General features: G+C 48.5%; 7 protein-coding genes across 10 annotated transcripts in view; 6 read left to right on the top strand and 1 right to left on the bottom strand.

The window, feature by feature from the left end:
• Positions 1 to 20,584, top strand: part of RAD54L (RAD54 like) — a 31,662-nt gene extending 11,078 nt beyond the window's left edge. For both annotated transcript variants that reach the window (XM_047726063.1, XM_047726062.1), the window contains 15 exons: positions 75 to 135; positions 835 to 970; positions 1,410 to 1,479; positions 1,581 to 1,869; positions 2,091 to 2,215; positions 9,035 to 9,185; positions 13,295 to 13,421; positions 14,698 to 14,772; positions 14,923 to 15,053; positions 15,592 to 15,702; positions 15,852 to 15,975; positions 16,330 to 16,408; positions 16,705 to 16,884; positions 19,633 to 19,796; positions 19,892 to 20,584. In XM_047726063.1, coding sequence (XP_047582019.1) covers positions 75 to 135; positions 835 to 970; positions 1,410 to 1,479; positions 1,581 to 1,869; positions 2,091 to 2,215; positions 9,035 to 9,185; positions 13,295 to 13,421; positions 14,698 to 14,772; positions 14,923 to 15,053; positions 15,592 to 15,702; positions 15,852 to 15,975; positions 16,330 to 16,408; positions 16,705 to 16,884; positions 19,633 to 19,796; positions 19,892 to 20,102 — 2,034 coding nt within the window. In that variant the 3' untranslated portion in view covers positions 20,103 to 20,584. The remainder of the gene's footprint in view (positions 1 to 74; positions 136 to 834; positions 971 to 1,409; positions 1,480 to 1,580; positions 1,870 to 2,090; positions 2,216 to 9,034; positions 9,186 to 13,294; positions 13,422 to 14,697; positions 14,773 to 14,922; positions 15,054 to 15,591; positions 15,703 to 15,851; positions 15,976 to 16,329; positions 16,409 to 16,704; positions 16,885 to 19,632; positions 19,797 to 19,891) is intronic.
• Positions 20,222 to 37,941, bottom strand: LRRC41 (leucine rich repeat containing 41). The gene is made up of 10 exons (XM_047726061.1): positions 37,542 to 37,941; positions 33,815 to 33,901; positions 33,082 to 33,152; positions 25,897 to 27,040; positions 22,916 to 23,176; positions 22,210 to 22,374; positions 22,020 to 22,118; positions 21,321 to 21,443; positions 21,028 to 21,103; positions 20,222 to 20,930 (listed from the first exon to the last, which is right to left on the bottom strand). The coding sequence occupies exons 1-10, from the start codon at positions 37,738 to 37,740 to the stop codon at positions 20,711 to 20,713; spliced, it is 2,445 nt and encodes an 814-aa protein (XP_047582017.1). The 5' UTR covers positions 37,741 to 37,941; the 3' UTR covers positions 20,222 to 20,710.
• A 96-nt stretch (positions 37,942 to 38,037) lies between these two features.
• Positions 38,038 to 47,423, top strand: LOC125097897 (cytochrome b-c1 complex subunit 6, mitochondrial). 2 transcript variants are annotated; one of them, XM_047726068.1, is made up of 5 exons: positions 38,116 to 38,237; positions 42,140 to 42,166; positions 42,661 to 42,808; positions 42,919 to 43,080; positions 47,209 to 47,423. In XM_047726068.1, exons 3-5 carry the CDS (start codon positions 42,746 to 42,748, stop codon positions 47,239 to 47,241), a joined length of 258 nt encoding a protein of 85 aa, XP_047582024.1. In that variant the 5' UTR covers positions 38,116 to 38,237; positions 42,140 to 42,166; positions 42,661 to 42,745; the 3' UTR covers positions 47,242 to 47,423. The 2 variants fall into 2 exon arrangements, with proteins under 2 accessions (XP_047582023.1, XP_047582024.1); XM_047726067.1 differs by lacking the exon at positions 42,661 to 42,808 and having other exon boundaries at positions 38,038 to 38,237.
• A 13,037-nt stretch (positions 47,424 to 60,460) lies between these two features.
• On the top strand, positions 60,461 to 78,920 carry NSUN4 (NOP2/Sun RNA methyltransferase 4). 2 transcript variants are annotated; one of them, XM_047726066.1, is made up of 6 exons: positions 60,461 to 60,605; positions 64,690 to 65,027; positions 70,426 to 70,580; positions 73,508 to 73,668; positions 76,478 to 76,602; positions 77,401 to 78,920. In XM_047726066.1, exons 1-6 carry the CDS (start codon positions 60,513 to 60,515, stop codon positions 77,675 to 77,677), a joined length of 1,149 nt encoding a protein of 382 aa, XP_047582022.1. In that variant the 5' UTR covers positions 60,461 to 60,512; the 3' UTR covers positions 77,678 to 78,920. The 2 variants fall into 2 exon arrangements, with proteins under 2 accessions (XP_047582022.1, XP_047582021.1); XM_047726065.1 differs by lacking the exon at positions 60,461 to 60,605 and adding an exon at positions 64,035 to 64,153.
• LOC125097892 (sperm head and tail associated protein-like) lies at positions 60,984 to 63,806 on the top strand. Its single transcript, XM_047726060.1, has one exon. It carries the CDS (start codon positions 61,050 to 61,052, stop codon positions 63,792 to 63,794), a length of 2,745 nt encoding a protein of 914 aa, XP_047582016.1. The 5' UTR covers positions 60,984 to 61,049; the 3' UTR covers positions 63,795 to 63,806.
• A 12,048-nt stretch (positions 78,921 to 90,968) lies between the features above and the next one.
• Positions 90,969 to 109,242, top strand: LOC125097895 (fatty-acid amide hydrolase 1). Its single transcript, XM_047726064.1, has 15 exons — positions 90,969 to 91,254; positions 98,795 to 98,908; positions 100,736 to 100,870; positions 101,074 to 101,207; positions 101,284 to 101,490; positions 101,738 to 101,778; positions 102,011 to 102,135; positions 103,231 to 103,356; positions 103,899 to 103,996; positions 105,937 to 106,036; positions 106,329 to 106,369; positions 107,150 to 107,189; positions 107,693 to 107,801; positions 108,300 to 108,445; positions 108,830 to 109,242. Exons 1-15 carry the CDS (start codon positions 91,060 to 91,062, stop codon positions 108,956 to 108,958), a joined length of 1,740 nt encoding a protein of 579 aa, XP_047582020.1. The 5' UTR covers positions 90,969 to 91,059; the 3' UTR covers positions 108,959 to 109,242.
• A 6,165-nt stretch (positions 109,243 to 115,407) lies between these two features.
• On the top strand, positions 115,408 to 134,539 carry LOC125098857 (vitamin D3 hydroxylase-associated protein-like). Its single transcript, XM_047728052.1, is given in 19 exon segments — positions 115,408 to 115,659; positions 122,541 to 122,555; positions 122,557 to 122,590; positions 122,593 to 122,652; positions 122,857 to 123,008; positions 123,339 to 123,452; positions 123,637 to 123,656; positions 124,204 to 124,410; positions 125,614 to 125,654; positions 126,053 to 126,177; positions 127,360 to 127,485; positions 128,400 to 128,497; positions 128,818 to 128,917; positions 129,258 to 129,301; positions 129,939 to 129,978; positions 130,417 to 130,525; positions 132,206 to 132,325; positions 132,533 to 132,558; positions 134,192 to 134,539. Coding segments are annotated over 19 exon segments (1,728 nt in total). The 5' UTR covers positions 115,408 to 115,491; the 3' UTR covers positions 134,321 to 134,539.
• The last annotated feature ends 4,024 nt before the right edge of the window (positions 134,540 to 138,563 follow it).

Here is a 138,563-nt window from a genome sequence, read left to right as displayed (position 1 = left end):
TGCATTTGTAAAAAATATTATCCCATAACATCTTTAATCCGTCCTGAATCCCTGTTTCTTCTCTTTCTTTTTAGGAAGCCTTTATTCGAAGCATTTTGTCAAAGCCTTTTAAAATCCCCATTCCAAATTATCAAGGTAAAAATGGAGACTTTCCTATTTTTTTTTTTAATCAGTCATGTATGAATGTGTCTGAATAATTTAATACCTCTGCTTTTGTTAATACATGCTTACCTTGGAATTGAAGATGCCAGGCTAGTGGTGGCGGTGTGTGGGATGACACTGTAGGGGCCTGCATGAAGGCTGTGTTTGATAGCTTCAGCAAGGCCTGCCATGACTAATGGCCCCTCACTTTGTGGGAGATATGGCAGTGCTTGGGCAGCTCCTGGTGAACCCAGGTGGCTGATGGCCTCTGACAGTCAACCTTAGAAATGAGATGTTACCGAATTCACTCAGACTGCATGAAGCCTGGGCTCTGCGTAGGACATAACATTGTGCTTAAACTGGGGCAGGGCAGGGAAGAGACCAACTCTCAAGAGCTCTGTGTCTTGAAGGGCCCCTTTGGGTTCTAGACCTTTCTAGGATTGACTTGAGATGAACAAGACCTAGCCCTCCAGAAGTTTATAGTTAAATGGGAGAGGTAAAATGGGAAGAACCCTGATCTAAGGCAGACTGGGATAATGGTCAGATAGAAGTATGCAGCTGGGTTTGAAGAGGTTCTGGAAGAGAGAAGGTCATATGCAAGCTTGGGAAAGGTTATGTGAAGGATAGGCCTTTGAGCTGGGCCTGCTGATCTCTTTGATATAGATACTTAGATGACAGATTGTTGGTTTCTAGGTCCTCTGGGCTTTCGGGCATTGGGCGTCAAAAGGGCTGGGGTCCGCCGGGCCCTCCATGACCCCTTGGAAGAAGGTGCCTTGGTTTTGTACGAGCCTCCCCCACTGAGTGCCCATGACCAGCTGAAGCTTGACAAGTATGTACATTGATATTTCTTGAGTAGGTCTGTTAAGTGCACATACCTGGAAGGGCAGAGGACATTTTGGTGTGATTTTTTTCCTTTGGAACTGGCATGTTTTCAGAGTGTGGGCATGACTGCTGCTCCACCATCCAGAGAGTGGGTAGGTAGAGAAGGAGAGGGTGTGGGGAAGAGCTTGTGGGCACGTCTAGTTGATGGAGATTCCTCACCCTTCCTGCCAAGCTTGTTCAGGGGAGCAGAAGGAATTGATGACATAGGGAATCCTCTCCTCACTTTCTAACTCGTGGAGCAAAATGTGCTGTGGTTTGATTATCAGGCCACAAAGGCCCTCCTAGGCATCTGCCTCTGTGGCCTCTGGGTCAGCAGGACACAACTTCCTGGGGGCATACCCTTGCACTTGTCTGAGCTCCATGTTTTCTTTGCTGTGTTTCCTCAGGGAAAAACTCCCTGTCCATGTGGTTGTTGATCCTGTCCTCAGTAAGGTCTTGCGGCCTCATCAGAGAGAGGTAAAGGGAGCTGGGGGGCAAGACATATGGGCTTGGAGGCTGCCACCCTAGGGCAGCAGCAGTGTGAATGCCAAAGTGGTCTGAGTGCTGTTATTCCCCAGGGAGTGAAGTTCCTGTGGGAGTGTGTCACCAGTCGGCGCATCCCAGGCAGCCACGGCTGCATCATGGCTGACGAGATGGGCCTGGGCAAGACGCTGCAGTGCATCACACTGATGTGGACACTTTTGCGCCAGAGTCCAGAGTGCAAACCAGAAATTGACAAGGCAGTGGTGGTGTCACCCTCCAGCCTAGTGAAGAACTGGTACAATGAAGTTGGGAAATGGCTTGGAGGGAGGATCCAACCTCTGGCCATTGACGGAGGCTCTAAGGAAGAGATAGACCAAAAGCTGGGTATGGAGCCTTAACAGTTGGCCATGCTCTTCATACAACTCGCTCCTTTCTTGTGTGTGTGCGCCCTGATGGCCAGCAGGCTGAGGGTAATGAGGGGGTGGAAGAGAATTCCCATGCAAAATAGTGGAAGTAGTCCTTTCCGGGCTACATTAAAGAACTGTCAAACTTTTTTTCTTAAAGATAGTCTAAGATTTTTTCCCTTGATATGTTTCCTGCTGTAGAAGTATTCATGAACCAGCGTGGAGCCCGAGTGCCTTCTCCCATTCTCATCATTTCCTACGAGACGTTCCGCCTTCATGTTGGAGTCCTCCAGAAAGGGAGTGTTGGACTGGTCATATGTGATGAGGTACTTAACTCTCAGCAGTCTGGGTGGTAGAAGAAAGTATTGAAATCTCCTCACTAAGAACTGCCATCCAAGGGCTGTGTCAGTCACTGGGGAATTTTTTTTTTTTTTTTTTTGAGATTTTATATATTCATTTAAGAGAGAAAGAGAGCATTAATGAGATGAGTCGGGGGGCGGGGAAGGGAAGACACCCAACTGACTGAGCCACCCAGGCGCCCCAGTCACTGGGGAATATTAAGGACAGAACTTGTTGCCTTAGAGGATGCAAGTGAGAGGGAGAGCCTTTGACACCAACCTGCCAATAGGGATTAAGCAGTGCTTAGACCTGCAAGGAGGGTGAGGTACTGTGGGCTGCTTGCCAGACAGTATTCTTAGACCAAGGAAAGACTTTGAAGGACGAGAGGGATTTGGATGGCTGGGGAGACACAGTACAGTGTTTAGCAGAATAGGTTCTGGAGTCAGAAACTTTTATTCAAATTCTGGCTCTTCTACTTACCAGTAAAATGATCTTGGACAAGTTTGTTTAAGCACCTGATCCTCTGTTTCTGAGTCAGTAAAGTGGGTTAATCATACTTGTTTCATGGGATTATTGTGAGGAGTAAATGAGGTGAAGAAAGGAAAGCTTTTATCACAGCACTAGTATGTCATTAGACTGGTAATTGTCATAAGACTTCTTTTGTTGTAGTGTGGGGGGATGCAAGTGAACAGAAACACAGAGGTAGGAAAGCCCAGCGTGGACAGTCCATACACCTTAGAGTAGTCTGTGTTGACTCTCTGGGACAAAGGAAAATGGGGTAGTGGTTACTGTTAGCCTTTTCCACCACTATGTGTGAGTGGTGGTAGAGATGCTACTATCTAGAAAGGAATGAGGGTAGCTGGGAACTTCCCGGTATAAAGAATTTTCCCGGTTTTCAGGGTGCTTGGCTACCCTGAGGCTGCTACCATTGTTTGCACCTCTTGGGAAGAGTGAAGGCCACTTTGCACACCCTTGGGGCTTTAGTGCAGAGATGGCTGAAAGTCTTGGTCCCATTTGTCAACTGATTGGCAAGCTTGACTGTGCTATGGGAACTACAGATTAGCTCAGTATCTGAGGGACTTTTGGGAGGTTGCAGAGAAGAAAGGGTTACTTTTGGGATGCCATCCTTGCTAGTTATGATTTATTTCCCAGTTGGGCTTTTGTCCTTAATAAAGAGTCCATCATTGTCAGGCATGGGTACCAACCTGTGACACTTTGATGGGCTGTTCCTTCTGGTAGGAGTAAAGGATTTAGCAGGTTGAGGTGGGTTATATGTGTGATAACCCAAAAAGCTCAGGGCCCTGGCCCATCTAGATTTTCTTCTGCTCTGTAGTGTTTCTTACCTTTTTCATTCCGTCCTGTTTTCTGAGCTAACACTGCAGGCAGGGGCAGGCTGCTTCTTGGGCCACACTGCAGCATCCTGGCCCTCCTTTTTACTCATCTACCTTTTTTTTTTGTCAGCAATTTGTCAATTGTCAGAGACATGAGGAAGCCAGTCCTGAAAGATAGTTCAGTCTATTGTAGGAGGAGTTTGTCAGTCTGTCCTGATCAGACCCTGGAAAGAGAAGATGCCGCCCCAGCCTTTCATGCTCCCAGCACCCACTGTGCTCCCTCCTAGCTGATGCTTCTTCTTCTTCTTTTTTTTTTTTTTAAGATTTTATGTATTTGACAGAGATCACAAGTGGGCATAGAGGGAGGCAGAGAGAGAGGGGGAAGCAGGCTCCCTGCTGAGTAGAGACCCTGATGCGTTGCGGGGCTCTATCCTAGGACCCTGGGATCATGACCTGAGCTGAAGGCAGAGGTTTAACCCACTGAGCCACCCAGGCGCCCCCTAGCTGATGCTTCTTGGTGGCACACAGAAGTGCTGCATAATAACTCTGTGTACAAAATCTTTGATTCTTACAGTAATGTGAGTTAGGGCAAAGTAGAAGACTTGGGGTCAGCCTTGACTCTGCCACTTGTAAACATATTGTGCAGGTGAGACTGCTCAGAAACTCAGTTACTTCTGTAGTGAGTGGATGGCACAGGCTACCTGAAAGGGACACGATCCAGATCAAGAGAGAAGATCTGCGGGAGTATTTTGTAAAGCGTATGACTAGGCAAGGGATTGACATTGTTGTCACCTGATCTCAGTTTTAGAGGTTAGGAGAAGTGTGATGACTTGCCCAGTTGCTCCCTGCTAGGACCTAGTGAGCTGGGACTTGAATCCAGGCCTGAGATTTTAAGACCTGGCTCTTATCCCTTATGGTCTTGGATATAACCCAAAACTTGGTGTAGGAAGCGTGGCTTAGGTATGGGAGGAGTGGCCCTGTGTGCCTTATCCAGACCCATATATGTTCCTTTATAAAATCTAGAACACACAGCAAGTCAGAAGAAACATACTGGGAAGATGCATAAAAAACAAGAATGCTACTCAGGGCTCAAATGTTTCAGAGAGAAAAGTGGCTTTTAATCGTGGTATCGTTTTTTGTTTTTAAAAAGGATAAGTGGAGAACTCTGCCAGAACAGAAATTCAGCAGCAGTTTATTAATAAGAGCTCTGATAGCCTTTCATCTAGCCAAACATTTGATTTGCTGAGTTGCCAGAGTTTGGCTGTTATTTTTATTATTTATTTATTTATTTATTTATTGTTTTAAAGATTTTATTTATGTATTTGACAGAGAGAGATCACAAGTAGGCATTGCAGCAGGCAGAGAGAGACGGGGAAGCAGGCTCCCTGCTAAGCAGAGAGCCCAACTTGGGACTCGATCCCAGGACCCTGAGATCATGACCTGAGCCGAAGGCAGAGGCCTAACCCATTGAGCCACCCAGGCGCCCCTATTTTATTTTATTTTTAAAAAATATTTTACTTATTTATTTGATAGAGACACAGCGAGAGAGGGAATACAAGCAGGGGGGAGTGGGGGAGAGAGAAGCAGGCTTCCTGCTGAGCAAGGAGCCCGACGTGGGGCTCGATCCCAGGATCCTGGGATCATGACCTGAGTTGAAGGCAGACATGTAACAACTGAGCCACCCAGGCGCCGCTTATTTTTATTTTTTATTTTTATTTTTTTTTTAAGATTTTATTTATTTATTTGACAGAGAGAAATCACAAGTAGGCAGAGAGGCAGGCAGAGAGGCAGGCAGAGAGAGAGGAGGAAGCAGGCTCCCCGCCGAGCCGAAAGCCCGACGTGGGGCTCGAACCCAGGACCCGGGATCATGACCCGAGCCGAAGGCAGCGGCTCAACCCACTGAGCCCCCCAGGCACCCATTATTTTTATTTTTTTTAAATATTTTATTTTGGGGGTGCCTGGGTGGCTCAGTCATTGGGCATCTGCCTTTGGTGCTGGTCATGATCCCAGGGACCTGGGATTGAGCCCTGTGTAGGGCTCCCTGATTTGCTCCCTGATTCTCCTTTTCCCACTCCCCCTGCTTGTATTCCCTCTCTCTCTCTCTCTCTCTCTGTTAAATAAGTAAAATCTTTAATTTAAAAAAAAGATTTTATTTTTGGGGCGCCTGGGTGGCTCATTCGTTAAGCATCTGCCTTTGGCTTAGGTAATGATCCCGTGTCTTGGGATCAAACTCCGTGTCGGGCTCCCTGCTTGGTGGGAAGCCTGCTTCTCCCTCACCCACTCCCCTTGCTTGTGTTCCCTCTCTCTCTGTCTAATAAATAAATAAAATCTTTAAAAAAAAAAAAATTTTTTTTTAAAGACTTTATTTATTTGACAGATCACATGTAGGCAGAGAGGCAGGCAAAGAGAGAGGAGGAAGCAGGCTCCTTGCTGAGCAGAGAGCCCGATGTGAGGCTCGATCCCACGACCCTGGGATCATGACCCGAGCTGAAGGCAGAGGCTTTAACCCACTGAGCCACCCAGGCGCCCCTAAAAAAATTACAAAATAAAAAGATTTTATTTTTAGGGCACCTGGGTGGCTCAGTCAGTTGAGTATCTGACTCTTGATCTCAGCTCAGGTCTTGATCTCAGGGTCATGAGTTTGGGCTCTGCACTGAGTACGGAGCCTACTTGAAAAAAAAAGAAAGGTAATAGATTTTATTTTATTTTATTATTTTATTATTTTTTATTTTTTTTTTTAAGATTTTATTTATTTATTTGACAGAGAGAGATCACAGTAGACAGAGAGGCAGGCAGAGAGAGCCATGCTCTCTGAGCAGAGAGCCCCATGCGGGACTCGATCCCATGACCCTGAGATCATGACCTGAGCCGAAGGCAGCAGCTTAACCCACTGAGCCACCCAGGTGCCCCTAGATTTTATTTTTAAACAATCTCTACACCTAGCTGGGGCTCAAACTCATGACCCTGAGATCAAGAGTAACATACTCTTCTGACTGAACCAGCCAGACACCCCAGAGAGTTTGGGTTTTAGGTCTCTGGATGATGGTGGGAGGAGGTAGGTCTGGAGACCGGGTATTCCTACAGGGAGCTGGGATTGACTTTCCCTTCCACAGAGACCCACAGGGATATTGTGTTAACTCAGCTCATTTATTAGATTATTTATTAAGTGCCTGTTATGTGTCAGGTCCTGGGGGTCCCATGATGCCTGTCCTCAGGGAGCTTCAGTTGAGAGGGACCCAATTGTTGACACCTATATCCGCAGGGTCTTTTAGGTAATTTTCTCAAAAGTTTCATTTCCCTCGTGGGCTCCAGAGTCACAGCCTTCTCTGTTTCAGGGCTGGACCTTGGAGCCTCTAGTCATTTTTTTATCTCTTTATTTGTTTTGGATGTCTTAAAAATTATTTTTAAATTAAGATGTAATTGACGTATAACCATGGTATTAGTTTTAGGTATACAGCATCCAGGCATTTTTAAAGTTGAAAATTCTAGGTCTAATTCTTTAATAGCAATGGTGGTTATTCGTTCATTTCATTCAACCAACATTTACTGAGCAGTTCTTTGTGTGGGGCACTGTCCTCTGCACCAAGTTATATAAAGGCAAGTCTGACATGGTCTCTGCCTTAAGAAGTTCTTGTCTAGCTGAGGAGATTAAGTATAGTAGAGTGTGATTAGTATTCTAGTATATATAGTGGTACATGAATTGCAGGGTAGTACAGTGCCCAGACTTTGGAAGCACATAGACCTGAGTTCAAATCCTAGTTCTGGGGGCCCTTGGGTGGCTCAGTCAGTTAGGTGGCTACCTTCAGCTCGGGTCATGATCCCAGGGTCCTGGGATAGAGCCCCACATCAGGCTCCCTGCTTAGTGGAGAGCCTGCTTCTCCCTCTCCCTCTGCCTGCTGCTCTGCCTACTTGTGCTCTCTCTCTGTCTCTGTCAAATAGAAAAATAAAATCTTAAAAAAAAAATTCTAGTTCTCCTACTTTCTTTTTTTTTTTTTTTTTTAAAGATTTTATTTGTTTATTTGACAGAGAGAGATCACAAGCAGACAGGCAGGCAGAGAGAGAGAGAGAGAGAGAGAGAGAGGGAAGCAGGCTCCCTGCTGAGCAGAGAGCCCGAAGCGGGACTCGATCCCAGGACCCTGAGATCATGACCTGAGCTGAAGGCAGCGGCTTAACCCACTGAGTCACCCAGGCGCCCCTAGTTCTCCTACTTTCTACTAGTGTGATTTAGGATAACTGTTCACCTCTCCGAACTTCATTTTCTCTAAAATTCCCACTTAGTTGATTGCTCTCTGGATTACAGAAGAGACTATAGGGAAGTGTTTCTTATTAGTACAGTGCCTGGCACTTTGAAAAGATTCAGTAAACAGCTATTATGTTACAGGGTGCCACAGGAGTGTGGAAGTGGGAGAGACTGACAGCCTGTGGTCATTGAGGAAGGCTTTGCATAGGAGGTGACATCTGAGGAATTTGCCTGTGGGAGAGAATTATGGGCAGAGGAATGACATGGGCAGAGACGCCTAAGGAAATCCAGCATTAGGAGTGCGAAGGAGTTATAACTTCTTGGACTAAGACAAGCTGTGGAGACTTGTCAGAGAAGTTACCTGGGGCCTTATTGAGAAGTGCTAAACTAATGAGCTTGGACTTGTTTCTGGAGGCAGGAGGGTCAGTGGAGGTTCTGTGTCTGATTGCATAGCACAGCACAAGGCTGACCAGAGGGGGAGCATGCTGACTTGTTTGTTCATTCATTCACGGGTGTTTGCATTTTGAATGCCTTGCCCAGTATGGACCAAAATGGGGACTTCAGGTAGAAGGGGCACAGGCCTGATCTTGCCCGTGTGGTTCTTGAGGAAAGCGGGAGGACCATAGGGTCCTTTACAACTTTCTTGAAAAAGCTTTAAAAAAATGGTGTGTATGGAGTGGTGAGTGACAGGGAGAATAGGGATTGGGGAACAGATGCAAAAGGAAGCAAAGAGAGGCTCTTCAGGTGTATGAGCTGTGGATTCTGCAGGGTGAGGGAAGGATGAGGCTGGGCTAAGTCCCTTTAGCTCTGACAGCCTAGACATGGCCTCTACACCAATCCAGAAGGCATCTGGCTCAGTAGGTTCTGGGCTGGTTGGGCTGATGGGGAGGAAGGATTCCCTGAAAACATGGGTCTAGAATAAGGTTGAATGTCTCTGAAGAGGGTAAGCAGAGTGCTAAGGCTCTGAAGGTTGGGGCAGGGAAAAGGAAGGGAGGTAACGGAATCCAGGGAATCCTTGCTTTATGAATGTAGCACTGATGGTCTGGAAACTAAAGATCTGACTGTTTTCCCTAAGAAGCAGGTCAATTCTCCCTCTTGCTGTGCCCTGCTTGGTTCCCAAGGCCCCAGGACCTGTAATGTTTATGATTCCTCTTTTCCTATCTACACAAAACTAATGCTATCATTAGGGATGCCACATCATGCCCAGGCCTAAGTGAGAATTAATTTCCTTGCAGGGACACAGACTTAAGAACTCTGAGAATCAGACATACCAGGCATTGGACAGCTTGAACACCAGCCGGCGGGTGCTTATCTCCGGGACTCCCATCCAGAATGATCTCCTTGAGTATTTCAGCTTGGTACATTTTGTTAATTCAGGCATTCTGGGTAAGAAACCAGCCTTTTCTGCTACATTGGAGAGGAGCCTTGCTTTGGCCTTGGGAGTGTAACTCTAGCTGAAGAGAGAAAGGGGAGAATGCTACTTATATGTAGGTCACTAGGCACTCTTGGAGGAAGACTCCTTTTGTCAGGGAGTAGCTTAGCCATTGGAGAACTTGTTTCTACTGAACAACTCAGCAGGGCCCACACCTGCCAGTTTTCCTACCACAGAGGTGGTAGGGCTATGCATGATGTGTCACTATGAGCTGGGCATGGAAATACTACCTCTAGGCATTTTGCTCATCACATCCTAGCTGCCTCGCAAGAGCTTTGGCCTAAGAGCAGACTGTCGTGGGCAGTTTTTGTTTCTAAACTACTTGTTAATGTGCAATTCAGTGTCATTAAATGTGCTTACATTGTTGTGCAACCATCACTACTGTCCATCTCCAGAACTTTTTTATGTTGCAGATCTGAACCTCTGCCCATTAAACAATAACTCCCCCTGTCCCATTCCCCTCAGCCTCTGGCAACCACAGGTGGGTGGTTCTAGCACATAAGTATCTGTGGGAGGGTTTGCTAGTGCCACCCCAACTTGTCAGTGCTCAGGAAGATAACTTTAGTCAAGAACCAGCTAAGCAGCAAGATTTTCATAAAGCGAACACATTTGTGTAACCACTATCAGATCAATTACTGCCACCATATCTGTGGCACCCCTTCTTTTTTTTTTGTTTTGTTTGTTTTTAATTTTATTAGAGAGCACACAGGTGGGGAGGGGGGAGAGGGAGAGAGAAGCAGACGAGCGCAAGCCCAGTGTGGAGCTTGATCCTACAACCCTGATATTGTGACCCAAGCCAAAATCAGGAGTCAGATGCTCAACAAACAGCCACCCAAGCGCCCCTAGCAGCATGCGCGCCCCCCCCTTTTTTAAGATTTTATTTATTTATTTGACAGAAACACAGTGAGAGAGGGAACACAAGCAGGGGGAGTGGGAGAGGGCGAGGCAGGCTTCCTGCCGAGCAGGGAGCCTGATGCAGGACTTGATCGCAGGACCCTGGGATCATGACCTGAGCCAAAGGCAGGTGCTTAACGACTGAGCCACCCAGGCACCCTGCAGCACCCCCTTCTCATCACTGTTCTCTCCTTTTCCCCCAGAAGTAAACACTCTTCTGAAACTCGAGATTGTTTTGTTGTTGTTGTTTTTAAGATTTTTTATTTATTTATTTGACAGAGATCACAAGTAGGCAGAGAGACAGGCAGAGAGAGAGGGGGGAAGCAGGCTCCCGGCTGAGCAGAGAGCCCGATGTGGGGCTCGATCCCAGGACTCTGGGATCATGACCTGAGCTGAAAGCAGAGGCTTTAACCCACTGAGCCACTCAGGCGCCCCTCAAGAGTGGTTTTTGCCTATTTTTTACTATATAGTAGTATATTCCTAATACAATATTCCTAATACAGTATATATTCCTTGACATCTGGTTTCTTTCTTTTTTTTTTTTTCAACATTATGTTTATGAGATTCATCCATGTGGTTGCTCATGGCAGTAGTTTGTTTTCTTCTTTGTATACTATTCCTTTTTTTTTCTTCTTTTTTTTTTTTTTAAAGATTTTATTTATTTATTTATTTGACAGAGAGAGAGATCACAAGTAGACGGAGAGGAAGGCAGAGAGAGAGAGAGAGAGGGAAGCAGGCTTCCCGCTGAGCAGAGAGCCCGATGCGGGACTCGATCCCAGGACCCTGAGATCATGACCCGAGCCGAAGGCAGCGGCTTAACCCACTGAGCCACCCAGGCGCCCCTCCTTTTTTTTTCTTCTTAAGAGAGGTAGAGAAAGAGGGAAGCATAAGGGCAGAGGGAGATGGGGAGAGAAAATCTTAGGTTCTACGCCCAGCATGGGCCCAATGCTGGGCTCCATCCCACATCCCTGAGATCACCACCCGAGCTGCAATCAAGAGTTGGATGCTTAACCCAGCTGAGCCACCCATGTGCCCCAGTGCTATTCCATGTTCATAAATATACCAGAATTTATTTATCTGTTCTGTTAACGGACAGTTGAGTTTCCAGTTTTTATTCTTTTGAGCAATGATGCTGTGAACATTCTTGTATGTCTTTACTTGAGCATGGTGTGCATTTCTCTTGTGTAAATACACATTCTCTGTCCTACAGGTAGAATTGCTGGGTGATATGTTATGCATGTGTTCAGCTCTAGTAGATAACGATTGTGCTAGTAATTCCAGTGTTGCTCCATCAGAGGTCAGCACATTTTTTCTTAAGGGGCTAGATAGTATTTTAGACTTTCAGGCCACACTGTCTCTAAGTACTCAGCTCTGCTACTGTAGCATGGAAGCAGTCATTGAATGTAAATGAGTGGGCATGGTTGTGGTTTTTTTTTTTTTTTTTTAAAGATTTTATTTATTTATTTGAGAGAGAGACAGTGAGAGAGAGCATGAGCGAGGAGAAGGTCAGAGGGAGAAGCAGACTCCCCGTGGAGCTGGGAGCCCGATGCGGACTCGATCCCGGGACTCCGGGATCATGACCTGAGCCAAAGGCAGTCATCCAACCAACTGAGCCACCCAGGCGTCCCGGCATGGTTGTGTTTTAATAAAACTTTATTTATAGAAACAGGTGCCTGGCCCATGCTGTAGTTTGCTGACCTCTGCTCTGTATCATCACCGATATTTATCTTAAGAGAAATCTTTAATTTTAGTCACTTTTCAAAAAAAGATTTTATTTATTTATTTGTGAGAGAGCTCGAGTGGGGAGGAGAGGATGAAGCAGGCTCCCACTGAGCAAGAAGCCCGATATGGGGTTTGATCCTAGGACCCTGGGATCATGACCTGGGCTGAAGGCAGCAGCTTAACTGACTGAGCCACCCAGGCTCCCCTAAAATTTTACTCATTTTGGTGGCATTTGCCTAATGTTGAATAAAGCTGAACACCTTTTAATATGTTTATTGGCCATTTGAGATCCTCGTTTGTGAGATGTCGGACTTTTTTTTATTCCTGGCCAAAAGAAAACCCTATACCCATTAGGCAGTCACTCCCTATTTCTCCTTACCTTCAAACTCTGATAACCACCAGTCTGTTTTCTCTCTCTATGGACTTGCCTATTCTGGACATTTCATATAAATGGAATCATACAATATGTGACCTTTGTGTTTGCCTTTTTTACTAAGTACAGTGTTTTGTCCGCCCTGTGGCATGTATCTGTACTTCATTATGCTGAGACATGCTGCTTCATCTCCTAGAAGCAGCATATAGATGGGCCTTAAAAAAAAATCCGGTCTGACAATTGTATTGTCTTTTTAATTGGATTACTTGGTCCACTTATATTTGATGTAATTAGTTATATATTTGAGTTTTAATCTGTCTATGTGACCTTTCAAGTCCCCACTTGCTTTGGTAGCTCTCTGATCCATTCAAACAGATATTGCCTATAATTTGTCTAGCTTTGTTCTTGACAGGAAGGTGATCTGAAACAAAGTAGTCTGCCTCTATTGGCAGTGGGCTAATCATTCCTTTTTTACATTTTTTTTTAAAGATTTTATTTATTTATTTGACAGAGATCACAAGTAGGCAGAGAGGCAGGCGGAGAGAGAGGAGGGAGCAGGCTCCCTGCTGAGCAGAGAGCCCGATGCAGGGCTCTATCCCAGGACCCTGGGATCATGACCTGAGCCGAAGGTACAGGCTTTAACCCACTGAGTCACCCAGGTGCCCCTCTTTTTTTTTTTAATTAAAAAAATTTTAATACAGTTCAAATCAGTGTGCCAGGTTCATTTCAGCTCCTTCACTGCCAAACCTGGGAGCTGGGATTGCTTTAGTTTCTCTGCCTTCTCTTTGTGATGACCAAGGTTAAAAGTATCTGCTGGGTCAAACTCTAAACTTCACATTATCCCTACGTTTCTTGATCTTGACAGATTTAGCATCCTTTTGCCAGGCTGTAAGCGGCAAGTCCTTCATTTCTTCAGTTTTTTGCAGCATGGCTATCAGGGGCCCCCGGAGGAGCATGTGGCTGGCACAGCAAGTGACTAGAAGCGAGGACAGTAAAGAGTGAGACTCCCCCCCGCCCCCCCCCCTTTTTTTTACATTCTTTAGTGCTTTAATTTTCCCTTCTGTCTTGTTTTAGGAACTGCCCATGAGTTCAAGAAGCATTTTGAGTTGCCAATTTTGAAGGGTCGAGATGCAGCTGCCAGTGAGGCGGAGAGACGGCTAGGAGAGGAGCGGCTGCGGGAGCTCACCAGCATTGTGAATAGGTAGTGGTAGGGCAGGGGGCTGGGCTGGGCAGCAGCACCTTTCTTCAGGATTTTCTCCCAAGTTAGGCCATCAGAATTGCCTCCTAAACCATCCTTTGGGGCCTAATGTCTAATCTAATCCTTTGGGGCCATGGCCTACAAAGGCTAGGATTCTAGGGAGTGGGACCTGTGTCCTTTCCAGAGCCACTGAATAAATGGAGGTGTCTCGCAGGTCAGGTCCCTGCTTTCTTCCTGGCCAGGGCCCTGTAATCTGTTTTTGGGCTGCTTTGCACCTTATTGAGGAAGCTCTTTTCTGATGTTGCCAGACTCCCTGAGCAAAATATGCCTTGGAGCATTGTTAGTACTTCAGACACTTTCTGTCAGTTAATCTCAGAGCTAAAGCACCAGGCTTCCCGTCTCAGGCCCCATAGCCTACTCTGACAGGTAGAAATAGATCTGAAAGATAGGTGTGGTTCCCAGACTAAGAGGGCTTTTCCATAGGGCCTGCATAGGGGACAAGTACATTTGGGACTACTCTGTTGTAGATAATACACTTGATGATTTATATCCTGGAGTCCTGCCCCCTCCTCTTCCCAATTTTTTTTAGATGGTAGGAAGGAGAATACTGTGTTTTAGGTACTACTCCTAGTTCTCAGGAGCTACTCCCTAGGTGCCTGATCCCTGTCCATCCTGGTCTGCCAGGAGGTATGAGCTTAATTTCACTGAACCTTGGACCATGTGGTATTTGCGCAAGTATAAGCAGAAACTCCCCTAAGGACTTAGTGGTTTGCAGCTTGCTTTCCCTGTCTGAACACCAGGCTCAATGGGGAAGTCTTGACCTTCTCTTGAGGACCAGCTAAACTTTTGAAGAGGAAGACAAAGCATTGTCAAAAAGCTAGATTGTTTGAAAGGGTCTTTGTTCCATGACTGAGACCCTCATAAAGATATATTTGCCATAGGGCTGATGGGTGTCTGACATTTGATACTACAGAAGAGAGATAGTCTTTTGGATTGTTTGGGTGGTGGCTTTTTTTTTTTTTTTTAAAGATTTTATTTATTTATTTGACAGAAATCACAAGCAGGCAGAGAGGCAGGCAGAGAGAGAGGAGGAAGCAGGCTCCCTGCTGAGCAGAAAGCCCGATGCGGGGCTTGAACCCAGGACTTGGGATCATGACCTGAGCCGAAGGCAGCGGCTTAACCCACTGAGCCACCCAGGCGCCCCATGGGTGGTGGCTTTTATTCCAGTAGCTAGCACAGCATTTTTCCCAGCCTCTTGCCTTTTTACCTGTCTCCCCAGGTGTCTGATACGGAGGACATCTGATATCCTGTCTAAATACCTGCCTGTGAAGATGGAGCAGGTGGTTTGTTGTAGGTACGGAGCTCAACTGAGGGGTGTAGAGTGAGTGTGGTAAGAAAGAAAAAAAAAGCTCAGCCCGTGAGGCATGGCTGGGCTCTCACAGTGTCTTCAGGGCAGAAGTATGGTCCACAGCCTTTCCCACTGACCCAGCTGCCTTTTTTTCAGGCTGACACCCCTTCAGACTGAATTGTACAAGAGGTTTCTGAGACAAGCCAAGCCAGCCGAAGAGTTGCGTGAGGGCAAGATGACTGTATCTTCTCTTTCTTCCATCACCTTACTAAAGAAACTTTGTAATCGTGAGTTGGGTCCATGTCCTGGGGTCCTCTGAGAGAGTAAGCAAGGCAAGGGTAGGTTCCGGTATGGTCCAGACACCTTCCAGACTTGTCTAGAGTCCTCATAAAGGCCACATGTGATTCTAGCCCTCCCTGAGGTATGAACCCTACATTGTGTACTCTGTAAACCAGACCCTTTGTTTTGAAAAGTTTGGCTTATTCCCTGCCCAGCCCATACTCAATGCTTGTGGTATATGGGACTCTGTGTGAGTATGTGCACACACATATGTGCAAATAAAATGTTGGACAGGAGGAAAAATAACAAACCTTGCCCTCTCTGGTATAGTTCCCTTTTTGTTGGGAGAGCACACTAGTGAGCAATATGGTCCCAGATGGAACTGACTAAGATACTGGGATTTGGGGCCAAGCAAGTCTGGTGCTGAGGAAGGTCTTGCTGGGTAGGTTTCTAGAGGGGGTTCCAATGAGCACTGAAGTGGAAACTTCCGAAAGCACTATAGCTGGCATTTTGCATTTTGCTTGTGGGTTGTCCCTCCGCCCCCAGATCCAGCTCTAATCTATGACAAGTGTGTGGAAGAGGAGGATGGCTTTGAAGGTGCTTTGGAAATATTTCCCCCTGGTTATAGCTCCAAGGCTCTAGAGCCCCAGCTGTCAGGTAAGCTAGTCTTTGCGTTCCTCTGAGAGGAGGAGTGGGAGATTGTCTCTGTGCTATATGTATCCTTGTCTCAAGGTATGGTATCAGGAGTAAGACTCCTGGGGCATAGGGATGGCCTGCTGGGGGCTAATAGTTGCTGATTTCTCCAGGTAAGATGCTGGTCCTTGATTACATTCTGGCAGTGACCCGAAGCCGCAGCAGTGACAAAGTGGTGTTGGTGTCCAATTACACTCAGACACTGGATCTCTTCGAGAAGCTCTGCCGGGCCCGAAGGTAGGGAAGGGCCTCATCAGTTTGCCAAAGCAGTGTCTCCCCGACCGTCCTGCTACGCAGAGTAGGTGTTCTGACTGGTGCATATGGGCCAAGACACGGGTATGGTAGGGGCTTCCCAGAAAATATCTGTTCTCTTATTGTTGTGATGGTCCCAGCTCCATCTCTAAGCAGAATAGCCCCTGGTCCTGCCCCAGGTACTTCCAGAGGACAGAGCTCTGGCCTCTAGCTCCCTGCCCATCCCTTTGTGAATTTTGGGCCTCAGGCTGTAGATGAGTAGCCTCAAGCATGGTTCAGTTCCTTTGGTAGCAGGACTCTGCTTCCTTTTTGGGTTTTGATCTTTGGATTCCCCTTCAGGTACTTATATGTCCGCTTGGATGGCACAATGTCCATTAAGAAGCGAGCCAAGGTCGTGGAGCGCTTTAACAATCCGTCGGTAAATACACAGCCCCTGTTCCTACACTACCAATGCAGTAACACCGGAATCAAGGGGCGGTAGAGAAACTATAAGGGTGCTCTTTTTTAGGGTCTTTTTTTCTCCCCCTTTTCGGGTGAGTGTGGTGGGGTTCGGCAAGTTAGTGATGGCTGGGCTGGGAAATTGGCAAGCAGACAAATTGGTGGTCCTTACAGCATGAGAGTACAGATGTGTGAGAGAGAACAGTCTGCTGGACTGAATAGGATTCCAGTTCAGGCTGTAAGAGGTTCTTTTTCTTCTGCTTCCTCTCTTTCCAGAGCCCTGACTTTGTCTTCATGCTAAGCAGCAAAGCTGGTGGCTGTGGCCTCAATCTCATCGGGGCTAACCGACTGGTCATGTTTGACCCTGACTGGAACCCGGCCAATGATGAACAAGCCATGGCCCGGGTCTGGCGTGACGGTCAAAAGAAGACATGCTATATCTATCGCCTGCTGTCTGTAAGGATGGTGACAGTGGTCATAGTAGGGGTGGGTCATGGAAGAAGACCTTCAGGACCATCTTGGGTTATCAGTACCTCCCGTTGGCCCCTCTGCCTCTCGCAGTGGCCAGGCTACGCAGCTTAGCCAGAGCCCTTTATTCTGTTCTTTCTTCCTCTCTCCACCCCATTCCTTCAAAACCTTTACTATGCCATCTGGATACCTGTTCAATGGTTAACAAACTCTCCTGTGATCACCTTCCTTTCCCAGGACACCTGCTTTGCCTCATGCCTGATTTCTGCCATGCCACTTGCCTTGTAATCTTCTCACATTCCATGTGTCCCATGGGGCTAAGAGGTATTGGCATTCTCCAAGTTCTCAGTCATCATTCAGACCATCCACATTATAGTTCTCTTTTAAAGCTCATGTTATCTCACTTGACTACTTTTTTTCCTTGTTAACACTCCTTTATTCTATGCCATTTTCCTAATTCATTGATAACTTTGGATACCAGTGCAGTCTTCATTTTTCCCCTAGATCATCTTGACTTCAGGGACCATGCAGTTCTCTAAGCACTCTGGCCTTCATGTTTCCTTGACCTCCTAATGAGCTCTTTAACTCCCTCTCATTTAATTACTCCCAGGGCCACACTCCAGAACTTTAATAGTGCCAAAACTATACATAGTTCCAAACATTAATAGCTATCTTTCTAGTCTCACTTCCTGTCCTTCCAGCTTTCTCATACTTCCTACATCTGCTTCAAACTAATGTCCCTAGTACCCCACCTCCCCCCAGTCTGGCTCGACTTTTCTTTCTGTTTGGTCTGATTCTTACTGTGTATTCTTTCAGCCACTCTTTCCATAAAATCTTCTCCACTTGGATCATTACAACTATTTTCAGGTTCTGCATCACGTACAATTTGCAGGTATAGATCAGAACTAGCACAAATTCACATATTCCATTTTGGACTGGACCATATCACTGCTAACCTTCACCACTTCTCTCAAGTTTCTTACCTAACCCTGTCTATCATTCTTTTTGCAGAGATCTTATCTTCTACTTCAAAGAGAAAACGTAGGCTACCGGGCTTGACTTTTTTAGCCTCTCTTTTGTAAATCTCTATACCTGGCTCTTCTCTTTCCATCTCAGAGGAAGATCATTTCCTTCTTTTTTGGGGCTCATCATTCTAGCTTTGCCCCAGACTCTTTCCTTTCCTTTCTTAGTTGATTAATTTCTCCTTTATTTCCCTGGGTCTACAAACATGCTCAAGTAGCTCTCATCTGAAAACAGTTTCTTAAGCCTCCATTCAATTGTAGCTACTACTTTGGGTTACTTTCCATTCATTCATAGTCACATTTTTCCAAAGCTAACATTACAAACTACAAATTAACTTCAGTTCCTCATCTTCTACTCACTCATCAGACCATTTATGCCACCGAACCTGTTTTTGAATGTACTACTGGCTTCCTAATTGCCAAAACAAGAAACTCTTGTTTTTTTTCCTGTGACTCTGACACTGTTTACCACTAATCCTTAAAATTCTATTCTCTCGAGAAATTCCACTCTGGTTTTCCCTCCTCTTGTGATTACATACACTCATTATATTGGCAAATCTCTAAATTTTTAGCCTGGATCTCTTACCTGAGTTCTAGTCCTGTTTTTCCATTACCTGTTGTACAATTCCATTTGCCTGTTTTATGAACACTTTGGATATATGGTGGACTAAATTCATTTTCTTTCTGAATTCTGTCATTTAATGGCTCCATTATCCAACCAACCCAAACCTGGGTATCATCCTACTGGACCATTCTGTTTCCTAAAAACAAATTGTTATTTTTACTTTCTGGAAATTTCTTTAACTTCCTCTCTGTCCCATGCTAAGGTCACAGTCCCCTCTCACTTGGATATTGCAGCAGCTTCCTAATTCTTTACCTTTGGTCTTAATCTCTTCTTCATATACTGCTTCCAGAATAAACTTGGCGAAAATTCTGATTTTGCTTTTCATCACTTGCAGGACAATGCCAAGCTCTTTCAGCCTGGCATCCATTATTTCTCCAGTATGACCTCTGCTGACTCTCAATCCCAGCTTGAGATTCCCACTCTGCATTCCCACTGTCCCCCAGACAGGCTCAAATTCTCACTCTTCTAGTAGGCCAGGCTTATTCCTTTGTTCCTATGTGGGACCTAGGAGCTTTCCCTTCTCTCTTTCCTTGTAGGCCATCTATTCATGTTTTAAAATTCAACTTGAGGATAATCTTTCAAGCTTCCCAACATTCCTCTCTACTACCATCCCTCTTTTGGACCCTTGGGTATCCTATACAGGTTTTTATTATTGTACCAATTAGTTTTTGTCTCTCCCACTAGCCTGTGAGCTCAAGAATAGGGATTATATTTGATTCTTCTTTGTATCCTCATGCACAGGGCCTGGCCTAGGATACCTTAATGATATTTATTGAGTGAGAGAGACCTGGGCTTGCTGTGGAGCTCTGGTGAAGCTGCTGCAAACCTCAGCTCACTCTGAAGGAATTTAGCCAGGCCATGAAATCCTCCATTTGTACAGAAAATATCCTGGGTGAGCAGACATGTACGAGTCATGTTCTCAAGAAATAGACTGGGAAAATGGGCTCAGCTAAGCAGATGTGTGGCTGTAGGATTTTGGGTTTTCTTTTATTTCTCCTTCTCTTGGGTGGCTATAGTTTCAACTCCTGGGTTTTCCTGCCCCATGTTTGGAGATGACTTAGCCATGTACCCCGGGTCTCTGCACCCCAGGCCGGAACCATTGAGGAGAAGATCTTTCAGCGCCAGAGCCACAAGAAGGCACTGAGCAGCTGTGTGGTGGATGAGGAGCAGGACGTGGAGCGGCACTTCTCTCTGGGCGAGTTGAAGGAGCTGTTTACTCTCGATGAGGCTAGCCTTAGTGACACTCATGACAGGTGCGTGGAGTGCCCTTACTGGCATTACCTCTGAACTCCCTGCACAGCATGGAGATGGGCTCTATAGTCATCACAGCTCTGTCCTCTGCCCCCAGGCTGCGCTGCCGCCGCTGTGTCAACAACCACCAGGTCCGGCCACCCCCTGATGGTTCTGACTGTACTTCAGACCTGGCTCAGTGGAACCATAACACTGATAAGCGGGGGCTCAAGGATGAGGTACTCCAGGCTGCCTGGGATGCTGCCTCCACTGCCATCACATTCGTCTTCCACCAGCGTTCTCATGAAGAGCAGCGGGGCCTCCGCTGATAAACCAGTTGGTCTGGGTGTAGCTGTTAGAGGAAGGAGACAGGGAAAAGGGGCTCCTTGCCCCATAGGACCCTACTGAATTTTGTTCTCTGGGACAAAAAGCATCAAGGAGGGCCACATGATGTTTGCCCAAAGTTTATTTTATAAGAAAAACTTTTTTGGTTAAAAAAAAAGAAAGGAATAAAGGTATGAAAGGGACTGAGGCCTGGGAGCAGCATGGTAAGCCCAGCGGAGAAGAGGCCTGGTAGTGGACACTCCTAAACTTCTCTAAAGTCTGGGTGCCTGCTTTGGGAAGGAAAGCAGGAACCTTGGGCAGGGGGCGGGGAGCTGTCCTCAGTGACTGAGGAGCACTATAACCTGGCCCAGGGTTCCCAGAGTACTGGGTAAGGGGCCCAGAGGCTCTACATCCAGTTGTGGGAATACCTTTGCTGAGCCCCATCAAGGCCACCAGGACCTCAGTGCAAGGGAAGAAGGAAAAAAGAGAAAAGTGGCAGAAAGAGAAAGACAGAGTTGGTGTTTGGGAGTTCTGGGCAGCCCATGTCACAGCCCATGTCTCAGCCCCTGCAAGCTGATGGTACTGAGCATGGGCCTGTGAAGCATGGGCCCCATCACATGGTGCTGACATAATCTGCAAAGGCCTGGGATGAGTCCCACGAGTCGCTAACCACGTGGCAAGTGGCCCGGAGCCGCCGAATGGCTTCCCTGGCTGTGACTGCATCCTGGTCCAGCCAGTTCTGGAAGAGGCGCAGGTGACCAAAGGCTCCACGGCCCCAGCGCTCCAGCCGCTTGGCGAACTCCAGAAGGCCATCTGGCTTGATGCAGTTGGAACTGGTAGGGGTGAGACAGATTAGACACCCAGGAAACAACTAACTAATCCCTATATCCCTGAAGCTCCATCCTTTGTCCCTTCCCTCTCCCTGTGTACCTGATGTCCAGCTGACACAGAGAGGAGGAGGAGTCCTCTGAGAAAACATCTGCCAGGGCCAGCAAGCCAGCATTCCCTGAGGAGAAGGGGAGAATGTCTGTAACCACCCAACAGGGAACAAGCGTATCCCAGTCCATTTCTGGTAGAAAGAAGCCCAGCCTCCTGAAGCTCCAGCACACAACTCTATTCCAACCCCCATGTTCCCAGTGGAGAGGCCTATGCCTTCATCCACTGAGTTTCTAAGTCCAAGGACTGGCTCCTTCCCCCGTCCCTTCCCAGGGCCCTGCCCCTACCCAGGCGGTTCCCTGGCAGCCGGAGGCCCTTCAGTGTGGAGTTGCCCTTCATAGCAGCAACCATCTCAGGCAGAAATTGGGCCGGGCGCTTCTCAAACAGACGGCAGAAGGAGAAGGTAATCTCTGTCAAGAGAAATTAGAATAAATTTTGATGGCTATCATTAGGACTTGCTGCTCCCCCTCCTGTCCCAATTGGCCCTAGCAAGAGGTGTGAACGTTTTTATAGAAGCCCAGAAAGAAGGGAATTTTCCAAGACCCCAAGCAAGACTGGAACTAAATCAGATTCAGACAAGAGACTGAGGCCAGATATTCCGTTGGGAGGTTCTCTACATGAATGGTTCTCCATTTAAACCCCCCCCCCCCCCATCCACTAACTGCCCTCTGCAGGAGTGGGCATTAGGGGCAAGTCGATAAGGGGAGGCTGACAGCATATTTATCCTTAACCACCGCCATTTCTGCCAGCCACTGAAAGGTAAAAATTTGAATGAGGTACTCTAAAAGTTAATAATTTTCCCATGTTTAGTATAGGAGGAATGGAGTTTGGGACCTTTTGGAAGGAAGATCATGCAGGTTCTATAGCAATTTTATAGTTGAAGATGTAAGGCCAAGAGCAGAACAGTGGCTTGCTCGTTCAGTGAAACAGTGGCAGAGCCACAGTGAAGATCCAGGAATGCCCCAGGTTCTGGATGAAGAACTTACCTTGAAGAGTCAGATTCTGTAGCAAAAAGAGCACCTCGCTCTGACAGTCAGCCAGGTTCATGTCATGGAAGCTCAGCCTCTTCAGGGCCAGGTTGTACTCTGCGTGGGGGCAGAGGCCATAGACCTTAACTTTGCCAAAGAATGATGCAAGGTCTCCTGCCCTCCCTTTACCATTCTAGCTGGGTCCTACCTTTGAGTGTCTGTAACACAAGCCCAAAATCTTGGGGAGAGGCAAAGGTGGCACTATCCAGAGACAGCTGCTGCAGAGAACCTGAGGCCTTCAGTACAGAGCAGAGCAGTGGGGCTGGTTGGGCTCCTCGTGGAAATCCCATCTCCAGCTGTTCCAGGCAGTTTTCTGGATATGGTAGGAAGAAAAGGTTATCGCTGGCCATATCCCTTCTTGTCCCCGAGCAGGTCCCATCCTGTTCTTTAGAGATTCACTAAAAAGTTCGATTCATTTACTTGTCATTGAGTATGCACTTCACATTAGGTACTGTGCTAGGTTCTGGGAACAGCACTAAATGAGATTTGGTCCTTGCCCTTCTGTAACTTTTAGTCCAGGAAGACCAGACTACTCAAGCAAGTAAGTGTGTGCAGAGTGGTGACATAGGAAACAGGACCTAAAGAAATATAAAGAGTGACCTAGACTGTCTTTCTAGAGACTAATCTGCCACGGTCACTTCGGTGGCAGATTTATAAGTTGGTCTGGGCCCTCTTCAGGCCATGGTTGTCTTTAAGAGCAGGCTCTAAAGAGGAATGGATTTCATTCCCTTTTTGAGGAATGAGTTTACCAGGCCTGAATCAGAGGTTGTCCCACCTTCCTCAACTTCACATTTGTATGGACACAAATGCACCTTTGCATTTGTGTTGGGACACATACACACACACTGCTTCACCTGGTATCTCTTCATCTCCAATTATGTGGTTAGGGGGCCCTGCATTCCCTGGCACAGCAGGGTTGTCCCTCTGGCTGGGGTGATCCACACGGATAGAGAGGACCCGCAGTAGGGGCAGGGCTCGCACAATGGCACGTGTCAGCTCCAGGATGGGCAGTGGTGAGAACAGATCACTGAGATGCAGGGCTCGGAGGCGGCATCCAGCCTGGCCTGACAGGGCCCGCAGACTGTCCAGCAGGCGGAAGATGTTAGAGCCCAGGCCTACGGCAGGAAAGAAGTTAGGTCAGTCATGTGGGAGTGTCAGTAGAAGTGACATTCAGAGACAACTCTAGATATTTCTGTTGATAACTGCTAAATTCCTTGAGCTTTGGATCAGGTTAGTTAAAATCATTTGTCTCAACCATTCATTGTCTTGCTTTCTCCTCAGGTAACCAGCAAACTGATGTCTACTGTACTGGGCCATGGCCCTACTGTGACTGCATCAGTGAGGGCAGTCACAAAACAGAAGATAGTAACAGGAAGAGGGGGGGCATTTTGTGCTGCAGGCTGAATGACAGGCCCAGAGGGCAGCAGCAGTCTCTGGACTTTTCTTATAGGTCACATGGAACATCTAAGCAGTGGAGTGACAATGACCCAGTAGGGAATACTTTAAAGGATTAACTGGGTGGGAATAGAGCAAAAAAAGGGTAACCACACCCTACAAAAGTGAACAGAATCCAGAAGGGTTAGAGCAAAGGCTTAATGCCACAAAGCAAATATCTCCCCTTGGACTGAGCAGGTTTCCTGTGGACTCATTCCTCCCACTATACCTTAACCAGTACCTAGTAAATATAGTTTTTGCTAGACAGTGATGAGCAGCAGATCTCATTCCTGGCTATGTAGTCTGATGGACAACAAAAATGTGAGGGGAGCTGGGGAAGTAGGGTATTGTGGAAACACAAAGGATGAGTACTTGGTACCCAGTCCAGCTTCTAACAGTAAAGACTTTCCAGTTGAGTCCTAAAGAACACAAAGGAGATAGGCTAAACAGAGGGAGAGGAGTGACTGGCAGGGAGAACTCAATATATATAAAGGCCCGAAGGAAGAAGAGTGGCAGGTTCCAAGAACTGAAAAACACTCAGTGGGACTGGTATGTAAAGTATGAGGGGAGAGGGTGTACAAGATGACACTACGAAGGTAAGCAGGGGTGAGAACACGAATGACTTGTAAGTAAACTAAGTATGTGACAGGAAACTGCTGAAGGGTTTTTAAGTGAGTGAATGGCCTTTGCATTTAAAAAAAAAATGCTGGGGCTACGGGTGTAGACGGGAGGAACTGTTGAATGTAAGTGAGAACAGTAGTTTGAATTAAGATGTGGAGATAAATAAGTGGATTTGAGAGATCTTAAAAACAGATGTGGTGCAAAAGAAAGAGCCCAGCAGTCTTCTGGGCAGCTGAGAGCTGTAAGGTCACTGACAGAATAGGAGGATCAAGCACAAGGGGAGAAGATGCATTCAGGTTGGTTTACGAAATATCTAGTAGTCACCTGGCTAAAATGGTTCTAGAGTTTAGGAAAAAGATCTGGAGTGGACCCTTATCATAGTTTGAGGAGTCTTCAGCATAGTTGACTTTTGAAACCAAAAGAATGGACAAAACCATCCAGGATGTATGTGTAATATGTGTAAAATGGCAGAGCTCAGCATAGTTGGCTTTTGAAACCAAAAGAATGGACAAAACCATCCAGGACATATGTGTAATATGTGTAAAATGGCAGAGCTCTGAGGAACTCTGAACATTGATAACAATGTCCAGAAAGGGAGAAAAAAAATTTTTGAGGTAGTGAAAATGAGTATTTCATGAAGGCTGTCTCATAGCAGCAAATGCGGCCAAGAATTAATAGAAGAGGAGGACTGAAAAGTATGTATTGGACTTAGTGACAAGGAAGACCTTGGAGAAGGTAGGCAACATTGAGTTTAAAACCTTGGGATTCTGGAATCAGGTTGCCTGGGTTTGAATCCTGGATCTACAATTTACTAGTGAGGTTACCCTGGGTAAGCCAGTTGACCTCAATAGGGTTGTTGTAAGGATCCAATTAACAGAATACTTAAATTATGCCAGACACATATTAAGCAGTATATAAAGGTTAGTTATTACTAAGGCATTTGAGAAACAAGCTTTCCTAAGAAGGCAAGAGGATATGGGTCCAGAGCACAGGTAATAGAGTTAGCCCTAGTTAGAATGGCCATCTCCCATTGTGAAAGAGAAAAGGATGAGTGTAGATGTAGAATTCTGGGTTGGTTAACAAGCTTAAGTTCATGTGTGATGGCTTCTATGTTCTCTGAAGTAGGAAGTGAAGTCCTCTGCTGAGAAAGGAAAGGGGAAAACATGTAGAAGTAGTGGAGAGGAATGGGAGCTAATGTTGCAAACATAGGATCCATATAAGATTGAAGACTGAACGTATGGTAGCACCAGTCTGCATAGTTGTGTGATTTTCTCCATCTGTGCTCAGCAAGCGACGGAGATTGGTGGATTTGCCCAGAGTTGAAGTTCGGCTACCTGGGCACAGCCAGGCATGGGTAAGAACTGAGGACTGCTTCATAGATTGCTGGTCTGATAAAAATGTGTTCTATACCTTCTTGTCTGTACAGCTGCTTTGACAGGACTGGGGGGACCCAACCTTAGCCCTGGCTAGGCCCTGAATACACTCCACTGCTCCCACCTGCCTGTGGATTGCCTACCATGGCTAAAATGTACCCCTTCTTTGGGCCCTCACTGCCTCTCAGGAACCTCTGCTTACAACTCTAAATCAAGCCTACAGACCTCATGTTTGTCCCCAGCAATGGAAGTCTGCCCCTATTTCAGGTGTGTGCTTTCCGTCCCACTGTGAAGCAGGCAGGGCCTCATGTGCAGCTGCTTGATCACACTCCCTATTCCCCTCCACAGGGCTGGGCACACGGCTGGTGCCGCTGTGAGACCCATCCCTGCCCCTGCAGGACACTCACCATTATAGGAGAGTGTGAGGCTCTCCAGAGACACCCAGGAGCTCAGCAGGTGGCACAGTGTCAGAGCCGCCTCTGTGGACAGCGGAACTGTGAACAGCTCCAAGGTGGAGATGCTGCGGAATCGCTGGGAGGCCTCCAGTGCTGGAAGCCCCAGGCAGCTGGGATCTGATCCATCCAGAGCTCCACAAGCCACTTCCCCGATCTCCATCTCTTCCCCATCCTCCTTCTCACCAGCCACAATGAAAACAAAGTCATACAGGTCTTCAGACTCTGCACCAGACCCCTGACGGGTGCGAGGACCCTTCTTTCCTGTAGCTCGCTTAAAACGCTTTAGGGGCTTAGGCTGTGGGGCTGAGCTAGCTGGAGCCCGTTTGGATGAGGATGTGGAAGAGGAGGCAGAGGCAGAGGAGCTGGTGGCTGGAGCAGAGGATGGCCGCTTGGTGCCAGGCGCCTCATGGGAAGTTGCCGGAGGGTGCAGATCCCTCTTGGGGTCTGTCCCACCCGCTGTCAGGCTCTCCTGTGTGCTCCGGCGTGTTACCCGGGTGGCAGGTGCAGCTCTGGCTATCTGCTTGGCTTCGCTCTTCCGCCGAGAGGCCATCAGGGCTGCAGCACATCGCTCAGCAGCATCCCTGCGAGGCCTGCGTGAGCCCAGCAAGAGGGACCCTTCATCTCGGGATGGGGCCCGGCCTCGGGAGGCCTCTCCACAGAGGCGGCAAGGTGGGCCGCCAGGGCCTGGCTGCCAGAAGCCAGCACTCATGGTGAGGATAAGGATGAAAAGGGCTGACTCGGGCACAGGCCAGGAGTAGAGCGACACTTGGCTGACAGCCCCATGGTGAATAAGCTGATGCAGAAGCTGCCGGAGTGACTGCTGAGCAGCCACATCAGAGAACAGCAGGTGTCGGAACTTGAGGGTGTGCAGGGAACTGGCCAGGGTCTCCAGAACCCTGCGGTTGGGCTCGGCCACCAGCTCTGTTGCACCCTGCAGCATATTGCAGATGGTGAGCTGGCGGACATGGCGGGAGCTGTGCAGAAGAGGTGAGAAGCGCTGGTCGCAGAGACGCCTGTCAGAAGATACATCAATGGTCCCACGTAGAACATGGGAAAAAAAGGCTTCCATAAACTTGGCTCGCCAACAGGTCACACTCTGAAAGCAGAGAACATGCCAGACAGTTGTGATACTAAGAGGATACCCACTGAACCATCCTCATCCTGGTTCCTCCCTTCGAATGGTTATTTGCTGAGCCAGGCAACATTCTAAATAATTTGCACTAATTCATTTAATGTTCACATCTTTGAGGTATTACTATTAGCCCCATTTTACAGGTAGGGAAAACAAGGCACAAAGGTTGGTTACTGCCTATGGTTACACCAGTAGGTGGTAGAATTGAGACGGAACCCAGGAAATTTGGTTCCAGAGATTTTGCTATAGTGCCTGCCATTCAAATGAAACAATCCTGTAACTTCTTCCATGTCTGTTTCTAGAACCTGATCCCAACTTTCCATTCTTACCATTACCACCTTTGTTCAGACCCTTACCACCTCACACCTGACCACTTCATTAGCTTCCTGATTGTTCCCGCCATCTCCTTTTCCCCTTCCCAAACTTTCGTGCCAAGTCCACTGGATTCATCTTTGCAAAACACATCCGATTACCTTCTGCTTTAACCACACCCCCCTCCCAAATCTTTCCACAGCTGAGGGCTAATCTGAAGTTCCTCGGCCTGGCACAATAAGGCCTCTGAGAAGCTTTATCTCCCACATCTTGCTCACATGAATGCTTTGCTCTGGTCAAAATGATCACCTTACTGACCCAAACCTGCCTTCTATGCCCTTTCCTATATCTGCCAGAAATGCTCTTCATTGCTGGCTTCTTGAGAGGACCTACTAACTTTTTATTTTTTTTTTTTAAAGATTTTATTCATTTACTTGACAGAGATCACAAGTAGGCAGAGAAGCAGGCAGAGAGAGAGGAGGAAGCAGGCTCCCCACTGAGCAGAGAGCCCGATGTGGGGCTCGATCCCAGGACCCCGGGATCATGACCTGAGCTGAAGGCAGAGGCCTTAACCCACTGAGCCACCCAGGCGCCCCCTAACATATTACTCTTGTTGAGGTTGTTCATCTCAGTGTCTCTTAGTATGCCCCCTTCTACTCTGCTTCCTGTCTCCTGTGGGACTCCTCTGCTACTCCAATTATTCAGGTCTTAATTGTTGGTAGGCCTGTCTCATGGTGTACATGTTTTATCCCAACCAGATTAGAAATTCCTGGAGATCAGGGTCCAAACCTTAGGTTGGTTTTCTCCAAGGCAGTAGTTATTGGCTTTGATGCATATGAGACTTTATCAGAGTATTCCAGAACACTTAAGAAAAACTCTGAATCCAAGTATTTCTCAACCTTTGGTGCACATCAGAATTGACTGTGGAACTTTTCTTTTTTGAAAATTCATATGCCAGGTATCTGGGAATTCTGTTATGTTGCATCTGCAGTAAGGCCCATGCGTCTGTGTTTTTAAACCTCCTTCAGATGATTCTGATGTTTGTAGGAGGTTTGCAATTACTGCTTACCACCCTCCCACCACCACCAGAGGACACACAGACTTTTAAGTCCCCATTCTCTCAGGCACAACAAAGTCTGCTGACTGACACAGGTGTCATCTCTGCCACTATACTCAGGCCTCTTGAACCTCTTCATCTGTAAAACATGGATAATATCAATTGCTTCATAGGTTTGTTGTGAAGATCAAATGAGACAGTGCAAGTGAAGGCACTTCATAAACTGTAAAATACAAAGTGTTATTTCTGTTACTGCTAATGGTAATAATTAGTCCAGATGGGCAATGTGAAATGGACTTGATGGAGGCAGAGCCTGGTAAGCAGGGTGCTTTTTCAGCCGGAAGCAAAAGATAGTGGGGGCCTGAGGTTCCCCAAAACTTAAGGGATGCTTCTCTTTGGTACTTACCCTACCTCTATGCATTCCCTCATACCAGAGGGACCCTTAATTTATATCAGAGGTTCTTGGTAGGAGTTGGACCCCTGTAGTTCTCAGCAAAAGTGGGATTCCCTTTGCCCTGGCTATTCCCCATAACACTGCCTGCTGTGGTAATAATTAGGAATGACTTCATGTTTGAACTAACTGCATGGCAGCAAAAAGAGGGAAGGACATCTCTCACCAGCAACAGTTTGGGGGTGCTGGGGGACCAGGAAAAAATACCTGGCAACAAAATCTCCATTCAGTCTCGAGTGGAAGCAGAGAGGGTATTCCTGAATCCTACCTCTCAACACTTTCCTACACATTCGCTGGCCCACGCTCACAGCCTTGGAAAACACCTGCAGGTAATCTAGCAAAGCTTTAACTTCACAAGTGAGACATTCTAGGCCTAAAATATGGACAAAGATATGAACCAGGACACTGTGCCTATTTCTGACCATATGGCATATGGAATATGTAGTTTAGGTAACTTAGTGGTTTTTTTTTTTCATCTTATTGGTTGATGAAGACCGTGGAAGAGAATATTTGAAACTGGAACACCCCAGACAGGTGACAATTGCAGGGAGAACAGCATGACCTAGTGATTAGGATCATAAGCTCCACAGCCACATTGCCTCAACTTGAATCCTGGGTCTGCTATTCACTAACTATAACCTCAGACAAGCCACTTTACCTCTTTCTGCCTCAGTTTCTCCTCTGTAAAGTCAGAAAGTAACCTATCTACATCAGAGTTGTAAGGATTAAATGAGTAAAGTTAGTTACAACTATCTCAATTATGAGCTGACAGTAGTTCACTGCATTTTATTCCATCACCACCCCTTAGAAGAATCTCTGCTAAACTTCAAAGCTGAAAAATACCTAATAGTTCAAGGCACTTATTTTGTGGACTTGTACATTATTGCTCAGGGAATGCAAAGTGATTTCAACATATTCTTTTGGGCGAGAGTAGGGGAAATGAGGCACCACCAAAGAGGTGAAATGACATTTGCCTGCCAACACAGTTCTTGGCCCATCCACAGCCTGGTGGCTCAGGGACTAGTTGGGGAGGAAGTAGGTGTACAAACTAGGGAAGGCTAAACATTTTCTTGTACTAAACAGAGCAGCAAATGTTCATAAACTATTGTCCACTATTTTTCTGATAACAGAAACATTGTTTGTGGAAAGAAACAAAATCTGTAAACCCATTCTTTCCAGTTATTTTGTAAATGTGAATAGCTACAGATAATTGTTTCTATAACTGTGAGACAATTCTGAATAGTTTCAAATGCTGGGCTTTTAAAACATTATGCCACCATGTCATCACATTTTTGCCACCATGTATTTAGATGTTTGCAGAATATGACTTTATTAATATTTTAAAAATAGGAATGTACTATAATAATTCCTGCATATTGAATAAACTGTTGCTAGCTTTTTGATATTAAGTTGCTGTAATGAACATCCTGAAATCTTCATGAGTATTTCAATTTTTATATATTATAAATTCTAGGAAATAGAATTTCTAGCCAAATAATATATATTGTATTAAATATATATTTTATATATACTTATTTTTATATGATAAGTATATAATACATATACTTAAGAGTTATATACTTTCCCATTTTTTTACTATTGAGATTGAATATATTTTATTGAAGATTTTTGTATATTTTGTGACTTGTCCCAATCTTATTCTACTAGGATAGTTTTTCTTATTCCCTCTATCCTCTTGTTTTACAAATATTGTTGCAAACATTCTTTCTTAGTTTATGTGCCTTTTAAATTGTGTTGGCATTTTATATGGCCAAATATGCCCATGCTTGCTTTTTTGATTCTATCCATTTAATAATTAACACTCTCCAACTTGAGATTAAATAACCAATCACCTTTATTCTTTTTTTAGTTTTTCTGTGCTTTTACTTTTTACAATTTAATCTTTAATCCATATAGAAATTATTTGAGTATATCGTAAAATGAGGCTCTTTTTTTTTCCAAATAGTTAACCAATAACCAGAGAATCCTTTATTGAATAAGCCTTCATTTCCCCATTGCTTTGTCTAAAGAATATCTATTCTACAGATCTCTTAATACACATACAGTAGTACTACACTGTTTGAAAATCTATTTCTTTTATTTATTTATTTATTTATTTATTTATTTGTCAGAGAGAGAGAGGAGCGAAAGTGAGCACAGGCAGACAGAGTGGCAGGCAGAGGCAGAGGGAGAAGCAGGCTCCCCGCCAAGCAAGGTACCCGATGTGGGACTTGATCCCAGGACACTGGGATCATGACCGGAGCTGAAGGCAGCTGCCCAACCAACTGAGCCACCAGGCGTCCCTGAAATTCTATTTCTTTATAAGCAATCGGGGCTATCTCTATCTTGTTCACCACTGTATCCCTAGAACCTAGCACAGTGCCTGGAATTGAGCAGGCTCTCAATAAGTGTTTCTGAATTATGAAGTTAAGGTTACTGTCATGTAAATAAGAAGAAGGCATCCTTTGGAATGACCTCTGTCTAGGGGACTATTAGGTTATCAAGCCTGGGGCTTCCCAAGCATTCTGAAATGCTCTGAGACAAGAAAAGATAACAAACTACCAGGAAGCCTGAGATAATATTGGAGGAAAAAAGTTTACTCTAAGATGATGTTCCGATCTCCATCATCTGCTAGTCAACCATACTGCTTGGGATGGTTGAGATTCGAAGTGAATCTCATACACCTTTAAGTTTCAGGAAACTGTTAGTGTTTTCTAATCTTGCATTCACTGTTCTTCCTCATAAGGCCTAATTCCTGTACATAGTGCCTGAGGACTTTCTTGAGCCTTAGGATTATCCTACTGAACTTCAGGAGTTGTGTCCAGATCTGGAAGTGGAAAGCTGAAGGATATGGAGCTGAATTTTACTGAATCCAGTGCATCCCCAGAAATTAAATCTCCTGACAAGAAGTTGTCTTCTTATCATTTGGCCTCATCCACCATTTAAAGCCCAGTTCAAATACTACTTCCCAGGAAAGACTGTCATGCTCCCTTCTACCTCAACCTCCTTGCTACTGTCACACCACTTTCCCCACCATGCACGATGTATTTGTTTGCAGGCTTCCCCACTAAATGTGAGAGATTGGGACTGTGTGCTTCCAATACCTAACATAAGACCTGGTATGTGGGAAGTTTAGTAAATGTTTATTGAACTCAATCTGAGCTGTACCCTAGTTATGGAACAGCAGAAGAAATTCTGCTTAAATAAGAGCAAGTTATATCTGAACCAAAGAATAACAGAATCTCAGGGTTAAAAGGAATCCTAAAGTCATCTTGTCCAACCTCTCTTAAAATGCTGATTTTCTTCTACAATACCCTTGTGTCAGGTAGTCATCTAGACTCTATTTGAACACTTAGAGATGGGAAGGTTACTTCTGGCATTAGCTTGTTTCATCACCGATAAGCTCAGAGCTTAAAAATTCTACATTCAGTTTAGCAGAAATTTATTCTTCTTTAGCTTCTATCAGAACAAGTCTATCAATCCCTCTTTTATGTGAGAATCATTCAAATATTCCAATAGTTCATGTTCCCAGCTCTTCTTTTTCAGGAACAACGTCTCCAGTCTTCCAAATGTGACTCACGTGATGTGGCCTTGACTTCTTTCTCCATATTCCAGGATAGCCTGAACACTGCAGAGCCACGCAGGCCTATCATCTCCCTTGTCCTTCAGCTTATATTATAGTTACATTGATTCACATAGCTCAGAGTAGAGTCATTATATCAGTAGCTTTAGCACATTGTTGACTAAACGCCCTTAATCTTTTTCATACAAGTTGTTGCTAAGCCAGACCCCTCCACCTCCTACCCTGAGGTCATACAACTGGAATTTTTTAGACTTAAGTGAAAAATTGGTTTATTCTGTTAAATTTCATTTGTCAGGTTTGACCACTGCTCCAGCCCTGTCCAGACATCTATGAATCTGGGTTCTGCCATCCATTGTGATCACTACCTTTCCCTGTTTTGTGTTACCTGCAAACATGGTGAGCAATCAAGTCAGTGACAAATGCCAAATGGAAAGACCTTGTGACAAGCCATCAGAGCCAAGAACCCTGTGACAAGTCATCTCCTCCCAAATTCACTCCATCCCTGTCCCTGCACTTTACCAGTACCCAGTCTGTGTTTGTAAGCTATTCCTGCTTCCACTGTGCAAAGTCAGGCCAGAGTTCTACCTGGTGCCTTAACTTACTTCCAAACTGGAAGGCCTTGTCTTCATCAGCTCATCCCATAGTCGGCGCCAGATGGCCTGAGTGGAGAGGCCTGTGGGGAGAAATATCACATTTACTTGGCTGCTCTTGGGCCACCATGAGTGAAGCATATCAGCCTTTAATGTTGTCGTTCTCTGGGTTCACAGGAGCAATAGAGCAGACTAGTAAAGAGTGCTGGCTCTAAAGACAGCCTGGGTTTAAGTATCAGCAAACCACACTCTAGCTCTGTGACCCTGGGCAAGTTTACTTAATTTTTTTGTACCTCAGTTTCCTTATCTGCAAAATGTAGATAATAGCTATTTCATAGAGTTGTTGAAAAGATTAAATGAGTTTCTCCAGGTAAAGTGCACAGGACAGCACTTGTCACATCAGGGTTATTAGATAAATGTTAGCTGTTAACAGATCTGTCCAATGAGAGATTTGGAAGACAGCATGGTAAAATAGAAGAACGAAGATTCAGAAGATCTGGGCTTTAGTCTGGGTTAGCTATTAATTGTGGTGTGCCTGTGGTTTCACTTTTATTAGTATAACTGGGATCATTACTTGCTTTGTGTTTCACTGGACACTCTGAGGAATCATGTAAGAAAGTAGGAATGAGGGTACTTTTTGAAAAGCTTGAAGTTCTATGTGGGTATCAGGTGTAATATTTACCTGAAGACATCATGGTGCCTTGCTTACAATCACTGACTGAGAAAGAGTGAGAAAGACACTTACCTTTCTTGAGGGCAGTTTCCTCAATCCTCTCCAAGTAATATATATTGAGCAGAGGTAAGATGCTCTGAAGTATTGGGCCTGGGAGGGCTACAAAAACCAAAACACAAAATTTACTTTTTTCTCCCAGAGTTCCAAGCATTATTTATCTTAATGGAAAGGAAAACAGAAGGGCTGACTTCTCATTTGGCAAATGGAACCTACAGAAGCTAACCTAAGTCTAACTCAAACTCTAGTCTACTTATCTTCAGCCACTTCGGTGGCAGCTGGAATTTCAGGGGCATTCACATCTTCAAGGGTGAGACAAAAAAGCAAGCTGATATGCTCATTTAGGAGCTGGTCAGTTCACTTCTGCCTAGCATAATGAACCATTTAATCATTTTACTGCATTTAAAAGGTCCTACTGGATATGTGTCCTAAAGACGTCCATCATAATCTGGCCCCTACGAACTTCTCCAGTTCCCAGCTTTGCCTCCTCTAGTTGAGCCATACTAAACTACTTTTCTCATTTACCTAACATATTACACTGCTTTCTACCTCTGTGCCTTTTTTGAGCTGCTCCCTACCAAGAATGTCCTTGCCATTTTAAGCATATCACCTACTCATCTTTCAAGTAGCATGTGCCCTTTATTAAGCCTTTCCTGAATTCCCTTCCCACTCTTCCAGGCTGGTGACTCCCATTCTCTGGGCCCCTGCAATATCCTGAACTAGTACGTTCCTATGAACAACAGAAATAATTAGGCCCTAACTCTAAATTGAACATATCATAAAAACAAAACTTTTCTTGCTGATGTCTAGGTCGAGAAGCTTTACAATATTGTGACTAAATGGTTCAGTCTCTAGAATTGGACAAAACTGGGTGAAATTCTGATTCTATTAATTATGAATACTTGGACAAATTCACACCTTTAAGACTCCATTTCCTCAATTTTAAAATGGAGGTAGTAATAACTACCTCACAATATTGTTATCAAAATTAAAGAAAATCATTTAAAAATTAAAGAAAATCATGCTTGTAATCTTTTTAAGAACTGCCTGGCCATAAGAAGCTCATTAAATGTTGTCTATTATTATTCTTATCTGTCAATAGCCTCTCTGTCCTTCCAAGAACAAGTCTTAGAGTATACTATATCTAAGGAAAATCTTTCAAAAACTTCTATTCTAGGATCTCCCTTTATCTTTACTTGTAGAATAATTAAATCTTGATGTCCAAGAGTCTGATATAATTCTTTGTGCATAGTACTCAATGTACCTGCTGAATGAAAGTATTAATTCCCTAAACTATTACATTAATGTAGGCCCCTATTAAATTCAGGATAAAGTCCAAGCTCCATATCCTGGCATTCAAGGTAAAACATATCTATTCTACTTGTTTCCTCATTGTATTCTCCTTTCCTGCTCCCTCTACTCACTTTACCCTTCTCTCTCCCTACACAAAGCAACCCTAGTCCACCGCCTCCAGGAAGCCTTTCTTGGCTGTTAGCCCACATTGAGACCTTCCTCCAAAACAGCACTTCTTAGCAGGCCTCCTACTTGGCTCTCCTAAGAGGCCTAACTTGATTCAGCTTTTTCTCTGTGACTGTTTACCTAGGCTAGGCCCGTAGGAGCTCTTTCTCCTCTGTCCCTCCAATCTTCTCTGTTTAGCCATCCCCTCTCACAGCCACTGGGGAGTCTCATCCCCTATGATCCACAACCTCTTCTCTTCATTTCTCCATTCTTCTTAAGCCAGGCTCTTCCTTTCTTCTTTTCAGCCTACACCTTTAATGCTTCCTCTTCCCAACTCCGGGCCTTCACTCCCAGTCCTCTTCCCTCCTAGCCAAGTTTAGCATCCTAGAAGCTCCAGGCTGATACAGCCAATCTTCTCTGCCTTCTTCCACATTTTTCTGAGGTCTTTTTTGAGCTCCCTGCCCAGTTCCACTGAGACTACTCCTTTCTCCCATGGGTCAGCCTGACCCTTCTCCTTTCAGCTGTGGGCACAGGGCCTCCACAATCCCCTCCCCCTACCAGCTTGAGGACTTCTAACAGTCTTCCCCACTGCAGGAAGACACTTGGGCCTCTTCAGGATCAGTGCCCCACCCCCACCTCACCAAGGGCCTTCTCACATCCCTGGGCCTTCTTTAACCAGTCTCCACAGCCTTGGGGCTTATTCCTGGAGGCCCAACCCCCTCCCCCCAAACTTCAGGGCCTTTTCACAACACCTCCTCAGGGTGCAACCCCCCCAAATCCCCAATCCCAGGACCTCAAGGCCTCTCTCCTGACCTTACCGGGGCTTCCCTCCTGGCAAAGGCACTACCACCACTCCGGAGGCCTTCTCCAGAACCCCACCCCTTCACCCCCTCAAGGCCTGAGGCCTTCTCTCCTGCCACTCCCTCCCGCTTCCCTGGGCCCTAGGCCCGGCCTGGATCTCCTCACTCAACTTCAGCCCTGGCCTCTGGACCACCCCACCCCCTCACACCACCCGTCTGTCAGGCCCAAGGCCTCTCTCATCCCCTATGCGGGCAGGCCTACCCCCCAGAGCCTTCACTCTCCTCTCTTTCACGCTCCCCATCAGTGTTCACAAGGCCGACCCGAGTTGTTCTCATCAGCTGCCGATCTGGCGCCCACCCCAAAGCCGGGCCTCCGCGTGCCCACCACTGCGGGCTTCCTCTCCGGCGCGACCCTGCCCGCGCAGGTCCGACCTAATCCCAGGCCCACCGGCCGGCCTCGTCAGCTTGTCCTCCCCGGCCCCTCGGCCCGGCGGCGCGGGCCCGCCTTTGCCGCTCGGCCTGGGCTCCCTGAGCCCGAGCCGGGCCGTCGGTCCCCGGCAGCTTTCAGGCCCGGGGCCTCCTTTCGCTCGCACTAAGCCCGAGGCCTCCTAGCGGCGACGCGCCCCCTCCCATTCGGGATCCCCGGGCCGTCGCTCCGCCTGGGGCCTCCCTGGCCCTTCCCGCCCGTCCGTCATTCGAGCCTCCCTCGGTTGCTGACCCGCTCCAGCCTCCCTTCTTCACCCGCTCCGAGCCCTTCCTCCGCTCATGCCAATCCGAGTGGCCTCCGGCGCTCCCTGCCCTGCCCGTCAGTCCAGCGCTCCAGCAAACTGGCACCCGAGGCCCCGGTCGTCAGTGCGCTCCCTTCAACCCTGGGTCGCCCGACAGGCCTCGGCGCCCCAAGCCCTTCGGCCTCTCCCCCAGCCCCTCGCTCTCCAATCCACTGGGCTGCTTTCGCCCATCAGCCTAGTCTCCGGAGTCTCGGTATCCGCGGTCTGTCAAGCAGACACGGGAGGCCCCGCGCGTCAGTCAGGCTAGGTGGCCCCGGGCCTGGACTCCTTGCCTTAGGCCGGGCCTCCCAAGCTCGGCCCCCGCCCCCAAGCAGCAGGGCCATCCTTGCCCGTCGCTTCAACATCCGAGACTCCGCAGCCCGGCCCGACCCGAGCGTCAGTTCGGTGCCCGCGGCCGGCCCGTCATTCCAGCTTCTGTCTCCCGGGCCCAGCCAGTCTGGCACCAGACGGGCCTCCTGGCCTCGCCCCCCGCGCCCCCCAGCCAGGCCGCAGTGCGCGTCCACCTGCCGATTTGGTCCCCGCCTTTACTCTGTCTAGCCCGGTCAGGCACGGAATTCATGTTCCGACCCGACGGTGTGGCTTCCAGCGCCCCGGGCTGGGCCTTGCCCCAGGCCTCCCGGCCTCGCCCCCCGCGCCCCCCGGCCGCTGGGCCGCCTCCGCTCGTTGCCAGAGGTAGCCCCTCACCCCGCGACTTACCCCACACCCCGCTCTCCAGAACCCCCATATGGGCGCTCACCGCCCGCCCGCACAGCTCGAACAGGGCGGGGGGAGCGCTGGGGCCCGAGGCCGAGCTCTTCGCTGGCGCCGCCTCCCGGGACGTGGCCTCCATGGTCGTTGCCGCCGCTACCTCACAGAACCAGCAACTCCGGGCGCGCCAGGCCTCGGGCGCCGCCATCTTGGGGAGGTGCGCGAGCCCGAGAGTGGCACCCGCGGACCGCCATCTTGAAAAGGTCAGCAGTTAGGACGGTTTCATCAGCGATGTGGGTAAGACCGGGAACTGCGCTAAAGGAACATCGAATAAATCCGCATTCTTTCCAAGTCTCCTAGGATCCAGTGTTTAAAATAAATGTGCAGATCGATGTAGTTGACACTGGCGCGATTAAGGGGACATTACTTAGCAACTCCTCCTCAGGTGCAAATACCAGCTCCCCCTATCCCTTGCGTTTGGACGGTAGTATATGCCAATCCGAGCGTGTGTTCGCGACTACGACGAGTCTGCCGCACTTCCGGCCAGATCGCCGGATATCCGCTGAGTGACCCTTACAAGTCCTTCTTGATCCTGAAGTGGAATAGGTGCCGCTGTTGCTGCTCGTGTTGAGTTCAGAACCGTAGCGGGTCATGGGGCTGGAGGACGAGCGAAAGATGCTGACCGGGTCCGGAGATCCCAAGGAGGTAAGGAAAGGCGACCGACTCGACTCTCTTCACTGCCCTGAGGCTCAAGACCTACCCCGCCAAAACACACCCGGGCCCCTGTTGGCCCTAGATTCGCCCCTAGAGTTTTCACGGTCACGATTGCTAGTTCCCTCGACCCTTCCCCAGAATTTGTCTACTCATCTTGGACAAGTAGATGACCACTCCTTTTCTGGGCTTGGTTTCCCCATTCTGTGAATGAGGTGAAGGTGTAACAGCGAAAATGCTGGGTCGCCTAAACTTTTGTAAAAACAGTATATTTTTAGCCAACCAGACGACCTAAGACCCTGGTTTGACAGGTGTAGGGGTCAAGCCGACCGGTCTTAGTGCTTCTCTCCCCTCAGGTCAGGAATCCTGCCACATCTTCGATGGAGGCTCCAGAGATCTGGCCTTAACTCTAGTTTCTGTGAAGAAGTGGTTTCTTTTTTTTTGGGTAGGAGTTGGGGTGGGAGGTATATTTGGGGAATATGCCAGTATAACTGCGATGATGGAAGAGGGAGCTCCATCCCGGAATAAGAATACCGGTATGATAATTATTGACTGCTTACTATTCCAAGTCTTTATATGACTAATTCATTTAAGCCACTTGATAGTCCTACGAGGTAAGTATTGGGTACTCTTATAGTCTTTTTACAGATGAAAAACTAGTATAGAAAGGCTAAATATCTTCTCTAAGGACCACACTTTTAATCATGGATTGGGGAGTTGAACCCAAGCAGAATGGTTTCAGAGCCAAGACTTAGCCACGGTGCTACCCAGCTTTTTAGAGGTCATCTAGCTTTTGGTTTTAAATCACATTTCCTATCCTTTGTTCTGTAGTCACTTCGGGGCAGCTGTTCCGGGTTTATGGGTTCCGAATAGTTGGAAACTAGTTTATCCTATGATTTTTCCCTAGTCTTACTATTTTCAGAAAGGGAACCAGAACAAAATGGAGCCAGCCTCAGGAATTTCAGCAGGAAGTATACCAGAAGGTTCAGTAGGGCTCACCACAGCAGATGAAAAAAAGAAGGTAGTCAGTTTTAAAATTAAGAAAGCTGAGGTCTTTGGGGCGCCTGGGTGTCTCAGTCAAGCATCTGCCTTTGGCTCAGGTCATGATCCTGGAGTCCTGGGATCTAGCCCTGCATCTGGCTCTCTGCTGAGTGGGGAATCTGCTTCTCCCTCTCCCTCTGCTGCTCCCCCCTGCTTGTCCTCTCTCTGTATATCAAACAAACAAATAAATAAAATCTTTAAAAAAAAAAGAAAACTGAAATCTTTTATGAAGAACGTATACTTTTTGGGCATTCTTTTTATTGAGTGTGACCTTGGTTTGTGTCATTGACTGGAAATTTTACATGAAGTAGTCCATATTCAGACTTAGTATTTGGAGTTGTTTTTCCAAAACATGCCATGATACTTTTGACACAAAATTATCAAAATGATCAATGTAGTAGCATTGCTAATAGGGAATGATACAAAGGTCTTGCTTCTAGGATTCTAATTTCAGGTTTCTAAGGCAAAATAAATGATTTCAATTTTTTGGAAAAACTTTTTCAGTATGATTTTTTTTTAAAGAGCAAGGTTAAGAAACTAATGAAAAACTAGAGCTTGACATCCCCCAAATCTTCATGTTTAGAAGAGATCTTTGCTAATTGCGAGAATAAATAGCGTGAATTATAGTTGAACTTGCCTTAGCCCTCCCAGCTTTCATGAGGTTTGGTCTCTTCCGCAAAGGGCATGGTAGAGAACGAAGCAGATTGTGTTGTTGGAATTTTGAAAACATGAGGGATTGCTGAGTTTTTATTTTCCTATATACTTTTTCCTTCTCTTCCCCCAGATGTGGGTATGTGCACGTGCAGGCAGGCAAACAGCTTACTCTTTTTTTTTTTTTTTTAAAGATTTTATTTATTTGACAGAGAGAGAGATCACAAGTAGACAGAGAAGCAGGCAGAGAGAGAGAGGGAAGCAGGCTCCCTGCTGAGCAGAGAACCCGATGCGGGACTCCATCCCAGGACCCTGAGATCATGACCCGAGCCCAAGGCAGCGGCTTAACCCACTGAGCCACCCAGGCGCCCAAACAGCTTACTCTTGACAGGTTAAAATATTGATCAGATTCTCCTGTGTCCCAGATTTTGGCCTATAATGCTCCCACAGGGACTTTTTTACACTGCCCTCCTTGGAAGAAAGGAAACTAAATTTGAGGTTGTATGCTTGAATCAGAAGTAGATAGGTGGGAATTGGTGTTTGAAAACTTGTGAATGGAGTGCGTACTCTAGACCTTTGATTGACTTAATGCTGATAATCTACTTAGGAGTCCTGGGAGTTCAGCAAGTCAAAAAGCAGTGACTGTAAACTAATCTAAAAACTAACTGTTTCTAGTTAAGCTCTGGCTAAAGAAAAGTTTAGGTTTGGCCATTTTTGTATTCCCAGTTCAAGTTCAGAGTCTAGAAAAAATGTTAGTTTTCCTCTTAACTTTGCTTAGTACTTTGTAAGTACTAAATTGAGCTGTTTCTCATAATACTAGTGCCTACCAGAATTTCAAAGTAAGTTATATAGGTTCCATGTGAACATCAGCTTGAATCTGTATCAGAATATTTCTCAATGGGGCACCAGCTGGTTCAGTCGATAGAGTATGTGACTCTTGATCTTGGGGTGGTGGGTTCAAGCTCCATGTTCATCATCGTAGAGCTTTAAAAACAAAGAAAATATCTAATTAATGTTGTTAACTCTAAACTGGGAGCGCTTAAGGAGCTGTTGTGATTAATCAAATTACAGATAAGAAAGTACTTTATAAACTTTATTTTAAAGATTTTACTTATTTGAGAAAGAAACCAAGAGGGAACTAAGCAAGGGGGAGGAGCAGGAGAAGAGGGAGCAGCATACTCCCCCTGAGCAGGGAACCCGATGTGGGGCTGGACATGGGCCTGGATCCCAGGACGGTGGGATCCCCACCTGAGCTGAAGGTGGAGGCTTAACTAGTTGAGCCACCCACGTGCCCTACTTTATTTATTTATTTATTTATTTATTTATTTATTTATTTGTCAGAGAGAGAGAGAGGGAGAGAGAGCAAGCACAGGCAGACAGAATGGCAGGCAGAGGCAGAGGGAGAAGCAGGCTCCCCGATGAGCAAGGAGCCCGATGTGGGACTCGATCCCAGGACGCTGGGATCATGACCTGAGCCGAAGGCAGCTGCTTAACCAACTGAGCCACCCAGGCGTCCCCCACGTGCCCTACTTATAAACTTCAGTGTCCTACACACTAGGTTGTTGCTAATGAAAGTCAGGGAGTGTGTCCTTGTACTTAGGGTTTGTATTAATTAGGTATGGTAAGTTTACAGGCATGGAGACAACTGCTTTTTGTTTTGTTTTGTTTTGGAGACAACTGTTTTTGAAAGAAGAGTTTATTATGAGTCCCAAGAGAAGGCGGGGAGGGCCACACCAATCAGAGCCACCTGGAGAAGGGCCTGAACCCCCAGAAAGAGCAAGGGAAACCAGACTCTTGGTTTCTGAGGGAAAGAGTGGGTGAGTCAGGATAGGCAAGCTCTGGCAAGTTTAGTATTGGATTATTTGGGTAATTTCTGTGGGTTCTGGGATATAGGTGTGGTCTCTAGCTGTTTGGTACTTGGCCCATAGGGTATTTAGGGCAGGAGCAATAATTGGTTTAGTTTAGGAGATAAAGGAAGTGATTGGTGATAGGGGTTTGGATTGATTGGTTCACGTATGAAGGGTGTGTCCCCTGGCAGGGGCTTTCTCCCGGATTAGCAAAGCCCCTAAAATGCGAAAGCATCATAAAATAACAGAAAAATTTAAAACAACTAATACAGTGTTTATCCTCAGTAATTACATCAGTATGATTAGTAATATGTGTCCCAAGTTGCTGCTGACATTAATCTTGTTTTCCTTTTGTAGGAGGAAGAGGAGGAGGAGGAATTAGTGGTAAGAGCCGTCTAAGGTTTGGAACCATCTCAGTAAAAGGAAGTTTGAACTTAAAGAAACTCTAAGGGCATTTTAAGGAGTCTTTATTTGACACCTTGAAGAGAATGGAAATGGAAAAAGCCTTTAATACTTCTTCTTGTGCTGTGGAGTGTTTGGTGGGTGTGGGCCTGGGAAGCTGAGTCTTTTTTCTGGGTTTGGAGCTTCTTCAGTCATGGTGTCAGGGAGCAGAGCAGCATCTTGAGGGCCTGGTATTCAATTATCTGTCTGCTCTTTGCGGTTTAATAAAGGACTCAGGAAGGAACTTTTATACAGTCCTTCTCCATGTTAACATTGCCTTTCTAGCTGGGCAGCTGGGGTACATAGGCCTGGCTGTCATATGAGGGGAATTCAGATTCGCAGACATCACATATCCCCAAATGCTGTGTTAACATGTAAGGCCTCCTATAGATATACTTCAAGTTTGGCTAGGTTTCCTTTACCACCTTGTTTTTCAGATAGGACTGAGGCTTTCAGTGCATACTGGCAACCTTGGAAGGCAGGAATGTGAAACTTTCCCCTACTACTTAGCATCAGAATTGAATGGGAGACCCCATTCTCCCATTTCTGGCGGCAGTGTGGCTCTGCCAGCTGGCCTTCTGCACGGTAATTCAGAGGCAGCACCTTGGTTTGGTGGTTGTGTTAATCAAAGCACATGGTTTGTGGGTCTTCTCCTAAAACCCCCGTTTCCGTTCTTTTCTGTGTTTCTTCTTCAGGATCCCCTTACAACAGTGAGAGAGCAATGCGAGCAGCTGGAGAAATGTGTAAAGGCTCGGGAGCGGCTAGAGATGTGTGACCAGCGTGTATCCTCCAGGTCACAGACAGAGGAGGATTGCACGGAGGAGCTCTTTGACTTCCTGCATGCAAGGGACCACTGCGTAAGTCAGCCTAATCAGGGAGGGGAAAGCTTAGTGGCCAGGCAGACTTGGTGCTGACAGCTTCTCCATACTAGGGGCAGATCCAGCAATAAGCATTTACTTACTGGCCCATATATGTTAGGTACGGTGCTGAGCACTTTACATAAATAATCCACCTAATTCTGCTACTTTCCTGGAGATAGGCCTCGTTAGCCCCATTTTACAGATAAGAAACTGAGGCTTAAAGAAGAGAAATGATGTCCCAACTTGGACTGCAAAACATTGGGGAAGCTGGATTTTGTACCTTTAAGCAACAGGCTATTCTTTAAAATCATTTATATCCTCCAGTATGTCTTGTATGTGCTAGTTGGTCCAAAAAGTTTTCTTTTCTTTTTTTTTTTTTTATTAAGATTTTATTTATTTGAGAGAGAGAGCAGGGGAAAGGGCAGAGGATAGGGGAGAAGCTGACTCCCTGCTGAGCAGGGAGCCCAACCCCTGAGAGGGCTCAACCCCAGGACCATGGACCGAGCCACCCAGGTGCCCCCTTATTATTATTATTATTATTTTTTTTTTTTAAGTAAATTTGACTCACATATGACAGATTTTTTTTTTTTAATTTTATTTAATTGACAGATCACAAGTAGGCAGAGAGGCAGGCAGAGAGAGAGGGGGAAGCAGGCTCTCTGCTGAGCAGAGAGCCTGGTGTGGGGCTCAATCCCAGAACCCTGAGATCATGGCCTGAGCCGAAGGCAGAGGCTTTAACCCACTGAGCCACCCAGGTGCCCCACATATGACAGATATTTTAAATAAATTGCAGAGCAGGCAAAAGTTTGATGATTGCTTATATTAAAACCAATTGGTAGAATAGGGCGGCTGGGTTATGGACATTGGGGAGGGTATGTGCTATGGTGAATTCTGTGAAGAAATGTATAAGCCTGATGATTCACAGACCTGTACCCCTGGGACAAATAATATATGTTAATTAAAACAATTGGGTGCTTAATAAGCATATGAAAGGTGCTTAACACCATTAGCTCTCAGGGAAATACAGATCAAAACCACGATGAGAGGGGCGCCTGGGTGGCTCAGTGGGTTAAGCCGCTGCCTTCAGCTCAGGTCATGATCTCAGGGTCCTGGGATCGAGTCCCGCATCGGGCTCTCTGCTCAGCAGGGAGCCTGCTTCCCTCTCTCTCTCTCTCTACCTGCCTCTCTGTCTACTTGTGATCTCTATCAAATAAATAAATAAAAAATCTTTAAAAAAAAACAAAACAAAACCACGATGAGATACCAGTTCATACCTGCTAGGATGGGTATAATCAAAAAGATAGGGAGAAATGGGTGAAGGGGGTCAAAAGGGAAAAATAAATGACTCTTTTCCCCCTGAAAAAAGTTAATGATCTCCACTCTACCAACTTTATGCTTCAACAATCCCAGGGATGCTGGCTGACTCAGTTGGTAGAGCACGCAGCTCTTGATCTCAGGGTCTTAAGTTCAAGCCCCTGAATTGGGTGTAGAGCTTTCTTAAAACAAAACAAAAAACCCCAACTTCCAGTATAGGTGTTTTTTTTTTTTTTTTTTTTTTTTTTTTTTTTTTTTTTTTTTAGATTTTTATTTTATTTATTCAACAGAGAGAGAGAGATCACAAGTAGGCAGAGAGGCAGGCAGAGAGAGAGAGGAGGAAGCAGGCTCTCCGCTGTGTAGAGAGCCCGATGTGGGGCTCGATCCCAGGACCCTGAGATCATGACCTGAGCCGAAGGCAGAGGCTTAACCCACTGAGCCCCCCAGGCGCCCCCCAGTATAGGTGTTTTAATTCTATGATATAGAGTGGAAATACACAAATGTACATATACCCCCGCCCCATTAAACACGTTGTGACGAGGAGGATATTTTATAAAGATAGAAAAATCTAACTGAAATCATACTGCCTAGAGATAACCATGTTTTCTCATATATACTATCAGATTTTTAAACAAAAATGGAATCCAAATACATTTAATATAAAATATGAATAAAGGCATTATATTCCTTTTTCAACATAATTTTAGTGGAAAGAAGGAAAATTTATAAACAAAACCTGCATCTGTAATTCTCCATATCATTAAAAAAAAACAGATCGGTGTTGTCAATATGGAGAAATTGCTGTTGGGTATGTAGATTGGTATAGCCCTATAGAAAACAGTCTGGCAGTTCTTCAAAAAGTTAAACATGGGGCACCTGGGTGGCTCAGTTGTTAAGCGTCTGCCTTCGGCTCAGGTAATGATCCCAAGGTCCTGGGATTGAGCCCTGCATCGGGCTCCCCGCTTGGCGGGAAGCCTGCTTCTCCAACTCTCCCTCTCCCACTCCCCATGCTTGTGTTCCTGCTCTTGCTGTCTGTCTCTGTCAAATAAATAAATAATAAACCTTCATTTAAAAAAAAAAAGTTAAACATCAAGTTAACATATGATCTAGTAATTCTCCTAGGTACATATACTCAAGAGAAATGAAGACTTATGTCTGTACAAAAGCTTGTACACAAATATTCATAGGAGCATTATTCATAATAGCCAGAAAGTAGAAACAACATAAATGTTCATCAGTTGATAAGTAAATAAAATGTAATATATCCATATAATGGAATATTATTTGGCAGTGAAAAGAAATGAAGCACTTTACTCAAAAAATTAAACTCTGCTATATGATCCAGCAATTTCCCTTCTGCTTGTATACCCCGAAAGAACGGAGACTGTTCAGTTGAACAGGTATTTTTGTGCATGCATGTTTATAGTAGCATTCATAATAGCCAAAAGGTAGATGCAATCCAACTATCCATTGTGGTATATACCTATAATGAAACATTTAGCCTTAAAAAGGGAAGAAACTATGTGTAACAACCTGTATGAACCTTGAAGACATGCTAAGTTACATAAACCAATCACAAAAAGACAAATATGTCATTCCACTTATGAGGTACCTAGAGTAATCAAATTCATGGACAGTGGAATGGTGGTTGCCAGGGGCTTCAGGGAGGAGGAAATGGGGAATTACTTAGTTTCAATTTGGGAAGATGAAAAAATTCTGGAACTTGATAATTGCTGGACAGTATGAGTTACTTAATGCCACAGAAGTACAAAGTTCAAAATAGTTAAAATGAGGGCACCTGGCAGGCTCATTCAGTAGAACTTGTGACTCTTAATCTCGGGGTTTTGTCATAGACTTTACTTAGTTAAAATGGTAAATTGTATGTTATTCAAATACTTTCATGAGCCTAGCACTGGGTTGAAATGTAGAAATGAGACAGGCACAGTCCCTTCCTTTATTTAGTTGAACCAGAATAGGAGACAAGTAGAATACTTAACTCTTTGGGTATAACCTTCTCAGGATGGCCTTCACTAATCCTCTATTTAAAGCTGCTGTTTCCCCCCACCCCGAACCCCTTTTTTATTTTCCTCAGAGCTTTTATCACTGTCAGAGGTTTACCTTAGGTGTCTATTACATTTCTCTTATTAGTCTCTACGTTTCCTAAGAGAAATACTGCCTGGTTTCCATTGTAGCTCACTCAGCACCTAGAAGAGTAGCTGGCATATAGTAGATGTTATATAAATATTTGTTACATTAAAAAATATTGTGACATGGGAGGTATAAGTTCCTATGGGGAAGAATGAGGAGGGACAGATTTATGTGGGGATAGGAGTTTGTTTAGAGAAGGCTTACAAAGAATGACATGTAAACTAAGTTCTAAAGGAAAACATAAAAGATTTTTTTTTTTTTTTTAAGATTTTATTTGTTTATTGGACAGAGAGAGATCACAAGTAGGCAGAGAGGCAGGCAGAGAGAGAGAGAGGAGGAAGCAGGCTCCCCACCAAGGAAAGAGCCTGATGTGGGGCTCGATCCCAGGACCTGGGATCATGACCTGAGCTGAAGGCAGAGGCTTTAACCCTCTGAGCCACCCAGGCGCCCCACATAAAAGATTTTTTAAAAAGTAGAGAGTTCTGGGTAGAAGGGAGATCGAATTCAGGTAACTGAAGGTAGTCACTAGGGCTCAGGAGGGGTATGGGTGTGTGTGAATGCTGTGGAGAGAGGAGAGGCAGTAGTGTTCAAGGTCATGAAGGACCTTGTAAGCTATGACATTAAAGCTGCAGTTGATGACCATCTTTTCTTCCCCTCATCTAGGTGGCCCACAAACTCTTCAACAGCTTGAAATAAATGTGCTTACTTCACCCCAGCCTTCATCACCCGAGCATCAGGATATTTCATGGTTTTGACCATGCCATTTCTTCCTTATAAGTGTAACTGTATGTTCATGTGAACCTCATGGATTTTGGCTTAGGCAAGTAACTTCTATGTAATTAGCTGTGATTCCTCTTAATAAAGTCCAGTGATCTGCAGACCTGCAGCTTCCTTTTTTTTTAATTTGAAAATTTTCAAACACAAGACTAGGTAGAACAATAATTAGCTCCCATGTACCCATCACCTAGCAAGCATGTGTCTTTTTTTTTTTTTTTTAATTTATTTATTTGAGAGAGAATATACTGGGGAGGGGGCAGAGAGACAAGGGGATTCTCCGCTGAGCAGAGCGCCTGATGCGGGGCTCCATTCCAGGACCCTGAGATTGTTACCTGAGCCAAAGTCAGACGCTTACTCTATTGACCACTTAGGCTCCTGCAAGTATATAACTCTTAATGATCAGGACTTTGAAAAAATTTACCTTGATGCCATTATCACAGTTAAAATAAACAGTGATGGCTTAATTTCATTGGATACCCAGTCCATATGAAAGTCTCCTACCACAGAAGTATCTTTTTTTTTTTTTTTTAATTTGACAGAGATCACAAGTATGCAGAGGCAGGCAGAAGAGAGAGGAGGAAGCAGGCTCCCCGCTGAGCAGAGAGCCCGATGCAGGGCTCGACCCCAGGACCCTGAGATCATGACCTAAACTGAAGGCAGAGGCTTTAACGCACTGAGCCACCCAGGCGCCCCCAGAAGTGTCTTTTGACAGTTTTTAGTTTCAGTGTCCCAACAAGGCAGCTTTTTTTTTTTTTTTAGGATTTTATTTATTTGACAGAGATAGAGGACAGGCAGGCAGAGAGAGAGGGAGAAGCAGGCTCCCCACTGAGCAGGTAGCCTGATGTGGGACCCTCGGATCATGACCCGAGCAGAAGGCAGCCATTTAACCAACTAAGCCACCCCAGGTGCCCCAAGGCGGCTTTTTTCTTTAAAAAGATTTTTAGGGGCGCCTGGGTGGCTCAGTGGGTTAAAGGCTCTGCCTTCGGCTCAGGTTATGATCCCAGGGTCCTGGGATTGAGCCCCGCATTGGGCTCTCTGCTCAGCAGGGAACCTGCTTCCCTTCCTCTCTCTGCCTGCCTTTCTGCCTACTTGTGATCTCTGTCTTTCAAATAAATAAAATCTTTTTTTTTTTTTTTTTTTTGACAGACAGAAATCAGAAGTAGGCAGAGAGGGAGGCAGAGAGAGAGGAGGAAGCAGTCTCCCCGCTGAGCAGAGAGTCTGATGCGGGGCTCGATCCCAGGACCCTGGGATCATGACCTGAGCTGAAGGCAGAGGCTTTAACCCACTGAGCCACCCAGGTGCCCCTCAAATAAATAAAATCTTAAAAAAAAAAAATTCTATAAAAAGATTCTTATTTATTTGAGAGTGAGTGAGAGAGAGAGAGAGTGTGCATGAATGGGGGGATGGGCAGAGAGAGAAGCAGGCTCTATCCCAGGACCCTGGGACCATGATGTGACCTGAAGGCAGATGCTTAACTAACTGAGCCACCCAGGCACCCCTCAAGGTTGCTTTTGAAAAATACACATTTTTTTTTTAATTTTTTTTTTTTAAGATTTTTATTTATTTATTTGACAGAGATCACAAGTAGGCAGAGAGAGAGGAAGGGGGAAGCAGGCTCCCCGCTGAGCAGAGCGCCCGACTCGGGACTCGATCCCAGGACCCTGAGATCATGACCTGAGCTGAAGGCAGCGGCTTAACCCACTGAGCCACCCAGGTGCCCTGAAAAATACACATTTTAAAAAGGAGTGAGAAGGATATAGGTTTGTGAGGGGTAGGATACTGGATTCCAAGAAGGGTCAGAAAAAGACACCTGGGGGTCTCCTGGGTGGCTCAGTGGGTTAAAGCCTCTGCCTTCAGCTCAGGTCATGATCCCAGGGTCCTGGGATTGATCCCAGGGTCCTGGGATCGAGCCCCACATCAGGCTCTCTGCTCAGCAGGGAGCCTGCTTCCTCCTCTCTCTCTGTCTGCTTCTCTGTGATCTCCGTCTGTCAAATAAATAAATAAAATCTTAAAAAAAAAAAGAAAAAAGACACCTGGGTAGGCAGTGCTGACAATGGGAGATTGGTTACATACGTACAATGGTGGGGAGTCACCTGGTAAGTTAATATACTGGAAGTTAATAGATGCTAGCAGAGAACAGAGTTACAAATAGGGGAAAGGAGGGGCGCCTGGGTGGCTCAGTGGGTTAAGCCGCTGCCTTCGGCTCGGGTCATGATCTCAGGGTCCTGGGATCGAGCCCCGCATCGGGCTCTCTGCTCAGCGGGGAGCCTGCTTCCTCCTCTCTCTCTACCTGCCTCTCTGCCTGCTTGTGATCTTTCTCTGTCAAATAAATAAATAAAATCTAAAAAAAAAAAAAAAAACAAATAGGGGAAAGGAAAAAAACCAGAAAGAACCCAGCAGTGGTGAGGTATTCATAGACTAAATAAATAGCTTACAATGTAAGTAAATATAGAGGCCAGTGTGTATGTAGGGAATACATATTTCTCTAGCTCAACCCACAAAGAGGGCTTCACTCTCTAATAAAAGGAACCAGGGCTCCTTGGAGAAATGGATGATTCCAGGGCTGGCAAAGTACAAGATAAGCCTGGAACGTTTTGTTGTTTGTTGCAGAAAGAAGAAAATGCTCAAAGAACAATGGGGGCACATCAGAAGTACACAAATGCCACTAGCCAAATCTAGAACAACGGGAGCATCAAAATATATGATAGTCTGGATTTAAACTCACTAATTCATGAATCCATACTAATAAATGAATCAAAAGTTAGGTGAAGAAGGTGATAACATACTAATTAGAGAAGGAGAATATACACACTATAGCATAAATGAAAGCTTACATTGCCACTAAGGAGACAGTTTGAGGGACTATGTTTGCAAAAATGCAGTAAAGGGCCACTTGAACATAGAAGCTCTTTTAATCTGTTGTCCTAGCTACAGGAATGGCCAGCATTTCCCAGCCATATCTGATTTAGAACCCATTTCACGGTGATGTATAATCTCACAAATACCTTTATAAAATGGTGGCATTGTATTTGTTGTATATAATCTGATTATTTCAAACATCTCATTAAAATTTCAAACATATGACAAAGCTGAAATTTTATGGTGAACATCCCTAAACTCATTACTCAGATTTTAGTGAATGGTTAGTAATGGGTTCATCAGTGTTACCAGAGAAATAGCTCCAGAATTCTGCTTAGAGGATGCTTGACTCTGTTGCTAAATATTAAGCTGCAAATGAATAGGGCAAAACTCTGTGTAGCCAGTTAATGAACTACTGGCTACCGATAAACTGAATAATTCCCAAAGTTAACAGAAGGCTGGGAGCTGTTTGAGTTTTGACCAACTAATGTGGGAAATTCTTATTGAACTTGTTGAACACCTGGAGCATTGAACTTGAACTCCAGAAGAGGGCGCATCAGCAGCAGGGGTAAAGTTAGCCCTAGAAAGAGGCTGCTCAAGATGGGCTATACCCTAACTTAAAAAGGAGCCTTGAAAGGATCAAGCTGATTCACAAAATACCTGACTGCCTGCCAGAACAAAGTCCAAGGTGTTTTAAAAGAAGTCAACAAAATCTAGCCTTCAATGTAAATTTCACAAAACCAAGCATTAACTAAAAAATCTCGACATGCAAAGGAAAGGAGGCAAATGTGACCATAAGGAAAATAGTCAATAAAGACAGACACATGATGATGAGATGATAAAATAGTAGACAAGGACTTTGAAAGCACTATTAAAAATATGCTCAAGGATTTAATGGAAATGAACATAATGAGAGAAGTGGAAAACATAAAATGAGTCAAAATTTTTGGAGCTTAAAAGTACAATCTCTGAGGGATCCTGGTGGCTCAAGTCATTTAAGTGTCTGACTCTTGGTTTCGGCTCAGGTCATGATCTCAGGGTTGTGAGACTGAGCTCCAGATGGGTTCCTCGCTCAGCGCCAAGTCTACTTAAAATTCTCTCCCTTGGGGCGCCTGGGTGGCTCAGTGAGTTAAGCCTCTGCCTTCGCCAGCTCAGGTCATAGTCTCAGGGTCCTGGGATCAAGCCCTGCATCGGACTCTGCTCAGCAGGGAGCCTGCTTTCCCCTCTCTCTGCCTGCCTCTCTGCCTACTTGTGACCTCTGTTTATCAAATAAATAAAATCTTAAAAAAAAAAAAATTCTCTCCCTTTCCCTCTCTCCCCCTTCACCTTGCCCCTAACTCAAGTGTTCTCTCTCTCTCAAAAAACAAACAAACAAAAAAATCCCAATATCTGAAATTTAAAATTTACTTAAGACTGGAAAAGATTACACACTGAAGAAGAAAAAAAATAGGTATACTTGTATGTTCTTGAAGACATAGCAGCAGAAATTATAAAAACTTGAAACATAAGAGAAAAACACTAAAAATAGATGAAAAAAGAAAAGGTGAGCTGTGAGATAATATCAAATTGGCCCAGAAAAGAGGGGAGGGGTGGTTGAAGGGAAGAGAGAAAAAAAATTTTTTTTTACCAAAATTATTTTATTTTATTTTATTTTAGATTTTATTTATTTGACAGAGAGAGAGAAATCACAAGTAGGCAGAGAGGCAGGCAGAGAGAGAGGGGGAGGAAGCAGGCTCCCTGTGGGGCAGAGAGCCCGACTCGGGGCTCGATCCCAGCACCCTGGGATCATGACCTGAGCCAAAGGCAGAGGCTTTAACCCACTGAGCCACCCAGGCGCTCCCCAAAATTACTTTTTTTTAAAAAGTTTTATTTATTCATTTGAGAGAGCATGCATAGAGGGAGAATGAGAAGGAGGCTTCCTGCCGAGCAGGGAGCCCACTGTAGGAAATATGACCTGATCCAAAGGCAGATGCTTAACGACTGAGCCACCCAGGTGCCCTGAGATACTTTTTTTTTTTTTTTTAAAGATTTTATTTATTTATTTGACAGACAGATCACAAGTAGGCAGAGAGGCAGGCAGAGAGAAGGGGAAGCAGGCTCCCCGCTGAGCAGAGAGCCTAATTCGGGGTTTGATCCAAGGACCCTGGGATCATGACCGGAGCCAAAGGCAGAGGCTTTAACCCACTGAGCCACCCAGGTGCCCCGTGCCCTGAGATTCTTAATGATAGAGAACAAACTGAGGGTTCTTGTAGGGGAGGTAGGTGGGTGATGGGCTAGATGGATGATGGGCATTAAGAAAAGCACCTGCTGTGATGAGCACTGGGCATTATATAGGTAAGTGATGAATCACTAAATTCTACTCCTGAAGCCAATATTACATTATATGTGTTTATATATATATATATAATATAAATAAGAACTTGAAAGAAACAAGGGGTGCCTGGGTGGCTCAGATGTTAAATATCTGCCTTTGGCTCAGTCAGGATTCCAGGGTCCTAGGATCAAGGCCCAGATAGGGATCTCTGCTCAGTGGAGAGCCTGCTTCTCCTCTCCCTCTGCTGCTCCCCCCTGCTTGTGCTCTCTCTCTGACAAATAAATAAATAAAATCTTAAAAAAAAAGAAAAGAAATGGGTAAATAAAATAGATATTTAATTTAAAAAAATTTATTTAAAAGGTAGTTAGCAATAGGGGCACCTGGGTGGCTCAGTGGGTTAAGCCTCTGCCTTCGGCTCAGGTCATGGTTCTCAGGGTCCTGGGATCGAGCCCGACATCGGGCTCTCTGCTCAGCAGGGAGCCTGCTTCCCCCTCTCTCTCTGCCTGCCTCTCTGCCTACTTGTGATCTCTCTCTCTGTCAAATAGATGAATACAATCTTTAAAAAAAAAAAGTAGTTAGCAATAAAAAGAACACATTAAGAAAGAAATTATGAAGAAATCTATGAAATAGAAAAGAAAGGAGAAAACCAACAAAACCACAAACTTTCTTTGTAGAGTTCAATAAAATAAACCTCTAGAGTAGGCTGATAAAAGTACCCAAGAGAGGGGTTCCTGGGTGGCTCAGTCATTAAGTGTCTGCCTTCAGCTCAGGTCATGATCCCAGGGTTCTGGGATTGAGCCCCACATCCCACTCTCTGCTCAGCGGGAGCCTGCTTCTCCCTCTCCCTCCGCTGTTCTCCTGGCTTGTGCATGCTTGTGTGCCTGCGTGTTCTCTCTCTCTCTGTCAAATAAATAAATAAAATCTTAAAAAAAAAAAAAGGTACCCAAGAGGGAAGACACAAATTAGCAATATCAGTGATGAGAGAGGGAACATTACTATAGATCATACAAATCAGGTCAGTAGCTCTTTCTCTGTAAAGATTCAGATAGCAAATACTTTTGGATTGTGGGGCCTATGATCTCTAGAGCAACTATTCATCTCTGTTTTTGTAGTAGTAAAGGAACCACAGTAAATGAAAAGTGTGGCTGTGTAAAAATAAAGCAGTATTTCAAAAATGGGCTGGAGGCTAAATTTGGCCTGTGCTGTAGTTTGACACCCCTTGCCTAAACACCAAAAGGAAGAAATGTGCCGGCTTACATGAAATGAACAAATTCTTTGAAAGTCTCAAGTTGTTAAAACTTACAAGAACTAGAAAATCCAAACAGCCCTATATCAGGGTTTCTCAAATTTTAGCAGTCTTGACATTTTGGGCTAGAAAATTCTTTATGGTGGGGGATAGGATTTGCAACAGTATTCCTGGCTTCAACCCACTAGATGCCAGAAGCACCACCTAGTTATAATAATCCCAAATATCTCCAGAGGTTACCAAGTGTCCCTTGGGGAAGGGGGCATCATCTCTGGTTGAAAATCACTGCCCTGTATTAATGAAAGACATTGAATTCATAATTAAAAACCTTCCCTTCCTCTTCACCCTGTACTCTCCACCCCTGCAAAATAAAAACAAAAACAAAAAACACCCAAACACCCAACTCCAGGCCCCAAAAATTTCACGGCTGAATTCACAAGAATTTCAGAAAGAGGGGTGCCTGGCTGGCTCAGTCGGAAGAGCATATGACTCTTGATCCTGAGATTGTGAGTTTGAGCCACATGTTGGGTGGAGAGATTACTTAAGTAAATAAAACTAAAATAATAATAATAATAATGGTTATTACTATTATTATTTAAAGAAGAAAGAATACCAATTCTATAAAAATTCTTTCAGAAAATAGAAGTGAAGGGATACTTCCCAAACTCATTTTTATGAGTTCGGCATTACCCCGACATCAAAATCAAAGATATTACAGAAAGAGAAAATTCAGATCAATATCTTCCATGAACACAGATGCAAGAATGTAACAATATATAAAAAGAAGAATACATCATGAATTTGTACTTTTTTTTTTTTACAGGAATGCAAAGTTGGTTCATCATTTGAAAACCAGTCAATATAATTTAACATATTAACATATTAACAATAAAGCAGAAAAAACATATGATCAACTCAATAAATGCAGGAAAAGCATTAGAAGAAAGTCAACAACCATTCATGGTTTTTAAAAAAATCTTAGCAAATTAGGAAAGAAGGCAACTTTCTCAATCTAGTAAAGGACACCTGTTGTAAAAAAAAAAACAAAAAACTGGGGCGCCTGGGTGGCTCAGTGGGTTAAAGCCTCTGCCTTCGGCTCAGGTCATGATCTCGGGGTCCTGGGATCGAGCCCCGCATCGGGCTCTCTGCTCCTCAGGGAGCCTGCTTCCTCCTCTCTCTCTGCCTGCCTCTCTGCCTACTTCTGATCTCTCTCTGTGTCAAATAAATAAAATCTTAAAAAAAAAAACACTATAGTTAACATCATATATAACATCATATATAATGATGAACTACTGAATGCTTTCCCCCCAAAGAATGGGCACAAAAGTCAGTCTACTAAAAAAAAAAAAAAAGTCAGTCTACTATTACCCCCTGTATTGAACAGTGTACTGTAAATTATAAACAGTAAAATAATCCAAAAGAAAAAAAAGGAATTCAGACTGGAAAGAAGTAAAAGTGTCTTTATAGAAGACATAATCTCGTGCATAGAAAAGGTGAAAATATTTCCAGAAAAGTTACCAAAACATAATTTAGCTTAGCAGGGTCTCAGGATATAAGATCAATAGACAAAAATCAATCATATTTTAATGGCATCTTCTTGAAAAATGAACAAAGTAAGCCTGTCACTTCAAGGAAAACAATTGATAGTACTAGTTGCCAGAGATAAAAATTGAGCTTTCAAGTAAAATTAGGATTTGGAGGGGTGCCTGGCTGGCTCAGTTGATAGTGTGCAACTCTTGACCTCAGGATTGTGGGTTTGAGCCCCACGTTGGGCATAGCGATTATTTAAAATAAATAAATAAAACAAATTAGGATTTTGAAAAACTTGCACCCATTACTGTGAACTTAACAGCTTTCTAATATTTCAAGACTTTTCTTTTCTGATGAGATTAGTAGTGATATTAACAAATGTGGTTTTTGATATTGTATAATGAAATGTGAAAACATATGAAAGATAAGCAGGACTCAGTGAACTTGGTAATTTCCAAATAACCACTGTATGATGTGACAGAATCAAGCTTGGGTAAAAGATTCATTCTAACTACAAGACAGATCAATGGATCTTTGTAACAGAGTATGAAAAGTCCTTTGATATGGTTTCAGATTCCACACTGCCACTAACTTTTAAGAAAACTACCATATGTTAAATTTTGACATAGCATCTAAGAATATTCAGTTATCTACCTAGGCTATTAAAATATTCCTCTTGGGGCGCCTGGTTGGCTCAGTGGGAAGAGTGTGTAACTCTTGATCTCAGGGTCATGAGTTCGAGCCCTATGTTGGGTGAAGAGATTTCTAAACACAAATAAAAACTTTAAAAAAATACCCTTCTCTTTTCTATCTATCTGTGTGAGGCTGGATTTTCTACATATACTTCCATAGAACAACAATGAGAATCTAACTTTCTATTAAGCCAGACATTAATTTGCCAGAGATTTGTAAAATAATGAATCTGTAACTCTTCTGACTAAATTTCTTTTAGAAAACTCTATTTTTCATAAAGACATCTATATTAACATACAATTGATTTACTATTGTTATTTTTAATGAATATTAAAAATTTTTTGCTTTCATTTCTAATCTGGCAAATATTGATAGACGAAACAAAAATTAATAATTCTTAATTTTTAAGAATGTAAAAGGGGGGGTGTCTGAGTGGGTCAGTTGGTTAAGCGTCTGCCTTGGTCTCAGGTCGTGTTCCCAGGCATAGGGCTCCCTGCTCAGTGAGGAGTCTGCTTCTCCCTCTCCCTCCGCCCCTCCACCTCCTACCTGCTCATGCTCTCTCTCTCTCTCAAGTAAATTAAAATCTTGAAAAAAAAATTTTTTTTAAAGAGTGTAAAGGCGTCCCAAGACCAAAATTTTGAGAATGATTGATATAGTCCAACCCTCTCTCTCTTGATCCCTTATTTTATAGATGGGCAAACTGAGGAGGCTGGGGGTTGGGAGGGGTCCTTCACAGGGAATGGTGATTGTGGTCTGGACACTCCATATTTGGTATAAACCTTTGAGAACAGGTATTCTGGGACACCTCCTGTTTAGTGTATTCGAGCTGTTCCCTGGATCCTAATCTGGATTTAAATATCATGAGCAGTTCTTTTTTTCATTTCCTTTTCTTCCCTCTTTCCTTTCCTTTCTTTTCTTTTTTTTCTTTCTTCCTCTCTTTCTCTTTCTTTTTTCTTTCTTTCTCTCTTTCTCTTTATTTCCATCTTTATTTCGGTGCGAAAAGGTGTTTTTATTATAGCATGGGGATAGGACTGGTGGGGAGAAAGAACTGCCACGAACTTTTTTAAAAAAAGCCTTTTCGGGGCGCCTGGGTGGCTCAGTGGGTTAAGCCGCTGCCTTCGGCTCGGGTCATGATCCCAGGTCCTGGGTTCGAGCCCCACATCGGGCTTTCTGCTCAGCAGGGAGCCTGCTTCCTCCTCTCTCTCTCTGCCTGCCTCTCTGCCTACTTGTGATTTCTCTCTGTCAAATAAATAAATAAAATCTTTAAAAAAAGCCTTTTCTCTATGCATGTATCTCCCTCCATCTTACAACTGCTAGGTCCCTGTAACAAACTTCTCATCTTTCACTCACTTGTTCATTCAATCAATATTTACTGAGACCCAAATATGTGCCATCCAGAGTCCTAGGTGCTGATAATTCAACAATGAATAAACGAAATCCTTGATTTTTAAAATCTTATATTCTAGTAAGGGGAAAAACAGTAAGAAAAGTTGTCCAGAACTTGTAAATGGGCAGAAGAGAATTATTGGGGGCTCCTTCACCACAGTGCTAAGGTACACCTTTTATAGATTTTATATTGACCAGGCTACTGCAGAACTTTGTAGGGGTAAAGGTAAACTTGTAGAAAACCAATGGCAATGCAAATGATTCCTAGCCATGGTAATGTAATTGAATTTTGATCAGTAGAGATGGAACTGATTTCTATGTCATAGAAGCAATAATCCCAAACATCACAGTTTATTACTTAATAAGATATTAATGTTTTTGCAACTATTAGCAAATTCATTTCAGTATTCCTTTGGCTGATAACCTAAATCTCTGAAACTCAAAGTTTCATTTGAACAAGTCTTACCATCTAACTGGTTCCCTCATTATTTACGATAATAACAGAGGAACAGTTTATTATGATGAATAAAATCTTTGGCAATGTGTTCATTTTATCTTTGTATAAGAATTATGTTTCAAATCTTTTGAAAATTATAGTTTAGCAGACTGTGTGAAAAAATACATATAATAAAAAAGCAGGTTAAGAGGACAGCTGTTTACTGGTGGTGTAGCATGTACTAGTTTAAATGCATGGGGCCAATCAATCAAGAAGTCCTGTAATTCTCTCTGAATTGTAAGTGGAATCAATCCTTTTCTATCTTCACTGGCACTACACTAATCCAGAACTTCTCTCATCTGATCTCCCTGACCTAATCCTATTTACTCCAATCATCTACTGTCAGATGGTTTTTCTTTTTTTAGTGATAAACACAAGATTCTATTTGTGATATTTAAGGTTTTGGTAACTACTCCTGTAAATGTGGAAATAAAGGTGTATGTTTTTCACTGGAACTTTACAACTCACATTAAGAATAATACAGTTTGAGGGGCGCCTGGGAGGCTCAGTAGTTCAGCGTCTCTCTTAAGCTCAGGTCATGATTCCAGGGTCCTGCTCAAGACCTTCCCGCGCGGCAGGAAGCCTGCTTTCTTCCTCTCCCACTCTCCCTGCTTGTGTTCCCTCTCTCGCTATTTCTCTCCCTGTCAAATAAATAAATCTTTTTTTAAAAAAAGATTTTATTGGGGCGCCTGGGTGGCTCAGTGGGTTAAAGCCTCTGCCTTCGGCTCAGGTCATGATCCCAGGGTCCTGGGATCGAGCCCCATGTCGGGCTCTCTGCTCAGCGGGGAGCTTGCTTGCCTCTCTCTCTCTCTGCCTACTTGTGATTTCTGTCTGTCAAATAAATAAATAAAATCTTAAAAAAAAGATTTTATTTATTTATTTGAGAGAGAGAGAGCACAAGAAGGGAGAGGGCCAGAGGGAGAAGCAGACTCCCCGATGAGCAGGGAGCCCAATGGGGGATTCCATCCCAGGACTCCAGGATCATGACCTGAGCCAAAAAGGCAGTCGCTTAACCAACTGAGCCACCCAGGTGCCCCCAAATAAATAAAATCTCAAAAAAAAAAAAAAAAAAGAGTAATACAGTTTGAGCAAAGGTTAAACATTCCCTCATTCATATGTAGCTTTGACATTTCACAATCCATAAAATACTGGAAAAGCTCAAGTGCTACAAGGGTTCTTCACTACTTCTCATTTTCTATGGCACCGAAGAGATTGCTGTCTTAAAATTCACACTTGGCTTCATCACTCCTGTAACTCCAGTAAAAATGTACCCAAATTTCCTGCCTTCTGAAAGCGGTATGACTCTTTGATGAGTTTGAGATAGTGGCTGATTACTTTTGAATATTTAAGCTCCACTGGCTGACAGCTAGCATCTGTACTTCTGACTCAGTACCTAGAGATCAGAGGTCCCCACGACCCCCTCCTTGGGCTCTAGCAACTTGCTGGAGGGGCTTATAGATCTCAGGAGACCCATTTCTCACTAGATCACTGGTTTATTATTAACCAACATAACTTAGGGCAGTCGGATGGAAGGGATGCACAGTGCAAGGTATAGATAGGGAAAGGACACGGGGCTTCCATGCTCTTTCCCAGCCCTTCGGTATATTCACGAACCGGTAACCTCCCAGATGATCATTAAAAAAAAAAAAACAAAACACCTATTTGATCATATCCTGCCCTTCTAATTGGCTCCCTATGGTGGAGTCAACTTTTGTGGCGCTTACAGCTTACACAATTCGAGGGCCCTCTTTAAGAAAAACAATATTAAGGACAGGGCCTTGGAAGGCGCATTGCAAATGACAGGTTCTGAAACTTCAAGCTTAGTTAGCTTCTCTATAAATCCGCCTCAGCCCACAAATCTGTCCTCGTTTTTCTCCACCTTAGACTCTTTCTCCGTGCAACTTCTGGTTGGAAGGTCCTTCCCGCCCCTTTTTGCCTGGCTAACTCTTTCAATACTCAACTGCCAGCTCCTAGTCCTCTCCTATCCCCCAACTGGATTAGAGGCCTTTACGGAGTCTCTCCCCATGCTCCAGGCATCCAGGCAAAGCCATTTCTTTCTTCCTTTCTTTCTTTTTAAAATATTTTATTTGGACAGACAGAGATCACAAGTAGGCAGAGAGGAAAGCAGAGAGAGAGGAGGAAGCAGGCTCCCCTCCGAGCAGAGAGCCCGATGTGGGACTCGATCCCAGGACCCTGGGATCATGACCTGAGCTGAAGGCAGAGGCTTTAACCCGCTGAGCCACCCAGGCGCCCCCGCTTTTTTTTTTTTTTTTAAGATTTTTATTTATTTATTTGACAGACAGAGATCACAAGTAGGCAGAGAGGCAGGCAGAGAGAGAGGAGGAAGTAGGCTCCCCGCTGAGCAGAGAGCCCGATGCGGGGCTCGATACCTGGGCCTGAGCCGAAGGCAGAGGCTTTAACCCACTGAGCCACCCAGGCGCCCCCAGAGGCATCTCTTTCTGTGCCAGCAGTTGCTCTTTCCCAACACCCACAGATTCCTGGCGGGGCGGGGTTTGCACCTGTTTTACAAAGGTGGGCTGAGTCCCGGAAGAGAGACCCCCGCAGTTCCCTCCTCTTTTCGCCCGGATTGGCGCCACCATCTCTCCGGAACCCGCGAGTCCGCCAGTCGCGGTTCCGGTCGGAATTACTCGGCAGCGCACGCTGATATGGCTGCGCTGGTTGTGAGAAGCGCTCGGGACGTGCTGAAGCGTGCACACCTCGCCACCGTCCCGCGGAGACATCGACATAAGAAGAAATGGGTAAGGTCCGGCCGTTGGCCCAGGAGGGAACAGCGACAGCGGCCTTTTGCCGGGAAACTTGTTCAGCCCCGCACTTCCAGCCCTCGGTCTGATTCGCAACTCCGGCGCCGCTGGAACGCCTTCGGCCTCTTTTCCCCGCCCCTCAGGGGGGGGGTCACTAGGCTCCTCCCTTTCACGTCTGTCACGTTTTCGCTTCTATCCGCCCTTTTGTTTCGTCACAAGGCTTGGGTGGTCGCTCGCGTACTGTATGAGCCCTCCCGACTCCGCCCCTCTAAGTTACGTCATCACCACCGCCCACATTCTTTCAGTTATGTCACCGCCCCTTGTTCCCCGGCTCTTGGTTATCTTCCCCTTGGTCCCAACTACCCCTTCCACTTCCCCTCCTCCCTCTCCCCTCCCTCTCCCCTCCCTCCCTACCCCGTTCCCCTCTATCTCCCTCCCTCCATGACCTCTTCTCCGCCTTTCCTCTTAGAACTTTCAGCCCGGCCGCCCTCACCTCTCGAAAAATGTTTTAGCGACAGCCCCTACCTTGCTGGGTCTCCGCCGCCCTCCGGGAAAGGATTCAACCCCATCCTCACCCTCGAGCTGCCTCTCGCGCCCAGGAAAGGTTACAGTGATCACCCTGACCACGCTCCTGGCCTTTCCCCAAACCCAGGCAAAGCGTGCAGCGACTCCCCTCTCCCCCTGGACTCTCCTAACTTCTCCAGAGACCCATTCTGTGGCCTCACCTGTAGGCCTGGAATTTCTTCCCTAATCGCCACGCCCCCCTCCCTACCCCCACTGATTCCCTCCCCAGCCCCACCGCCTCCCTCCCCACCTCCACAGCCTCCCCTGCGCCCCAGGAGATGTTCTTTTGAACCCTGTTCTCCACTCCTTGGAAGGCCTTTCTGCCGCGAGCCTATCCTCTCGTGTTCGCCCCCTTCGAGCCCTTGTTTTGATCGGTTCAGCCTTCTGGGGTCACCCCCTGTTCGTCCACGGAGCCCTTATTGCAGCTGGATCAGTCCCCCGAGAATACCGCGTCCCTGTCCCCGAAGCCCTTGCATTGACCAGCAGACTTACCTTTGTTATTGTGGTGGATACCCTTCAGCCCTGGTAACTAGCCCGGGGACTTCCCCTTCTCTTGCTCATCGGCCGGTGAGAACCACTCCCGTGACTTCTCCTATGCTCCCTCACGGGCCTTTGGAAACTGGCCACATGATTTCATCTTCCATTACTCCTGGGTCCCAGGGAACTTGCCCCATCACTTCACCTACTCTTACTCATAGGCCCCTGGGAACTGCCCTCGTTATTTCACCTCCTCTTGCTCACCGGGCGGTGGAAATTAGATCTGTAGTTTCCCCACCCCTTTCTCACAGGGTTTTGGAAACTGGGCCCGTGATCTCCTCTCTGCTCTGTCCCTGGTCTTCAGGCAGAAGTTATAATGACCCTCCACCTTCCCCAACATCTTCCCCACTCACTGACAGCTTTTGCCATAGCCTCCTTAAGCCTCCAGACCCTTGTGAACCTAAACCACAGCTTGACCTGCCCCTTGGGAAAAATTGCTGTGGCTCCCCACTTTCTTCTCAGGCAGGCACATCTGGCTCTCCCAGCTCACCTCAGGAGGGCTCTTTTCACTATTCCCATATTTCTCAAGAGACCCACATACCTGCCCCTGGGAGCCCATGTTGTGCCCTCCACCTGCCTGCTCGGAGTACTTGTTCTCCTTGCTCACCTCAGTCCCAGGCTCCCGTGAAGCCTTGCTTTGAGTCCATTTTCACCTGGGAGACTGGTGGGAACTCTTGCCTCTTTGTAGAGCCAGTCACCGCGATTTCTTGTCCTCCCTGCCCCAAGGAACCGCCTCTTTCCCTGTCCTCTCATTGTCCTTATTCTGTCTTCTCCTTCCCTTCACCCCTGAGCAACCAGTTTATATCTCCACCCCAGTCACCCCCCCGCAGAAGCTATAATGAACCCCCTCTTCCTACCCCAGCTAGCCCACAAGTGAAGTCCCCCAAATCCGCAGAGTTAAAACAGCCACGTGCTCTCCACAGATGTCGCTCCCTGATCATCCCTCTCCAGCACACTACTCTTGACCTCCCCAGACCCCCTAAGGCCTGTGCCTCTCCTCCACCTCCCTCCTACCCTTCTGGTCCTTCTTGTACGGTGACATCCTTTACCACTTGCTCAAATCCCTGCCCTAAAGAACTTCCCCAAGGAACTCCCTTACCTACTGTGATCCCTAGAACTCTTAAACCTGTTCTCCCCACTTGTCTTCCCCTTCGCCTTCCTTTTTGTCCCGTCCCACCCAGTAGTTGCGTTCAGAGCACCTCCTGCGGACTTCCTGTAGGACCCCCGTGTAGTACCCATATATATTCTGTGGTTCCCCCGACCTCTGATCCTTGCCCACTCCTTGGTCCCCCTCAGTATCATAAACTGACCATGGTGCCCCCCTGTGGCACCTTTAGCGCTCCCAGGGGCCCACCCCAACCTCATCGCCAGCCTGTGCCACCTCCCTGTTCCACCCACATCTATTCTTTTATCCCATTGCGAACACCCTTTGATCCTCAAAGTTTACCCATTGCCCCCCAAGCCCGGGGCCATCCTATGGCCTGTGATACTATGCCCTGTGGCCTCCATGTCTACTCTGTGGCTCCTCGAGGCTGCTGCAAAGAGCCCCCCAAGGTTCCCTATAGCTGTCCTTTGCCTTCGACGAAGACTTCCAGCTGTAGCACTGATCTCAGCTGTAGTTCAGCTATTGTTATCAGTGAGTGCCAGAGTAGTGACAACCAGAGCAAAAATACCCACCAAGGCAGAAATCGGAGCCAGGCTGAGAATACCCACCATACCAGAAGAAGTCGAAGTCAAAGCAAGAGTCTCCGTCCTCAAAGAAGTCAGAGCCGGAACGGGAGTCCCACTAGCAAGAGAAGTCGGAGCCCGAGCAGTAGTCCCCACCAAAGCCCAAGTCAGGATAAGAGCGAGGGTCTTCAATGTAGTGGAAATCAGGGCCAGAGTGAGAGTTCTCAACGGAGCAAAGGCCAGGGCATGGGCAAAAGTACCCTCCATGACAAAAGTCAGAGTGGAAATAAGAGTCCTCACCACGGCAAAAGGCGGGGCCGCAGCAAAAGTCCCCACCAGAGCAGGAGCCGGAGCAAGAGTCCTCGCCCTGCCAAAAGTCATGGTCGGAACAAGAGTCCCCACCGTAACAAGAAATGAGGGCCAGAGGAAGATTTCTGCCCAAACCAAAATGCGGACCAGAGCGAAATGAACAGACAGTAATAGGACTAGCCCAAGAGGACTAGTAATAGCCCAAGTGAGGGTCCCGGCTGTGGCAACGTGGACAGAACTGACGACCCCTCAGATGACGTCTTCATTTTCCTTTTAATCTGTGTTTATGCTCTGCAAGCCCAAATCCCGTCTCTCTCTGCTCCCCCCATAGAAGTCCCCATTTTGGTTTACACCACAGGGTTTCTAGGAGTTCTTGTCCCACCTTCCTAGGCTCTAGGAACTCTCCCCAAATGACCCTCAACCCTGTGATTCTCAGCATTATGGTGTCAGTCACCTCATGACCTTAGGTAAGTTACCTTTCTCTCTCCATCAAATGTGGAAGGTTGATATCTTTTGTATCCCACTGAGCTGTCTGCCTTTTTTGGAGCTCACATAAGCTAGGAGACAAGAAAGTGCTTTAGAGAATGGAAACGGCTGTTCAGAAAGAAAGCATCTTTTGTTTTTAAGGCTGAGGCTTCCCCCAGGGCCTTCATAGTTTCTTCCAGTCTTCTCTAGGCTCTTTTCAAGAGTCCTCTCCAGAGCTCCCATTCTCTTTAGTTCTTACTCCCAGGCCTCAAGGATTCCCCCTTTCTTGGTGACCCACCCGCATATATGCTGTTGTGAGAGCTGCAGCTTGCTTTCTCACAGCCTGAGATAGAAAGGCCTGCTCCCTAATCCTTTTCTCTTTCATACTTCTTTTCTGGACGGCAGAGGCAGGATGCAAACACAGGAGTGGGCAGTGGCTGGATCCGTGTTTGCTGCAGGGCTCTGAGCTATTGGTGTGGTCAGGTGGTAGGGGAGAGGCAAGTCTGGAAGATCAATAAGCCCGTTCTTTTTCTTTCAGGCTGCCACAGAGCCCAAATTTCCTGCCACTCAACTGGCTCTGCAGAATTTTGACATGACCTACAGTGTGCAATTTGGTGATCTCTGGCCATCCATCCGGGTCAGTCTCCTTTCAGAGCAGAAGTACGGTGCACTGGTCAATAACTTTGCCGCCTGGGATCATGTGAGTGATGAGCTGGAGCAACTGAGGGCCAGGGACTTTGTGAAGGAAGCCATCTCCCACGGGGAGCTGGAGCCTCAGGGTGACCAAACTCCAACTCCAGCCTCTGGGGCCTACAGCCCGAACCTTCGATGCTTCACTTTTGCCAGAGGGGATGTCAGTCGGTTCCCTCCCGCCAGGTAGGATCTGGGGCTGTCCTGAGTGTGCTGGAAGTCGACAGAAAGAGACCCAACTCTTGTCCTGTTTCCTAAGGATCATAATATTGCTGATATTTATTGAGTGCTTATATATGCTAGGTGTTTCTCTAAGTGTTGTATGTGCATTATCTCCTTTTGTTCTGCCAGCAGCCCTCTGAGGTAGGTAATATTATTTCTCTTTTCCATTTGAGGAGACAGGTGCAGAGAAGTTAAGGCACTTGCTTGCTATCCCTGAGATAGCAGGTTGGTACAGCTCGTGCTTAGACCTAGGCAGTTTGACCCCAGAACCTGCTCTGCTGCACCCTATGGAAGACAGCCATCTCTAACTTGCACACTTACTATACCCTCTGCAGTTAAAATCTGTATTTTTTTACAACTGCCTTCTCATTTTGCCCTCATAGCCACCCATCCAGGTGAGGACAAGTAACCTCCTGATACAGGACAATGAGTGAGACTTACCTAGGGACACAAAAGTTAGTTCCAGAGGGGTTGGTAGTGAGGGGACTTCTGGTCTTCTTATCCAGTGCTCAGCTGGAGCAGTTTGTCTTCCTAGTGAGGAAGACAACAATTAAGAAATTATTTATAATTGTGATAAGTGCTCCAAAGAAAAAGTACAAGATGCTACAAGGAGCTCTAACCCAATCTTTTCTGAGGAAATGAAATTTAAGCTAAGACCTGAGAATGAGTAGGAATTAAAGCTGGTGGCATGGGGATGGGGATGGGAGGCTATAGAAGCTGGCAAAAGGGGGCGCCTGGGTGGCTCAGCGGGTTAAATCCTCTGCCTTTGGCTCAGGTCATGATCCCAGGGTCCTGGGATTGAGCCCCGCATTGGGCTCTCTGCTCAGCAGGGAGCCTGTTTCCCCACCCCGCTCTGCCTGCCTCTCTGCCTACTGGTGATCTCTGTCTGTCAAATAAATAAATAAAATCTTAAAAAAAAAAAAAAAGAAGCTGGCAAAAGCCAGGCTTTGTAGGTCTTTTAGGCCATTTGGGATTTTGGACTTTTTCTCTAAAAGAAAGGAGGAGCCATGAAAAGTTTTAAGGTGGGGAATGACATACTCAGATTTGGATTTTTAAAATTCTGGCTGCTGTGTGGAAAACTGATTGGAGAGGGGGAAGTCCGTGTATGACATATGAAATGGGGATGTAAATTAGGAAGCTTTTGCAATGGTTCTAGCAACTGGCTTGAGGGAAGGCTGCATGCTTAGGAAAACTAGGAGGTAAGGGTAGAAGAGTATGTGGTGGGGGGGCATGTGTGGGAATCTTTTTTTTTTTTTTTTTTTTAATTTATTTGACAGACAGAGAACACAAGGAGGCAGAGAGGCAGGCAGAGAGAGAGGAGGAAGCAGGCTCCCTGCTGAGCAGAGAGCCCGATTCGGGACTCGATCCCAGGACCCTGGGATCATGACCTGAGCCGAAGGCAGAGGCTTTAATCCACGGAGCCACCCAGGTGCCCCACATGTGTGGGAATCTTGAATGCTAGGAACCTACAGGTTGGGAGAAGGGGAATTTTTTAAATTATTATTAACATATAATGAATTATTTATCTCAGGGGTACAGGTCTGTAATTCATCAGTCTTACACAATTTACAGTGCTCACCATAGCACATACCCTCCCCAGTATCCATCACCCAGCCACCCCACCCCTCCCACCACCCTCCACTCCAGCAACCCTCAGTTTGTTCCCTGCAATTAAGAGTCTATTGTGGTCTGACTCCCTCTCTGGTTTCTTCCCATTTCATTTTTTCCTCTCTTCCCCCATGATCCTCTGCTTCTTTTCTCAAATTTCACAAATCAGTGAGATCATGTGATGACTGTCTTTCTCTGATTGATTTATTTTGCTTAGCGTAGTTCCATTCATGTCATTGCAAATGACAAGATTTCAATTTTTTGATGACTGCATAATATTCCATTGTATATATATACACCATATCTTCTGTATCCATTTGTCTGTTGATGGTCATCTAGGCTCTTTCCATAGATTGGCTGTTGTGGACATTGCCGCTATTAACTTTGGGGTGCACATGCCTGGGAGAAGGGGATTTTGATGGCCCAGGGTTGCTTCTAAATGGTTGGACTTTCCAGGGCTGGATGGCTTCAGACCATGTACCCTATAGTCCATGTTGTGGTAAATTGCCAAGATATGTTCTAGAGAACCACTGGAAAGGGTTTCTGAGTAGGGGAAAGGCAATAATGTACAATGATTATAAGCATAGGCTTTGGAGTCAGGAAAACCTAGATTTGGAATTTGCCTTCATCACTTATTAGACATGTAGCTTTGGATAACTGACTCTTGGTTTCCTTACTGGAAACTCATCTGGAAAATAATGGTACCGATACTGTAGCTCATATTTTGGCTACTGTTCTAAGCACTTAACTTCTATTAATTCCTTTAAACCTCACAATAATCCTATCTGGTAGGCACCCTTTTTTTTTTTTTTTAAAGATTTTATTTATTTGACAGAGATCACGAGTAGGCAAAGAGGCAGGCAGAGAGAGAGGAGGAAGCAGGCTCCCCACTGAACAGAGAGTCCAATGTGGGGCTCGATCCCCACATCCGCAGGACCCTGGGATTATGATCTGAGCTGAAGGCAGAGGCTTTAACCCACTGAGCCACCCTGGCGCCCCTGGTAGGCACTCTTATTACAGATGAAGACATTGCTGCATAGAGAAGTTGAATAATTTGCTGAAGACACACAGTTGTTGAGCAGCTGGGCTGGATTTGAGATCCAGACAGTCTGGCTCTGGAATCTGTGTTCTTCTGCCTCACAGGTTCCTAGTGAGGACTAAGTTAAGTGATGGATCTGAGACACTAGTACAGCACCTACAGTATAGCACTCACAAACAGTACCTCTTGTTGCTGATATTCTTCTCATCAAAGTTATGCTTCAGGAAGATCATGTTAGTATATTGGGGTGGGAGGGAGATAGATTGGGGCAGGATTGGAGATCAGTTCGGAGGCATCAGTTTTAGGCAGAACTATGGACACAGCACCTGTGGTTTACCAAGTTGCCTGAGGTGCTTGGCTTCTACTCAGAGGTTTGGGTTTCCTTCTTGTCTTGATAGGTTTCGTATAAATCAAGGGAATCCCAATCTCTCAGGAGGTCAAAGATGTATTTAGGGAGTCCAGGAATTTCCTGAGTTTTTCTGAAAAAGTGTTGTGCCCCCCCCCCCGCCCCCCGTTTTTGGAAAGAGGGACTTTAGCTTTCAGATTTCAGAATTGTCTGTGAACCAAAAAAAGGTTGAGTGATGCTTCCAAGAGGAAGGAACTGATAAGAATGGGTTTCTTAGACCTGTGCTAGTGTGACAGGAATTTTGTGCTTTTTTCAGATTTCTTATCATTCTCCTCCGTGAGGCATGAGGCACACAGTTTCAGGGACAATCCAAGTGTGATTTGACTTCTAAAATATCCCACCATAGTCTGAGCTTACTTGTGAAGGTGTCACAACCTCAAGCCTGGGGACTGTAGCTCTTATAGTGGACCCTCAGTGGTGCTATGTCTCTTGTCTTGTTGCATTTTTCTCCCAGAGCCTTCCTGTCAGGGCAGGTTTCTGTCTCCTTGGATCTGTCTCCAGTGGCTGAGCTGTGTCTCAGGCAGGAGAGTGGCTTATGACAAACGGCCTGGGAGTGAGGAGTTCTGTGACCATTAGGTTGCTATCTGTTGTCCCTCTGTCTCTACTCATATGGTTCCTGCCTGTCTTCATGCGTTGGACTCTTATCACAGCCTTCTCACTGGTGTCTATTTCTAATTTGTTCTTTCTAGCCTGCCTAGCTTTCTAAAACTCTATTCAGATGATCATGTCACTTTCTTTACAGACTTTGGTAATTGCCTGCCCGTTACAGTCCAGACTCCTTAAAATAGGATTTAAGGCTTTTATAACCTGGCCTCTATCTGTTTGTCTTTTTTTTTTTTTCTCTATCTGTTTTTCAACTTCAATCTCTTTCACCTTGTATTTCTACTACACCAGATTTCTCATTGTTTTTGAAAGGAGCTATGAGTTTGCCTCCTTCCATGCCTTTGCTTGTTCTTCTTTCTGCTCTTGGATTGCTCTTGTTTCTTCCTCCCTTCTTCCCCTTCCTTTACCTAATGAGGGCCTATTTCTTCATCAGGCCTGACTCAGGTAACTGTGAGAGGCACAATTGATGGCCTTCTTCTCTAAACCCACGAAGCATTTTGTGTCTTAATATGTGATCCAATAAGACTGAGTTCCTCCTATATGCCAGGTGGCGTTTCATGTGCTGGCGTTATTACAGTGAACAAAGTCTCTGCCTTCATTCTAAAGAGGGAGAGGGAGGAGAGTGCACACACTTACACACACACACACACATCTGTACATGTAAAGTGAACAACAAATGCTTCAAAGAAAAGTACTATCACATAGAGAGATAGGAGGTGATGGGAGTAAGGGGTACTGTTTTTAGGTAGAGTAGTCAGGGAATACCAGTGCCTCTCTGATTAGATAATTTTGTGGAGAGAACTTTGAGGAGAGACTGAAAAAAATGAGGAATCAAATCAGGGCTGTTTGGGAAGAGTTTTGCGGGCAGAAAGTAGAGCAGCTATAAAAGCCTTAGACTGCAGTGTGCCTGGCTTAATTAAGGCAGGGCAAGATGGCTAGCTTGGCTGGATTGGAGTGAATTGATCCATGGGTTGGTTTTTTTTTTTTTTAAGATTTTATTTTATTTTATTTTATTTTTTTCAAGATTTTATTTATTTGTCAGAGAGAGAGGAGAGCGAGCGAGCACAGGCAGACAGAATGGCAGGCAGAGGCAGAGGGAGAAGCAGGCTCCCCGCCAAGCAAGGAGCCCGATGTGGGACTCGATCCCAGGACGCTGGGATCATGACCTGAGCCGAAGGCAGCTGCTTAACCAACTGAGCCACCCAGGCATCCCTTAAGATTTTATTTTTAAGTGATCTCTGCACCCATGTGGGGCTCAAACTGACAACCCCGGAAGCACCTCGGTTGCTGAGTTGGTTGGGCCACTGGCTCTTGGCTTCTTGGGGTCCTGGCATTGGGTCCCACATCTGGCTCCGCACTCAGCACCAGTCAGCTTGTCCCTCTCCCTCCCACCTTGCTTCTCCCCGCCACACCCTAACGCATGCACTCTCTCAAATAAATAAAATCCTTAAAACAACAAAAAACTCCACAACCCTGAGATCAGGAGTTGCATGCTCTACTGACTGAGCCAGCGAGACACCCCTCGATCTGTGTTTTCAGTGTCCCTCTGGCTGCAGTGGGGATGAATGAGTGAGGGAGTGGGTCTGAGAAATGAATTTTTGCGGAATAGAACTCAGTAGCCCCTAAGGGCATGGACTTGGTGGACTTGACTTCCACTGGGTCTCCTGACTTGGTATTAGACTCTCAGGTGGTCTCCTCTCTTCTAGGCTTGGCAGCCTGGGTGTCATGGACTACTATCTGATGGATGCTGCTTCCTTGCTGCCTGTCCTGGCCCTTGGCCTACAGCCCGGCGACACTGTGCTTGACCTGTGTGCAGCGCCCGGGGGAAAGACACTAGCACTGCTTCAGACTGGCTGTTGCCGTAAGTCAGAGGGCAGGTGCCTTGGGGTGGGAGGGGTCCCTACCTCACCCAGCCAGGGACCTCCCGAATAGGCTGGGCTCTATGGTCCCAGGGTCAAAGAGGGTATAGTGCTCGCTTGATAAGGTGGTGTATTTTTGTTTGCAGTTTTCTCCTCTTTTCCTCTGTCAGTTGGCCAAGAAAGGTTGCTGAGCCGAGCAAGGTCTCTGAAGGCAGATTCAAGCAGGGCCCTGATCAATCTACACATGACACCTTCATTCCTCTGTATCTGTTTACTTTCGTCTCTGAGATTAAGTTCATTTCCTTCATCTGTCAACGAAAGCAGTAAGATCTGGCTTCAACCTCCCTTTATAGCTTTAGGTCATTCTTCTCCAGACTTTATGTGCTCCAGCCACATTCTGCTACTCCGTGTTATTTGAGTCAGCCTCCATCTTTTGTTCATGTTCCATTTTCTGTCTAGAATACCCTCTACCCTATCCCAGCTAGCCTGCCTGTAGCCTTTGAGCTTTCAAGCCTCAGCTCAAGTGTGCCACCTCCTGGAAGTCTTCTCTCCTGACCTCTGCAAAGTGATGCCTGTCTCCGTATGCTCCCGTGCGGTGGGTGCTAACAGTGTTAGCACTGTTAGCCTTGCATCAGAGCTTTACCTGGTATGCATCTTCTCCCTCTTCAAGAATGAACTCCTTGGCGACAGGCCCAAGTCTTATTCATCTCATACTGCAGCTCCCAGCCCAGGCCATGTGCACTGGAAGTGTTCATTTCAGCTGTCTACTGGCTGACAACCCACCTTTATTTATTTATTTATTTTAAAAGACTTATTTATTTATTTATTTATTTATTTATTTGACAGACAGAGATCACAAGTAGGCAGAGAGGCAGGCAGAGAGAGAGGGGGAAGCAGGCTCCCCACTGAGCAGAGAGCCCTGTGTGGGGCTCAATCCCAGGACCCTGAGATCATGGCCTGAGCTGAAGGCAGAGGCTTAACCCACTCAGCCACCCAGGCACCCTGACATCCCATCTTTAAAAGATGGTGTTTTTTCCATGGAGACCTGAGAAATATCCAGACGGGGGCTGTTGTTTTTCCACTCATGCTGGAGGTCAGCCAGGCTCCTCTTGCCTTATGCCCTAGCTTTTTTTGGGGTGCTGGCCCCTTCTCTTCCAGTTCTTGTCAGCCAACTTGCACAGTTTGGGTTGGCTTCCAGCCTCATGGTCAGCCCTGTGGGTGATTGCAAGGTACCACATTTGATCTTACCTTCTGGAAGTGCAGAGGGAGAGGAGAAATAGTGTTGATATGGTTTAATGAGTCCAGTGCAGGAGGTTCCAGCCTCTGTGCCAGGCTGTGCTGATCTGCCTGAGTGCTGTGGGAATCTGTGAGAAAGGGAATGAGTAAGGTGGGGGTTACTTGGAAGAGGAGGAACTTGCACTAAGAGGAAGGAGAAGGGCTGAGGAGAAGTCATTGAGAGTTGCTCTTCTAAGGTGTACTAAATTACCAACACCTTGCTCCCACCCCAACTCCTTATCAAATGGAGTCCTTCATCCCGGTGGAAGAAGGAAACTTGGAGTTTCTCTAGTTTAGCCCTCCTATTTTAGGGAAGGGGAAGTTGAGTCCTGAGGAGAGTAAATAATTTAACTTTTATCCGAGTTGGAGATAGAGCCAGAACTGGAACCCAGCTTTTCTGTTCTCCATTCATGTCCTTCTGCAAATTCCTCCTGAGCAGAGAATCCAATTTTTACTTCTTTAAGTGCCCTCAAAAATTGAGACTCTATGTCTTTGTGGGAACACTAAGCTCATTCATGGTAGTGATCGCTCCCATAAGGTATAAGGTATGCGCTCTAGTTTTTCACCATTGTTTCTGACTTTCACTTCTTGACTCTGAGGCCAGGTATCAGTCACCATTTATCATCAAGCTTGCGGTAATGTTTTTTCTTACAGGAGAGCCAAGAGCAAATTGAACTATTTCTTGAACTTTGTGTTTGTCACAAAAGGGAAAGTGAAAGATAGATGGTGAATCAGTTAGGATTAGGTTTGGTCATATACAATAGAAAATGACTGGCTTAAAGAAGAAAAGTTTTTCTCTCTTATATAAGAGAGCTGGGACATAGGCAATCCAGGGCTGGTATGGAGTCTCCACAGTCATCAGGGACTTGGGCTCCCTCTTTCTTTTTGCAGCCTATTTTATTTCTGGCTTCCCTTCTCAGGATTGCCTCATGGTCCAGGATGGCTGCTAGAACTCTAGTTATCACGTTCAGATTCAAGGCAGGAAGAAAAGATGTGGTAAAAGGGGCACACCAAATGATGTTAGCTTCTTTTAAACATCTTCCCATAAGTCCCACACCATAATTATGCCTACAACTCATTGACCGAAACTTTGTCCTAACTTAGTTATAGAAGGAGGCTGAGAAATAGGGCACATTGCTCCTCTTTCCCTCAGATAAAATTGGGAGTTCTATTACTAAAGAATGAGGAAAATAAATTTTGGTAAATGTGTAGTTATCTGCCCAAGATGAAGAGAGAGACACATTTCAGAAAAGCAGGACAGGGCATACTTATTTAGAAATATTCATACTTGGTCTGCTTTATTTATTTATTTACATATCCTTTCTGGCCTGGGTTTGTGATTGCCTTTGCAGCTCCTACTCAAGAGTGTCTAATACTGTGCCATATACATAATAAATATTTCTACTCCACTTGCCTCTGCCTCTGGGGTCTGCATTGATTGGCTATGCCCAAGAATTGGTCTGACTCTCCATTAGCACCATTGCTGGTAGGATGTTTTGTTGGGGCATGGCCTTGGAGTTTCTTTATTCTCACAGGTATAAACTATTCCTACTACCCACAACCACTTAAAGATTCAGTGCAATCCCTATCAAGGTTCCAATGACATTTTTTTCCAGAATTAGAAAAAACAATGCTGAAATTTATATTCCCACAGGCAATCTCGCTGCCAATGATCTGTCCACTTCTCGAACAGGCAGACTTCAGAGGGTCCTTCACAGCTATGTGCCTCAAGATATCAGGGATAGAAATCGAGTTCGAGTCACCTCATGGGATGGCAGGAAGTGGGGAGAACTGGAGGGGGACACCTATGATCGGGTGAGTGATTCCTGACCTGAGACATCCATCTAGCCAAATCTGGTCTCCCCATTCCAGCTCCAGACCCTCAGCAGGTAGGGTCCAGCCCTCCATATTTGAGGATGGAGAGCCATTTCTGGACCTGGCCCGCTCTCCATGGGTGATTGGGAGAACACAGCTATCTGCACAATTGTTGGTAATATCTTTATTAGAGATAATTAGCAGGAAAGAGGTTGAACCTGACTGAGTGGGAAAAGAGTTAGTAGACTCTCAACTCACTTGGTTGCTCAGAAACTCTGATTAAAATGAGTATGAATAAGCTAATTTATTTTTGAATATTAATATAGCACATGGTGCAAAATTCAGAAATCCTTCACTTTTACTCCTGTCTCAGGGCCTTCTCCTTCCTCTCCCCACAGATGACCATTGTTTATATTTTCTTCTGTATCCTTTAAGATGTATCCTTTGTGGATACACAAATACAAATGTGTGTGGTTCTTTTTTTTTTTTTTTTTAGACTTTGTATGCATGTATGCATGTGAGCAGGGCAGGGGGCAGAGGGAGAAAGAGAATCTCAAGCAGATTTCACACTCAGCCCGGAACCTAATGCAGGGCTCATTCTCACGACCTTGAGATCATGGCCTGAGCCAAAATCAAAAGTCGGATGCCCAACCGACTGAGCCACCCAGGTGCCCCAATGTGTGTGTATTTTCGAAAAAAGGAGTGGTGGTGTATTATTCTCACTGTTTGGTCTTTGTAGTTTTTTCATTTAATAATGTACCCTGGGGTTCAATCCTTTTCAGTTTTATGCTTTTTAAGTATCATTGCTAGATAAATTTATATGCATATAAGGTTGGACAGAGGGTACTAAATCACTCTCTGTGGAGGTTACATTGGCTTCATTTCTACTGGTAATGCGGAAGAGTACCGCATTCTCAAATCCTGCCACCACTCGTGTTACTAGATGTTTTGGGTTTTGCCAAACTGATAAGCATCTAATTTATATTCTCTTATTATGAATGATGTTGAAAGTCATTTCCTGTTTTAAAGTTATTTGCATTTTCTTTTATTTTTTTTTTAAGATTTTTTTATTTATTTACTTGACAGAGAGAGATCACAAGTAGACAGAGAGGCAGGCAGAGAGAGAGAGAGAGGGAAGCAGGCTCCCTGCTGAGCAGAGAGCCCGATGCGGGACTTGATCCCAGGACCCTGAGATCATGACCCGAGCTGAAGGCAGCGGCTTAACCCACTGAGCCACCCAGGCGCCCCTGCATTTTCTTTTAATTGGCATATTCTTTTTTTTTTTTTTTTTAAAGATTTTATTTGTTTATTGGACAGAGAGAGATCACAAGTAGGCAGAGAGGCAGGCAGAGAGAGAGGAGGAAGCAGGCTCCCCACCAAGGAAAGAGCCCGACGCGGGGCTCGATCCTAGGACCCTGGGATCATGACCCGAGCCAAAGGCAGAGGCTTTAACCCTCTGAGCCACCCAGGCGCCCCTAATTGGCATATTCTAAAGGTACTTATTTAAACATATACTTCTAAAAATATAAAAATATATAGCTATTGTCTCTCTGTTATCATCTGACTCATTGATCTAATCTGTCCGGTTCTCACCATTCTGGTTCAACCACTCTAAGAAATTGAAAGACCAAGGCTTATAGAATCTTGGCTAGGCTTAAGAGTCCTGCTTATTATTATTATTTTTTTTTAAATTAACCTATAATGTATTATTTTCCCCAGGGGTACGGGTCTGTGAATCATCAGGCTTACACATTTCACAGCACTCACCATAGCACATACCTTCCCCAATGTCCATAACCCAGCCACCATATCCCTCCCCCACCAACCCCCCAGCAACCCTGAGGCCTGCTTCTTGCCTGTGTTTCTGCTTAACTAAAATGCACAGATGTCTTCCATAGCTGGTTTTTTTGGAAATGTAAATATAGGACTTTTTCTTTTGTCTTAATTTTTGTTTTTGTCTCTTGTGCCTAGCACAGAGTATAGGCTCATAATGAATGCATGAATGATTTTATATTTATTACTTTAAAGCTTTTCCATATTGGATATGATGTTTCAGCAAAAAATAATTTTGAATCCTGATCCTGTTATTCAGTCTATCAGCTACCTTCTGGGCATTCTATCACCTGTAAATAGGATGTTTCATTCAAATAGCTAAGGACAGAGGCAAGGACAGAGCCCTAAAGCATGAAAGACTTCTTTCTAGGAGCACCTGGCTGGCTCAGTTGATAGAACACAGCATTTTATTTATTTATTATTTATTTATTATTTATTTATTATTTATTTGACAGAGAGATAGAGAGGGAACACAAGCCGGGGGAGTGGGAGAGGGAGAAGCATGCTTCCCCCTGAGCAGGGAGCCTGATGTGGGGCTTGATCCCAGGACCCTGGGATCATGAACTGAGCCAAAGGCAGAGGCTTTAACCCACTGAGCCACCCAGGCACCCTGGAACACAGGATTCTTGATCTTAGTCTTGTAAGTTCGAGCCCCATGTTGGGGGTAGTGGTTACTTAAAAATAAAATCTTGGAAAGGAAAGGGAAGACGTCTTTCTAGGTCGATATCAGTTATTTAATTATAGTTATTTGGGTATTGGCTTTTCTTTTTGACCAGCCATGAGTAGACCTAAATATTCTGTTTTCCCACTCATTATTTCACAGCTGTCTACCAGGTGAAAATGAGAAGCTTTGTCGGTTACTCTGCAATGGAAGGATGGGCAGAGAGAGCACTGTGGGAAGCCTCTCAGGGCTAGGGCCTAGGGGAGGGAGCCTGTAAGGAGCTCTAATACTGTACCCTTTACCACTGCTGGGCAGGTGCTGGTGGATGTGCCCTGTACCACAGACCGCCACTCCCTTCATGAGGAGGAGAACAATATCTTTCAGCGGTCGAGGAAGAAGGAGCGGCAGATGTTGCCTATGCTTCAGTTGCAGCTGCTCGCGTGAGTAACAGATTTACAGAAACTCGAGACTTTGTGCCACAGTGCTCCGGGGGGCTGGTCACCTTGGGGATTGGAAGTTCTTGCCACAACCATCGCCCACAGAAGGGCCTTCTGACTGAAGAATACCTGGAAGAGACAGACATGATAGGAGGGTCCTTTGGAGCATGAAAAGCCTATGCAGTAGGACACACGTGGGGTGGGTTGCACAAATTCACTACGTTACCTTACCTCCATGCTAGTCCCATTCCCAGTGAGTAGCATAAGCTTGAAAGCTTGTAAAAGTGACTAATATCAAGGGTCTGTAGGGCTGGTAAGGGCTCAGTGTATAGCTAGCATCAGAGTTGGACCATAGGGGCACCTGGGTGGCTCAGTCGGTTGGGCATCTGCCTTTGGCTCAGGGCATGTTCCCAGGGTCCTGAGATCGAGTGCCACATCAGGTTGCTGGCTTGATGGGAAGCCTACTTCTCCCTCTGCCTGCCACTTCCCTTGTTAGTGTGCTCACTTGCTCTCTCTGACAAATGAATAAATCTCAAAAAAAAAAAAAAAAAGGAGTTTGGACTGTAACCAGAGTCAGAGTTCAGGGGATTGCTTCCAGAGGAGAGCCCATGGAGAAAGGCTGGGTTGCTCTCTGCTTTGAGAAAGACTCTTACGGTGGTATCTCTGTGGAAGGGACTTGAGAAGCTAACACAGCTGCCCGTCCCTCAGTAGACTCCGCTATCCACGCTTCCAGCTCCCCCTGTTGTCCTTCTGCTTCTGGGAAACTCAATAGTCACTGCTTTTCTCTGTTTCTGGTTTCAGGGCTGGACTGCTTGCCACCAAGCCAGGAGGCCATGTTGTCTATTCTACCTGCTCGCTCTCGCACTTACAGAACGAATATGTAGTGCAAGGCACCATAGAGTTCCTGGCCAATCAGTACAGCATCAAGGTTCAGGTGGAAGACCTGAGTCATTTCCGAAAGCTTTTCATGGACACATTTTCTTTCTTCCAATCCTGTCAGGTTGGGGAGCTGGTAATCCCAAACCTCTTGGCCAATTTTGGGCCCATGTACTTTTGCAAAATGTGTAGACTGACATAGCATCACCCTGTTCCCCAAGTCCCGGTGTAGGAAGGTAAAGGGTATACTCCCATGGAGGCACCAGAAACTGAGACCAGTGACAAAGATGCACTCTGGGTCCTGTCTCCATCCTGTTCAAGTCTTTCTATAGACAGTTTTCAGCATTAGAAAGTAGGAGTTTTTCTGTCCTGCTGTCCAGTTGTGGTGCATGAGCAGGTTTCTAACTCCCTTATTATACCCCCCCCCCATTTCTAAGCCTGTGCTAAAAGTTCCTGCTCCATTAAAAGCTTAGGGGAGGAGGCAGTGAGCAGGCCTACACTTTCAGCTGTAGACTTGGGAAGAAGCATTTAGCCAATAAAACTGTTGAAGCTCCATTGATCTGAGGCTGTAGTTGGGGCCTCCTGTCAGCGCGAGTACTCTTAGTGCCATTTGTACCAGCTCCTGTTACTGAGCACCGACTCCTAGGGCCCAACGCGCAGGAACTCAGCCTGGTGGCAGACCTCTGGTTACAGAGCACCTCTCACGCTGGAAGTGACTTCTGTGTGTGATCAGTCTTCAGCAACCGATGGGCCCAAACAAACCTCTGTTAGTTCCGTAGTTCAGCCGGCCCATGATCTAATTTAAGGAACTGGCAACTCTCAATGGTAAGCCAATCATGATAATCTGCTTACATGCACCAAGAAAGCTCTCCCGAGTTGCCCTCCTGTGATCCATAGCTCTGCTGCCCCGTGTGGCTGGGGAAGCTGCTGCCGCCCCAGGGCTGTGATCCTCTGCTGTGTGTTTCTGCCCTGTTCATTCATGTAGCAAGAGTTCCTGGAGCTCCTATCTGACAGGTAGCCAGGGAGCTGTTGGAGGTGGAATGGTAGATGGGACTGTGGGCCGTGAGACTCCTCTTCCTCCTTCACGGGAACTCTCCTCCTTTTGCTTTCTGAGCACGTAGGCAGGCATCTCCTGATATCTTTTTCTGTTATATTACGCTTTTTTTTTTTATTCCTGATCTGTGGCTGAGCTCTGGTTCCAGTGGTTTGGCCCAGCCCCAAATCCCTCAGAGCTCTTCCCCAGCAGCACAGGGCCGCCCCCCCACCACGGATGTGAAGGTTTGGGGCAATATTACATCATTGCTGACTGCATGCTAATTATGTTGTCTTTGTAACTCAGCATAAGGAAGGTAATCCCTCAATGGCAGGGATATTAAAAATTGCTTATGATCACTTGCAAAATACTGCTTTTTTTAATTAAAAAAATTTTTTTTCTGAAAAACTGGTCTTTGTGCAGAGAAGGGAGCATAATTTTAGAATACTCATGTTCTTGGTGCTTCCCACTTTCTTTATCCCTCCTCTTCCTCTTTCTGTTACGCATTTTGTTCTTTATGTCTTTCCTGCTAATCCTTGTTTTGGTATTAGAGGTGTCAGCTGAGAAGGATTTTGGATAAGGTTAAGCCTTGTCTCCTCTTGGGATTTGTATTGTAACTGAGGGCCCTGAAAGATCTTTCAGACTCAAAGTCGAGTGGAACTAGGAAGATGGAGCTCCAGGGAGTAGGACTCTAATTAGCCTCCATATATGGTATGTGGCCCCTGCCTGCTATTTACTCTCAGTACTGGCTGAGGCTGGGAGGCATAGGGTCCCTGGGTTTCTGCCCTTGGCCTCCCGGGTATCCAGCCTGGTGCTGACAGAATGCTAAGCAGTGCTAATTCAAGAAGAGATTGGGGGGCGCCTGGGTGGCTCAGTGGGTTAAGCCTCTGCCTTCAGCTCAGGTCATGATCTCAGGTCCTGGGATAGAGCCCCACATCAGGCTCTCTGCTCAGCAGGGGGCCTGCTTCTCCCTTCTCTCTGCCTGCCTCTCTGTCTACTTGTGATCTCTCTCTCTGTCAAATAATGAATAAGAAAACAAAATTAAAAAAAAAAAAAAAAAAGAAGAGATTGGGTCTCCTGCCCCTGGGGTACCAGTCCATCTGGGGACAGACTGACTCAGGTTGGAAAAGCAAAGAACTAGTTTGGAAAATAGTTGATTATCTCCTATAATTGAGCATTTACTTACCCTACAGCCCAGTTATTCCAATACTAGGGATAAATCAGAAGGACACCAGAAGATTTGTACAAGAATGTTCATAGCAATCCCAAAAGGAAATGCAAATGCCTGTGAGCAGCAGAGTGGATAAATTACTGGAATATTCACACAATGGAAGATGATATGACTGTCAGATGAACCCCAGTGACACATAACAATATGGATAAATCTTTGTTTTTATTTATTATTATTTTTTAAGATTTTATTTATTTATTTGACAAGAGAGAGATCACAAGCAGGCAGAGAGGCAGGCAGAGAGAGGGCAGGAAGCAGGCTCCCCGCAGAGCAGAGAGCCGATTCGGGGCTCGATCCCAGGACCCTGAGATCATGACCCGAGCCGAAGGCAGTGGCTTAACCACTGAGCCACCCAGGCGCCCCTGGATAAATCTTTATAATATTAAATGGAAAAAAGTTCAGTCCCAAAAGATTAAATGTAGCATGATGCCCCTAAAAAAAGAGGAAAACTTATAAAAATGTGTTATTATTTACATACAATATGATTAATCAATTTTAAATGTACTGTTTAATGAATTTTTACAATTATAATATAATCACCAGGGCACCTGGGTGGCTCAGTGGATTAAAGCCTCTGCCTTAGACTCAGGTTGTGATCCCAGGGTCCTGGGATAGAGCCCCTCATGGGGATCTCTGCTCAACAGGGAGCCTTCTTCCCCCCACCCCGCCTGTCAAATAAGTAAATAAATAAAATCTGAAAATAATATAATCACCATCACTATCAAAGTATAGAAAATAATTCTGTCTTCTAAAAAACTTCCCTGGGACACCTGGGTAGCTCGGTCAGTTAAGTGTCTGCCTTCAGCTCAGGTCATGATCCCAGAGTCCTGGGATCTAGTCCTGTGTTGGGCTCCCTGTTCCTCGGGGAGCCTACTTCTCCCTCTACCACTCCCTCTGCTGTGTTCCCTCTCTCTGCTGTGTGTCTCTCTCTGTCAAATAAATAAATAAAGTCTTTAAAAAAAAAAAAAAAAAGCTTCCTTATGTTCCTTTGAACTCAATCCCCTTCCCCCATCCTTGGTCCCAGGAAATCACTGCTTTCCTGTCACTATAATTTAGCCTATTCTAGAGGTCCTAATGTTCCATTTAAAGTCTGAAGCTCCCCTGATGGCTCCCAAGGTCACTTTCTTTACTTGCTTACTTATGGTGAATAAGTAACCTACTACTTTACTAATGGTCTATAACTGGCCTAAGTGGTTACCTGTGTCTGGCTTGATTCATGGCCAGAGCAGCCTAAAAACTAGAATTTGAGCTCTCTCAAAGCCAGATTCCTTACAAAGATCATGGTGATTCAAACAAAAGAAAGCTTTGTTCCACATCCTAGGTTATACTTGGTATTGTAAGTTTTTAAAACTATATTCCAGTGGGTGTGTCTGAGTATCTCATTGTAGTTTTAATTTGTATCTATTTCATGTTTTAGAGTTAAACACAACTAAGAATTTAAAAACATTTTAATGAACACATACGCCATAAAACTGTGTAAAAAGGAGGGAAGGGTTCTTACCGTGAGATTCAGGATAATGATTCCCACAGGTAGGGGAATAGGATGGAGCTGGAGGAAACATATAGTTAGATTAGGTTATTGTCAATTAAATTAGTAAAAAGCTGTGCATAAAAGTATGTTGTACATGATAAAAATGATTAAAATGTGTCATAAAAAGGATTATGATTAATCCAATTTTGTGCACATGATGACCAAAAAACAGGGTAGAAAACCAGCTCCCAAAGTATAATAGTGCCAAATGTGGCTTGATATGGGCTGTGGGAGGGGCTATATCTGGAGACCTGGAAGCTTAGCAGTGTTGCCTCAGTCTTCCTGTGGCTTCCCCTTTCTGTGTGACCTCCAATAGCCCATCCTTGGCAGAGGACCAAGTGTTGGGGCAGCTGTGGGGTCACATTGGAGAGATGGCTTGAGTCTATGGTTTTCACCTTGTGAGGGGCAGGAGTCATAAATCTGTCTGAGAGATTGGTAAAAGCTTTGGCATTCTCAGGGGTAAAATGTAGAAGGTGATGGTCATGGAATACAAGGTTAGAGAAGCAGACAGAAGCCAACTGTACCAGGAGCAGGTGTTTTATCCTGAGTGATGGGAAGCCATCCCAGGATTTTTAAGCTAGAAAATGATCTGATCAGATTTCCATTTGGCCTCCCACTGGAATATAATTATCAATAGTATTTGCTGAACGAGGAAATTAGATAACTGGCTGAACGAAGCATACTTCTGAAGGTCAGTCCTCTCCTTCAGCTGACTCAGCCTTCTTTTCTCTGAGTAAGTGGGAATTGCTGAATGCCAAGCAGCTCAGACTGCATTTTGAGGCGACATATTAGAAGGTACATTGGCAAATGGGCAGAGCCTGAGGAGAGTGACCAGAATGGAGAGGAAACTGAAAGTCTCAGCCTGGGAAGAGGAGTTGAGGGAATTGAGAGTATTATGTCAGGAGAGGGGAACACCTACCTGGGCAAGGGAGATGCCATCTCTCAGTACGACTGTTCTGAGGCAGAGTGGGCAGAGGTGTTTTAAGTGTCCCCAGGGGCAGAGCTGGGGGCAGTGGAGAGAAGGTGTAGAGGGCCAGATTGCAGGTCACCGTAAGAAATCTTTAAACTAGTGTTTTCTCCCCCTTCCCCATCCCAGATTTTATTTATTTATGTAGCTTTTATTTATTAACTTGACAAAGAGTGAGAGAGCACAAGCAAGGGGAGCAGCAGAGGAAGAGGGAGAAGCAGGCTCTCCACTGAGCAAGGAGCCAGATGTGGGGCTTGATCCCAGGACCCTGGGATCATGATCTAAGCCAAAGGCAGATGCTTACCCGACTGAGCCTCCCAGGTGCTAGTTTCCTAGATTTAGTTTTAAGTAATCTTTATACCCAACATAGGGCTCCTGGTACAGTTGGCTTCTGCCTGCTTCTCTAACCTTGTATTCCACAAGGAATTCCACAGTCACACACGCCATGGACTGAGCCAGCCAGGCGCCCCCAAGCTAGTGTTTTCTGAGCTGTGGTTCACAACCATGATTCATCAGTGGCTATGAAATCCGTTCTGTGGGTATGGAGGACAGTAGGACTTTTCACAGACACCTAGTTACTCATCTGCCTGGGTCCTCAGCAGAGCTGCCTTCCACATTCCCTGTGCGGTTAGGCACGGCCATGTGACTTGTTTTATGAAATATTAGCAGAAACGGTATTTTTCTTCCACATTTCTGGATGGAACCTTTGAGCATGAGCCTCAGATTTGCCATGTCCTTCCCACCACGGGAACATTGGTTGAGATGGAAGCTGCATCAGCTTGGGTAACCGAGTGTGTTAAGCGGAGCCCCCATGGACCTCCATGAGGCATGTGGTGAGAGTGAAAAACAGCTGGGGTTGTGTGAAGCCACTGAGAATTTGTGTTGTGACTGAAGTAGATCTCAGCCTATCCTGCAGCGGGCACAGACCAGCTCCTCATTTTTAGTGAAAGAGATTAGAAGATACCAGAAGTACCCCAATGTGTAGTGACAGGCAGCAGATCAGTGGGTGACTGGGTGGGCTGGGGGAGGATAAGATTGGGGAGCAAAGATAAAAGAATGGGCAGATAAAATATGAGAGGGACTTGGATGGATCCATGATGATTATGTACTGGAAACTGAGGAACGTGAGGAACTCAGTCATCTGTATCTGAGGGTACAGGATGGAACAATGAACAAACCTTAGTCAGTAAAGGTGCTGCTGGTATGTGTTTCCTAGGAAGTGGAGTCAGATGGCCTCCCGGGAAACCTTTCCCCTGATCCTGAGGGCTGACTGGTCAGAAGAGGGAGTGTGACCAGGAAGTGGGCAGGTAATTTGGGATTCCTCCAATATCAATGTCCTTTTCTCTTCCCCACCCCACTCTTTGTCTGTTCTAGTGGACCAGAGTCACTCAGCTCCTTTCTGTTCTGTTCCTTTCAAGCCCTAGATGCCTTTAGTGGTTGCCCTTCCCAGACTGGGGCACTTTATTTCCAGAGTATTTTTCCAGACTTGAACCTGGACTATTATTTATTGAGGAGGATAAGGATAGGGCAAGGATAGACCCCAAAGTCTCCGCAGTTCCAAGCAGTGCTGTCCTCATAGCCCATTCCTATTTGGATCTTCCCCAGAGCTCCCCTGGGGAAGACCTGGGCTCCCCCTGGTATCTTGAACTGTTTCTCCCTTTCATTCAGTTGATACCACCTGCTTTCGATATTCTAAGAATTTTACTTTTTTTTTCCAGTTTGCCAATAAATACCTCCTATTTTTCTTTTAAAAATATTTTTTTTGTTATTTTAATGGAGAAGGTAATTGTGTGCTTTATCTGCCATGTGGAACCGAGACCTCTGAAATGGGTCTTAAAGGATGAATAGGAGTTAACCAGGCATTGTGTGTTGCAGGGTAGGGGTAGTTGGAAGAAGAGTACCGAGGGACACTGGGCATTAGAGGTCAAGGGAATAGTGTGTTCAAAGGCACAGGACAACACTGGGGCCAAGTGTTTGAGGAAGGCTGAGAAGTTAACCTTTGTTCATACTCATGCTCATTCCATCAGCTTGCCAGAATCATCAGCTACTGAGTTTTAACCCTCTCTGTACGTTCACCCAACCCACTGAACCAAATGTGGGCATATGCTAGAACCGTGGGCTGTCCTAGATGTCCCTTTTGGTGAAGGAAGTTCTAAGCAGGTGGTTGCCCACTAGGGAAGAAGCCAGAGAGTTTCGTGGCTGCATGTCCAGACTGCCAGCAGGGTGACATCAGAGTCCCCGCAGACAACAGCTCTGCCCCTGCTGGTTTCAAGGGGATTCACGTCGGTGGAGCCAGGAATCGCATAGGTCCCAGCCCTGGAGAGCCAAGGGCACGAAGCCAAGTGAAAGGAGGACTCTTGGGGTTGTACTGTGGCTCATCAGCAGGCAGCCCTGGAACTTATTGGGGGGGATGCTGGAAAGAGAGAAGGACCAGAGTCCCCTGAGGGAACCCTGGGTGGCAGATTTGTTTTAGACACGAAGAAATTCGATCCATCTTTGGTCCAAATTTTGAATGTCTCTCAAAGGGATACTGATCTGCTTTCCAAAAGCCCTCTTCACTTTGCAAAATGAGTCCCCAGTTGAGCTCTAACACAAATTTATGTTAGGATTTTATCTACATGCAACCTACCAAGAATATGCTGTCTGTGAGATAAGAGGTAAATGTGTGATAATGCCCTAACTACCAGTGCTTCTCAGGAAGGGAGGCATGTGCTTTTCTGCACGTCTGGCTTTCAGAAACTGGTTTGCCGCCCACGAGGTGTTGTCTCCCACGCCATCTTGGAGAGAAGAGCTTATGGTACAGGAGCTGACTCAACACTCATACTGATGTCACCAGATCCAAGTGAAAAACATGCAGCTTTCAGGATCAAAATAAAAATGTTGCCCCTAGTAAAATTGCTACTGCTATGGCTTATTTCTAGTCGCATTTTATAATTTGATCTTCTACAACCTTTGCTAGATGTCGGGCCCTGTTTTAGACACTTTCCTAATATTAACTCATTTAATTCTCATAACCAATGAGGTAGTGCAGTATCCCCACGTTACAGATAAGGCAACTCAGGGACAGAATGGTGAGGAAACTTACCCACGGTTTCAAATACTTTTAGGAAAGAGAGCGTAGCATTGTGTGAATGTCCAAGGAGCATGGGCTAAAATGGGTTGAGAAAAAAAAAAAGAGAAAAAAAAAAAATGGGTTGAGAAAAACAAATTTAAGGGGAGATGAGGTTGATGTGTTTCCAAGCTAACCAACAGGAACTTTAATAAGTCTAATGTCTGTGTCCATATTCCAGAGGCAGCAGTTCTCAAAGATCCAGGTTTGCCTAAAAGTTATCCCCCTGCCCCCCGCCCCCTGTGCCGGCTATATGGCACTGAGCAAGTCGCTAGTTGTCTGTGGTCCTCGATTATTTGTGTGGGCAATGGGGATCAGGAGGTAGATCAGTTAGCTGTTGCTTTGTGACAAATTCACCTCAAAATTAGTGGTTTCAACACTATTTTTTATTCTCTGAGTCTACCTGGGGGCTGGTGGTTCTGGTGAGCTAAGCTGGGCTCGGCTAGGCTCACTCATGTATCAACTCGCAAGTGGCTCTGGTTATCTTGGCAGGGTACTGTCCCTTATGTAAGGGCCTGAGCAGGGACGACTGGGCGAGTAGTTTCTACCACATGTGGTCTCATCATCTGGCAATCTAGCTTGTGACTTGTTCTCATGGTAATGGTAGAGCTTCAGGAAAGGGAGGGAAAATTCTCTTGCAGCCTCGGCTCAGAACTAGGACAACATTCCTTGCACACTTTCTATTAGTTAAAGCAAGCCACAAAGGTCGACCCAGGTCTCCAAGGGTGAGGAAATAGATTCCACCTCCTGAAGGGAGGAGCTACGAAGTGGTTATGTAAAAAGCACAGATCTAGAAAGGGGTGGAGTCTTGGGATCATTTATGTAATCCACTTACCGTAGGAGACAGATTCCCCTAACTCAGAGCACAGTGTTGGGGTAGTGGGGGCCTTTAAGGTGGTAAGGAGGCTCAGACAGCTGAGGTCAAAGACTTGACAGTACTTGGGAAGTGATAAAGCGCCCTGCAATTAGTGCTTCTGAGTGTGGTATCCCACATCACCTGGTGGGGGGATGGTGAGTTCCTTGAAGTAGGGCTGTGTCCCTCTCCTGCTCACCCCTTCAGGACTGAGAAAAGTCTCACCTACGTGAAAGGAAATGCAGAAGCTGAGCAGTTACTGGCAACCGGGGCACAATCTGTGTTCTCACCCCCAGAACAAAGAGACTTTAAAGCCTCTGGAATCTGAGAAGCTCCCTTCCCTTCTGCAAGCTCTCCTTCCCTTTCTTGCAACCCAGCTCCACCTCCAAGGGGACTTGGCAGGGTATTATCAGTCTTCCCAACAACTGAGGACACACAAGGATGACTTGCTGAAGTGACCAACTAATGGAGGACCCCCCAATCCTGCTCAGGGAACCCACCAGCACCTGCCTGAGGGGCTGTCCTTAAAAGCAACTCACCTGACACCACAGCCCCTTCTGTGCGGCTCCCAGAATGGTATGGTGTTGATTGACAGATGCTTTTTGGATAACAGAGGCAGAGCCCTGGAAATCTACCCCACCCCCACCCCCATCCTCGGATCTACCTGCTCTTCCATTCTATGGCCTCTGCTCCCACTCCTCTTCCAAGTTACCTTCCCCAAACACTGGTAAGATTGGATCACATTCCTGCTTACTCAGTTTATTGAGCTCTGACAACCGGCAGGGTGCTGTTCTAAGCTCTTCCCTTGATTTAACTCATTTAATCTTCCCAATTCTGTGAGGTAGTTGCTGGTATTATCCCCCATTTTCCAGATAAAGAAACTGCGGCACAAGAAGTTAAAGTGACTTATTCAAGGTTACTTGTAACTTGTAAGTTACTTTGTAAGCAAGTAGCAAACTTCAGATTTGAACTCAGGCAATCTGGTTCCTGAGCTTGAGCTCCTCAGGCTAGAAAACCCCTCTCCGTGGGTCTCTCTTTTTTTTTTTTAATAATAAGTAATAACAATAATAATATAATGATCAACATGCATGGAATCCTTCTGTATGTTGGGTCCTATTCTGGCTGTATTAGGTGCATTAACTCATCTGATTCTTATAATAGTACTAGTGAACTGGGGGAGGGGGAGAGCCGTTATTGTCCTCCTTTTCTTGGTAAGGAAACAGACACAGTTACACAACAGGGATGGGTTGCCAGGCACTTTAACCTCAGAGCCAAGCTTTATACATCTGTACTTTCTGCTGCCCCAAGCCCAAGGGCCCAGGATCCAAAGGCTCTCTAGGTTTTCTGCAGTATGATCTCTGCATTATCCACCGAAGTATCTCTTTGTCTCTTGGTCTATGCACGTTTTTTCCTTCCCAACCAGACCTTGAGCTCCACAAGGCTGGATCTGAAGTTTGGTACTTGCCTCAGTTTCCTCAGCTCACAGCAAGAGGCCTATCAAATAGTAGCAGGGGTCAGTGGCAGCCTGTTGAATGAAATCACAGAATGTCAGAAGGTGAAGGGATCCTCTCTCAGAGGAATGAAGTGGCCACACACCATGACCTGCACATTAGAATTGGTCCAGGACTTGCTGCCCTGGCTTCCAGATGCCATCCAGATTCCCCCAGATCTGTTTTGTAAATTAAATCCTGTTTAATATGCCTCCAGGAAGCTACTACTGAGCAACCATCATCACAGCTAAGAAATACAAGTGAATATTTTGTCAACGGTGTTCCTAAATTAACAAATTTTTGCCCAACTCACAGCAGGTTACAAATCTGGGTGATTAAGCCTTAGAATGGCCAAGGTGTCCCCAGAACTATAATCTTAGTTTCTCTTTCTTGAGAGGGAGTGTGTGTCAGGAAGAATGCTTATTTTGCAAAAGGGAAATCTGAGGGACACCTGGGTGGCTCAGCTGCTTAAATGTCTGCCTTAGGCTTAGGTTGTGATCCCAGGGTCCCAGGATCCCAGGGTCCTGCTCAGCCAGGAGCCTGCTCCTTCCTCTGTCTGCCACTCCCCGTGCTTGTGCTCTATCTGACAAATAAATAAATACAATCTTTTAAAAAAGGTTGGGGGGGAAATTGAGTCACCTCAGGTCACCCGGAAATTGAAGCTTGAGGGCTATAATCCCTTTATTCTATCAGGAAATGGGGTGGGATGACCTTGCAAGACCTACTTTAATTGGGGTTTCCATCATCCTGCACTGTCAGCTTTCCTAGGCAAACTTACAAGGGCTATGAGTGCTGAGTAGAACTCAGCAGCATTCAACTGGGGTTGAAGATTTAGAAACACAAGGCTCGGACCCCTCCAGAATATGCTCAAGAGCCTGACAGCAACTTACTGGCCCTGAGGTCCAGATTCTTCAGATGCATGTGTGAAAACTCATAAAAGGAGAATTCATTTTTTGTTATTATATTTTTAAAGTAAACTCTACACCCCAATATGGGGCTTAAACTCACAACCACAAGATCAAGAGTTGGATGCTCTTGCAACTGAGCCAGCCAGGTGCCCCAGGAAATCTCATTTAAAGTGGAGGGGCGCCTGGGTGGCTCAGTGGGTTAAGCCGCTGCCTTCGGCTCAGGTCGTGATCTCAGGGTCCTGGGATCGAGTCCCGCGTCGGGCTCTCTGCTTGGCAGGAAGCCTGCTTCCCTCTCTCTCTCTCTGCCTGCCTCTCTGTCTGCTTGTGATCTCTCTCTGTCAAATCAATAAATAAAATCTTTAAAAAAAAAAAATAAAAAATAAAAAATAAAGTGGAATCACCAGGCCAGAGGGAAGAGCTCTCACACCCTCTCTCTCCTCAATGGCAGACCCAACCAGAAGTGACATACCTTACCAATTCACACTATTTAATACTCAGCTGGAGGAAAAAAAATGTTTTTCTCCTCCCCCAGCAACACCTCAGCCAATGAGAGAATATCATAACAGCCAATGAAAAGCCACTATATTTCAAATTTCCAGTTTACTTCAAGGGGACTTTTTGTTTCTAATAGTCCTTCCTAATTTCCCCCTTCTCCCTGTAAAAGAGCTGTCCTTTCCTTTGTTCCCTGGACTTGCGTGTGGCTTTTGGCCTGACTAGGGTGTCAGGAGTTGTAACTCTCTGCTATTCTGGAATAAACCATTTTGCTGTTAAAATAACTGATAGTTTTATTTATTTATTTATTTATGTATGTATGTATTTTTAAAAAGATTTTATTTATTTATTTGACAGAGATCACAAGTAGGCAGAGAGGGAGACAGGGGGAGAGGGGGAAGCAGGCTCCCTGCTGGGCAGAGAGCCTGATGTGGGGTTCAATCCCAGGACCCTGGGATCATGACCTGAGCTGAAGGCAGAGGCTTTAACCCACTGAGCCACCCAGGTGCCCCAAGTTTTATTTATTTTTAAACATTTATTTTATTATTTATTTTAGAGAGAGAGGGAGGAGAGGAGCAGAGGGAGAGGAAGAGAATCTCAAGCAGACTCTGAGCTGAGTGTGGCGGTGGTGGTGGGGCTCATCCCCCCCAACAGTGAGATCCCCACCTGAGCCAAAATCAGGAGTCAGTGGACTCACTGGCTGAGCCACCCAGGCGCCCCACTGATAGTTTTTAGGCTCTTCACAGGTGGGCCTTTCATTTGGTCAATAAACATTTATGGAGGGCCTACTATGTTCCAGGAGCCGATCCTAAAGGAGCTCATATACTGCTCACAATCCTGTGAGGTAGGCATTTTCACCATCCCCCTTTTACATGTTAAGGCACAGATTCAGAGAAGTAAACCTAGAACTGGAGTACCAGCAGAGCGTTTAACCAGCAGTCAGCATTTCCAGCCACAAAGCACATTCCCACCTGGCAGCCCAGAGTTTCTCTTCCAGGAGCAGTAATGGTGGTAAAGCATGATGGTTAAGAGCAATGGTTTGAGACTGGAGCTGAGTTTCAGTCCCCACTCAGCCACGTGTGTGGCACACAGAAGTCATTGAACCCCTCTTGTCTTCAGTTACCTCAGCTATAAAATAAGGATAATAAAAATGCCTTCCTCGTAGGTCGGTGGGAGGACAAATGAGATAAAGCGCATAAAGTCCTATGAGACATGCCTGGGTGGGAGTATTTTGTTTGTGTATGTAATCCGCCCCCCCCCCCCCCCAAGAGTGCCGGGTCCCCAGACTCCTGGTCGGGAGTCCTCTCTCTGCTCTCTGGATGTATAATCCAGGAGGACCCATGACTGGAGAAGGGTGACTCTGGGAAAGCCAGTCTGCAGGAGGTGGCTGGGCAAAACAAGTGATGGGTAGTCTGGCCATGAAGAGCCCTGGGAGAGATAGATGGGGTTCCAGGGTTGGGAAAACGGAAGGGGCAGCAGGTGGGCTCCCGACGGGACTTCCTGGGCCCCTCCTGCCTGGTGCCCCTGGAAGCCCCGAGCATGGGCACCCGGGGAAGGTCTCCTGGAAAGATGCTTCTGAATTGTTTGCAGGGATTAATCAGGTCAGCGAACCCCATCAGTCGATCGCTGCTCCCTGTCCTCTTGGCCGTCCTTTGCCGCCGGGGGGCTCCCGCTAGTCAAGTCTTCAGGAGCTGGGGTCGTGGGGCGGCGGGGGGAAGCGGTTGCCCCTCCCGCCCCTCTCGGCTGGGTGCGGGCTTGCCCTTGACCGTTGCGCTCGTGCGGCCTCGGCCCGCTCGCTGCCAAGCAACAGCGCGCTTCCCCGCGGGCTGGTGGCCGCGCCGCGCTCCTCCCGCCCCTTCCGCGCAGGCGGGCGCGGGATCCTAGGCAGATCCAGGCCGGGTTTTGAGGCGGCACGCGCGCGTGCTGATTCCTTTTCTGTCGCTCCTGGCATCGGTCGGCCGCAGGAGATCATGGTACCGGACGAACTGTGGGCCGCGCAGTCTGGCGCCTCCGGGGCTGCCCTGGCCTGCTGCTTCGTGGCAGCGGCCGTGGCCCTGCGCTGGTCAAGCCGCCGGCCCGCGCGGAGCGCGGCGGCCCGGGCGCGACAGAGGCAGCAGGCAGCCCTGGAGACCATGGATAAGGCGGCTCAGCGCTTCCGCCTCCAGGTGACCGCTCGGGTCCGGTGTGTGGGGAGAGGCACAGGGCGGGGGTATCCCTAGCCGCATTTTCAGGCGCACTGGCGCGCGGCGGGGGAGCAGGTGGCGGGCAGCGCAGGTTCTACTTTTGGAACCCCTCCACGCCCTAATGCATTCCGTACTCTTTCCGAGTCAGGTAGAGCCAGCCGCGGGGAGAGGCAGGAAAACGAAAGGGACAGGGCAGGTCATGAAAAGACATCGCTTTTCAAAGAGGGTCAAAGAGGAGCTTTGCTCAGTGCCAAAGACTCTCAAGACTATTGGGACACTAAAATGCAAGCCTGAGAACCATTAAGATGCTCGGGTTTAGGACTTGAGAATCATGGGACGCTGAGTGACTCAGTCGTTAAGGGTCTGCCTTCGGCTCAGGTCATGATCCCAGGATCCTGGGATTGAGCCCCCGCTTGGGCCCCCACATGGGGGCTCGTTGCTCAGGGGGAAGCCTGCTTCTCCCTCTCCCACTCCCCCTGCTTATGTTCCCTCTCTCGCTGTCTCTCTCTCTCTCTGTCAAATACATAAAATCTTAACAACAAAGACAAAAACAACAAAAAGACTTGGGAATCAGAGAGTGATAGCCAAGGAAATGTGGAGTGCTCGCAGTTTGAAGTGGTTAATTGTGCATGATGATCCTGAAAGCCAGCCAGGGAAGGACTTGCCTAAGCGCAAAGGGGGCCAGGCTGGAACAGTTTCCCCAGCTCCTGCTGCCCAGGTGTTGTTCTAACCCCTGATAGGCCCGTTTCCTTGAGCAGGTGTAATTCTAACCCTTCCCTGGATGATCTGTCAACAAGCTTTTCTCCTTCCGGATCAGTTCAGTGTGTGTTTAGGCCCCAGGGAGGGGCCTAGAGGAGGGGACATTCTCTCCAGGTGTTTGAGACACAGGACCCAGGTAGAAGCCAAAATGATAAATTCCAAGAGATGTTCTTATGTACCGAGAGAGGAAAAACTTGCCACAATCATTTGTGAGGGTTTGTGTTTGAGAGGATTCAGATCTGACAGGTGGGAAAGCATTCCAGGTGACTGGGGACACAATAGGAATCAGGAGGATGGAGTCACAGAAAATTGCACTTAGCAGATGCTCTGCTGTGGCAAGTGATTTTAGAGTTGGGGCAGAGCTGGAACTAGAACCTAGACGCCCAGTGGGACTTTCCAGCCTCATTCCAGCCCGGGAGAATAGGGGGGGAAATAATAGGTAGGGAGACCCGGCCTTGGGATGCCAGGCTCAGGGTCACCTGGGTGGCTCAGTCGTTAAGCATCTGCCTTCGGCTCACGTCATGATCTCAGAGTCCTGGGATCAAGCCCCAGTTGAGCCCAACATTGGGCTCCCTGCTCAGCGAGAAGCCTGCGTCTCCCTCTCCCACTCCCCCTGCTTGTGTTGCTTCTCTCTCTCTGTCAAATAAACAAATAAAATCTTAAAAAAAAAAAAAAAAGGAAAAGAAAGGATGCCAGGCCCAGGGTGCAGCCTTGATCACAGTGAGGTTTTAGCTGGTATGAATTTACTCCATACTGTTCCCGGGCCAGGATATGTCGTATTTATTTATTTGCTGATATAAATATGTATCTGGTTCCAGCCTCTATTCATCAAGCTGGCTGAAAAGCCATCAGTCAGTTCTTAGAGCTTCAGCCCAGACAGGCCACTGACCCTAACTGAGCCCAAGTTCTTCACTGTCTAGTTCTCCTCCTCTGGCTGAACTCTATGGTGCCCCACGCGTGGATCCTTTCAGTGCCAGGCTGCCCGGCTCGGCCTGGTACCCTCCGCCGCTCCCCAGGCCCCCGTTCTGCAGCAAAAGCCAGAACGCTGCCAGCCGGTTCTCCTAGCAAGAACTGTGTGGGGGCAGCTTCAGGGATCGGCCCACGGTTCCCACCTGCTGAACTTGCCTCCTCGTCACAAGAAACCCACCTGCTAGCAGGAGTTCGAGGTGGTAGAAGGGTGGGCCTTCCTTCACTTCAACTCTAGACACCAGCATCTGCAGTTTCCCTCTGGAGCAACTGCCCTTCATTATTTTTTTTTTTTAAGATTTTATTTATTTATTTGACAGACAGAGATCACAAGTAGGCAGAGAGGTAGGCAGAGAGAGGAAGGGAAGCAGGCTCCCTGCTGAGCAGAGAGCCCGATGCGGGACTCGATCCCAGGACCCTGAGACCATGACCTGAGCCGAAGGCAGCGGCTTAACCCACTGAGCCACCCAGGCGCCCGCCCTTCATTATTTTTAAGAACAAAACCTTCCAGGGTAGAAGTTTTGGCTCTGAAATAGAAAATGCTGTTTTTCAAGATGGGATTGGGAGGGAGACAAACCATAAGTGACTCTTAATCTCACAAAACAAACTGAGGGTTGATGGGGGGAGGGGGTTGGGAGAGAGGGTGGGGTTATGGATATCGGGGAGGGTATGTGCTATGGTGAGTGTTGTGAAGTGTGTAAACCTGGCGATTCGCAGACCTGTACCCGTGGGGATAAAAATATATGTTTATAAAGCTGTAAAAAAAAAAAAAAAAAAAAGAAAGAAAGGATGAATCCCCAAGTTTTGTAGCAACATGGACGGGACTGGAAGAGATTATGCTGAGTGAAATAAGTCAAGCAGAGAGAGTCAATTATCATATGGTTTCACTTATTTGTGGAGCATAACAAATAGCATGGAGGACAAGGGGAGATGGAGAGGAGAAGGGAGTTGAGGGAAATTGGAAGGGGAGGTGAACCATGAGAGACTATGGACTCTGAAAAACGATCTGAGAATTTTGAAGGGGTCGGGGGTGGGAGGTTGGGGGCACCAGGTGGTGGGTATTGTAGAGGGCACGGATTGCATGGAGCACTGGGTGTGGTGCAAAAATAATGAATACTGTTATGCTGAAAAAAATTAAAAAATTAAAAAAAAAAAGAAAATGCTGTTTTTGCACCCTTCCTGGGGCAAGAAAGACTGGCCTCAGAACACCAATGTTTGGCTTTTCCAGGTAGGTAAACAGTGAAATTTACCTTTTGATTTTCCAGTGACTGTGGGGGAGATAGCAGTGTCTCAGTAGTCTCACTGGTGTGAACAATTCTCAAAGCGATGGGGTCTTCTTTTTTCTGTTTTTAAAATATTTTATTTATTTATTTGATAGATCACAATTAGGCAGAGAGGTGGCAGAGAGAGAGGAAGGAAAGCAGGCTCCTTGCTGAGCAGAGAGCCCGATGTGGGGCTCCATCCCAGGACCCTGGGTTCATGACCGAGCCAAAGGCAGAGGCTTTAATCCACTGAGCCACCCAGATACCCCAAAGGGATGGGGTCTTGATGACAGTAGCTCTGAAGGAGCTGAGGGCAGTTAAGAGGGAGGTGGTTTAGCTGAACTCAGTCCCTTGGGACCTTGGGTCTAGCTCCTTTCTCCTTTCTGTTTGGCTCTGGAGTCACTGGATGATGGGGATGTGGGATTTGAGGCTGTCTCAGCAGCCTTTCTTTTGGGGCTTTTTCAGCCCAGCCCCAAATAGCAAGGGGGAGGAAGTTCAGCAGGGCCCTGGGCAGGCCGTAGTGGGTTACAGGAGTTGGTAGTACAGGTCTGGCCTGAGGGACGGCTGATAAAGCTCAAAGTTCACTGGGAGCCCAGATGCCTCCAGTGTTCCCAGGCATCGCTGGAGGAGGGGGAATCCTAAGTTTCTCTTAAGTCATCACAAAACGATTCACCTCTCTCGACTCTTGAGCAACTCTACAGTAAGGCCTGTTTCTGGTAACTCTCTGTTGACCCTGTGAGGCTTAATCTGTAACAACCCTTTGGCCACCTTTTTCCACCCAGCCTGCACCCTGAATGAGTTTTAATATCCTTTCTAGGCCGAAGAGAGGGACTAGCACCCATGGAATATGATGGCTGGGAGAGACATACCAGAGCACTTGCTCACGCCTCTGTGCCTTTGCCCTCATTGCTTACAACCTGTTTTGTCAGAACCCCACTGGTCTTAACAAGCACCACGTCCTTCCATTGGATCTGACCTGTAGTTCCATCTCCTGGCCTTCTCCAAGCCCCACTCGAACCTAACTTTAAAGGGAAATGATTCAGTAGATGAATTATTTGTTGAGACCAGGATCCGTGGCCTCCGTAACCAAATGGAAAAGATATCTTGAAATAGAACAGATGTGATAAAAACCATGAGGGAAAAAGAAAAAAGACATGGAGGACCACGGAGGATCCCAGAAATTAGAGCAGTAGGGGCCTCAAGGAGAAAAACAGCTGGTGGGGGGCAGCCGTTCAGCGATAGCTCTAGTATCCGTCCCTGGAAAAAGAACGCTACAGGTGTCTGCTATTCTCTGTCAGAATTCATTTGTACACATCTCTGCATTCTCTATTCAAATGTCACTGCCCCCGTGTTTGTGGACTGGCCTCTTTGAGGCGCAGACTTTCCTGGGTGTCTTGTGAAAGAGAAAATGTCTCAGCTGCCTGATAACTAGCTGAAGACTTTAAAAAAAAAAAAAAAAAACTGTTAGCAACGGTGTCATCAGCCATCTGCATTCAAGAACAAAGGACAGAGTTAAAATTTGTGCTGAGAATGGAGGGAGCTTGCTGAACAGCTTCAAACTGAGGCACACAGGGGCTCTTGGTGTCTTGTCGCAAGGTGGGAAATGGTGGTGACCAGACTGTTGATGGTAATTACCCTAGTGTGTGTGGGGGGAGCTCTTCCCTGGCTTTTACTTTCTTCGCCATACTGTTAGGCATTCTTTTCTACAGTGAGCACATTTATATAATCAGGGAAAAAAAAAAGCCATTTTGCTATTTCCATCATCAAGTGAGTAAGGCAAGGTGTAGTTAGTAAGTATTGTGCATATAGCAAGACAACTTTGTGCCTACATATATAAATAGTTACATACATGGTGGGTTTTTCATAAACATTTTTTTTTCCTCTAAGTTTTCATTAGAAACCATTAACTCTGGTTTCCTTTTTCAGAAGAGGGACTGGGCAGGGTGGTCCTCGGGGTGGGTGGGGAAAGTGTTCATATATCATTTTGTCTCCTTTTAAGAAATATATCACCAGCGGGGACACCTGGGTGGCTCAGTTGGTTGAATGTCTGCCTTCAGCTCGGGTCATGATCCCGAGGTCCTGGGATTGAGCCCCTTATTGGGCTCCTTCCTCGGCAGGGAGCCTGCTTCTCCCTTTGCCTGATACTCCCCCTGCTTGTGCTTTCTCTCTCTCTTTCTCTCACAAATAAATAAATCTTAAAAAAAAAAAAAAGAAATATATCACCAGGGATTATCAAGTGTGTGTGGAGAGATCACGGATTCATTTTTTTTCTTCTTTGTGGCGCCCTGTATTATATATATATATAAAATCCCAAGTAAGTAATATATCTGTTTAACAAACGAAGGCTGAGGGTAGAGTGTTCTTGCTGTTAAGGCCCGGGTGCCAAGGACATGTGGAGGGCATGAGTAGGCGATGTCTCAGGGAGGGGTGTGGAGGGGTCTTACCGGTGCCTGAAAGCACCTCCTGGCACAGCCCTGGGGCTTGTGCTGTGACAGGGACCTGCAGGGTAGGGGCAAGGCCTGGTTGGCTTTGCACTTTGGCCTGGCAGGAAGGGTGATGGGTGGGGCAAGCCTTGGGCGAGGCAGCCAGTTAGGTGGCCCCTGTGTGAGCCAGGAGAAAAAGGCTGGTCACTGGCAAGGGTCTTGGTAGAGAGGATGGAGAAGTGGCCGTATTCCAGAGCTACTTAGTGGGCACAGTGACTGACTGGATTTGGCTGTGGTGGGAGGGAGAAAGTGGGGTCCGGGATGACTCCTTTGTCCTCATGTACCACCTAGAGAGATGGCAGCCCTTCCCCGAGCAAGGGTACATGGAGCAGGAGCCGGTGGAAAGTGGGGGAGCAGTGAGCTCAGGGGGAAGGACACAGGGGTGGGTGGCAATGGGAATGGCCCCTGAACACCACAGCTCGATTGGGTCAGGGTGGATGGAGGGTCTGGAGGCCACGGGGTAGGTGGAGAGCCTGACTGGAAGCCACGAGAGGATTCACTTCTCCCAGCATCAGGGAGGAAACAAGAGGAAACTGTCTCTTCCCACATCTGGCTCCTTCTCATCTTTCAGGTCACAGCTGAAAGAAACGTCACCTCCCAGACCTGACCATCCTGTCTGAGCCAGTCCTCTGCTGTGTCCACCACAGCAGTGTGTACTTGCTTTCTTGCACTTCCCATGAGCTGCCCATCATTTGTTAACCTGTTTCTTTTCTTGAGTGTGGGTTCTCTGAAAGCAGGGACTTGTCTGTCTTGGTTACCTCCAAATTCATAACCCTTAACTTAGTCCTTGGCACACAGTAAGTGCTCAGAACATGTCTGTCGACTGACTGAATAAAGGGATGACAGAAGTAGCAGAGAAGCAGGAGAAAACCAGAGGAAGTCGAAGGCAGCCAGTGTGTGGTCTCAATACGTTTGAATCCCTCATGCGGATGAAGACATGGAGTGAAGAACAGAATCAAGTATCTCTTGGATTTGGCAAGAGGAGAGCCCAGGCCGGAGTGGGGATGGGAAGTGGTGGCTGTGATTCAGAGATCCTCCTCTAGCTGTTTTTGCTAATTGGCTCTGTACCATTGAGGAGGGAGCGAGCTGGGTTTGCAGGCAGGGGCTGACCTCAGAGACTCTGGGAGCCTTCCAGGCCTGGCAGTCATGTGTCTGAAAAATTGTCCCCCCTCCTTCTGAGAGCTCTTCTCTGACCGCACGTACCTGTGCGCTCCGCACCCCCACCCCACGCACCACAACGGGTTTTATTTTCTTCAAGTTATTTCTCACGGACTCAGATTCTTGTTTACTTTTTCATTACCTGCTCACTTCCCAAAGCATAAACTTGTTGTCTTTTTTGTTCAGTTGTATCCCCAGGCCTAGTTTGATGCTTGGTACAGAGCAGACACCTAATACATATCTGGAAAGAAGGAAAAAAAAAATCCCTTTTTAGGGATAGCCTCTAGCTATAGACCCAACCACCCAGAACAGTGTCACAGTGTCTTCTTTTTCTTCTTCCTTTCTTTTTTTTTTTTTTTTTTTCCTGCCTCCCCTGCCAGGGGTTAGATGCGGGTGGATAGCCAGTAGACGGGCTATGCTGAGTGGGCAGAGAACCGTAGTTTACCTGTATGGGCCTAGGTGACGCATGTAGCCTCTCAGGGCTTTGGTTTCTTTACCTGTGCAATAAGAATGGTAACAAGATTTAATCAACACCCAGAGTGTACCAGCATGGGGGCTATAGGCAGTTGTTAGTGGTGGGGGTTTGTAATGATTTCGTAACATTTTCATAACATAACATTTCAGCCTGGGCGTGGCCTTTCCCAGGGCAGCCTCTCCCATAACCTTCTGGAAGAGATATATCTGTACTGTCTGTAGGTGGCAAGGACCTGCCTAGGCTGGGCCACATGTCTGGTGTCAGAGCAGCAGGTGGGCGTGTCTGTCGTGGATTGGCACATGACAGTGAGCATCTGCTTTGCCAGGTGTGGGGACTTAGGGGCACTGGGTCACATGTGTCTGCTTTTAGCACTTGGGGCATGTGGGGAGAGGGGTTACTTACCTGGGGTGTCTTTTCAGAACCCTGACCTGGACTCAGAGGCCTTGCTGGCCCTGCCTCTGACCCAGTTGGTGCAGAAGTTACACAGTGGGGAGCTGTCCCCTGAGGCTGCACTCTTCACCTATGTGGGAAAGGTAAGGCCTGGATGCCAGGGATCCTCCCTCTCTCTGCAAAGGCTGTGGGGGAAACCTGGCCTGGAGTTCGTCTCTCTGAGGGCCAGGGTGGGACAGTGCCAGGGGCTACCAGGAGCTGCATGAGGGAGAGAGAAATAGAGAGAAAGAGAGGAAAGAGAGAGAGGCGCTGACTGTGTGTGCTTCTGTGGGGGCGACACTGAGCATGTTGTCTTAGCTTAAGAGCCTGGCATTCAGCCCAGACTTCCCTCTCCCTCCCGCCTCCACCCCAATGGTCAACAAGTGTGGTCTGTTCTCTTTCTATAGCTCTCTCCAGTCCAACCTCTGGTCCCCAGGCCCCCAGCAGCCATCTCCCTCCACGATGGAGTGCCAGCCTCCTGGCCAGATGCCCTCTCAGGTTTCCAGTTGTTCAAACTCTGCTCTTCTGCTCCTTGTTGACTCCAGCATCCTGTCTGGCCAAGGCCTTCTGGAGGGTGGGCATCAGTAGCTCGACTGGCGGAGGTTTCCTGGCACCCAGAGGTTGCCATGCTGAGCCCTGCCTTGTGCAGGACTCCCTTTACCTGGAAGGCTCTTCTCCCTCTTCTTTGCCCCACCTGAGGCAACAGGCACTGCCGGCTGAACCTTTGGGGCTCAGAGAAGGAGATCCTCTTTCAGGGATCTGACCCTCATCCCCTCCTAGTCTGAATTAGGGTTCCCTCTTCAGTGCTCACTTTTTAACACATTTCTCTGGGTGTTTTTGCACTTGCCTTGGCCCCTTTCTGGGTCAACATGGGTTTCTTGTGGACAGAGCTTGTCTTACTTATCTTCGAACTTAGTGCTGGGCCCTCTGTCTTTTCACGTAGTAAGTGTTCCAGGCATCTGTTTGAAACGAAGGGAAGGAAAGAAAGAGTTGTGCTTTGCGAGTTCCTTGCTTGTGGTTTCTTGAAGCAGAGTGTGTGGCAGTGAGTATGACCACTAAGCAGATCCATGGGCGTGGGTGACAGCTGGGTGAGTGACAGCTACTGAGCGAGGGGGAGGGAGGCTGACAATGGAGGGAGGACCCTGGACCCCTGCCCTGGATGCCCTGAGGGGACACAGGCAGGCTCAGCAGTCCGCTGTGTCTCTTCTTTCAGTGTCCCTGGAAAGGGGCTGCCCTACCTTGTCACCTACAGATCTCACAGGCTGAGGTGTGGTAGTGCAGCCAAGACTCATTTTCCTCAGATGTCTCACAGGGACAGCAGTATCATTTCCTTTTAGGCAAGCTCCCACTCCTTTAACTGATTGGTATCAGCCCGTTGCTCCGTGTGACTTGATTATCAGATTCAAGAGTTTCAGGGGGTGGGGAGGCTTAGCTGGGGCCAGTGTAGGCCAGGCCTAGGGCAGGAGAGAACCTGCCGGCCTCTGGGAGGCTGGCAGCTGGGTCCATCCCTGCTCTGTGCTGACTCCCGCTGTGACCTGAGGTGGGGACCTGCCCCTGTCTGCTTCACTGACAGAGATGTGGCTTAGAGGTCAAAGATCATCTCCCTCCGAGCTCATCCCCTCTGGGGAGTGTCTTAGGCCAGTGCTTGTTGCTCCTTTGGGTGCCTGGGTTGTGCCCTGGCCCTGGAGGTGCTCTCTCCATCTTGGGGTTGAGGCCAGACGCTGCCAGGGTGATGCTGGGGCTAGATGTCCCGGATGAGGTGGGTGCTGGGCTCTCAGTTGTTCTCCATGCTCCTGGCTCTGGGCTTTGTTGCTGGTTACCCTTTCCCTGTGTAGACTTAAAGAGGCCAATTTTATATAATGTATATTTGACCACAGCTAAAAACAAAGGCCAGTGTCTCTCTGCCCTGTGTGCATTTCTCCCTCCTCCAGGCCTGGGAAGTAAACAAAGGAACCAACTGTGTGACTACCTACCTGGCAGACTGTGAGACTCAGCTGTCCCAGGCCCCGCAGCAGGGCCTGCTCTATGGCGTTCCTGTGAGCCTCAAGGAGTGCTTCAGCTACAAGGTGTGCCCCACCTCCTGTCTGGCTCTGACCCCCACCCCACTCCTGCACCCCTGTCCCTGTGAGCCGGCTCCACCTCCTTACTTACCTGGGGCCCTCCAAGGCTCAGCCTTGGCCTGCAGGATGGCGGTGGCAGTGGGTCCTGGGCCACTGAAGGGCCCCTGAGGTGTCAACCACAGCCCTCTGGTGCTGGTCCCTCCCTCCAGGGCCATGACTCCACGCTGGGCTTGAGTCTGAACGAGAGCATGCCTGCAGAGTGTGACAGTGTGGTGGTACAGGTCCTGAAGCTACAAGGCGCTGTGCCCTTCGTGCACACCAACGTCCCTCAGTCCATGTTCAGGTGGGCTCGTGTATGGGCGGGGCCAGGGACTCTGGCCCCAGTGCACCCCGGGCTGACCCGTTCCTGCTTCCCCCAGCTATGACTGCAGTAACCCCCTCTTTGGCCAGACCTTGAATCCATGGAAGCCCTCCAAGAGCCCGGGTGGCTCCTCCGGGGGTGAAGGGGCCCTTATTGGGGCTGGAGGCTCCCCGCTGGGCTTAGGCACTGACATTGGAGGCAGCATCCGCTTTCCCTCCTCCTTCTGTGGCATCTGTGGCCTCAAGCCCACGGCAAACCGTATCAGGTATGGTGTGGGTGGTGGGTGGAAGGAGCTTCTGGGTCTCTTGCTGTGTGGTCTTAGCCTAGGTTCCAAACTCTTTAGGCCCCAGGCAGGGAGTCCCTCGCTGGGGTTTTGCTGGGAGGGAATGTCAGTGCCATTGGCCTTGGTTCCTAGTTTCCAAAGTGGTGAGAGTTCTAAGCTGCTGTGTGGGTTTGGGGTTGGGCAGAGGGTGATCATTTCCTGTTTCCGACATCTTCTGTTTCTTATCCAGCAAAAGTGGCCTGAAGGGCTGTGTCTATGGACAGGTAGCAGGTGAGGTCTGGGGTTCCCTCAGTGCCCTGGAGGAGGGGGGGTCTGCCTGATCCATCTCTGCCCCTGCCTCTCCTGGGGGCAGTGTTTGGCTCCCAGGCTAGTCTAGGTCTGAGTTCCTACCTCCTTGTCTCTGCTCACACTCCTGGGCCATGGCCCAGCCCTTGCTTGGACCCAGCCCCAAAGCCCATTAGGGCAGGGTGATCTTTCTTCCTTCCCCTCCCTGCCCCCACAGTGCAGATCTCAGTTGGCCCCATGGCCCGAGATGTGGAAAGCCTAGCACTGTGCCTGCGAGCGCTGCTGTGTGAAGACATGTTCCGTCTGGACCCCACAGTGCCCCCGCTGCCCTTCAGGGAGGAGGTGAGCAGGGGTGGGGATGGGCGTGTGGTTGAGTTTGGCTATTGCTGGTGCTCCGGAGCCCAGAGAGCAGCCTCAGGCACTGTGGGCAGGTCTTGGAGGCTCTGTCTCTTGAAAAGCACTCTCCAAGGGTCTGAAGTTGGGCTCAGCTGCTGCTCCACAGAGAGCCGCCAGATGGAGCCCTTGCCCACCCGTGGCAACCCTAGGACTTCTGAGGCTGGGCTGGGAGGCTTCCTCTGAGGAAAGATGCCCCTCTTCTGGCCTCAGCCTCTCCTGCCCACCGTGAGAGATAGGAGTCACTTCTCAGCCCAAGAACCACTTGTAGGAGAACTAGGGTGTTTCTTGGCAGGCAGGAGATCTGGGCTGGGTGGGGTGAGCTGCCCCTCCCTGGCAGAGGTTATTCTAACCACTCAGTGGTTTAAGAACCCCTTCCTGGGGTGCCTGGGTGGTTCAGGGGGTTAAGCCTTCAGCTCAGGTCATGGTCTCAGGGTCCTGGGATTGAGCCCCGCATCAGGCTCTCTGTTCGGCGGGGAGCCTGGTTCCCCTTCTCTCTCTGCCTGCCTCTGTCTACTTGTGATCTCTCTCTCTGTCTCTTTCTCTCTGTCTAATAGATAAATAATCTTAAAAAAAAAAAAAAAAAAAAGAACTCTTCCTGAGAGGAAGGGAAGGAGGAAATGAGGTCCTTGTGATGTGGTCTGGAACAAATTATCATGGGAGCCAAGACTTGCAATCCTGAAACAGGCAGTAGACTCGTCGACTCAGGAGACAGGTTACCTGGGTCCTGGACCTAGTATTGTCAGTCTGCTCTGGGTGGACTTGGGCGAGTCCCAGCCCGACTCCAGCCCATTTGCCTATCTCCTTATGTAGACCTGAAGGCTCAGTTTCATCATATGGCCAGTGACAATGCAGAGTCATTGCACAGGGGTTTTGTGAAAGGGTCAGATGCAGAAAGGGGCGGCCTCTCTGGCACCCTGTTTTCTGGGAACCCGGGCTGCAGCCTTGCAGCTGTGTTTGGGGCTGAGTAGCATCTCTGATCTCTGGGAGGCCTACGCTGGGCCACCCTCTTGACTCGATTCTGATTCTGGGGTTTTGGTCCAGGTCTATACAAGCTCTTGTCCACTGCGTGTGGGGTATTATGAGACCGACAAATATACCATGCCCACCCCGCCCATGAAGCGTGCCGTGCTGGAGACGAAGCAGAGCCTTGAGGCTGCTGGCCACACGGTATGGCTGTGGGGACCCGGAAGTCCTGGTATGGCCCCTCCTTCAGGGAAACCTTCCTGGTACCCGTGACTGCCACCTGTCCTGGTGTCCTTTCACCCATCACCCAGGGGATGGTTTTGTGGTTGGGATGGGAACGATGTCCCTGCAGGACCCGCAGATAGAGGGCTGATCACAAGTGTGAGGTTACGTGATGAATGGGGAGCTCAGCTCTGTGCCAGGGATGAGGGAGACCGCACTGGGAAGCTCCAGTCCACCACAAGCAGTGGTGCATACTGTCCAGGGGTTGCTGCCATCCGAGGACAATGTGCCAGTGGGTTTTCTTCTGTTCATCTGAGACGAGTTTAATGGGTAGCTTGACTCCTCTCATGAAGTGAATTTTTAGGGAGTTTGCGTGGGTCAGGACACCTGTCTTTGTGGCTCTAGGGAGGGCTCCCATGGCAGCAGAGCTGGTCCAGCCCATCCTCACGGCTGCCTGGGCAGCATGGGGGGGGGCATGGGAGTCAAGGGTTTCTTGGGAGCCCTTATAGCCCTCAATCTTGCAGCTGGTTCCCTTCCTGCCAAGCAATATACCCCATGCTCTGGAGACCCTGTCAACTGGTGGGCTGTTCAGTGATGGCGGCCACAGCTTCCTGCAGAACTTGTAAGTGATGTTGGCCTTTGGGCTCTGGGGTGGGGTCAGGACATGGGTAGGCCCAGGGAGATCAGCTGGGTCCTGTTACTCCCAGGATGGGCCGCTCTGGTGGAAAACGGGGGCCCGGCCTCCACTGAACACAAAGAAGGTCTGAGCGTTCTGGGCAGGGACCTCACTGCCCTTCTAACTGTGCAGGTGGAGCCTGGAGATCCCTGGCCAGGGAGACTTTAGAAAGGTACCAGCTCGAGGGGAGGCTGGATTGAGCAGAGCCCGAGTGATGAAAACTCACTGGGAAAAGGGGGTGGGCAGGGGAGCTGCTTGTCTACTGGGGAAAGATTGAGAGACAAGCGAAGGGTGAAGCAAGAAAAGAGAGGTCTAGACATCATGCTGTGACTTCAGGCTCCTCTGACTCGAGCCAAGCCTGTCTTTTGAGTACTTTTCTGTAGAGTGGGTGGGTTGGATCAGACCTACTTTAAGGAACTTTGCAGAGCTCATGTTTATTTTTTTATAGCCCTTTTTTTTTTAAGATTTTATTTATTTATTTGACAGAGAGTGAGATCACAAGTAGGCAGAGAGGCAGGCAGAAAGAGAGAGGAGGAAGCAGGCTCCCTGCTGAGCAGAGAGCCTGATTCAGGGCTTGATCCCAGGACCCTGAGATCATGACCTGAGCTGAAGGCAGAGGCTTTAACCCACTGAGCGACCCAGGCACCCCTATAGCTCTTTAAAAAAAAAAAAAGATTTTATTTATTTGTTTGACACAGAGAGAGAGAGAGAGATCACAGGGAGAAGGAGAGGGAGAAGAGCCCCATACGGAACTCAATCCCAGGACCCTGGGATCACGACCTGAGCCAAAGGCAGACACTTAACCAACTGGGCCAGCCAGGCGTCCCAGAGCTCATTAGAGAAGCTGGTTCCATTCAGAAGCTTCCAGTCCTTAAGGGTTGACAGGGGTGCAAGAAAGACCTGTGACGCTACCTCCTGCTGATGTGCCTGGGCTGAAGAGACCTCTGCTTGTGGCTGAGTAGGGTCCAGGCCTCAGCACGAGGGGCTGCCCCTCACTCTGGCTCTGGGGATAAAGCCCTAGGGTCGGCCTCCTGAGACCTTTCCCCAAGCTCTAGAGCTAGAGACAGGCTCAGAAATAAGAGTCATGGCGGCTCCACTCGTCTCTCTAGGCCTGCATCTGCATCAGTAGGGGATGCCCTTGGTGTCATGCCCTGGCCCGGGAAATGTTGCCCTCGTGGAGTCCTTATCACTTTGAGCTGAGTGAGCCAGGGAGGGAGATGCAGAGTCCTGCCTTGGGAAGCTCCAGGGATGTGGAGTGGAGTCCGGGTGTCCCAAATGATAAGCAGAAACAAGTCATATGTCTAAACGGAGGCAGGTAAGGGGCACCTGGGTGGCTTAGTCGGTTAAGCATCTGCCTTTGGCTCAGGTCAGGATCCTAGGGTCCTGCGATCAAGTCCCATGTCAGCCTTCCTGCTCAGTGGGGAGCCTGCTTCTCCCTCTGCCTCTTCCCCCCACCCCCAGGGGCGCTCTCTGTGTCTCAAATAAACAAATACAATCTTTTTAAAAAATAAAAAATACCCCTGAAACAAATAATACATTACATGTTAATTTTTTAAAATAAATAAATAAAAAATAAATAAAAGGAGGCAGATAATCGGGTGCCTGGCTAGCTCAGTCCATACAACATGGGACTCTTGATCTCGGGGTTGTGAATTTGAATCCCATGTTGGGTATAGAGATTACTTAAAGATAAAAAAGAAAATCTTAAAAAAAAGAAAAAAGAAGGATAGAAGGCAGATGAAGGGGTTGGAGACCAGTGGTTACGAGTCTCGCGGAGGAGGGGGTTTCATGGAGTAGATGACACTGAGCTGGGGGTGCTGTGGGTAGGGGCAGGGCAGGAGGGAGGACCAGGGAGGGAGTGCTGGACTGGACCCTTTGTCTCCCAGCAAAGGTGATTTCGTGGACCCCTGCCTGGGGGACCTGATCCCCATTCTGAAGATACCAAGGTGGTTGAAAGGACTGCTGGCTTTCCTGCTGAAGCCTCTGGTGAGGGCACAGGAGCAGAGGGCTGGGGGGTGCTGGGAGGGAGCCTCTGGGGCTCTTCCCCTCTCGCCTTAGCGGCAAGCATGGCCTCCTCTTCTCTCCACCCCCCACCCAGACTCTTCTCCTCTCCCCATGCCCTGCAATCTTCAGCCAGTCACATGCTGAAAGAGGGGCTGACCTGGGACCTGGGGGAAGGGACAGAGGGAAGAGACACAAGTGGCTTGGCCTGAAGAAGGTTGTTGTCCACTCTCAGCCCAGAACTGAGTCACTGACACTATGTTTTGTCCTTCGGCAGCTCCCAAGGATGGCAGCTTTTCTTAGCAGCATGAAGCCCCGGTAAGGACATTTCCTGTGCCTAGTTCCTGCCCCCATCTTCTCCTGACTTGGGGTTAAGTGGTTTCTGATGGGAAGAGCCAAGGGAAGTAGGTGCTGAGGCTGGAAGTGGCCCAGCCAGGGTGGCAACCTCTGTAGCTTTCAGATGGGACCTTGATGTTTATCTTCGCAGAGTCTAGGTCCAGCTAGAGAGGAGGGACCTGAAGGAGATCACAGAATGAGACCGGGTGGAGAGGAGAAGACCTGGCTAGATGAGGGTAGAAAGGACCAGGAAAGGAAGCATCGGGGAGGCCTAAGGTAGAGGGGGCTACTGAGGAACTGAGAGACCTGCTCTTAGAGGTCCGATGGGAACTGAGCTGCACTGGGTCCTGCTGTCCCTTAGTGGCTCGGGTGGGAAAAGCAGGCTATAAATGGCCTCATTTTTAGGCCCTGACATCCTGCGGACTTGCCCCTTCTCTCACTGCCAGGCATTCAGGACCTTTGACAGCTCTGGTCTCTGGTATCCTAAGGGTCACTGGGAATTGGGCCTGATCTGGGCCTGGCTCTGCTGTAAAGTCACCAAGTGACACAGTCTAAATCCCTTTGTGGGGCATGATTTTCTCCACAGGATGTGAACTTAGGGGTTTGAACTTCTTTCCTGTGCTACTTTCCTCTCAGAGCTCCCCTAGTTGAGAACGGTCCATGGAGGTGTGAGATCTGGGAGGTGTTAAGAGTAGGGGTCTGATGTTGCTACTCCCCATGGCTGTGACCTTGAGGGCCAGTGACCTCCTTTCTTCTGCCCAGGTCGGCTGGCAAGCTCTGGGAACTGCAGCATGAGATCGAGGTGAGGCCAGACCCCCTACTGACTAGAGTCAGGCAGGGTATGGGGTAGGATTAGAAAGGGCACCTGCCAGTGACATCTCTTAGCCATGGTTCCCTCTGGACCCCTGGAGTAGTCTGTCATTTCCCCTTCCACTCCCTGGACTGGTCTGTTCTGGCCCTGCTCTCTGGTCCTCATCCTTGGAGGCTGGCTCAGTCTGTAGCTCCTGTCCTGGATGCCCCCTTTGCTGCCCCCTTCCCCTCCCCCACCCCCAGTACTGTCCAGAACTAGTGGCCCTGTTCTGGCAGGAAAAATGATGTCTACAGTTCATGTGGGAGGTAGAGCAATGGAGGCCTCCTGGAAGCAGCTGTGCTAGGTGCCCTGAGGACCTCCATCCCAGTGTGGCTTAGTCCAGAGAAGGGGCAGGTGCTGGAGCCCCAGCCAGCCCCATCACCGTCCCTGCATTGAAGAGTCCATGCAATGGGCTGGGTCTGAGGGCTTCCCCTGGTGTGCTGGCCTCCTTCCAGGTGTTCCGCAACTCTGTGATTGCCCAGTGGAGAGCGCTGGACCTGGACGTGCTGCTCACTCCCATGCTGGGCCCTGCTCTGGACCTGAACGCCCCAGGCAAGGCCACAGGTGAAGTCTGCTGCCCCAGCACACATCTCGGACACTCCCACCTGCCTTTCCTCTTCTGTGAATTCAGCCCAGTGCCCAACAGGCTGCTGGGAAGTATGAGCGGAGCCTTGGGGAGGGTTGCACCCCTCCAGGAGGGCCCTGCCCTTGGGGAGCTCACAGTCCGACTGGCTGGAGAGATGGGAGTCATCTGGGAGCTCTGGGAGGGAATGAGCTCCTGTTCTCAGCACACTGAGGTTAGAGATCTTGAGATCCAGAGCCTGTGGTTTGGGGAGGTACGGTTTAAAGTCCAGATGGGATTTAGAAAAGCCAGGAAAAATAGGAACAAGGGTCCAGGTGGGGAAACTTCTGGTAAAAGGCACAGGACAGGGCTCAGCAGGCTCTCCAGCCTGCCCTGAATCTGGATCCCTGGGCTTTGTCATTCACTCAAGTCTGGGCTCCAGGAGATAGCCTGTCCCACTTGGTGGGGGCGGGGCTCCAGCTCCCTGTGGTCCCTTTCAGGCGCAGTCAGCTACACTCTGCTCTACAACTGCCTGGACTTCCCCGCGGGGGTGGTGCCTGTCACCTCGGTGACCGAAGACGACGAGGCCCAGATGGAACATTACAGGGGCTACTTTGGGGATATCTGGGACAATGTGTTACAGAAGGTGAGGCCACAGGGCCTGGCCTAGCCCCTGTGCACCCCGTTCCCCTGGATTCCCACCCATACCCCAACTCTGGCTGCTGGGAGGGATGCAGCATAAGCACGTGAAGTCCTTGCCTCTCTCCCCTCCTCCTCTCCTCTCCCCTCTCCTCCCCTCCCCTTCCCATTAAGTAAGCTCTACACCCAATGTGGGGCTCAACCTTACAACTCCAAGATGAGGAGTTGCAGGCTCTACTGAGTGAGCCAGCCAGGCGCCCCCTGGCGGGTCCCCGAAAGACTGCGGCCTGGCTCCGCTGTGCTGCCCCTACTCTCCAGCTGGGGTGCTCCCTGGTCCCTGGTGGGGTCCTGTCTCCATCGCCTTCCATCCCGGTACCTGTGTCCCCTGCAGGCCATGAAGAAAAGCGTGGGGATGCCCGTGGCCGTGCAGTGCGTGGCTCTCCCCTGGCAGGAAGAATTGTGTCTGCGGTTCATGCGGGAGGTGGAGCGACTGATGACCCCTGAAAAGCAGCCATCCTGACTTCGGCCTGCCCGCCCGCCTGGCTCTGGAGGACCTGAGACCCTTTCGGTCTGCGCCCAGCCTCGTCTGGGCACAGCTGCTGCCCTGGGAGGAGAAGTTTGGCTTGAGGCAGAGGCTTCCCTGTCCCCCTCCCGCGACCCCCTAAAAGAAGCACAGACCCCCTGAGTCTGGACCTTGCTCCCCATTCTGGTCCCCTCCCTCTGCCCTAACACCCCTCCTTGTGGCAGGCAGTGGGTATGACTTGGGCAGAAGCCCACTAACAATCAAGAAATGTTTCTAGTCTCTGTACTTTGTGGCTGTCATTGTTAGAGCACTGGGGGTTGAGCCATACTTGGGCCTTGGGCCTTGGCAGTCTCCTGATTCCCAGCCCCCCACAGGAGCAACACTGGCTTCTTGTGGTCCCAGCACCTCCCCCTCCCCCACTCCCCCCGCACTTAGACTAAACCCTACTTTGCTGGGCATTGCCCTTCTCTCTTTGCTCCTTCCCTCTGCCGAGGATGCCCTTTCTGCTCCTCTGCCATTAAATCCTTTGAGGCCCTGCTCAGATCCCTCTTTCTCGAGAAGGCCTTCCCCCGTTCCTCTGGGTCCTGAAATAGGTGGGCTGTTTCTTCCCAGTCTGTCCTGTGTGGTGGGCCTCTGTGGGCAGGTTTGCTTTTCTTAGGACACTGGCTCTCCTTGACTGCAGGGACCCTAATGTTATGTCTTTGTTCTTAGTGACCAGGGCTGGGCACCGGGCAGCAGGGAGTCTGGAGTTCTGGCCAGGAGGAGGCGCTGTTGGGGGGCGGGGAGAAGGCCCATAGGCCTTGGGAAGAGAGCATGAGACAAGGTGATCTGGTACAGAGTGCTCACAGGGCTGGCTAAGGACTGGATTGTTCTAGCAAGGCTTCCTGAAGGACCTGTGTTGAGTGTGGAAGGTTCCCAGAAGCTGAGATGGGAGTAAGGACATTCCAGGGCGAAGGAGCCATACACCCAGAGCTCATGAAGAGTTCAGTAGATGGTCATGTTGAATGGGCAAAGGAGAAGCAGCAGAGATGTAGGTGGAGGCCAAATCAAGGTGGACTTTGGGGGTCAGTTCAGGAACTTAATCATGTCTCAAGGGCAACAGGGAGTTTTTAAAGGATCCCACAGCTGCAGTGAAGAGAGTAGATTAGGCAATAGGAGCCTGGAGAGGGTCAAGGAGGTTGTTCCATGCCCATGATCCTAGTCTGGGGAAGGGGGCATGGAGCCTGAGCTAGGCTATGGCCCAGGGGTAGGGAGAGAAGTGGTTTGGGAGTTGACAGTTGGGATGGAAGTGAGTGGTCTCTGCTCAGAGTCTCACCTCTGCCCTATCTGTCAACCTCCCTCCTACACGACTGCATTGACTGGCGGGTGGGAGGGTGGCTAGTCTGTGACTAATCTGGGAACATCTTGGCCCCCTTAAGCAGAACTTACTCTCCTCTGGCCCCAGCCCTATCTCCCCTGTTTACTGCAGAAGATGTTTCTGAGCCTGAGCCCTCGGGTCAGGCACGTGCCCGGTTCTATCTGGCGCTTTTCAGATTCTTTTCAGGGCACCTTGCCGTCCCAAGGCTTCCTTCTCCTTCCTGACTCTCCTACTCCTTCAGAGGGGCTATTCCTACCAGGTTATGTGCCCAGTGGCCACTGCACTGTCAGACGGTGGTGTTCCTGCCTTAGTAGGACCAGTTTCAGGGTAGACGCAAGGGCTGATCAGAGGGCCTAACTTACACGGGCACCTAGATCGGGTGGCCAGGTTGTTGGGCCCTGCCCAGATTCCTTGTAACTACTGTGTCATTTTGCCTCATATCATTCCCTAGAATCATCTGTACCCGCCTCCCCCCCCCCACCAAGCCTCTTACTCCTGCCCCATTTCTCTCTTTGATATCCTTGTGCTTTTTTTTTTTTTTTAATTTTAAAAAGATTTATTTATTGGTGATGGGAGCAGCTGGGTGGTTCAGTTAGTTAAACATCTGCCTTTGGCTCAGGTCATGATCCCAGAGTCCTGGGATTGAGCCCAGAGTCTGGCTCCTTGCTCAGTGAGGAGTCTGCTTCTCCTCCCTCTGTCCCTTCCCTCCCACTCATGCTTCCTCCCACCCCATAAAGAAATAAAATCTTAAAAAGATTACTTATTGTAGAGAGTACACATGCATGAGCGGGGTGGGGGGGGGTGTTGGGCAGAGGGAGAGAGAGAGAATCCTCAGGCAGGCTCCCCACCGAGCAGGGAGCCCAACAGCAGGGGCGGGGTGGGGGATGGTGCAGAGGGCTGGATCTCAAGACCTTGAGATCATGACCTGAGCTGAAATCAAGGGTCAGACGCTTAACTGACTGAACCACCCAGGTGCTCCAGTATTCTTGTGCTCTTAGACACAAGGTTGTAAGATGGGGGTGCCTGTCCTCTTCCCTTCACTGCTTCACTGCTTCACCCTTTGAGCCCCAGTGTGGCCTCACCCAACCCTGGGCTCAGTGGTGCTGGAGCTCTACCAAGCCAGACTCCCAACCTTGAGAGGCTCGGGGACGTATGGGGATGGTTAGCCATTAACACGAACACATCTGCTCCCTGGGAGATCAGGGCTTGGGGAAAGGTTATACAAAGGGACAAATGCTGCCAAGGGGTGGGGGAGGTGGTCGCTGTGGCCAGGAGGCAGCCGCTGCGTCCTGTTTCCATTGCTATGCTAGCATTCTAGTTCACGCCACCTGACTGTCACCTGGACAACACAGTAACCTAACTGGGCTTCCCTGCCTCCCTCCACACCTGTTCCGCAGCCCATTTCCCATGCAGTTGCCAGAGGGATGCTTTGAAAGTATAAATCAGATCGAGTCACTTGTCTTAAGACCTAATGGTTTCCCATCCCACCCAGAATAAAGACCAGTCTCCTCCTGTGTCTTGCAAGGCTCTGTGGGTCATGGCCCTTGCTTACCTCTCCAGCATCCTCTAGCGTGTCTCTTCCTCTCATTCCTTGTACTCCAGCCACATGAGCACCTTTCCGTTTCTGGATCTTCTTCAGCTGGTGGTCCCTGCTACAGAGCCTTTGTGTCACACTGGTGCCCCTCTACTTGGAACACTCCGCTCCAGACTGCTCTTCTCCCACTGTCCTTCCGATCGGAGTTGGGTGACCTTTCTAAAAGCCATTCTGATCATGCCTGAAACCTTTAGCATCATTTGTGGTCTGTCAGACTCCTGGTTCTGACCCTGAGGCCATTCCTTTCCCGACCAGGCAGCTGAGCACTCTGGTCTCCGCCCCTTCCCGAGTGCCCACATCCCAGTGTGGCCCTTGTGGGGTGCTTGGGACAGTGTGCACAGCTCCCAGCCCCACACAGTTTGCTTTTGCTCACTGTACTTGCTCTTCCTCACATCTGCACCTACAGACCTCCCACTTATCCAAGGAGAAGGTAGTCTGCCCTCCGGCAGGCTGTGTGAAAAGGGCTTCTTTGTGTTTCTGTCCATACTCCAGACCTGGGGCCATGTCTTCATAATAAAGTCCAACATCTGTTAGCCTCTGGAGTTGCTAGCCCATTATCCCATGGGAAAAAAATGGGTCTTATTACTTCCATTTTATAGGTGGGGAAACACCTAATGGTGTTTCTAATGGTTGCTAATTTGTTCAAGGCCAAAGACTTGTAGGGAGATTTGAAGCCACGAAGCCAAACTTAGTATCCGCTTTCCTCTTGCACTGTCATCCCAAGAACACACCCTTGACATCCCAGGTCAACCAGGTTCTGGGCTCGGGACCACAAACACTGTTCCATTCCACAGAAGCAAGTTCCATTCATGGTGCTCCTCTGCTAGTGTGTATCTCTAGGAGGTCCTGTCATGTCCCTGTCTACCCTCCCTTCCTCTCCCTGGGGTTGTGATCATTGGAATTTAGGACACTGAAAATAGCTGCTCTTTATCCCTGTTGAGCCACATCTTCTAGGATCATTCCAGGGCTTCAGCCTACTGAGAACCTTTGGCATCCTGGCTCCGTGGGCCACTCCTTCTGCTCTGCCTCTCACTCGGGCATCCACAAGTCTGAGCACTAGAGCCCTTTAACTTCATCTAACTCACCAATAAATGTATTGATCGGATCAGGGCCAAGGAAAGACCCTGGGGTGTGTCATTCCAGGCCACCCACTGGAGCAATCTGACCTGCCACACCTCTAACAGACTCGTGTAATACCACGTCCTGAGCCTGCCAGCCCTCCTGGGCTGCTGCCTCCCCAAGTTTCCCACCCCCTGATTTGGGAGCGCTAACCCTGGCTGCCTTTGGCAGGGGAGGCCATTTGGGGTCGGGGTGTGTGGGGTTTGCTCTTGTGTGTCCAGCACCCACCACAGTGGTACTCAGTAGGTACCTAGTGAAGGCTTGTGGTTTTGTTTTTGTTTTTTTGAGAGAGTGAGTGGGAAATTGGGGGAGCAGAGGGAGAGAGAGAATCCCAGTCTGACTCCAGGCCCAGTGCAGAGCCGGACATGGGATTTAATCTCACAATCCTGAGATCACCACCCTGAGATCATGAGCTGAGCTGAAATCAAGCCTTGGATACTTAACTAATTGAATTGCCCAGGTGCTCCGTCTTTTTTTTTTTTTTTTTTTTTTTTTTTTATTTGTCATAGAGAGAGAAGCGAGAGTGAGCACAGGCAGACAGAGTGGCAGGCAGAGGCAGAGGGAGAAGCAGGCTCGCTGCCAAGCAAGGAGCCCGATGTGGGACTCGATCCCAGGACGCTGGGATCATGACCTGAGCCGAAGGCAGCTGCTTAACCAACTGAGCCACCCAGGCGTCCCTTTTTTTTTTTTTTTTTTTTTAAATGAGAGAGACTTAAGCATGTTAGGAAGGAGGCAGCAGAAACACACAGAAGAAAAGGTGGGAATGAAGAACTCAGCCTGCCCATTGTTCCTCCATTTTTTTTTTTAAGATTTTATTTATTTATTTGACAGAGAGAGAGATAACAAGTAGGCAGAGAAGCAGGCAGAGAGAGAGAGGGGGAAGCAGACTCCTCTCTCAGCAGAGAGCCCAATGCGGTGCTCGACCCCAGGACCCTGAGATCATGACCTGAGCCACCCAGGTGCCCCCGTTCCTCCATTTAAGGAGTACTACCAAGCACCTGCTCTGTGACAGGGGACAGAGGAAAAGGGCTGACAAGGTCCTTGCTTATCGAACTTAATTTCTAGGGAGGGAGGTAAGGAATAAGTAAACGAGGTGATTTTAGCTAATAAGTGCGATGAAGAAATAAAATGGGGTGATGTGCTAATGGAGGGGTGCAACTTGAGGAGGGATCATGATTAAGGTGCTGTCAAGGGTGTGGGTGCCAGATGGACTAGGGGAGCTGAGCCATCAGGGAGAGCCAGGGTTCAGTGAGGGAGGCCTTGGTACGGGGGAAGGAAATAGTCCGAAAGGAGGAAGAAGGACCTGGGGAGTTTGCCAATGTCAGGGTTTAGTTCCTGAGACCCGTTCATCACCTGGGGTTACCCTTTAGGTCATGACCAATAGGCCAACTGCCAACTCCACGTCTGGTCCTGGGCAACCCTCGGGAGCTCGGACTCAACATTACCAACCACAAACATCTCCTTCCCCCCAATTCTGCTTCCAACTTCACAGTCTCAAGGGCGGGGCCATCACTCTCCCGGGCAGCCACTCCTCTCTCCCCTTCTGGCTGGGCCAGAAGATCCAGCAAGAGCCAGAGGGCTCCCAAAGGAGTCCCTCCTGCTCTGCAGCCCCATAACTTCCCATTATTTCTGCCTCTCCTCTGGGAAACCACTGGTGCCTCCTCACCTCCACAGCCCCATATCTCTCTCCACCATTCCCCCACCCAACCCCCCGCCTACCAGGAGCTCCTGGAACAAGGAGACGATGGGAAATGAGTCTAGAAGGGAGAAGCAGTCGACTGGGGAGTCTGGACTCCCAGGATCACGGATGTGGCCTTGTGTTACAGTCAGGAATGAGAGCCCAGCGAGGGTAACAGAGGCCTGGGTTAGGACTCTGCCTGCCCACCTCGATTCTCACTTCCTGGCATCAGCTCACCTGAGGCTGATGCCTTCAGAGCCTCCCAGGGGTCCCTGCTTGCTTCTCTGCCTGACCCCAGATGCCCTCCAGAGTGAACCTATTCAGTCCACCTCAATACAGCCTGTGAACTGTGTTCAGGGGGTGGGCAATTACTCTGGAAGGAACGGGAAACCCCAGGGACAGCTCCATTAGGAACTGCTGTGGGTCAGATCAGGGGTGCTGGTGGGGTGTTTGAGGGGCGGGATCAGGGAGAAGGGTGTGGGGAGGTCTGATCAGAGCCTGGTCACCTCCCCAGCTGCAAGCTTGGGCTCCTCTCCAGGCTTGTCTCTGCCCAAGCCTCTTCCTCTGCGTGGCCTGAGGTCCAATGGCTTTTGGCCCCAGGAAGTCCACCTAGGGCTAAGCACTAGGTGGGAGGGGCTTGGATTCTGCTGCGTGCAGGGTCATGTGTGGCTTTTGCCCCTTGATGGGCCCACAGTGGGAGGGTGCTGGAGCATATAGCTGCGGGTGGACGAGCCAGCAGGGCTCTCAAGGAAGCAGGGGGCTCTACCCGCACAGGTTCCATAATGCCTGGCATGGCTTGGCTGATGGTGCTCCTCCTGTTGGCCCTGCTGGGGGCCGCCCGGCTTTGCTGGCTGCGTGCTCCCGCAAGGAACAAGATCCCCAGGGCGCAGAAGCGTAGGGCAGTGGCCCTGCAGCAAATGAAGGCTCTGGCCCAGCGTCTCCGGCAGCAAGTGAGTGGACACCTATCCCTGAGGCTCCCCAGCCCTCCATCTCAAGAGGAGGGCTGGGGAGGATCCCACCTCAGGACTATTGTCCCGTCCCCTTCAGAAGACAAGGAGCCTGGGGCAGGAGGGGGGCAGTCCCCCACCCCCAGTTCTCCCCATGCTGGCTCTTTGTGCTGCTGTTAGTTCCTCCTCTATCCGTGTACTTGGAACCCATTGAGTTTGGGGGCCGTGCGTTTTCTTTGTCCTCCCAGCACCCGCACGTGAGTTAGTAATGTGGGTGAGCTTTTTGTTGAAATAAGATAAACTGATGGAAGCAATTGGAGGCAGGAGGTCTTCCTTCAGGTCTCCAGGTCTCTTTCCAGCCCCTGAGTACCCCCACACCCCACTGACACAGGAACCCTGGACTACACGTTCTCCATCCCATCCCCCTGCCCCCGGGTTCTGCAAATGTTTGAGAACAGCTCATAGATGCAAAGCACAGGGCGGTCACAGGAGATACGGTCCTTCCAGGAAGCTCTGTGTCTTAAAAGGGACTTTTGACAGCTTAGGTAGGGATATTTCAAGGCACTGGAACAATCACCGTGGCTGGGCTGGGACTTGAAGGTGAAGGGACTGAGCCATGGGTGTCGCCGCAGAACCTGCCTAGAGTAGCAGAGAGCAAGGTGGGAAGGAGAGGCAGTCCACCTTTCCTTGTGCTTGGGGTCCGCTGTGGGGTCTAGAAGACGTGACAGCCCCTTCCTGGGTTCCCCAACTACCCTGCGAGGGGTGAGCTCATGGCATCTTAGGGTCCCCAACTGTGGCTGACAGTGGTGGACTCCCTGGGAGCCCTGGGAGTGGGGGTTGGGGCCAGTGCCTGAGGAGCTATCCCCATGCTCTGGAGTTCCTGAGTGTCCTCTGCCGTCCCCTGGATGGTGATTGATGGCCCCAAGGGGCAGCTTCTCTGCCCGAGCTGCTGCAGTTCCTGAGAATGTGTATTAATATTAATTGGGGCTAATTAGTTGGATAAATCAATCTGCCCCCCGAGAGCAGCTGCCCCTCCCTGGTTGGTGAGCAAGAAATCTGGGCTAATGGGGTTGCTGTGGTGAATCAGTGTGATGGAGAAGATTCCCGTGTGTGTGTGTGTGTGTGTGTGCATATGCGCGCGTGTGCATGTGAACATGCATGTACGTGTGCGTGCACTGTGGTGGATTTGGGTTCCCTTACTGCACACCCCAGAACCTGCTTGTGGGTGTCTCCTGCTGGCTTTGATGATGTGCTGGTTGAGTGGTGTGCTTGGGTGCATGCTGCCTGTGTTTGGTTATGGGCTTGTGGTGCGTGTGCCTGGGTGGGTATGTATGTGTTGTGTTACTGATGGGAATGGGTACATCTAGCTATGGGTGGCTGGTTTTGGTCTGAGGTTTGGGTCTGAATGTTTGGTTGAGCATGTACCTGTGTGGTCGGGTGTCTGATGTGTGAGGACATCTGCTTCTGTGTTGGTCTGGGCGTGCTTGGTGTATGTGTGGGCGTCTGGTGTGTAGAGCTCTTGGGCTGAGTACCTGGTGGGGGTGTGTGGGTCTGGTTGGCTGGAGGAGTGGAAGGGTTTTGCGGGGAGGTCCCCCCTGGTGTTTCCAGCTTTCCCCCAAGGCTACAGACCTCTTGGCTTTCAGTACCTTACTCTTTCCCCAATGAAGCTACACAGGTCCTCATGGGCACCTTCCCCCTGCCAAGGATACCCTCAAGGCCTCAGGTGTCCAGCTTTACATCCCAGGGAGGTAGGAGGCTGAGACATAGGCCAAACCCTGGCGGATTCAAACAAATCCAGTTCAGTTCAGCTTAGCAAAATCTGACGGAGGTTTCCTCTGGGTCTTGCCTTTTGCTGGACCCTGGGGACAGATTCATAATCAAAATGAATCTGACACCTGACTTTGGCCTGCCTTAAAGATGCTTCTGGTCTGAATGTATTGTATCATGGTGGGAACAGAGCTATGCAAACTGTGACGGGAGGCAGCTCAGCTGAGTGTGGTGAGGGCCAAATGCTTGGGGAGCTATGGGACCTGGGAGGAAGGGCTTTGGGCCATCTGCAGAGGGTGGGGTGGGGAAGTCTTCACGGAGAGGTGGTGTTGGAGCTGAGCCTTACAGGATGTGCAGGTTTCCAAAAGGAGGAAGGAAGAGGAAAGGCAATACCGGAGAGAGAAAAGCCTGAGATAAGGCAGTGTTTCTGTAGAGCATGTAGAAAATAATACTCGTAGTCCACTGGGTAAATGGACAAGCCACTCATGGCAGCAGGCTGCTGCTAGGAAGCTCTGGTCACCTCAGGGGGACATTAGACTTCTGACCATTGGAAGTTTCGACAATATTAAACATATTTCACAACTGCTTTAGAAATACTGGTAATACATCAATTAACTAAAACTCTAAAATATATTTTCTTTGACTTTTAAACCATCATAGGAGGCAGCACCAGTGAGTGTGGAAAAGGCCAGATGGGGCCATTAGAGCCATGGGACGTGGCAAGAGGGGGAGGGCACGTCTTGGAATTGAGTCCTTTCTTGACTTCTGCCAAACATGTAGCAATTGTACTCACAGTCCTCCAGCCATTCTAACGCCGAGATTCTATATAATCGAACATCTCTATTGTCAACTAAGTCATAAACATTGTTATTAGAATGTCATCATAAGGGGACCCTTATGGACCCATAAGGGTGGCTCAGTCGGTTGAGCGTCTGCCTTCAGCTCAGGTCATGATCTCAGGGTCCTGGGATCAAGTCTCACATCAGGCTCCCTACTCAGGGGGGAGTCTGCCTCTTTTCTGCTTCTCCCTCTGCCTCTGTCTGCCGCCGCCCTTGCTCTCTATCTCTCTCTGTCAAATAAATAAAATCTTTAGAATGTCAAAATAAATTACAGCAATCTCGGGGCATCTGGGTGACTCAGTTGGTTTAAATCTCCAACTCTTGGTTTTGGTTCAGGTCATGAAACCTTAGGGTTTTGTGAGATTGAGCCCCGTGTCAGACTCTGCTCTCAGCCCAGAGTCTGCCTGAGACGGTTTCTCCCTCTGCCCCTTCCCCTTGCTCTCTCTCTGTCTCAAATAAATAAATATATTTTTAAAGATTTTGTTTATTTATTTGACAGAGAGAGACACAGTGAGAGAGGGAACATAGGCAGAAGGAGTGGGAGAGGGAGAAACAGACCTCCTGCTGAGCAGGGAGCTTGATGTGGAACTCCGTTCCAGGACCCTGGGACCATGATCTGAGCGGAAGGCAGATGTTTAACAACTGAGCCACTCAGGCGCCCCATAAATAAATAAATCTTAAAAAAATAAATTACAGCTCTCTCAATCTTACGAGCCTCCCGAGAAGTTGTGTAACAGGACAAATAGGAGTGTGGTAGTTGAGAGAAGGCGGGACTGTGTTTGAATCCTGACTCCGATCTATTTTAAGGATTTATTTATTTGAGAGAGAGAGAGAGTGTGCACAGGGGGGAAGAGGCAGAGGGAGAGGGGAGAGGGAGAGAGGGTCACAAGGAGACTCCTTGCTGAGCACAGAGCCTGACACTGGATCTCATGAGCTTGAGATCACCGCATGAGCCAAAACCAAGTCAGTCGTCCAACCGACTGTGCCACCCAGGGACCCCTGACTCCTCTACTTAAAAAAAAAAACTCCTCCATGCCTTAACGTCCTCATCTCTACAATGGGGTGTGATGATTAGAACTATAGTACTCACTTGAGTTCCTAATGGTTACAGTGGTGTACACAGCAAGTACTATCTATGCCAGAGGTCTGACTTCAGTAATAACAGAACGAATGTTGTCCTTGCTGGGCAGGTGTTTAGTGAATTTCGATGAGTTTGTTCTATTAGGTGCAAGGGACACTCAGCTGGGTGGGTGAATGTATTGCCAGGCTCTCGGAAGCCCCGTCCATCCTGCCAAGTCCCTGGAATGCCCGCCATGTTGGCAGAGGAGTGGTCCCAGCAGCCACCTCCAGTGGCCCCCAGTAGTTCCCTCTGCCCATTCTCCCCACCTCTCCCCAGCTCCCTGAGAGGCTTCCATTTTTACAAGCGGCCATGTGAAGACAACTGCAGGGGAGCGGTAGCTTCAGGGGTCCAGCTGGACAGTGGGCACTTGCCCATAGGGATGTCATCTCTCCAGGTAGACATGTAGGAATCAGGGGCTGACATGCAGGCTTGGTGGGCACCTGTGGGTCAGCATGTGCTGGGATGGTCCCTGGTGGGGCTTGCTGGGTCTCCTTAGGGCTGGGGTGAGCAGGGTGAGTGATGAACACAGACTGGCTCTTCACAGTCCTTGAGCGAATCAGGGGCTGTGCCTAGAGTGTCCCTGCTGGGCTGAGCATTAATCTTTTACCTGCTAGACTGTGAAGAGAGGGCAGAGTCCCATGGCAGGGGCTAGGGCCACTGGGGGTGGTGGGGCGCTTGTGGGAGTGGCTTTTTGGTAAGTGACTCAGAAGGATTTCATTTTAGCCACAACACAGCCATTGGGGTGCCTTCTAGCCAAATGCCCACCGTATTCTAGAAGGATCCATGTCTGGGCCCTTCTGAAAGTCCTTGTGGCATACAGGAGGGGAGTTCCTCGCTGGGGCACTAAGGTGGCAAAATGGCACAGCAAGTCAAGGGACTGGGCAGCATGGCTAGAACAGCAGAATATGGGAATGGGGCAGAGAGAGAGAAGGCTGGTGAAATGGGCCTCCCAGCACCCAGCGGGGAAAGGGCCTAGAACAGTGCTGGGCACCCAGGAAGTGCTTCATTGGAAAAGGCCTCCCTCCCTAAGAGCCATTTGAGGGTAGCGGTGAGGGGAGAGACAACTTAGGTTTAAGTCTCTCCCATTTTTATGACTTTGGGCTAGAGAGTTAGCCTCTCTGCGGCCAAGTTGCCCTTATTGGTGAAGTGGGAGATAATGATAATAAAAGCACTGATCCAAAGGTTTTCATGAGGATTTAATGTGCAGGCAGATTGCTTAACATGGCTCCCGGCCCACAAGGAAGTACTTGGTATACGTGCATCTTGGTGTATCTCTACGCAAATGGAGTTTACATGTTTACGGCGAAAGCCCTGAAAACCACTCTGAGGACAATGGTTTTGCAACTTTATTCTGAGGGCACTTGGGACCTATGGGTTTTATCTGAATAGGATCACCTAGGTTGTAGTGAAGAGGTTGGACTGGAGCTATAGATATCAGAGGCAGGGAGGCCAGTGAGAGGCGCTGGAGAATACTGAGAGACAAGAAGAGAATGTTCTAGGCAAGAAGGAGTCTGGAGAGTCAGAGACGGGAGATATGAAGGGGCAGAACCACCTAACAGTGACACATGTGGGTAAGAGAATGGTCACTGGGGCCAGACTATTCATGTAGATCCAGGCTCTGCCACTCAATGAGCCGAGTGTCTTTGGGCAAAGGAGCTTTCGTGGCCACAGTGTCTTTTCCTACTGTAAAGAAAGAGAAAGCAATATGCCCACCTCCTCAGGTTGTTGTAAGGTAGTGACATGAGCTCATATACGTAAAATGCTTGGAATATAGCCTGCAACTCAGTAAGGGTTAGAACACATGTTCCATATGATTGAGATAAGCTATCATGACTGTCTTTGGAGCTGGGACGTGAGGAAGTGATCCAGGATGATTCTGAGGATTATTGCTGTGGTGACGTGAGTATCATCGATTGGGAATTTCATGAAGAAGAACGGGTTTGACAAACAGTCAGACCTGGGGTATCTGTGGATATGTGGGTCAGTAAATGGGTCTGAGGCATGGCAGGAAATAGGCCTGGGCTGTAGATACAGGGAAATCTGGGCATCCTTGGGACACGCTGGTGGCTGAGGTCACCCAGGGAGGGCGGGCAGTAGGCAGAGAGGAGTCCAAGTTCTGAGGAGCATCAACATTTATTTATAGAAGGGAAGAGAGGAGAGGTTGAGAAGGAGCTGCCTGGGCCAGAAGGAAGCCAGGAGAGTTGAGGGCATAGAGAGTTTCCAGCAGGAAAGTGTCTGAGAGTCAGATGCTACCAAGGACTGCAAGATGGGGATTTAAGAAAAATCCAGATTTGACAACCAAGAAGACTGGGAACCCCAAACCTCCCAGGGAAATTCCCTTGTCTGGCACCCCACCCCTCCAGGACCAAGGAAGGACCATCGTGCTGTCTTCCCACCCAGCCCCCAACTCCGGCTTGCAGGCATCAGAGTCTCAGCTGGGGCCCGGCGCCACAAAGGAAGACAACTTCACCTTCCTGAGTGCTTGCTGTGTGCTAGGCCCTTGTCATGCCACCACTTGCCTCTGACAAGAGTCCTGAGGGGCTGGTGTCAGGCCTCGCCTCATACCCTGAAGAAGTGGGCTCAGAGCAGCTGGGGTAACTCCTGATTGCTTCTAGTCCTTTGTTTCTTTGGAGGGATGCTGGTCACGGGAGGGAAGGGAACCAGCTGACCAGTGGAGAGTGTGGTCAAGGCTGGGTCCTGGCTCTCATGCCCCTCAGGCTGGATCATCCCCAGGTCAGATCACCAGGAGTGAGAAGGCTGGATAGGAAGGAAAGGTGGGATGTCGGGGTGCCCCCCCCGAAGGCAAACCATACAGAGATGAAGCCCACTTCCATAACCCCCGGGTCCCACAATGTGCAGCTAGAATCACTCCCACTGCCGTTGTGCCCCTTCTGGTAGCAACACGATGGGGGAGGCCTTCCTCTGTGCCAGGCCTCAGGCTGGGCACTGGGGAGGCAGAGACGGAGGGAACATCTGCCATGTAGGACTCTCATGCCAATCTGGAGCCTGCGCAGGAAGTGTTCTTCATGCTAAGGGCGAGTCCAGGAGCACGGGCTGGGCACATGGATGGGTGTGCAACTGTGTGGGGATATGATGTTGAGCATGTGCGAGTGGACTGGAGTGAATCAGTCATTGACCCTCTGCCCTCCTCTCCACAGGAGCCCTCCCTGGACCCCCAAGGCCATCCTGGAGCTGCCCCTGGAGAGGCTGGCCAGAAGCTACAGGATGACGAGCTCAGTCTGGAGAGCGTCCTCTGTAGCTACTTAGAGGATGGTGGTGGTTGGCTCCGGAGGGGAGTGGGGTTCTCAACCCTTGTCCTCCTCACAGGAGGGTGGGGGATGGGTATATCACTGTGGCACTATGGCTGACGTGGGAGGGAACGCATGGCCACAGTCACCCGCCATTACTATTCTGCTCTGGGTCAGGATGGTGGGTGACTGAAGTGCTCCATGTTGGTCTCCCTCAATGTCACTCAGGCATTGAAGGTACATAAGGAGGTAAACTGCCTCATGGATTTCCTGGGCGAGTGTGAGGAGCAACTGCAGGCATTGAAGAAGCTCCAGAAGACTGAGAGGGGCCTCCTCTATGGGGTTCCCATCAGCCTGAAGGACACCTATGACTGCAAGGTGGGCTGTGAGACATATGTTCACATGTGTACATGTGTGTGCGTGTGCCCCTACGTCATTGAGCCGGTGAGCATCTGAGTGTGGGACATTGGGCGAGTTCTGTTATCGAAGGTCCACAATTAGAAAGTGGCCAGCTGGGATCTGAACCCAGGCGTCTGGCTCTGGCCCACCACGTTCTCCCGCTGCTCATGAATCCTCCTAAGGGTGCAGTGTCCACACATTTCAGAGGCCGTGACAATGCGTGGAATGGAAGCAGAGTGAGGAGAGTCTGTTCTCTGGGAAGTTGCATTCTGATCCCTAGGGCCTGGCCTTAATGTCACTTCCTTGCAGGGCCATGACTCTACGTGCGGCCTGGCCCAGTTCCTGGAGAAGCCAGCAGCCAAGGACGGGGTCATTGTGGAAGTGCTCAAGGCTCAGGGAGCTATTCCCTTCGTTAAGACCAACATCCACGGGGCGCCTGGGTGGCTCAGTGGGGTTAAGCCGCTGCCTTCGGCTCAGGTCATGATCTCGGGGTCCTGGGATCGAGTCCCGCGTCGGGCTCTCTGCTCAGCAGGGAGCCTGCTTCCCTCTCTCTCTCTCTTTGCCTGCCTCTCTATTAAAAAAAAAAAAAAAAAAAAAAAAGACCAACATCCCACAGACGCTGTTCAGGTCTCTGAAGTAGGTAGGCGGGGCGGGGTTTGGGGCTGGCCCAGGACTGACAGCAACTTAAAGTCCTGGCTCAGGGTGGAGGGGTGAGGTGCGGACCAGTCAAGCAGGGCTGTGAGGGACCGAGGTTCTTGGGCATGTCTTTTCTGCCCTCTGAGCCTTGCTCCCTCGTCTTGTAATGTGTGGGTGGACTTCATAGTCTCTACAGGCCCTCAGGCTCTGAGGTTCTGAAGAGTTTCATCTCTGTGTTTATCCCAGCTTTTCTCTCCTCTCCCTTGGCATTTAGTGTACCTACTTTTGTGAGGAACCTGTTGCCAATTCTGACAGCAGGGCTGGGGGCTCCCGTCCTTAAGTTAGGAGCTGTGGTTGGTGTCCACTCTTGGTCTTCCCTGCAGCAGTGGGCCCTCACCTCAGCCGTAAGGGAGACTGGGAGGGCTCAGCCCTGGGGAGGAGCTGGGGAGCCAAAGTGGGCCTGGGGTTGACTCCTGAGGGGGTCAGTCTCTTAGGGGAGACTTTCACCTCCCAGCTCCTTTTCTTCTGCTTCCGTCAGCTTTTATTGCAGCAACCCCATCTGCGGACAGACCCTGTACCCTCTGAATTTGAAGAAGACACCTGGGGGCTCCTCAGGGGGTGAGGGAGTCATGCTGGCACAACGGGGTTCCATCCTGGGCATGGGAACCGACAGTGGGGGCAGCATCCGCATACCAGCCAGCTTTTGTGGTGTCTGTGGCTTGAGGACCACCGGATACCGCCTCAGGTACTTGGTGCTGGTGATGGGGGGAGGGGGAGACTCAGCCCAGCCTAGGGGAACAGAGGCCTATTGGTACATCAACTCTTATCCACTCACCTCAGTACTCGGGGAAGCGGCTAACTGTAGGTGGGCTTCAAATAGCTCCTGCTTCAGTTCCAGATCAGCACACCATGTCTGGTATAGGTGGCAGGAGAAAAGGCCTTCCACACACTCATTAATTTATTTGTTCATGAATTCATTCATCTTTACATCTATCCATCGACCTACCTGTTCCCTTAGTCGTTCATTGGTCTATCCATTTTTCCATCTATCCATCCTTTGTCCATTCATCCACTTATGCAGTCATCATCCCAGTCTCTAGCCATCAATTAATTTCACTATTTATCCACCATTTAATTTATCTAACAGATATTTATTGAGTGTTTACTCTGTGACTAGTACCGTACTAGGAACTGGGGATATATCGATTAAAAAAAAGGACAAACATCCCAGCCTTTGGCAAATTCATATACATTCCTCCTTCCGTTCGTTAGTTCACTCACTCATCCATTTATCTCCCCATCATCTGTTCATCTAGCTGTCTATCTGTCCATCTGTATCCGTCTCTGTTCCTTTATCCACCCATCTTTCAGGCCCTCCTCCCCAAGTACCTGCACTGTGGTAGCCCGTGCGCTGGGGACACAGAACAGTCTCAGACCCGGTCCCTGCCCCTGTTGTGCTATTAGACATGCAAACGGCTGAGTCAGAAAGTGATGGGGCTCTAGGAGAGGGTCAAAGCTTGTGGAAATTCACAGGATGAAGCTGACCTTTTCTTCAACAGAGATTTCTTAAAAGCCTAGACTTTAAACTTTCAGAGGCAGGGCAAGGGAAGGGAAGGCTTCCTGGAAGAGGCAGAATCTGAAGGTGGCTTTGAAGGATGGGTATGCAGAGATGGTGTAGAGTCTAGAAGGCTGTAACCTGTGAGCAGCTTTCTTTGCCCGGAGCAGTATGTGTGTGTGGAAGGGCTAGAAGGGGACACTGGGGAAGGAGTTGATACTGCAGAGCCTTGAAGGCCATCATAGAGGCTAGACTTGATGCTGTGGGTGCTAGGGGTCACAGCAAGGTTGAAGCAACTCCTCTTGCTGGTGCTGGGGCCTGGGGGAGTGCTTGGCCGGCTGGCCGTTCCTTCAAGCGCTGAGCTGGGCTCTGGGTGGGGGCGGGGTTTTGCAGCTACTCCGGAGTTGCCGCTGCTGTCAAGGGTGAGAAATCTGGTAAGCAAATCTGTGGCCACACCCATCCAGAGACCACCCTTCAGCCTTCCTCGCCCCCAAGGACATTTCACTCAGCCCTATCTCACACAGACTTGCCCCACTGGTGATAAAGCAATCCGAAGGAACAGCATGGATCCCAGCCGGCCTCCCCCAAGTCCCGTGAGAAGTGCTTCTTACAACCCAGCTTTAATCTCTCCTACTTGTCTCTTGACACTCTGCCCCAGCTGAGATTCTCCTGTCAGGCACCTAAGCTGCTTTCCCAGTGTGCTGACTCTCCCTGTCCCCAGCCCCAGGACACTGTGACCTGATCATGGCCCCGGGCCCCACCCTCTGAGGCCAGGCAGTGGGGATCCCCGGGAGCAGAAAGGATGAGAGGAATCTGCCTCGTTTCTGTTCAGTGACTACAGTGGCTGGCCCCATGGCCCGGGATGTGGAGAGCCTGGCGCTGTGTTTGCGAGCACTGCTAAGTGAAGACATGCACCGGCTGGACCCCACCGTGCCTTTTATGCCCTTCAGGGAGGAGGTGAGCTGGCTCTGGAGGGCTCCCACCTCTCCCTCCTTTCCTTCCTCATTGACCTGTCTACCATCTGACTATCTTCTGTGAAGAACACCTCCCCCAGCCCAAGGTACAGTGACCAAGAAGCCCACATGATCAGTCATATTCACCTCCCATCCCTGCTGGACACCAGCTGCTTTGGCCTCTCAGCTGCTTGGCACTGTAGCTAACATTGTCCCCCAGAGAGGGGCTCCAGACATGACACAGACATGACACTCAGCATGTCTGGTATCTGGTTAAGCTAGGCTTCTGGTCCTCTAGGTAACCTTGGCCAAGTCCCATCTCTTCGTAGGCCCCAGGCTCCCCAGGGGTGTGGTAAAGAGGCTGGACCAGAAGATTGCTCCAGGCCCTGCCAGCTTTGGCAGCCTTCATTTATGCATTAGTTTATTCAATGACAATTATTGGAATCTACTATGTTCAGGCTCTTTGTAGTTCATCCTAATACTCACTCTATAGAATGAGCATTCTGCTTCTCATTTACAGGGAAGGAAACTGAGGGGAAATGAAGTGACTTGCCTATGATCACAGAGCTAGTAACTGGCAGAGTTGGGCTTTGAATCCAGCCTTATCTGCTCTAGAACCCTCTCCATAGGGAGAGTCTCTGTCTACCACTCACTTGATGTCTACTCATCTGATCTCTACACATGTCTGAATACAATCAACCTGTGATCATTTTCTGTCATCCATTACTTGCCTCTACTAATTTCTCCATCTCCATCCTCTCCTGGCTATTTTTTAACTTAAAGGTCTTTGTGTCTATTCAACTACTTACTTACTTACCTGTCCCCCCACCCCAACTCAATTCCAACCATCCATTCCACCCACCCATCTATCCATTCAACCCTCTGCCCACCTACCCATTCACCATGTCATACATATGGCCACCTACTCATTCATGAATCTATTATCTATCTACCTATCCACGTCATCCACCCAATCATTTGCCTATCCATTAATCCTTCCAGGGGTTTCTCCAGAGGACCCACAGCATGGAAAGTATATAGAGAGGCTCCAAGGGGGTCTTGGGGAGTTTCTGTAGATTCCCCGGGGCCCAAGGTGTAGGCCACAGCTGTGGCCCAAGGTCCCGGTCTGGCTCTTGAAGAGACCCACTCTCCTCTGAGAGCCCCACCCAGCCCCTCTTGCCCACAGGTGTACTCCAGTAACCAGCTCCTTCGAATAGGTTATTGTGAATCTGATGGCTTCACCCAGCCAACTCCTAGCATGGCCAGGGCCCTGAGGCTCACCTCCAGGCTGCTCCAGGATGCAGGACATCAGGTAGGCAGCCAGGCTTGTGGGCATGCTGGGCTGGGCCATTCTTGGAGAGAAAGGAAGTTATATCTGAGTCTGAGCTGCTAACATCACCGTGTTTCCTCTATGCTTCCTGGGGAAAGCTGATGGGCTGCAGGTGGGAGCAGAGTGGGCCCCCTCCCCCAATGTGAGGAAGGCATCAAGATTTTGCAGCTTCCCTCTTCAGGGGTGGGGATTCAGGGACTCACTCCTATAATTCCTATAGCTTGGGTTTCTGTTGCCTCCAACAGATGGCTGTGAGGAGATCTCAGTCCTCAAAAATCACCTTGCACACCCCCCCACCCCACCCCAGCCCCTGCCTCTCACAACCAGTGGCTTGTCCTGGTCATGCCTCCCTTTTGAGAATTGCTGGTTGGCGACACATGGATCTATGCAATCTTGGGCCAGTCTCTTAATCCCCCTGAGCCTCAGTTTTCTACCAAATGGGGTGGCTGTGAAGATTCAATGAAGCATGTGGTCTGGGACAGGATCTCAGTGAAGCAGGAAGGAAAGGAGGGCTGCTTGAATGCCATGGTATCTCCGTGGGGGGTGAAGGAGTGGCATGGCAGCAGAGGGGCTCAGATGGATGGAGAGGAGAGGTGATGTCCTGTCCTCTCTTTAAATCCTGAAGGATGTAGGGGCGCCTGGGTGGCTCAGTCAGTTGAGTGTCTGCCTTTGGCTCAGGTGATGATCCCAGGGTCCTGGGATCAAGCCCCACATCAGGCTCCCCTTGGGGAGCCTGCTTCTCCCTCTCCCTCTGCCTGCCGCTATGCCTACTTGTGATCTCTCTCTCTCTGTCAAATAAATAAATAAATAATTTTTAAAAAAGTCCTGAGGGATGCTGAGAATCCCTGGTGGGGTGGGTAGCACTCCAGGCCCTGACTCAGTCTCTGTCTCCCCAGATCATCCCCTTCTCCATCCCCCGTATAGAGTATGCTGTCCAACACCTGTTCATGGGAGGTCTGTTTGGCGAAGCAGGGGCCACCCTTCTGGAGAAGCTGTATGTTTGTCAGGACTCAGATGTCGGGCGTGGGGCTGGGGACGGGGATGGTGGTGCCCTGAGCCCTAGGAAGGGGCTCTGTGGGCCTGTGCTGGTGGGATGCCTCTGGTTAATTGTGTGACCTTAAACAAGAAGTCAGCAACCTGGGCTCCATCTCCAGGATGCACGTGTTCCAGGGGCGGTGCTGGTGGGAACAGATGCATTTCTTTGGTCTCACCTCCTTCCATGGCTTCCCTCCGGAGCAGGAGCTGGGTAGGTAGGAGGGCCGGTCGATGGCTGAAAGACTGTAACTGACTGGATACGTGTCTGTGGCTCCTCAGTGAGGGGGACATTGTGGACCCTTGCATAAAGACAACTGTCAATCTGCTCTGTCTGCCAGGCCCACTCAAGGGTTTCTTGGCCTGTATCCTGAAGTACATAGTGAGTGTGGACCTTCAGTGAGTGTGGGAGTCATTCCGGAGGGGAGAAGCCCAGAGAGGAGAAGGACTCAGAACGGGGCCCAGAGATTGGGGGGGGCTCAGAGAAGAGGAACTGAAAGGGCTGATGGAGTCCAAAGGAGAGGGGTGCTTTCAGAGAGAGAGGGGTGCATCTCAGAAAGAAGAAGGGGTTTTAGAGAGAGGGTGGGGGGCTAAAGGCTGGAAAGGAGTAGAAGCTTCCATGTCAGTGTGCTGAATAGAGTTGCTTTTCCCGGACCCCGATTCTGGGCAGGCAGGTGTTGCCCTGTGGTTTCTGAATAGGTCTCTCTTCTCCGCCTCTCTAGGAGCCCCGAGCTAGCCAGAAGATGAAAGAGATTCATGGCGTGGGATGAGTGCTCGTGTCCTCAGTGACATTCACAAGCGTCTTCCAAGGGGTGGGGGGAATTAAGCAAAGGCCATGTGGCTAGAGTTGGCGTCCACTGGGGGCAAGGGCTATTTAGGCTTTGGGATCTAATTAGGTTTTTAGGGTCATGTCTGACACTGGTTAAATTTATGCTTTTGAGCGGGGTTGAGATTGGGGCTATTTGGGGGCTGGGTTTGATTTGGAGTTAATCTCTGAGTTCAGACTCGAATTAGCTTAGGCTGGGGTAAAGTCTGGGCCTGAGCTGAGATTGGGTTTGGGTTAGGGTTGGGATTAGGGTTGGAATTGGGGCTGGAGTGGCCTGAGGGCTGAGTGGGGACCTCACAGGTTAGGGGAAGAAACTGTGGCTTTGGGGGGAGCCTGTGAGTCCCTGTGGCTGCTGGTGGTGCTGGTGGGGCATTGACCAGAGGGTGTGGACTCTTGGGAGCACTGGGCAGGCAAGGTGTTCTGGGCAGTGAACAAGACACAGGGGCATTCCTGGCCCATCAGCTGATTTGCAGCCCACATGGAGATTAGGCTCTAGCTCTCCATGGAAATGTCCCCGTTTGTATAAAAGGGGGTCCTCCCATTCTGATCTTTGGACTTCTCTTACTTATTCCCCCAGGACTCCCAAGAAACTGTGGGAGCATCACACAGCTGTGGAGGTGATGTGTGCCTGAAGCGACCTCAAGGGACCGCTGGAACAGGGGCAGCAGAGACCTGGGTGGTGACAGGAGTGGCCAGATTGGGGGATGGGGGTGGGGGCAGAGCTCTGGCCTGGCCTGCAGGGGAGGCCCAGCTATACCTGGATGGGGAGGCTTGGTGACCTGGAGGTTAATTTAGTCCATCTCTTTGGGGCTAGGATGATACATTGTTCCCAGATAATTGCAGCCTAAGACTCCCCTTCCTATCCCTTCACCTCAGCCCCTGGGAAGGCCCTGACCCTCCCCGGCCACCTCTCCCTCCAGGTATCTCAATCTGCATCTCACAGCCTGGGAATTCTTTCTGAGGTTTAATGCCACTGGGCGTGGTAGTGCTTGACCTTGTTCTGCAAACAGTGACCTCTGCTGGTTTTACCCCTCCCTCCACCACTGTCCCTGCAGGAATATAAGCAAGAGTTCATAGCCAAGTGGAGGTCCCTGGATCTAGATGTACTGCTGACGCCAGTTCTGGCCCCTGCCTTCTGTACAGGCTATTCTAACATGACATTAGGTGAGAGGAACCTGGGTCCTGGTGGGGTTGAGACCCGGAGTCCAGGACTCCAGAGTCCTGCCACAGCTTCTTTGGCCTTGACCTCTGTCACCATTCACTACTTAAAAAAAAATTTCTTGGGGCTCAGTCATTAAGCATCTGCCTTTTGCTCAGCTTATGATCCCAGGGTCCTGGGCTTGGGCCCCGCATGGGGCTCCCTGCTCATTGGGGCGTCTGCTTCTCCCTCTCCCTCTGCCTGCTTCCCCTCCTGCTTGTGCTCTCTCTCTGTTAAATAAATATATAAAATCTTTTGAAAAATTAAATAAATAAAAATGTCTTAAATTGAGGTAAAATTCAGATAACATAATTTCACCATTTTAAGGTGTCCAATTCAGTGGTTTGGAGTATATTTAGAGTGCCATGAAACCACTACCACTATCTAATTCCAGAACATTTCCATTTTCTAGAAGAGAAGCCCTGTACCTATTAGCAGACACTCACAATTTCCATTCACTTTTTAAATGAATTTTACTAAGGGTCCCCTGACTGGCTTAGTCAATAGAGCATGTGCCTCTGGATCTCAGGGTCATGAGTTCAAACCCCATGTTGGGTACAGAATTTACTTAAAAAAGGAAAAAAAAAAGAAGAAAACGAACTCTACTGAAATATAATTCACATGCCATGAAACCCACCAATTTTCAGAGTGTAATTTGATAAATTTTAACAAATGCATCTGGCTGTGTAACTACCACCATAGTAAAAATACAGACTATTTTTATCATACAGCAAATTTCCCTGATGGCCCTTTGCAGTTCACACCTCCCTTGCAAACCGAAACCGCTGATCTTCTTTCTGTCATTATAGTCTTGCCTTTTCTAGGATTTCACACAAATGGAATCAGAAGGAAGGGGGCTTTTGTGTCCGGCTTCTTTCACTTGGCATACACAGTCACTCTTAACTGGCTTCCTGCTGTCCTCCTTCACAAGGTGGCTTTGGCTTAGGCCCCCTGAGATGACGCCCTTGCCCAGCTCAGGTGCAGTTCTCAGAGGTGTTATCAAGGCAGAATGAAAACCCACCTCAAGCCTAGACTCCCCTTCCCTGGGTCTCCCCACAGCGACTGCCCAAAGGCACATCCCACACCTGGTCCTGCGCCCCCGCGGCTTCTGCTGACATCACCGGCCGTCTTCTCACTTCCTACAAACTTCTCATCCCTCCGTCTCACTCCTACTTCTCCCTCCTTCTTCTCATTCCCTCCATCACTCACTCCCTACAAACAGGTGGCTGCTGTAGAGGAGATGCCTTTTAACTCAGGGTCACCCTCCCTGCACGCTTCAGCGGTCATCAGCTGTGTGGTCTGTGAAAAACCAGCCAACGGTCCACCACCTCGGTTTCCTTATTGTTCACACGAAGAGTCAATTCCGCCTCACAGGGGTGGAGAGGACTCAAGGATCCGCTGTGGAGAGAGGCCACACAGTGCCTGGCACTGAGGAAGGCTTCAGTAGCGACCATTCTTTCTTTCCCTCCACTCTGGGGAGAGCAGGAGGCCGCTGCCGTCAGGTGGATTCCCCGCCCCAAACGCGGCGCTATTGCGAGTCCAGAGGGCTGCAGTTCCGAGAATGACCTCAGAGGGGGCGCTCACTCAACACTCTTCCCTACCTGTCTTTTGTCCGCTGATCTGCGCTTGCCTGGCTCTGCCTACAGATGTCTCCTCCAGCTTGAGCCTGTACAACGTCCTCAACTTCCCCGCTGGCGTGGTGCCGGTCACCACTGTGACGCTGCAGGACGAGGAAGAACTGGTCTTCTACAAGGGATACTACGAAGATACTTTTTTTTTTTTTTTTAAGGATTTTGTTTATTTATTCGACAGAGAGAAATCACAAGTAGGCAGAGAGGCAGGCAGAGAGAGAGAGGAGGAAGCAGGCTCCCCGCTGAGCAGAAAGCCCGATGCGGGGCTCGAACCCAGGACCTGGGATCATTACCTGAGCCGAAGGCAGCGGCCTAACCCACTGAGCCACCCAGGCGCCCCATATACTTCTGACAAATGTTTCCGGGAGGTCGGTTTCTCTCTAAAGGCCTCTCCCCCGGGGGGGCGCAAGCCAGGACTGAGTCTTGCCTCCGTCTGGGTCAGGGAGAGTGGGTGTGGGGTCGGGTCAGTCATTCCCAGTGTTTATTCTTTATTGCTTGTACCGTGGTTTCGCCCCATCTCCGAGGACACACCCTCTGAGCTCCAAGTCAGCCTCTGTCCTTGCCCCGGGAGTATACAAAACCACTGGTCTTCTAGACACTTCCGTTAGGGAAAGTTGATCCCAGAGGCAGGAAGAGTGGAGCCAATGCCCCTGGTTAGGAGCTTACTAGGGAACTGGACTGGATCCTGCTCCTCTCTGAGCCTCAACTTCTTTGCCAGGAAAATGGGAATTAAAATATCTACCCCGCAGGGTTGTCCTAAAGGTTCAATTGAAAAGCAGTGAAGCATGGGGCGCCTGGGTGGCTCAGTCGGTTAAGTGGCTGCCTTCAGCTCAGGTCATGATCCCAGAGTCCTGGGATTGAGTCCCACATCCGGCTCCTTGCTTGGCAGAGAGTCTACTTCTCTCTCTGCCTGCTGCTCCCCCTTCTCATGTGCGTTCTCTCTCTTAGACAAATAAATAAATTCTTAAAAAAAAAAAGAAAAACAGTGAAGCAATCAGTATAAGGCTTTGGAAATAGGAAGTGTATACTTCTTATTACTAATTCAGAAGCAGCTCACAAAAGGAAATATTTTTATGTGCATATTTAATGCATGATCTAAAATAACAACCTTGTCCTGGGTGACAGGGAGAAGGGGAGAGAGAGAGACTGACTCTGAAAAGTATGTGTGTGTCTGAGTCAGACATTAAGTAACTTACTTTTTTGGAAATTGATTTTAGTGCTAGAGTCACCCAGTGGAACTGCTGACCTGAATTCTGAGAAAATAACAATAATGATACTATTTAATGTGTCTTGAGCTCTTACTCTGTTCCAGGAGCTGTTTAAAAGTGCTGTATATATATTAAATCATTAAATCCCATAACTGTCCTGTGAGGTTTTATGAAGTTGGAAATGGAGGCGCACACAGGTTAAGAGACTTGACCGACCATGCTGCCACACCCCATAGGCAGGTCACGTGGAGGGAGCCAGTACTCCAAGCTGGTTGACTTGGCTCCAGTGACGAAGACAATAAGGGCTTGTATCTTATCATCATAAAACAATGGAAACATTCCTGAATGCCTCTAAGTACCTTTGGATTTCATAGCCGGGACTCAGGTTCAGTCCCCACGTTCCTGAGTCTGTGTTTGGGGTCAGGGTACCTTTTTCACAGCGGAAGTATGACCGGGCTTGGGATCAGGATTTGCATATTCTTTATTCCTTTGCTGAGAACACTGGGTGGACACTCGTTTTTTTATTTCATAATTGTAGTCGGCTCTCTGCACAAGGAGCAAATTTTACATCTTAACCCTGGAGAATTAGAGATAGACAAAGTCAGAATAGTTTTTTCAGGTTTCACTGAGAGCTGAGGAAGGCTGGGATCTGAGATCCAGGATATCTCTCTCTTAATATAGATTGGGGATGAGATGTTTGAACTAATAATGCCTATGAGTGGTGAAGGAGGCGGGGCATGGGCCTGAGAGTGGAAAGCAGGCTCTTAAGTCCATCTACCTTCTCTCTGGGCAGGCAGTACAAGGATCCATAGGACTTCCAGTGGCTGTGCAGTGCGTTGCTTTGCCATGGGAAGAAGAGCTGTGTCTCCGGTTCATGAAGGAGGTGGAGACCTTGGCCAAGAACCACAGGGAACCCGAGTGATGGGCTACTCCTCCCGGAGGCCTTCCTACATCCTCATCCAAGTCTGCTCTCAATGCCCCTTCTCATGAATACTCTATCTGCTGTGTGTTTCCTCCTCCCAGAAGCCCACCAGATTCTTTTGCTTTGTTGTCCTTCTGTGTGGGTATTCAATACACGGACTCCTCAGATTGGCCCAAGATGGGGCACAGGGTGAGGGCTCAATAAACATTTCTGACTGGTCGGCTTTGTGATCTCTGCTCTAGGTGGGGCTGTAGCTTCCTGGTGGACTTCTGCCTCCAGCTCAGTGCCCCCAGATGATATCCCAGATTGCAGCAGAGGGGAAAGAGCCCCAAACAGAGAGTCTGGTGACCCGGGTCCAAGTCCTGGCTCTGCCCCGGCTTGCTGTGTGACACTGGGCAAGTTACTTCGCCTTTCTGGACTTCGGCTTTCTCATCTACAGATTGAAAGGGTTAGATTAGATGAGGTCCATCGTACCTGTCAACTTGACTGTTCTGTGACCTGTGACTTCTAAGCACTTCCCTGATCAAGAACTTGCCATGGCTCCCACTGCCCCCTAAAGAAAATTCCAAAGAGCGGGTCCAAGGGAGTGAAACCGGTGAGAATAGATCCTGGGTTGGGATGCAGACCCAAGCTCATAATCCAGTGCTTACCCTGCAAAGCGCCTTTCTTGGTTTGACACTCAGCAGCTCCTAAGGTCCTCCCCAACCTCCTCTGCTAGGGCTCCACCACAGTGTAACCTCCCTCTGTTCCCTCAACCCGGAGCCTTGCTGCCGCCAAGAGCCCACTTCGCACTTCTGCCTCCGTAACTCTGCCACACTGTTCCCTCCACCCAAATGCCTTCACTGCTTCTTTGTCCTTGGGGCCCTGCATCAAATGCCACTTCCTTCAGGAAGCCTTCTTTGATCCCTCCAACTCTCCCATGACTTTCCCTTCAGGAACTCTCTCGAGGTCCTTCCCCATTAAAACTTACCCTTTCTGTCTCTCACTCCTCTTACAGTACTATTTCCAGGAAGCTCGGCAAACTAATGGACTCCTTCCTCTCTGTGCTTGATAGCAGAGACTTTCTGGAGATAAAACCTCAATGCGGAGGAATAGATTTCACCCTTCCTTCCAGCCATTTGTATGGCCATCCATCCTACATTTGTTGAGTACCTCCTCTGAACACAAATGATGGAATTTCAGGCAGAAAAAGACCGGAGAGGTTTAGCTAAGAAGGAATTGCACGAGGAGGGAAGCCCCGAGTCCACCTACCACAGAAGGAACCATCTGGGATGTCCAGGTGCGCATGAGACAGGGTCATTGCTGACCTCACTGGGGCCTCTGCCTCTTGTAGGCTCTACCACTGAGTCTGAGATCCCTGCTGGAGAAAGAGATTCATGGTTTCTCCTCACACAGGGCTAGCAGAGCTTCTGCTCTGTCCTCTCTCCCCCATAAGAGGGAGGTCTAAGAGGCTGGGAGAAAATGGTTGGGGGCGGGGAGGGGGAAGGGGTTGGGGTGCGGAGGTATTTTTCTACCTCAAGTGAGTTCTGCACCTCCTTCACTCCAACAGGCTGCAAACAGTTTGGGCACCAGGGGGCAGCATTGAGCTTTACACAGCCCTGCAGGGACCTTGCTTTCAGCTTTCAGATGCACTGTCTCCAGGTCTTTTCCCAGTCTAAACACAGATGGGAAAACTAGAGGCGGGGAGATCGAGATTGGGGGGCATAGGAATAAGCTGGCCGTTTAAACATTAGTAGATTATAAGAGATAGGGGGCAGACTTCTATTCTTGTCTGAAATGAGCCTAGGGAAAGAGTGGCAGATACCAGCCCAAGCAGGCCCAGTTAATGGGAAGCCCAGCCTCAGGCCGGATTTCCCTCCAGGCTGGGCTTTCTCTTGTTTCTCCTGAGCTGAAATTGGGGTCAACAACTGCCTTCCTCCCCAGCTCCAGCTCCAGCTCTGGCCTGTAACATACCAGCACCATCTTCAGCTGAAATCAGCCCCTGGTCTGTGCGACTGTGGGCAAGTCATTGGCTTCCTCAGCGCCCTTTGTCTTAGTGGCTGAGGCCGTGAGTGGGTGCGGATGGGATGTCCGGGGTCAGGGCCTCGCCTCCTTCTCCCCTTCCCGTGGCTGCTACTTCCACTGTAGAAGGCACACCTGCGAGGTCCAGCTTCTGGCTCAGCCTCCTCTGGGGCGCTGGGGAAGTCTCCCAGCTACTTTGAGCCTGCTTCTTCTGTGAGATGGAAGTGATTACATCAGGCACAGCCACAGGATGAGACAGATCCACGGACAGTGACAGCCAGGTGGGAGAGGACTCAAGGTCTCCTCCCCAGCCTAGGAGTCAGTCGCAGGATGTCCAGAGCTCACCAGGAAAAGCCAGCTCCTCCTGGAGGAGCCTTAGAGCAGTAGGGTGGCCGTCACTCCAGGGGAGGAATTTAGCTGGGAAAGAGGAGGGGGTGTCTACAAAGGCTGGCCCTGAGCCCCCTGCTAGGACCCTTTGGGAAGGGGAAGGGAAAGGGGGTGCCTTGAGTTCTGGTCTTGTTTCTGTGCTGTGGCATGCAGGTAAGAGCTATCCTCTTTCCAGGCCCCTGTTTCCTCAGTGGTTGCACAGGGAAAGGGGAGATCCGTGCGTCTCCCAGCTCCCCTCTTCATTTGGAAGGCTCTGCCAGCCAGCCCTGCATCGTCCCACCTGCCCAGGGACCGCCGGCCTCTCCACCTAACCCATCGCACTCCAATTCCGTCACCCGGAGCTGTGTCGGGTGGCCGGGGCCCACAGACCCCCGCAGAGGCGCCCCCTCCTCTCCCGTACCCCGGCCAACAGAGTCCGGCTCCTTCACCGACCGCTTCGCCGCCTGCCCGGCGCTCTGGCCGCCCCGCCCGCCGCGCCTCCCCGGGCGCCCGCATTAAAGCGCATATGCAAGCCATGAATTATCAACTGAAAGGAGTCAATTACCGGCTCTAAAAACGAGTGTCTGCGCCCGGAGCGCCCGGGGCCATCCGCCTATTTACGGAGCGATTTCCCCCGCCCGGCCTCGGGAGGGATAGGCGGGGAGAGATGGAGCCAGAAACCGGCAGGGAGAGAGCCACGGGGAGAGAGACTGGGAGAAGGAGAGGGCCAGAGACCCGCAGAGACCGGGAGAGATCGGAACTGGGAGGGGAAGGAGAGGCAGAGGTCTGAAGAAACACGCAGAGACTCAGACAAGGCAAAGGCAGCTTGGGTCCCTCTTCTACCGAGAGTCAGAGATGAGGGGAGGTTGGAGGGGGGGGCACGGCAGGACCTCAAAGGCCGTTTTCACTCCCCCAGTCTATGTGGGGACCGTAGCCCTCCAGGGCTGGGGAGACTGCACTGCTGGCTGCAACCCCGGGGGAAAGGTGGGGAGCATAATTTTGGCAGGAAACTGGGGAGCAGGCTGTGGCATTGTCCAGAGTGGAGGTGAGCCGGCCAGTGTGATCAGGAGAAGAGGGGGGACAGGTGAGGAACGGGCGCGGTGTGAGTGAGGATAGAGTCCGACTTGGAGGTGTCTGCAGAGCCCCAGCATGGAGTGACGGTGGTGAAACCAGCCTCGGTGTGACCTGGAAGTCCTGTTGACCCTCCTGGACTCCTGCTCACTTTGACCCCTGTGCCTGCCTCAGCCCCACGCACACCCCATGCTATTCCATGATCCAGGCCTTTCTTCCCCACCTGACCCTGAGTGTGGCAAGGGCAGAGCTACCTAAGTTATTTGCTGAATGAGTGAATGCGGGAGTGAGGGGAGCTGGGGACCGTGGGTTGAACTGAGGCTGTGATCAAGGCTCAGAGTTTGGAGGGCAAGACTGAGTGTAAAGCACTCTCTACAGATCACGTGGAAAGCTCCCAGCCACCCCAGTGCTGGGGTGAGTCCAGCCCTTGCTATGCAGGGGAAGGGGGACACCAAGGCTAGTGGTGGGTGGGATGGAGGGAACTGAGGCCTAGCTCCCCAGCACCAGCAGGATGCTGCCAGAGCTCCCAGGGTTCTAATTCCAGGTCCCTGGAATTGTAGGCCTCTCCTGGAAGGGGTGGGGACAGGGAACCCCCAGGAACTCTGAAGAAGGAGCAGGGTCTAAACTGGGCCAGAGGGAAGAGTCTGAGCTGGGAGTATCAAATAAAGCCTTTTTCTTCTAGCTGTGTGACCTGGGTCAAGCCCTTTGACTTCTGAGCTTCGAGTTCCTTAATCTAGAACATGGGGACAGTGCTACCCACTTTCTAAGAACATTCTCACAGGTGCACAGCACTTTCCCAGAAGGG

The sequence above is a fragment of the Lutra lutra genome, chromosome 4, assembly GCF_902655055.1.
Source record: "Lutra lutra chromosome 4, mLutLut1.2, whole genome shotgun sequence".
Lineage (NCBI taxonomy): Eukaryota > Metazoa > Chordata > Mammalia > Carnivora > Mustelidae > Lutra > Lutra lutra.
Note: the sequence above shows the minus strand (reverse complement) of the source record. Positions and strands in the feature narration are given on the sequence as shown.

Excerpts from the sequence above, each read along its gene's own strand:
- LRRC41 (XM_047726061.1), bottom strand. The coding sequence starts at position 37,740 with ATGGCGGCGCCCGAGGCCTGGCGCGCCCGGAGTTGCTGGTTCTGTGAG. Across the intron at positions 33,153-33,814 it reads GGAAACTGCCCTCAAGAAAG|GCCTCTCCACTCAGGCCATC; the intron begins GTAAGTGTCTTT and ends TTCTCCCCACAG. Across the intron at positions 23,177-25,896 it reads CCTCACACTCTCCTATAATG|GCCTGGGCTCTAACATCTTC; the intron begins GTGAGTGTCCTG and ends TTCCTGCCGTAG.
- LOC125097897 (XM_047726067.1), top strand. The coding sequence starts at position 38,184 with ATGGGGCTGGAGGACGAGCGAAAGATGCTGACCGGGTCCGGAGATCCC. Across the intron at positions 42,167-42,918 it reads AGGAGGAGGAGGAATTAGTG|GATCCCCTTACAACAGTGAG; the intron begins GTAAGAGCCGTC and ends TTTCTTCTTCAG. Across the intron at positions 43,081-47,208 it reads TGCATGCAAGGGACCACTGC|GTGGCCCACAAACTCTTCAA; the intron begins GTAAGTCAGCCT and ends CCCCTCATCTAG.
- NSUN4 (XM_047726066.1), top strand. The coding sequence starts at position 60,513 with ATGGCTGCGCTGGTTGTGAGAAGCGCTCGGGACGTGCTGAAGCGTGCA. Across the intron at positions 60,606-64,689 it reads ATCGACATAAGAAGAAATGG|GCTGCCACAGAGCCCAAATT; the intron begins GTAAGGTCCGGC and ends TTTTTCTTTCAG. Across the intron at positions 76,603-77,400 it reads CTTCAGTTGCAGCTGCTCGC|GGCTGGACTGCTTGCCACCA; the intron begins GTGAGTAACAGA and ends TTCTGGTTTCAG.
- LOC125097892 (XM_047726060.1), top strand. The coding sequence starts at position 61,050 with ATGACCTCTTCTCCGCCTTTCCTCTTAGAACTTTCAGCCCGGCCGCCC.
- LOC125097895 (XM_047726064.1), top strand. The coding sequence starts at position 91,060 with ATGGTACCGGACGAACTGTGGGCCGCGCAGTCTGGCGCCTCCGGGGCT. Across the intron at positions 91,255-98,794 it reads CTCAGCGCTTCCGCCTCCAG|AACCCTGACCTGGACTCAGA; the intron begins GTGACCGCTCGG and ends GTGTCTTTTCAG. Across the intron at positions 103,357-103,898 it reads TTGAGGCTGCTGGCCACACG|CTGGTTCCCTTCCTGCCAAG; the intron begins GTATGGCTGTGG and ends TCAATCTTGCAG.